Source organism: Equus quagga, chromosome 17 (genome assembly GCF_021613505.1).
Source record: "Equus quagga isolate Etosha38 chromosome 17, UCLA_HA_Equagga_1.0, whole genome shotgun sequence".
Taxonomy (NCBI): domain Eukaryota; kingdom Metazoa; phylum Chordata; class Mammalia; order Perissodactyla; family Equidae; genus Equus; species Equus quagga.
In genome coordinates this window covers 19,279,209-19,423,387 of record NC_060283.1, presented here as the reverse complement: position 1 = coordinate 19,423,387, position 144,179 = coordinate 19,279,209, and the positions used below count along the sequence as shown (strand labels likewise).

The 144,179-nt window shown below is 34.2% G+C and overlaps 5 protein-coding genes and 5 pseudogenes across 5 annotated transcripts; 8 read left to right on the top strand and 2 right to left on the bottom strand.

Moving 5' to 3' along the window:
• Positions 1 to 11,350: 11,350 nt before the first annotated feature.
• Positions 11,351 to 12,298, bottom strand: LOC124228645 (olfactory receptor 5F1-like; annotated as a pseudogene).
• A 24,758-nt stretch (positions 12,299 to 37,056) lies between these two features.
• On the top strand, positions 37,057 to 37,983 carry LOC124228654 (olfactory receptor 5AS1). Its single transcript, XM_046643239.1, has one exon. The coding sequence runs from the start codon at positions 37,057 to 37,059 to the stop codon at positions 37,981 to 37,983; it is 927 nt and encodes a 308-aa protein (XP_046499195.1).
• Positions 37,984 to 46,109: 8,126 nt separating this feature from the next.
• LOC124228642 (olfactory receptor 1052-like) lies at positions 46,110 to 47,042 on the top strand (annotated as a pseudogene).
• A 19,744-nt stretch (positions 47,043 to 66,786) lies between these two features.
• On the top strand, positions 66,787 to 67,752 carry LOC124229560 (olfactory receptor 5T3-like). Its single transcript, XM_046644835.1, has one exon. It carries the CDS (start codon positions 66,790 to 66,792, stop codon positions 67,750 to 67,752), a length of 963 nt encoding a protein of 320 aa, XP_046500791.1. The 5' UTR covers positions 66,787 to 66,789.
• An 11,187-nt stretch (positions 67,753 to 78,939) lies between these two features.
• LOC124229659 (olfactory receptor 5T2-like) lies at positions 78,940 to 79,751 on the top strand (annotated as a pseudogene).
• Positions 79,752 to 89,782: 10,031 nt separating this feature from the next.
• Positions 89,783 to 90,733, top strand: LOC124229461 (olfactory receptor 8K3-like). Its single transcript, XM_046644671.1, has one exon. The coding sequence runs from the start codon at positions 89,783 to 89,785 to the stop codon at positions 90,731 to 90,733; it is 951 nt and encodes a 316-aa protein (XP_046500627.1).
• Positions 90,734 to 101,291: 10,558 nt separating this feature from the next.
• On the top strand, positions 101,292 to 103,517 carry LOC124228560 (olfactory receptor 8K3-like; annotated as a pseudogene).
• A 7,591-nt stretch (positions 103,518 to 111,108) lies between these two features.
• Positions 111,109 to 121,645, bottom strand: LOC124228559 (olfactory receptor 1052-like; annotated as a pseudogene).
• Positions 121,646 to 126,310: 4,665 nt separating this feature from the next.
• On the top strand, positions 126,311 to 127,137 carry LOC124228558 (olfactory receptor 8K1-like). The gene is given in 2 exon segments (XM_046643092.1): positions 126,311 to 126,686; positions 126,689 to 127,137. Coding segments are annotated over 2 exon segments (825 nt in total).
• A 10,542-nt stretch (positions 127,138 to 137,679) lies between these two features.
• LOC124229384 (olfactory receptor 8J3-like) lies at positions 137,680 to 138,627 on the top strand. The gene has a single exon (XM_046644577.1). It carries the CDS (start codon positions 137,680 to 137,682, stop codon positions 138,625 to 138,627), a length of 948 nt encoding a protein of 315 aa, XP_046500533.1.
• The last annotated feature ends 5,552 nt before the right edge of the window (positions 138,628 to 144,179 follow it).

Below are 144,179 nucleotides of genomic sequence, written 5' to 3'. Positions count from 1 at the left end.
AGTAAGGAGATCAAAAGAGTAATCAAGGGCCGGCCTGATGGTGCAATGGCTAAGTTTGCACATTCCACTTTGGTGGCCCAGGGTTCGCTGGTCCAGATCCTGGGTGCAGACTTGGCACCACTTGGCAAGCCATGCTGTGGTAGGCATCCCACACATAAAATAGAAGAAGATGGGCATGGATGTTAACTCAGGGCCAGTCTTCCTCAGCAAAAAAAAAAAAAAAAAAAAGAGGAGGATTGGTGGCAGATGTTAGTCCAGGGCTAATCTTCCTCAAAAAAAAAAAGAGTAATCAAAAACTTCCTAATAAATAAAAGTTCTGGACCAGATGGCCTCCCTGGTAAATTCTACCAAATATTCAAAGAAGACAATACTTATCCTTCTCAAGGAGGGGAAGCTTCCTAACTCATTCTAGGCAGGCAACATTACCCTGATGCCAAAACCAGACAAGGACAACACACACAAAAAAAATTACGGGCCAATATCACTGATGAACATCAATGCAAAAATCCTCACCAAAATACCAGCAAATTGTAAACAACAATACTTTGAAAACATCATACATCATGTTCAAGTGGGATTTATTCCATGGATGCAGGGTTGGTTCAACATCCACAAATCAATCAACGTCATACACCACATTAACAAAATTAAGAATAAAAATCATGTGATCATCTCAATAGATGCAGAGAAAGCATTTGAAAAGATACAGCATCCATTTAAGATAAAAACACTGAAAAAGATGGGTATAGAAGGAAAGTACCTCAACACAAAAGGACATATATGACTAAACCACAGGTAATATTATCAACAGGGAAAAATTGAAAGCTGTCCTTCTAAAACAAGGCTGGTCAGTTTCACCACTCTTATTTAACATAGTATTGGAAGTCTTAGCCAGAGCAATTAGGAAGAAAAATAAACGAAAGAGATCCAAATTGGAACGGAAGAAGTGAAATTGTCACTATTGGCAGATGATGTGATTTTATATAGAGTAAACCCTAAAGAATTCAACAAAAAATTTATGGAAGTAATGCATGAATACCGTCAAGTTCCAGGATAGAAAGTCAACATACAAAAATCAGTTGCATTTCTACATACTAACACTGAAGTAACAGAAAGAGAAGTGAAGATTATAATCCATTTACAATTGCAGAAAAAGAAATAATAAGATACCTAGGAAAAAATTTAACCAAAGAGGTGAAAGACCTGCACACTGAAAACTATAAAATATTGTTGAAAACCTCAAGAAAACACACAAAAATGGAAAGATTTTCCATGCTCTTGGATTGGAAGAATTAAAATTGTTAAAATGTCCACACATCTTAAAGCAATCTAAAGGTTCGACACAATCCCCACAAAAGTTCCAAAATAATTTCCCACAGAAATAGAGCAAAATATCATAATATTTATATGGAACAACAAAAGACCCTGAATAGCCAAAGGAATCCTGACAAAAAGGAACAAAGCTGGAAGTATAATACTCTCTGACTTCAAAATATACCAAAAAGCTACAGTAACCAAAACAGCATGGTACTGGCACAAAAACAAATACCCAGATCAATGAAACAGAAGTGAGAGCCCATAAATAAACCCACTTATCTATGGATAGCTAATTTTTGACTAGGGAGCCAAGAATGTACAAAGGAGAAAGGGAAACCTATTGAAGAGGTTTCCCTTCTTCAATAAATGATGTTGGGAAAACTGCAAAACCACAAGCAAAAGAATGAAAATAGACCATTATTTTACACCATACACAAAAATTAACTCGAAATGGAGTAAAGACTTGAATTTAAGACCTGAAACCATGAAACTTCTAGAAGAAAATGTAGGCAGCATGTTCTTTGACATTGGTCTTAGCAGCATATTTTCAAGTACCATGTCTGACTAGCCAAGGGAAACAATAGAAAAAATAAATGAATGGGTCCACATCAAACTAAAAAGCTTCTGCACAGCAAAGGAAACCATCAACAAAATGAATAGACATCCTAACAATTGGGAGAATGTGTTTGCAAACTATATATCTGATAAAGGGTCAATATCCAAATAGCTCATACATCTCAACAACAAAAAAACAACAACCCAATTAAAAAATGGGCAAAAGACCTGAACAAACATTTCTCCAAAGGAGATATGCAGATGGCCAATAGGTACATGAAAAAGTGTTCAACATTACTATCAGGAAAATGCAATTAAAACTACAATGACTTATCACCTCATGCCTATCAGCATGGTTATAATTAACAAGACAGGAAATAACAAGTGTTGGAGAGGATGTGGAGAAAAGGCTCCTTTCATACACTGCTGATGGGAGTGCAAACTGATGCAGCCACTGTGGAAAAGAGTATGGAGATCCCTCAAAACATTAAGAAGAGAATTACCATATATTCCAGCTATTCCAATGCTGATTATTTATCCAAAGAATATTAAAACATGAATAAATAAAGATATATGCACCTCTATGTCCTTTGCTGCATCATTCACAATAGCCAAGACTTGGAAGCAACCTATGTTACCATCAAGGGAGGAATGGATAAAGAAGATGTAGCATATACACGCAATTGAATACTACTCAGCCTTAAAAGAAGATGAAATCTGGCCATTTTTGACAACGTGGGTGGACCTTGAGGGTATTAGGTTAAGTGAAATAAGTCTAAAGGAGAAAGACAAATACCATATGATCACACGCATAAATAGAAGATAAAAACAACAACAAGCAAACACATAGAGACAGAGATTTGATTGGTGGTTACCAGAGGGGAAGGGATCATGGAGGAGGGCAAAGGGGGTGATTAGGCACATTTGTGTGGTGATAGATTGCAATTAGTCTTTGGATGGCGAACATGATGTAACCTACACAGAAACTGAAACATGATGTACTCCCTAAATTTATATAACGTTATAAACCAATGTTATCACAATTTAAAAAAATGGGAGGTGCTGTCCCAGTGCTGTAGTGGTTAAAGTTGCGTTCTCCATTTTGGTGCCCCAGGGTTCATGAGTTCAGATACCGGGTGTGGACCTACACACTGCTCATCACAACATGTTTTGGCAGTGTCCCAGACACAAAATGCAGATATTGGCACAGATGTTAGCTCAGCGACAGTCTTCCTCGTGCGAAAAGGGTAAGATCAGTAACAGATCTTAGCTCGGCACCATTCTTTCTCATCAGAAATAAATAAATAAATAAATAAGTAAGTAAGTAACTAAAGTAAACAAATAAATAAATAAAAGAATATATGTCCTTGCTTTAAGTTTTTTCCTGGGTACAGGTACTGAATTCAGGCTCCTGTGGGTTTCGTGGGTCCTATGAGACACCCTATTATGCATGCATTATATCTCATTATTTTGATTAGGTAAGTTTGTATTGCATTTCTGCAATTTGTAATTAGAAATCTAGCTATCACATGTCTCTCCCATGTGTAGCCTCAGCTAAGACAGGCATACAATTAGATGATGACATTAACTGTATATATGAAGTAATTTGTGAAATTTTTATCATCTGACCCTGACGTCTCCTGGTCATCCTACTCTCTTCTGAACAGTGAGGTGGTACCAACGACAATTTCAGAGTAATAACAGGGAAGTGATATAGGGAGGCTGTAGCAGAAAATGTGAGCTGGATAGTTTTTGAGCATATATGATTTAGTCTGTCTGCCTAATCTCATCCTGTACTGTTTATCTGATGCATCAACTCCTCTTGAAACATTTAAAAATCCCTCAATTGAATCAAGTTCAAATCAACACATTGTAAATGCATGGACCAGTAGAAAATATGCACTCATAAAATCTCACCCATTTCTGTTTTTCTCTTTTTAATTCATATATTACTGCTTTTCACATAGTTTCTTTTTCATACTTTCTAATTATTTAAGACAGAACCAAAAGTAAGATATTTTAATTACATCCTGGTTAATGTTAAGAGCGCATAAACACCTCTACTGACTTTTGCAGCAATTGCATCACTTTTAATATGTAGTACTCTTTTTTATGTTACATTATCCTGTATATACAGTTTATATCTTCCTTTTGGGGATTCTAGTCTGATAAATTTTTAATATCTACATAGATGGGACTTTTCATTGCTATTAAGGTCTTTTTATTGAATTATGATCCAATATAAGAGCCTGTATTATGCTTATGTTTCATAGAATGTGTTAACGATTCCTCTGAGGATGGGGCATACTTGGGAGCTCCAAACTCAGTTTACACACTCCAGTGTCTGCAAGGCTCCTGGTTTTCAGTTACCATTGTTGCCAAGATGGTGATTTTTGTGCCTACTGCATAGCTGTGAGAACTGTAGCGGGATTAGGTCAAGTTGCAACACCACAAACCTGTTATTCTTACCAAGGTCAGCAGCTTTTATTGAGTAAATAAAACTGTTGTAATTGTTTCAAACTTATACTTGATTTCTAGAGTTCTGAATAAGTTAATTTAAATTTTTGTCACTGGTTTCTTTGCTTTACTGAAGAGAGGATTGCAGAGGTCCTCAGACCATCATTACAGAAATCCATCATATTTCTTCATTTCATTGAAAACAATCACAATTAGTCATTAGGATCATTCATTATCATACAGATCCATATATTTTTTATCTTCCAGGCATCAAGATAATTTGGTAATCATCAGTGGAAAGAATACAAAATAATACTTGTATTGTTGGGATGTACAACTTTTTATAAGACTATTTGGTGATAAAAATTTTAAAATGTCACTTTACCTTTTTCCATGGAAGAATGTTAAAATTTTGTCCATTGCAGATGAGAAAAAGTGAGTGTGGCCTCTAATCCATGGAATATAGATTATATCTAGACCAGTATTTTATACTGCTTTTGTGTGCGAGTTAAAGAAGTCTTCTAGAGCCCATCCCACACCTACTAAATCTATCAGGTATTGATGGCATTTCTATTCAAGGCTACATGCAACGGAAATTCAAAAGTTAGTGGGGCCTGCCCAGTGTCACAGTGGTTAAGTTCATGGGCTCCGCTTTGATGGCCCAGGATTTCCTGGTTCAGGTCCTGGGCACAGACCTATACACTGTTCATCAAGCCATCCTGTGGCAGTATTCCACATAGAAGAACTAGAAGAACTTACAACTAGGATGTGCAACTATGTACCGGAGCTTTGGCAAGAAAACAAAAGGGGAAAGACTGGTAACAGATGTTAGCTCAGGGCCAAACTTCCTCACCAAAAAAAAAAAAAAAAAAATAGTGCTGATGTAAATAAAGGATAACACAAAACACAATGAAATTTGAATTTATTAGAGAGACAAAAGAACACAGTCATTTTGATAATTTTTCTTTACTTAGTCAAGACATTCACATAATTTGAATTTTTTAGAATCATGCTAGGAAATAATGGAATGGTATTTATAATGCTGTTTGTTGTTGTTTCCAGCTTTATTGAGGCACACTTGACAAAAAAATATAAAATACAAAATTATAATACATGTAAAGTGTACAAGTTGATTTCATATACATATACATTGTGAAATCATTATCACAATAAAGTTAACACATCTATCACCTCACCTAGTTGTCATTTTTATTTATTTTTTGTGAGAATGCTTAAAGCTACTCTGTTAGCAAATTTTAAGTATATTATACGGTATTATTAACTGTAGTCACCTTTCTGCACATTGGATCCCCAGAACTTATTCATCTTATAACAGAAGGCTTATACCCTTTGACCAACATCTTCCCATTTCTGCCCCCGTAGCAACGATGATTTCCATTCTCTGTTTCTATGAGTTTGATTTTTTTTTATACATTCCACATATGAGTGATACTATACAGTATTGTCCTAGCATATGGTCCTCCAGGTTCATCTATGACAGGATTCCTTTCTTTTCAAGACTGAACAATATTCCATTGTGTATATTACATCTTCTTCATCTATTCATTTGTTGATGGATAATTAGATTGTTTCCATATTCTGGCTATTGTGAAGAACACCGCAATAAACATGGAAGTACAGATATCTCTTTAAGACAGTGGTTCCTTTTCCCTTGGATATATACCCAGAAGTGGGATTACTGGATCACATGATAGTTCTATTTTTAATTTTTTGAGGAACCTCTATACTGTTTTCCATAGTGGCCGTACCAATTTCCATTCCCACCAACAGTGTGTAAGTGTTCTTTTTTCTCCATATACTTGCCAATATTTGTTTTCTCTTGTCTTTTTGATAATAAATGTCCTACCAGGTGTGAGAGGTGATAGCTCATTGTGGTTTTGATTTGCTTTTGCGTTAGTGATCTTGAGCATGTTTTTATACACCTGTTGGTCATTTTTATGTCTTCTTTGGAAAGGACCTACTCAGGTCCTTTGCCCAAATTTTAATCACGTTATTTTGTTTCGTTTTGCTTTTGAGTTATAAGATCTTTATATATTTTGGATATTAGGCCCTTATCAGATATATGATTTGTAAATATATTTCTCTCATTCTATAGTTTGCCTTCTCATTTTGTTGATTGTTTCCTTGCTGTGCAGACACTTTTTAGTTTGGTGCCATCCCACTTGTTTGTTTTTGCTTTTGTTTCTTGTGCTTTTGGTGTCAGATCCAAAAAATCATTGCAAAAACTAAAGTCAAGGAGCCTTTTGCCTATGTTTTCGTCTGGGAGTTTTATGGCTTCAGGTTTCACATTTAAGTCTTTAATTTAATTTGAGTTGATTTTTGTCTATGGTGTAAGATAGGGGTCCAGTGTCATTCTTTCATATGTGGATATCCAGTTTTGCCAACACCACTTATTGAAGAGGCTTTCCCTATTGTGTATACTTTGCGTCTTTGTTGAAAATTAGCTGATCATATATGAGTGGGCTTAATTCTGGGTTCTCTATTCTCTTCTATTAATTTATGTATCCGTTTGCTTTCCTATACCAAACTGTTTTCATTACTACATTGTTGTAATATAGTTTGAAATCAGGAAATGTGTTGCCTCCAACTTTGCTCTTCTTGTTTGAGATTATTTAGCTATAAAGGTGTTTATGTTGTTTAGTGCATAATTGAGCTCAATGTTGATGGATGCCAGTTAATTTTAAAATGTTTTAGCAAATCATAACTCTCAAAATAAGTAGCATTGTGCAAATGCATTGCTGCTGATACTCGTATTTTTTCCTTACTGTTTACAAATCCATCAATAAAGATCCTTGAAATGGACAATGATATCATTGACAAAGAAGATGAAGAGAATCATATCACAGACTATGCTTTTGATAAGAGAAAGTGAAATTGAGGAAGAGATAGACCACAAGATATTTGTGAGATGTATACAGCAAACAACCTATTGGACAGAGTCTGCTCTCAGTGACTCAAACTTCAGTATTAAGATTCTTAGTAGAATGTCAGTGTCTTTAAACTCCCATGTGTTTTTTTGTTCACATCAAATATGTTATTATCATCTGAACAGATCAATGGTAAATAGCTACTTCATATGAATCTTATATGAAGTTATACAGCCTTATCCTCGGGGAAATGTAATATGTCTGCATTTTAAAGGGAAAAATCAAAATTAAGAAATAGGAAAAGAGTGTATTTTGCAATTTTTAGACACTTTAGAAAAATAATTACTGGCAATGGCCCATTTAAAGATAGAACCTGTTTCTTGTCACTTTGCTTCTGATCTCTGTTGGCATCATTTTATGAGCCCGTGTTAGTTTTCTCTATTGGAATTGGGTATTACCATTGGAGGATAAAGCTATGTCATTACAATCACTTGTATATGAATTGCATAAGAATTTTATGATTTATAAAATAAAACCTCAAACTTTATTTCACATTTCATTTTACTCATTCTGTATTCCAGTTAAATAAACTTATTTCCATATCATCTACAAGTCTGTACCTTTTATCTCTCTTTCTGTTTCTCCTACCAATAAGTTAATGAATGTGACATTCCCTCAAAACAAACTGAGCTAGTAAATTATATTTTATTAATTTCATTTGTTTTACAACACAAAGTTAAAATAGTCGTACAATTTCAGGAAGTTGAGGGTTTCGAGCCCCATTCAGAAACTCAGATTTTTCATCAGGTTGGTCTCCGATTTTCAAAACCTTCAAATATCTTCATCAACATTCATCATTTTCTTTAGTAACAAATCCACAGGTAATAATTTTTGTTAAGTGGCTGGAATACCACAAGGATTATTCTTAGATTTAAGATGGTACCTGGATATATGTAACATTTTCAAAGAAGGATTATAATCACAAAATTTAAATAGAATCTTAAAAATAGTTCATGTCAATTTCCAAGCCAAAATGATAAATTCTATCTGTTTAGCAATGAATAACCACATTTCTACTTTCTGATGCCACACATTCTATTTGACATGCCTTCTACGTATTTTCAATAAAGCTATTTGTTTCATAATTGTTTCAGTAAAGCTATATATTTTACTAAGCTATATATTTTCACCAAATTTCTTCATATCTTCCTCTTGTACAGATTACATATTTGCATATGAGTTCAATTGCTTTCTATTTTATTTTTTCCCCATACACCCAACCATTTGGATATTACCTTGTGAACATAAGATTGTTTACCTCTGCCTCTGAAATGTGGTGACTATGAATTAACACACTATCTTTGATTTTATTTGACCCATGCGTTAAATGAAATTATCATTTCAGTTAATCTCGGCACTAGCCTTTATCTAATTATTGCTTACAAAATGTATGACTTCTCATTTTTAATAGATCTATGAAAATGACATTGTCCATATTAGTTTTCATTAACAAATTAAGTCCAAATTATTTTTATATACTAATATCTTACTGTTTGTACACATTTTTTCTGCCTAAATGCAGGACTCCATCTATTAATAACATCAGCCTTTTCTTGTTTTGCTTGTTTATTTGGATCTCTATGATTCTTGAATATTGTTATTTTCACTCCTTCCAATTTGTTTGCTTATTTTCCTCCTTTGTGATATTCACAGGATTTGCAAGCTATTCCCTACTTGGCCTCATCTAATCACTGATGAAAATGTTGACCCAAACACAGCCTAAAGGCATGCATTTCAAACTTCCTTCATTAATTTTTAGACACAAATTACTTAATGGGACCTGCCCAGTGGTTCACTGGTTAAGTTCGCATGTTACACTTCTGTGGCCCAGGGTTGGCTGGTTCGGATCCTGGGTGTGGATCTATGCACCATTTGTCAAGCCATGCTAGGGCAGGCGTCCCACATATAAAATAGAAGAAGATGGGCATAGACGTTAGCTCAGGGCTAATCGTCCTCAAAAAAAAAATACGCAAAAACCATTGAATAAGGCAAAACACTGATTAATAAGTGTATTTTTGGGGACTCTGATAACAATAAACATTCAAGTGAAATAAAAGACTGGGAAAATTAGAAAAACATGAGCAATATAGATAGTACAGCAAAGGTAAAAATAATATTACATTCATAGAGGAAAGTTTAATAAATATTATCAGATTCTAAAGAAAGAAGAGAATGATAAAAATCATACTCAATACAATAATTAGAAGTCTCAGTGCTTTTACAATTTAAATTTGAGTTAAGTAAAATAAAAAACATTTGGAACATTTTTCACATAAATTTATTGAGCAATAAGGAAGAAAATGTGATAATATAAAAAATGTTTTTACAAATAATGATGGGTTAAACAAATAGTCAAAATTTACATAAGAAGCATATATCCAATGAATTAAACAGTAAGTAATATCATTAGTGATAATAGCTCCCAAAGTTGGAAATATTTGCAAACCCTGTAAATAAGACAAATTAAATGTATGAAAGCTGAATTAGAGAGCAGAGGATATGGCTTAAAATATGACATATCTAAAAGCCCAAATATCAGAATAAATGGATTTCATCTCCTAAACACTGTTTTTATTCCTAAGTTTTACTGGAAATTAAAGCATTTAATTGAAAGAATGCAATATGAGTATTTACTTGTGAAATGTCGTGATCCTATATATGATTCCATTAAATACACAGGACAGGGAAAGAAGAATTACCCAATGAGAAGCCAGTTGGTGCAGAAGAATCTAGGTAAGTCACTCAGTGAAAGAGCAAACCGTCTCTGAGAACAGCTTGACCATTCTGCTGCAGAGCCTCTAGGGCCAGGTAACCACTGTGTGTCTGTGGAGTGAAAGCATATCCCACAGATGCACATGCAACACCAGTGCCTTCATGAACATTCATCTGGCAAAGGTCACCTACGTGGACTGTTAAGAGTATTGGATGGTCAAGCTGGATGACCTTTTTGTGACATGTCATGAGGTCAACTATGCCACATTTCAGATGATTTGAACATCACAATTTCTATCAGGTGCAATATCAGCAACAAGCATAAGGGTAGGGACATGGAGAATTTCTCTCCAAAAAACTATAAGTATGACTGTCTCCTTATCAAGCCCTGGACTCACTCAGTTTGCTCCAGAGCTCTTTTAAACCAACTCCCTGTCTACTTCTATATTAATAATGCTTAGCCTTAATGATAAGATCAATTTTTATTTTTATTGGCAATTGATGGAATATTTCTTTATGCAGGAAATCCATAAGCCTATTGTAAAAAGCATGTTTGGATTAATTCATTGAACATTAATCTATACACTTTGGAACACTGCACTGATTAAACCCTTTGCAGCAGCTGAACATGTGTGCACGCTGCTTTGCGTGCATGTGTCAGTCTAGAAGAGAGAAAGTGAGAAAAATATTGGAAATTTTTGAAGAGAAGGGAAGCTAATAGAAGGAGAGCTGTTGTAATTGGTGCATTCTAGTCAGATAGCAGTTTTCTTGATTGCACAGTTTTTCACAAACTCGCACTTATTCTTTAAGGAATATATATATGTGTGTGAGAGGGATAAAAGAAATAAAAGGTGGAGAGTTTAAGGTGCAGTTAAAACTAAAGTCCTTAAATCTGGTTTAAGTGTCTCCCTCAGAGATAATTCAATAAATTAAAAAATAAATCTATTTAAATTTAAAACATTTTTGACATATGTGATATAACAATCTCTTAAAATCATAAACGGCAAAAAAGAATGTATGAGAGAGAATAAATGGACAATTAAAAATATTCTACATAGCTAGTTTCATGTGATATTGTGATTTTTGTCTCTAAACACTTAATCCCTTTTGTTGCCAAACTAGGATTTCATTACCAATTTTTGAGGACTCAGGGAAGAGATACAATGATTAGATAAAATTTCCATGGACTTATATAAGTTTGGTAATTTACCTTATACCTAATCGGATACATACACTTATTACAATATCACAGAACACAATTACCTAAAAAAGAAAACATTTTCTGATGAAAAACCGTAGGTTTGAACCAGGCTTTGAAAGTTCATCAAATATTCTATTTATTCTGGAAAATTATCAAACAATCACAGAAATGAAGGGATCCTTTTCCTGGTAATCACACTATATATCCTTCTTTACTTCCTTATTCCTGAGGCTATAGGTCAGAGGATTCAACATGGGGATCAACACTGTAAAGAACATGGAAGCCACTTTATCTTGATTCAGGGAGTAGTTGGAACTGGGTCTCAGATGTAGGTAGATGGAAGTGGAGCAGAACAAAATCATAGTTGTCAGGTGAGAGGCACACAGGGAGAATGTTTTGTGCTTCCCTTTCCATGAATGCATATGAAAGGTAGAGAAGAGAATGTAGGAGTAGGAGGTGAGGATGACCAGCAGAGTCCTGACCATATTCACACCAGCAAAAGTGGAAAAGATACTTTCATTCAAGTGTATGTCTGAAGCATGAGAGCTTTAAAAGTGGAGGGCTGTCACAGAAGAAGTGGTGGATGACATTGGAACTGCAGAATGGCAAGCTGCTTACATAACTCATGTTAACCATGGAGTTCAACAATCCTGCTGGAAAAACCCCTGCTGCCATTTTAAGGCACTCTGTCCTGGACATGATCAACGAGTAAAGGAGAGGGTTTCATATGGCCACATAATGGTCATAGGCCATTAGCTCAAAGAGAATGCATTCAGTTGTGGCCATGGCAATGAAGAAGTACGTACATCTGCTGGAAGCAGCCAGTGAAGGAGATGGTTTTCTTCTCTGATAATAAGTCCACTGGCATCTTTGGGGTGATTGTGGATGAATAACAAACATCCACAAAGGGCAGGTTAGCGAGGGAGAAATAAATGGGTGTGTGAAGTCAGGAATCAATCCTGAATAAGAGGGTCATCCTAACATTCCCCAAAACTGTAAATGTGTAAATCACAAAAAAGAGCAAAAAGAGGATGTTCTGTAGCTCCAGGATGTCTGCCAATCCCAAAAGGATGAACTCAGTCAGTGAAATTTAATTTTTTCTGGTCATTTATTACAAATGTAGTTTACTTAAACTTGCATTTGGTGTAAATATTTCCCTCTCCAAAACTTACAGGAGAGAGTAGAAATGTTAATGAGGTTATTTACACATAAAAAGAAAAAACAGCCTAGAATAATGCACCATTGTAAGTATGATGACTGAAGAAAGAGGAAAATTAGTGGACAAATGGGCAAGCATTTGAATATAATAAACAATTTTATGTATTGAATCTGGGTAGTAGACCTCTCAAATCACTGCTCTAAGTCCAAATATTTCACTTCAGGTTCTGCAAATGTAACATATGTTGTTCTATTCTTTCTCTACCAGCCCACATCCAAAATGCAAGGAAAATATCCTTACTGAATTCCCTCCCATTCGCAAACAAGTATGTGAGTTTAAATGAATTGTATTTTTTTTCTTCTCAAGACCACTCTGTGTGTTCTTTAACTCCAAAATTTGTACATTGCCTCCCAGAACTCACTCTTGTGCACCCCAAGCAGCAAAAATATTGACCTTTCCAAATAACCAATATTTTGACATCTGTCATATTCTTAAGAATGATTTCATAGTGTTTTAAAAATTAAGCAGGAGGCTGGCCCCGTGGTTAAGTTCAGGTGCTCTGCTTAGGCAGCCTGAGATTTCGCTGGTTCTGATCCTGGGCTTGGACATGACACTACTTCTCAGGTCATGCTGAGGCAGCATCCCACATAGCACAACCAGGGGCACTCACAAGTAGAATATACAACTACGTACTGGGTCGGGGGAGCTTTGGGGGAAAAAAGAAGAATTAAAAAAATAAAAATGAACCAGACAATTGTTGTCATTACAAAGTACACTATCAAATTAATGTCATGTGGTAGCAGACACAGTACTTGTCCACTTCACCAAATCCTTATAGCTTCATTTCCAGTGTCTTATTTGTGTAGTCTAGTATTTTATGTTTTATTAGAGGTTCTCAGACTTAAAAATAAAAAGAAGAAAAATTTTATTTTTAAGTGAAATAAAATGCAGTAAAAATTTGAATTATTTATTTGTAAAAATTTGAGTAAATTTACTTCTAAGCAAATACATGTTGCTGAACTTTTATTTTGCTTTCTTTAAAGAGGATTGAGTAACCATGGAGAGTAGATTATAGTAGTTTTAATTGTGAAGTCAGTACTCTAAAAGCAGAAAATTCAGTCTCAAAGGAAAATAAAATATGATCACATGAAGATATATGCAATCAAACATTATGCAGGGATTGCATTATGAAGTGCTTCCTGATCTCTATGTTACTTTAAAGTCCTTTGCCAAAGTAAAAAATAAAATTAATTATATTTGGCTATTTACATTCCCTTTTTCTTTGTGTTTTTACCTTATTCCAAAAGGGTCCATAGCCCAGGACCAAATTATTATTCTTCCCTTTGCCCGTGTGTGTATGTGCCCCTCCCTTTATCTGGGTAAATTTAACCTGAAATCCAACTCTGCTCTTGAGTGAAATTAATGAGAAGGAGAAATTAATAAATCCACTGCACAACGTTTAAAGAAGTACTATAAGCTGAGCAATGGATAAGAAAAATAAACTTATTTTATGATTTCAGACTTGTGTTGACTTTTTGCAATTATTGTCTGTGATTCTGAGCCTACAGGAGAATGAAATTATAGATTTTCTAGATCTAAATGCACAAGTAAAACAAGGTGAAATAAACCACATTGTGTATCTATATGCACGGGCGGTCTATTTGCATAGAGAATTCATAATGCATCAAGTAATGAATTACAATTTTCCAGTTAAGTTCTTAATCTTTACATCAGCCTTTGAGGTTGACGTTATTTTACATATTTTGCAGAAGAGGAAAGCAAGACTTCAAGCTATTAAATGACTTTCCAATGGACAAACTCTTAGGAAGTAGAAGAATTGACTTAAGCACCATCTTCAACAGAAAAGATTAATACTTAGATACCTAATTTTCCTGTCCAATTCCATTTTATTTTACTCATTTAAAAGATTATAAATATATACATGCATATGCGTGTACATATACACATAATGTACATATATACAAATATATGTGTACATTATATGTGTGTGTGTGCGTATCTTTAGTAAATCCAATCTTCCAATCATCAAAGCAGGTAGAGTCCCTCTGCATCTAAAGAAAGATCTGTGATATTATGCAAGATACTATTTAAAAATTGGCTTGCAAAGATCACCATCAGGCCATTAAAAACTACTACCCCCTGATTGACATCTGTCAAATACATAATCCTTATTTACTAATGTATGAAACTAAATTAGCAATTTAAGAAATGGGAGTACATAAAAATAATTTGTAATGAGGCAAACAGAAAAGTGAATGAAGAAAGATAGGAGGAGAATCAGTATAGTGAGTTATTATGGAAGCAAGGGAAGAAGAGAATTTATGAAGAAAAAAGAGGTATTATTAAACCCTAAAGAAAACAAGGATAAAAATGGAGATTGAATTTATTGAACAAAAAGTTATAATTGAAAATCTTGAAAGGAGTTTCATTCAGGAAGAAGCAGAAAGAACAATAAATAAAAAATATTTCAATTTAAGAAATGGTTAAAATCGTAAAATAATAAGTTGGAAATTGTCAGGTTTTTAAAGTCAGGTTTATTGTGCCATAGATTTCCTACAGTAAATTACCACCACTTTCAGGTTTGCAGTTTGGTGAATTTTGACAAACACAAACAGTCTTGAAACCAACACCACAATCAAGACAGAATATTTCCTCCATCCTAATAAATTCCCTTGTTCCCCTTTATAGACAATCTATCCCTCTTCCAGCTTCTTACAGCTACTGGGATACCATTGGTGTGATTCATGTCCTGTTTTTGCCATTTTCAGAATGTGATCTAAGTGGAATTATACAGTTGTTGGAGGAGGTCATCAAGAGGACATGACTGCGGGTTGACCCATGAGCCGGCCCCAGGTAATCAAAGGTTCCTTCCTGTCTCCACTGTCATTGGAATGTACATTCCACCTAGTATTCCTGTAGTAGGAATGTCAAGGACACAGACTTGAGAGAGTAAGGTGTTGAGACCATCTGGACTAAATACTTGGCTGAAGCCTATTAAGGCCTCTACATAAACTTTTAAGCTTTGGCAAGCAAGTGCAGAGATCTACTCTTCTTGCAGTCACCCAAGACAAATCTCTTATGTAAGTTTCCTCGCTTAATAAAACTTCCACTTACCCATCTGGAGTGCTCTGGCTCTTTCTTCATTCTCTTCTTGCCCTACTTGTACTGGGCCAGTTTGTGAACCAATAACAGTGTGTAGCCTTTTGAATCTGGCTTATTATGTATTTGAGATTCAATCATATTCTTTTTACAGTATCAGGGTTTTTTTCTTTCATTACTAAGTAGATGTCCATACAATAAATGTGTCACCAGTTGATGGCCATTTGGTCTACCTTCAATTTAGAAAAACTATGTATAAATCTCCTCTTTGTGTCGACCTATGTTTTAACTTATCTTGGATAAATAGGAGTAAAATTGCTGGAACCCATTGTACGTATAAGTTGTTTAAGAGACTGACAAACATTAACAAAATTATTGTGCTGTTTGGTATTGATCCCAACAGTGTTTGAGGGTTCCTATTGCTTTAAATCGTCACCAGCACTTGGCATTTTCTTTTTTTTACCTTTTCTTTTTTAAAGTTTTAGCTATTTTAACAGTTAGGAATGTATTTCTCATTGTGATTTTAATTTGAATTTCCATACTGGCTAATCATTTTGAATATTTTTCCATGTGCTTATTTGCTATCTGTACTTTTTCTTCGGTGAAATACCTGTGAAAACCTCTTCCTTATTTGGTTGTTTGTTTCATTATTATTGAGTTATAAGAATTCCTTATTTATTCGGGACAAAAGTCTTTAATAGATATGCACTTTGCCAGTATTTTTTCTAATTTGTGGCTTAGCTCTTCATTTTTTGACAGTATCTTTTTAAAAGCAGATTATAATTTTAAGTTTAACTTATTACCTTTCACTCATATATTTGTGCTTTACATGTAATATATAAGAAAATGTTCCTAACTCAAGGTCAAGAAGATTTTCTCCTATGTGTTATTCAAGAAATTTTTCTTAGGTTTTATATTTAGGCGTATCACTTTTCCCTGGATTTTGAAATGCAATTTCTTGTAAGATTTATGGTTCTTTCTTTTCTTCCTTCCTTTCTTCTTTCCTACCTTCCTTCTCTCCTTCCTTCCTTCCTTCTATTTTTCATGTCTACTTCCTTCCCTCCCTCTCTCCCTCCTTCTCTCTCTCCCTTCTCTTCTTTTTTTCTTTTCTTCTTCTTTTTTTAGTAAATAATGTTCATTTGATTAACTACCCTTTTTTCCAAAAGAATATCCTTTTTCTATAGTTTTACTTCGGTAATTTGTGAAATTAATTCACCACATATGTGTGGATCAATTTCTGAACTCTTTCTGCTGCTCTTGATCACTGTAGCTTTATAGCACATGTTGAAATCAGATATCAGAATCACATGTTGAAATCACGCAACAGGTTTTCCAAGATTTGACTACTTTTGGCCTTTGCTTTTACTATTTAGTTTCAGGTTCTGAAGTTCTACAACAGGACTGCCAGAAGTTGATTTGTGTCACTTTATAGCTGCAGATCAATTTGGAGATAACCAATGTGTTAGGAGTAATGAATCTTCCAGGTCGTGGCCACATTTCATCTCTCCACTTATATGGTTCTTCAGTTCACATCAATGTTTTGTTGAAAGCATACAGCTCTTCTACATATTTCATTAGGTTTACTCATAAGTATTTCATGCTTTGCTGCTGTTGCAAATGGTAATTTTCACATTTAAAAATTTGAAAGAAGATACTATTTCTTTCTCTTTTCCAACTTTTATTTCTTTTTTTTCTCTCTTTTTTTTTCCTTTTTGGCCTTATTGCACAGCTAGAACCACCAGTACAATGTAGAATGGAAGTAGTGAGAGCACACATTCTTGTCTTGTTTCCTATATTGGGGGAAAACATTCATTCTTTCATCATTAAGTATTATGTTAACTGTAGAGTTTTTGGTATTTGCCCTTTATAACATGCAGGAAGTTCCATTTTATTCTTAATTTGCTGAGATATTTTGTTACAAATTAATGTTGAATTATATCCAATAATTCTTTTCTGTTTCTATTGAGATGTTTTTTTCTTGTTTAGGATGATAATATGGTGAATTGTCTTGATTAATTTTTTAATGTTAAAATAAATTTGTATTCATGGGGCCAATCATACATGTTAACAATTTTCCATTTAGTGTAAGTTGTCAAATTTATTGGCCTGAAATTGCAGATAAAATCCCATTATTGTCCTTAAGTCAGACATATAAATTTCATTAATGTATCCAGTGATGTTCTCTATTTTTTTTCTTTCCTGTGACTTATCTTTTTTACCGAGTTGTATGCATTCTGGCTAAACAATTTTATTAATCTTTTCAAAAAAATTGTTTTTGCTTTGACTGGTTTACTCTGTTGTTTTCATTCTCAATTCCGTTGATGTCTGTTCTTATCTCTATTATTTCCTTGTTTCTACTGGCTTGGATTTAATTTTGTCTTCTTCACCCACTTTCTTAAAGTGAAAGCTTTGGATAGTCATTTAAAACTTTTTTTGATTTATAATGTAAGTATTTAATTCTATAAATTTTATTCTAAATATTGCTTTAACATTGTTTCATGATTTTTGATATGTTGTGTTTCTAATCTCTCTAAACTAAAAAATATTTTTATTTTATCAATTAGGGAACTTTAATATCCAATATTTGAAAGTTGAATTTTGGTATGCTTCCATTAACATATATTTTTAATGAACTTGTCTTCAGAAAATTTAGCAACTTGTTTTTCCCTTAAAGACATCATAAGGTGCTTCTTAACTGATGTGACTTTTGTTGACCTCCAGACCTACACTTTCACAATTTTTGCTTTGAATGGAATGGTTTATCTTTTTGATATGAAGAAGTTAGTTGTGTGGAGCCTTTTTCATATATCAAAACGAAGACAACTTCTACTTAAGGCTAATTACAAAGTTAGATTCTTGTAGTGAACACTAGGCTTGGGCTCTTCACTGAAGGATCAATGAATAGGATTGGGTCATATTTTCAAGTGGGTGCATATACTGTTAAAGTTCACTGTCCTGTACATTTGATGCACTTGCACTTTGGCCTGAATGTGTCCAGCGCTTTACTGTTTCTCTCTATTAGCTTCCCTGCCTCAAATTGGGTAGGAAGGTAAGGTCAAGCCAGTTCCAAAATCAAGCTCTGCAAGGAGCTAAGCCTTAGATTCACACAATAAAATGTTTTGGCTGAAAAATGAGCCATTCAATTGGGCTTCCTTTCATGGCACACTTTCCATCATGGTTTTCTTGAAGCACTTACTCAGGAATATTAAAATTTCTAAAGTGCATTCCTATTGGCTAGTAAGTTGTGTCTATATTTTCTATCATTTAAAATCTAAATCAGAGGATGTGTGAGTACAAAAATATGTTTATTAAATGTTTTTGGATCAATGATGGTTTCCATAAAGTAGATCAAAAATATTTAAAACATGTTTTCATAAACTAAACATATTTATGGTCATTTCTTGGAATTTTGTCTTAGTAATTTCATATAACAGCCTTTCACTTCAGATATGCTTAAAAGATGCACAAACAGCTGAGTTTTGTACCTCTTTCTCCCTGATTTATGAAGATATCCAAGAAAATTGACTAGTCACCATTAGCTTTAGTGTTTTTTGTCTTTATTTTTATGAGTTATTTTCCACACACAGTATCCCCTTTCTGGAGAAATACTGGTTTTTATTCATTTTTCTCCTATGTAGTTGCCTCAAAAGTCATATACTGTTCTTTCAGCTGGTAATTAAGATCTTCCAGTGGCCAGAAAAGATCATTTACCAGACTATAAGATGGATGATATTTGGTTGAAGTAAGACTGACATCATGTATTTATTCAAGGATAAATCCATTCTTAGAAGACCATCTAACATGTAGCTTTGCATATTTATGCCTTCCATATGTGTGATATAGTCCAAAGGTAGAGAGTCTCAATTGTTTCTTTTAAGCCAGATCTTTTGTTTTATTATCTTTAGCTACAACTTGTATAACAGTTTACCTGCAAGAAATCCAGATTTTTTCCTAACTCTGAAACTACTGTTAGTGCAGTCCATAATAAAATTTACTGTCCTTTCCACTCCTGCTAAAAACGTCAAGTCCAAACATAGTATCTGCAAAAGTTACCAATAGTGAGTATGAGGATACATTTCAAAAGGCTATGTGTGGTTCATGAGGAACTGTAAAGTGAGATATATAACATTTCCTTGGGGTTCAGAAAGTTGAGGATAATTATTGCTATGAGATGTTTTTATGCCCTTGAAGCTGGTTTCTGTTTGCACACATGTTTATTCGCTATCTATCCAGTTATTGACTATAAATTTTATAACTTTTATTAAAAGCATATTTTATATATATATATATAATCTTAACAATCACTTTTGAGGAACCTTTGCATAGTGATTGCTCTCATTTAAAAAATTAGTTAATTAAAAATCTTCAAGTATTTTTATTTATTTTTTTTTAAAGAAAGAATCAGTCTTTTTTTTTTTTTTGAAGATTGGCACCTGAGCTAACAACTTGCCAATCTTTTTTTTTTTTTTTCACTTTTTTCTCCCCCAGTAAATCCCCCCAGTAGACAGTTGTATACTTTTAGTTGTGGGTCCTTCTAGTTGTGGCATGTGGGACGCCCCCTCAACATGGCCTGATGAGAAGTGCCATATCTGCTCCCAGGATCCGAACCAGCGAAACCCTGGGCCACTAGAGTGGAGTATACAAACTTAACCACCCTGCCATGGGGCCGGCCCCTCTTCAAGTATTTTAAATGGAAGGTGTCATTTTATATTTGATTTCACTTTAAAATGTAAACTCTTTGCAGTAACAAGAAGTAATAGTAAAATAAATAATTTGTATAAATCTAAGGAATTAAATTTATAAGTAAACTTAATTTAAGACCTCATGCTACAATACTAATAACAGTAATAACAGATTTCAGCCTACACTTGCACATCTAAAGGAATTCATCATACATATGTGGAGGGGAATCAAATCTCTTACTATAATAAATGAAATTCTATGAAATCATACTAGCACAAATAGTGCCGGATATGCATATTCCTTGTTAGCACACACACACACCTAGTAATATGGTCACGATTTCTTAAAACATTTGACAGTTAATTTTACATCTTACCATAGCTGAATGAATGTATTCACATATAACAATATTTTCATTCCACTTAGGTAATATCATTTCTAATCAGAAAATTTAAAAAAGGATTTGACTCAATCTTCCTTAACCCAAATATGGATTACAGTTGTGTGCATAACCAATCGTCTTCTATTTTCTAAACAACTCCTGAAGGAATTCTATTTATTTTTAAGATATGTATATAAGTGTATAATATTTGAACCTGATGGAATAGTAGAAGGTGTAACTATATTTCCCAACAAATGTTAACTGCTTGTAAGATTGATGGGACTCTTATAACTTAGAAATTAATTTTCCATTAAACTTTAAAGGCTTTGTATTTAATAGAAACCTATATTATTTTATATCATCCAGATTTTTAAACTCTTAGCAAATCTACAATAACTATGAGCAGGCAGGACTTTGTGACTATTACCCTAGGAGTCATTTCAGAGTTTCCAGGTAACTGGTGACTTTTTTATATGATCTAGACCTTTCTCCAGCAGAGGGTTGAATCTTTCCCTGAGTTCCCAGGTTTTCAGATGCTAGGCAACTGACATTTCTCAATACTCTGCTCAACAGTTGACTGAAATCCAGACTCTGGCACCAGAGTTCATCATATTTGTCATTTGATGGTAAGTCCACACACACATACTCACCCCATAAAACAATAAGCAACAGGGATAGGGCTGTCTTCTGGAATGCAAATTCACTACATATCTAATGGTTTTGCCATCACTTCATAGATTAATGAAGAGGTGAGGTGATATGTTTCCCACTTTGAAGATCTCTGGCTTATAAACTTCCCCAAATCCTGATCCTTAACCCAAAAGAATTGTGTGGTGTTTGTCTTCAGTTTCCTCACCATGATAACTGGTTGAAGCAGCTGTGACTTCTGTGACTTTATCAGACTTAGGGGAACATCTTATGGGCTCATTTTATTAACAGGGGTTATAATGTTCATAGGTGAAAACGTTACCGTTCTGTCACTGATGCCTCATCTTATGATATATAGGAAAAATAGAAAACAAAAGGCTACTACAGCAGTAGCAAATTAAAAATGCTCAGACTGACTTGGAATGCAGCTGGGAAAATTTCCTTGACTATAACTAATGTTGTTGTATTTCTTTTATAATGTATTCATTTGCATTATATAAAAGTAAATATTTTAGGGACTAAAACGTTAAGTTAATTAGGATTATTTTCCACAGACAGAGGTACTTGGAAATATGTCTTTGGGTAGAGACATCATAAAGTTTGAGACCCCTACATTCTGTACTGTGTCTTTGCCACTGATAGTTTTCTCTTGGATACCATCAGTGGCTCGCTTTTAGCTAAATTTAATGGATTTATTTTAATCCTTAACTTAATAACGTCTCTGAAGAATTTTACACATATGTGCAAACTTCTATGTATTTATGTTTTATTTATAATTTTTTCCTTCTGATTATCTTATGAAGTAATAGAGACTTTGATTTTCCCAGAAGATGCATAAGAGGTAAACTCTAATGTTCAGACAATTATAGTCTGCTGACTAGATATAAATTGGGTACTCATCAAAGGGACATTACAGTTTATGGTATGTAGGGTAAGTTGTATATTTTCACATGTCACTCAACTATTAACAAAAAACTACATGAAATGGAGTTTTAAAGGATTATTTTGAATGAGCTGCATATCTTTGTTAATCACTGAGTTATCTGATAAAGATGATATTCATTTTTTATAAATTCAGATCGCCACACATTTTGATTTTATGAGATGTTTGTTTAAATACTCTGTAATCAAAATTTTTTAAAGAGTTCAACATCAAAGGTGAATGAACTCTCATAAAACTTACTCGATTGTATTCATAGGACAAGTTAATAGAATTTATCATTTTCAGTTACTTGTTCACATTTTTGTTTATTTTTCTAATGAACTTTTTCAGAGCACAGACCTTTACAATTATTGATCAGCTTAATAGAAGAGTGTCTGTCATGTGGTAGACATTAAATAAATGTGGATATACGAATGAATAAGCTTGACTTTATTTTACAATATAGGTTAAAAAATTTTTGTCAGTTTTATAAATGATTAGACTTATGATTCATCAGTTCTTTGTGAACATTTTTATGTACATCACTTATCTAAGTATTAACCTCAGGATTCTAATGTTTTACTCTAATAAGTTTATTCAACTTAATAAGACAAATGCATGTAAAAATTGTAAATTAAAAATATAAGATAATTAGGTCCTTTATTTCATCGTTTCTGTTGCTGAAATGTATGTGTGTTTTTTAATAGAAGGAGGAAAATTATGTTGACTCATTGCAATGTCTATTGATTTCTCTTGAGATTTGATAAGAAATAAAATAATTAGGAAATATTCTGGTGCTGAGCCCTATATTTTCCCCAATGCAAAACGTACTAATTCACAATTTTCAAAGGGATTAATTACACTGAAGTAAAAAAAGTTGTGGAGAAGTCCTCATATCTTTCCATATATTCATTAATTTTCTCTCAGGATAAAAATTGCTCATAATGTTTACAATTTATTAACTATTCATTAATAATAGCTCTTTATTCCCTTTGAATTTAAGCTAAAAGATGCACCAGACTTTTTTGTTAATGACACTCATTGGGTATTCACTTTGAATGGTTAGTCTGTCTCAACAGGGAGCATCATTAGCCCCCAAAGTTTGTGAATTAGAAAGGTAAAATGGCAGAGCTTTCAAAAACGGTGGACAGTCACCTTTAATGTAATGTCTTCTTTTGCAATTTAATGGCTAAAAGTTTATAATTTAGTTGCAAATGAGTTTTTTTCTATCATCCTTTACATCAATAAAGGTGCAGGGTAACACAGATGTATTGCATTTGGTGGTTCAAACATAATTTCAATTAGTACTTCAGATTGAATTGACATCTTATAATCAAAGCTAATAAACAGACGGTTGGTGATACGCATTTTAAAATTATATAAAAGGTAATGATGTCCAATGTTGAAAATTGTAGGTAACAATTCACCGGAGGGTGCAGCTGGCAGAGAAAAAAACCCAAAATTTTAAAAATATAAGGGATAGACTCATGTAAACAAATAAAATGACAAATTATGAGAATTAATAAAAGAGTTTGTCTGGGTTGCTGAATATAGGATCAATATTTAATCTGAATATTAACTGTAGAAAATATGTAGAATATAATCTTTTAAAGGATAACATTTATAATACACAACGTCCTTAGGAAAATAGATCTGACAATAGATACTCAAAACTTTTATGGAGAAAATTACTAAACATAATTAAAAGATTTTAAATAAATAATCTAAATAAACAGTGACATTATGTTTATGAGGATGACTCAATATTTAAAGATATAAGTTTTATTAAGGGAGCCTGTAAATACAACACAATTCCAAAAACAACTTAAATATGTTCTAAAAGTGAAAAGCCAATTGTAAATTTTTTGTGGAATAACCCAGAGCAAGAAGACCAAGCCATTCTTGATGAAGTATCTAGCAGATATCAACGCAATTGTATGAAGGCAAGATTGCCAATGAACAAAGTTTGAATAGCCTGATGATCAAAATAGAGAGTACAGAAACAGATCCACATATAAATTAAAATTTAATATGTCAGAAGGTGTCTTTGAGGATGAACATATGTTAAAATATATATAAATATGCTGCCTGCATTCAAAAGAAAAACGATCCTGGGCCAGCCCCAGTGGTCTAGTGCCAAGTTTGGTGCAATCCACTTTAGCGGCCCAGGTTTGCTTCCCAGGCATGGACCAATGCCAGTTGTCTGTCAGTGGCCCTGGTGACAGTGATTCACATAGAAAAAGAGGAAAATTGCCAGCAGATGTTAGTCCAGAGAAAATCTCCCTCAGCCAAAAAAAAAAAAAAATGAAAAAAAAAAAAAAGAAAAGAAAAGATCCCTACTGAAAATGATGGACAAAAAATAATTTCAGATGTGTAAAGATTTAAGCTTCCATCACCCTAACTACACTGGCAAAAAAATGTTAAATTTCTGACTATAACAAGTGTCAGCAAGACTATGAAACCTGAGGTATTATGCGCTATTGTTGAGAGTATAAATAAGAACAAGAAATTTAGAAAACAGCTTTTTGTATTTTAAAGTTGAACATAGGTATACCGTATATCCAATCAATGCCACATCTGGGGATGCACATAGACAAGGTTTTGTACCTGTGCACCAAGTGACATGTAAAGCATCATCTTTGGTCATAATAGAAGGTAACAGGCAATTTAATTTTGATGATTTAAAGAAAAAGAATACTACGAAGTTGTGAAATTAAAGAGTGCAGGAAAATGTATGAATGTGGTAGGATGTTAGGAACACAATATTGAAGAAACACAAAAGCAATACAGAGGACAAACTATATGACATCACATTTATAATATTCAAAAATAAAAGGGGAGATTTATTAAAAATATAATTTTAGGAATATGGATGAGTTTATTTTTAGAATTGAAAGCTCAGGAATAATAAAAGATATAGAAGAGTGGTTGTCACTGTCAAGGGAGCAGGGTTATGGGAGTGATCAGAGAGAACTTCCAGTTTTGGCAATACTAGAAGTTCTTTGTTTGTATTTAATATGGGCAGTGAATTTATATGTATTCATTTATTTCTTATGCTAATTAAAAAATTATTTTATATTTTTAGAATGAACTAAATTTTAAAATTTTACATAATATAAAAATAAGTTTGAAATCTTAATATAAAAAAGAGAAAAAAACTTTGAGAAAATTGTTTGAATTTAGTACTTGTGTCAGAGGTGCCAAAGACCACCACTAGGTTCAATGATTCACTAGGAGAACTCACAAAACTCAGAATAGTTTTTAGAGCTATGGCTTTTAACATATACATAGATAGATTGAAATTGGCAAAGGAAAAAGTTGAGTACGTGGTGTCCAGGAGACATCAGGTATGAGCTTCCACTTGTCCTCTTCTGGTGGAGTCACACAGACAGTACTCAATTTCCCCAGCAGTGTTGTCTAATGCCTTGTTTGAAGTACTGCCAACCAGAGAAGATTAATTAAGTCTTCGAGTCCAGGGTTTTATTGGAGGTCAGTACATAGGCATGGAGAGCACACACAATTCTCCTCAGTTTCTTAGTCTCCAAGCACCCCACGTTAGAGTTCAGTCTGATACAGCCTAGCACAAATGGTACAAAAATCCCCCAGGTATTCACCAGAAATCACACCATTAGCATAAACTGTTTGATGTGGGCTCCATGATCCAAAAATGCTCTCTTTTTTTTTTTTTTAGAGGAAGATTAGCCCTGAGCTAACTATTGCCAGTCCTCCTCTTTTTGCTGAGGAAGGCTGGCCCTGAGCTAACATCCATGCCCATCTTCCTTTACTTTATATGTGGGACGCCTGCCACAGCATGGGTTTTGCCAAGCGGTGCCATGTCTGCACCCGAGATCTGAATCAGAGAACCCCGGGCCACCAAGAAGCGGAACATGGGAACTTAACCACCGGGCCACTGGGTCAGCCCCCAAAAATGCTCTTATCAAGAAGAGTATTCCAAGGTTCAAAGGTTATCATTCAGGAGCCAGTCAAAGGCCAGCCCTTAAGATCTTTGGAATATGAAGAGTTTGACTAGCCCAGGCTGATTGAGTGAACCCATCACTGTATAGTACCAATATAAAAAACTTAGTGAAAATGATTCTTACATGATTGTAATTTGGCTGTCTAGTTTTGCAAGTACAGAAAATGAATGAATCTTCAAATATGAGTTAACTATTCTTTATGAAGTTTTTCAGCTGACTATCTCCATTTATAACTACTATTCCAAATACAGTCCTCTTGCAGTACAGTCCATGGTACATGGTATGCAGCTTTCAAGCTAAATAATGTTTTTTCTCCCTCCCTACGTCACAAAAGAAAAACAAATCTCCTGAATCATTTTGCTTTTTCTTGGCAAAGTAAACAATAATTTTCAAAATTTTGCCTTTAAATATGTAAATCCTGGTTCAGGAAAAATAAAAGTTTACCTCTCACGATCTCAAGAAAGGATACAATTATTCACAATATTGAAGACCAGAATATTGTGTGGGCTCAGAACTGGGCACCCCAAAATGTGTCTCTTTGGCATTAGGATTATTTTGGGCTGATTACTTTTGAAAACTACAGACAGGGGAAGAGCTCAGAAAACCAAATAGAAGTTACCCTTTGTAAGAGACATTTACATATGTAAGGGAAATCTCCATTTGTAAATATATTTCCCTCTCTGTACCAGGAAAAGGGAGGATGAACTTACCTCTAGAAACTCTTATTAATGAGGAAGACAAGAAAAATCTGCATAATAACCTTATTCTTGTTTACTGTGCTTTTCTGGTAATCTCCCATAACTGACTCTCCCCACCCCCAACATCCTCCTTTGTCCTTAGCTGAAGTTGATAGTGAAGGTAACAGCTCCTCCATCTGACTGAGTTACCCAGTTTTCCTGTGTTTCTCCAATGTATATATGTTATTAAACTTATTTGATTTTTCTTCTGTTACTGTGTCTTATGTCAATTTAATTTGTATCCCAGCCAATAGGACCTAGAGATTAGAGGATTTCTCTTCCTCCCCTACAATATAATATGCACAACTGGAAATATCAGCAATCTAGAAGCATTGTTTCTCTGGGGCCAGTTATTTGGGGCATGTTAGGATGTCCTCTATTCAGAGTTCTGCACACAATTTCCAATATGTGGAGGGAGGGTTCCCCTCATTACCAGCATGCAAGAAATGTTCTGGACACCAGCTGGGTTTCCTACACTTAAGATCAATTCTAACACTATCTGCCCAGAGATAGCACTACATTCGAAAGGTTAAGAGCTCAGTGCCAAAAGACTCCCTCCCCCTTCAGATGCCAGTCTCAAGTCCAGGTTGTCACTTTGCTTCTGAGCAAACGGCTATAAAACAGAGGTTCCCATGATTCTTTCCTTGGGTTTGATTAATTTGCTAGAGTGGCTCACAGAACTCAGGGAAACATTTACTTAATAGATCACTGCTTTATCATAAAGGATATAATTGAGGAACAGCTGTATGGAAGAGAAGCATAGAGCAAGGTATGGTGAAAGAGCATGGAGTTTCCCTGCCCTCTCTGAGCATCCCACTCTCCCATCACTTCCATGTGTCAACCAAATATTAAATTATTTGAACCCTGTTGGTTTGGAGTTTTATGAAGTCTTCATTATATTATGCAGGATTGATTAAAATATTTACCATTGGTAATTGATTCAACCTCCAGCTCCATTCCTCTCTCCCTTCCTGGGAGGTCAAGGGGTAAAACTAAAATTTTTAATCACAGGGTTTGTTCCCCTGGAAATCAATGTCCATCCTTATGTGATCTAGGGGCATTCCAAAAGTCAGCTAACTAACATAACAAAATACACTTTTATCTCTCTCACCACTTAAGAAATTCCAAAGGCTTTGGAAGCTCTGTGCTAGAAACTGGAGTTTCTCAAGTACATGTTTCTCATTGTAAATCACATATCACCAACTCCTTAAGTGGAGGTAGCCTTTTCTAAACCTTATATTCCCCAACACACAAAAGATGCAACTGTTGGGACTGGAATTGGCCACCCCATGACATGACTCTTAGGCATGAGGATTATTTAGGGCTGGTTCCTTTTAAGAGATGCAGACATGAAAGAAACTCTGAAAAGTAGAATTTACTTACCTTTGTTAAGAGACATTTACATTTGTAAAGGAAATCTCCATCTGTCTCACTCTCTGTACCAGGAAGAGGGGGGTGCCCTTATCTCTAGAAACTCTTATCAGTGCAGAAGGCAAGGACTTAAATCTAAGTAATAACCTTACTCTTGTTTACTGTGTTTTTCTGGTCATCTCCCGTAACTGACTTCCCCTATCCCCAACATAGTCGTTTGTCTTTAGCTGAGGATGGTATTTAAGGTGAGAGCTTCCACCATTTTGGCGAGTTGTTCAGTTTGTATGAGTCTCTCCCATGTATACATGTTATAAAGTTTTATTTAATTTTCTCTGTTAATCTGTCTCAAGAGAATTTAGTTTGTAGCCCAGCCAGCAAAAGGACCTAGAGCAGGTAGAGGAAATATCTTCCTCCCCTACACAACATATAGATAAGCTGCTTTCAGTTTTGTAGACTACATCTTTTATATGGGTGAATGAACTTTTGGCTTACTCACTAGGTCCTCTTCAAAGCTGACAATGTTGTATAGGATGCATAGCAAGAAAGGGTGCTTCAGACCGCAATGCAAGCAGTTCTATACCTCAGCCCTTTTCATACAGTTGTTGCAAAATTGATACTGCCATATCTAGGCATTATATGTAGTAGCAGAGAAGCCTTTAGAGATTTTGATTGAATCAGATTTTTGGTCAGCAAATTTATCTCTCTCATTTTGAGGAATAAACATTGTCTTACTATTGGGTTCTGGTTGAGATAGGATACCTGGCCAATGTACACCAGGTTATCATATGCCCTAAATTCTTTATTATAAGCATGAAGATATAAGGTTCTTTTAGTGACCAAGTCAGGCTGGGAAGAACCTTATTATTTCCTGGAATTTGCATATGTGGAGCTGGGCACGAGCAAATCCTGAAGGCCCAAGCAATTTTCAGGAAACTTTCAGTTACTTTTCCAGCACAAAGTAGCACCAAGGGACCTTTCTATGACCAATTAACAGAATAGCTAAGAAAAAAAAAGCAAAAACTGAGCCTGCTGGCTGCCTTGTTCTACATGCTGTAGTGGTTACATGCCAAAGAAGAGTTTACTGCAGTATTATTACCCCAGACTAGGTAATTTCCAAAGAATATTAGATAATATTGAAGAATTTATCCAATTAGTACAGCTTCCAGAAATGAACATTTTTCGTCTACATTACTTAGTAGAGGAGATCTATTTTGTTTTGGCCAGGAGATCAGAAACCTGAAGGAATAAATTGGTAGTGAAAGGGGAGGTTCAAGGAAGTTGCATGAGGATGGACTTCCTGAGATGGACTGTATTCAACTGATAACACACTCATAAAAATGTTTCTTCTCTGATCTGTAACTCTTGGCTCAGCAATTTAGAGGATTTCTTAAGCAAAAGAGCAATATGTTCTCTAAAGTACCCAATGGTGATTCCACTGAATTGGAAGCAGAGAATGCTGCAGTGACTTTTCAGGCCCCATAACTAAGGCTAAGGAGATAGATATTTCCTCTCATTGCTCCCTAGAAACTAAGGCTTGGGTATGTGCACCGCTGTAGGCTAAACAAACATTCCATTCCTGACTTTTGCTTCTTTTGAAAATGAAGCAAAATGAGAGATTATTCAAAACAGCTGGCAGTGCAAGTAGCTGGCAATTTTATGTGAAGCAAAATTCCTATAGTGAGATTCTCACTTTTATTTTCTTCGGTTCCTGCATGTTTTCACAACCAGTTCCCCAGGTTCCTCATAATATCCAATATCCTTTCAGCACATTCATTTTCTGCTTTAATGAGCAACACTGGTTGATGGTGGTCTGTGCCAATATCACTGTTTAAAAAATATGCTAGTACCCTTAAAGTTAGGGATAAACCTCTTGTTTTAATAACACATGCATTCCTTATTGAAATAGAAATTGTCTTTATAGTTACATTTCCAAAAAATAAAACTAGGACATTAGTATTTTTTTTTACTATTTATTTTTGCCAGATGCATAGATTTATTAAGTGAAAAATAAAGAAAATAAAGAAAGCACAATAATTTTCGCAACTTCTCTCATTCTGAATTTTTTTTTTTTTTTTGAAGATTGGCACCTGAGCTAACAACTGTTGCCAGTCTTTCTTTCTTTTGCTTTTTTTCATCCCTAAATACCCCCGCCTGGTACATAGTTGTATATTTTAGTTGTGGGTCCTTCTGGTTGTGTCATGTGGGATGCCACCTCAGTGTGGCCTGACAAGCGGTGCCATGTCCACGGCCAGTATCTGAACCAGAGAAAACCTGGGCCAGTGAAGCAGAGTGAGCAAACATAACCACTTAGACACAGGGCTGGCCCCCTCACTGAAATTTTTTAAGCTGTATTTTTCCAGCTCTTCATTTTTCACACACATTTTTGTTTTGATTGATGAAAGATGATCTTTTTTTTCTAAATACAGTGATCTTCATCTGATAAGAAGCCTTCTAATAGCAACGAAACTTATTTCAATCTCCCCACCAAATTTAGGAAAGAAGGCAGTTGTTTGCAATAAGTCTGGCAAACTGTATTAATCCATTCACCACTCTGTCCCCCTTATCTTTAAGTATAGAGTCTACACCATTGTCAATAATTTAAAGAAAGTTAAAATTTAGATACATTTAAAAACAATAAGAAATACTGCTGTACATAGTGCAATAATTGCATAAGAAAGTGACCATTCATTAAATGAATACAATCTGCTGAACAAGGGGCTGATATTAACATGTTTTATCCCAATCCTCATGAGAATCTGATGAGGTAGTAAATTATTATTCACAATTAAAAAATTATTAAAATAAGATTAAATGAGGAACTCAATGTGTCACAGTTGTGAAATGGCAAAACTAACATTTAAATCCAGATTGCCTGAGTCATAAGCTGTTACTTGGCATCTTAGTCTTATCATTTAAGGCCTATTTCCTTATAATAACCCACATAACTGAAAAACAAACAAAATTTACAGTGTCTTGGATTCTTCTCAATAATATTGAGATTGTACTTTAGAATTCTCTCATATAACTAAATGCTGTAAAGTATCTTTAAGTATATGAAAGAAATGGAAGAATTTATAGGAGAAATCATTCTTTTTTATTGGCTGTTATAATTAATGAATTTGTATTCTTGGTTTTTTTTATTATTAAGGTTATGATAGTTAACAGCCTTGTGAAATTACAGTTGTACATCATTATTAGTCATGTTGTGGGTACACCACTTCACCCCTAGTGCCCTCCCCCAACCCCCCTTACCCCAGTAACCACTGATCAGTTCTCTTTGTCCACATGTTAACTACCACCTGTGAGTGGAGTCATACAGACTTCGTATTTCTCTGTCTGGCTTATTTCACTCAACATAATACCCTCAAGGTCTATCCATGTTGTTGTGAATGGGAGAACCTTGTCTTTTTTATGGCTGAGTAGTATTCCATTGTATATATATACCATATCTTCTTTATCCAATCATCCATTGCTGGGCACTTAGGTTGGTTCCTTGACTTGGCTATTGTGAATAATGCTGCGATGAACATAGGGGTGCATGGGTGTTTTGGAATTGCTGATTTCAGGTTCTTAGGATAGATACCCAGTAGTGGGATGGCTGGGTCATAAGGTATTTCTATTCTTAACTTTTTGAGGAATCTCCATACTGTTTTCCATAGTGGCTGCACCAGTTTGCATTCCCAACAACAGTGTATGAGGGTTCCTTTTTCTCCACAGCCTCTCCAACATTTGTCACCCTTGGTTTTGGATATTTTTGCCATTCTAACAGGTGTAAGGTGATATCTTAGTGTAGTTTTGATTTGCATTTCCCTGATGATTAGTGATGATGAGCATCTTTTCAAGTGTCTATTGGCCATCCGTATATTTTCTTTGGAGAAATGTCTTTTCATGTCCTCTGCCCATTTTGTAATTGGGTTGTTTGATTTTTTATTGTTTAGTTGTGTGAGTTCTTTGTATATTATGAAGATTAACCCTTGGTTGGATAAATAACTGGTAAATAATTTTTCCCAATTAGCGGGTTGTGTTTTTGTTTCCATCCTGTTTTCCCTTGCCTTGAAGAAGCTCTTTAGTCTGATGAAGTCCCATTTGTTTATTCTTTCTATTGTTTCCCTCATGTGAGGGGTTATGGTGTCTGAAAAGATTCTTTTGAAGCTGATGTCAAAGAGTGTACTGCCGATATTCTCTTCTAGAAGACTTATTGTTTTAGGCCTAATCTTTAGGTCTTTGATCCATTTTGAGTTTATTTTAGTAAATGGTGAAAAAAAAATGGTTGATTTTCATTCTTTTACATGTAGCTGTCCAGATTTCCCAGCACCATTTGTTGAAGAGACTTTCTTTCCTCCATTTTCCTCCATTGTTATAATTAATGAATTTGTATTCTTCTTGTTTTTTTAAGCAAAGATCTCTCAGTAATGGCAAGGTGTTATGAGATGTATGTTATGCTGTAACTGGCTTCATTATAGTCCATTATGTTACAATTCTTCATCTTTCTCATGTAAAACAAATCATTCATGTCACATCACTGGAAAGACAGTAATTGCTTGTCCAAAGGTCTCCTGGGGGCGGGGATTTTCTTGAGATAATGTCCCACTTGTCGCAGACTGGAAGATAAATACTCATCCCTTGTAAGACCTATTTGTAAAATCTGGAGAGAAATGCTGTCAGCCTCTTGTACAAAATAAATTCTATAATTCAAAATTCCAGATGGTGCAAAGGTAGGTGATTGATTCCCTAAAGCACCAACAAAATATCTGTTGTGAGTGTTGCAAAGAGAATGGATTTACCTTAGATGAAATGTATCTTCACTGACTCTGTGTGGGATTTTCTTAGTTTGTGTGTGTGCATGGGCTGGGAGAATGAGTGGGAGTCGGTGGGTGCATAAATCTGACCTTACCTTATCCAAGGCATTTTCCAAGAATCACTGCCTTTTCATTTGTGCCCCTTATTGCCATGACGAGGAAGCTGACTCTGCCTATTTTGGAATTTGAGGAAATTCAACGGTCTAGTTAATTTAGTAGGCTAAATTACGCTAAACCTCATCAGTAATCCAAACCTCAGTTTCTATGAGCACATATTCATATTCACATTCAGAATGACTGTTTTGTGATTTTTCCTCGAACTATCAACTCAGGGAACTTATGATTTTGAGATCATATATTGAATTATTAAATAATCATAAAGGCATTAATAGTAATAATAGATAATAATGGGTACATTTTCATGCTAGAATCTATAATATAGCAAGCTCTGTAAACAGTGCTATGAATTACCTAGTTTAATCTTGGTTTTAACCTTATGGTATATTATTATGCTAATTAAACAAAGACTTTTAGGCATAGAGAAGTTCAATGACCTGTACAGCATTAGATGTCACATCTGAGGATAAACTCAATCCTGCCTAACTCTAAATCCTGTGTATTTAACCACTACAGCACAACGCCATTTGAAAAGGAGAGACAGCAAATTGTGTACATTTAGCTCTTATTTTTCTCTCTTCTATATTCTACATTCATACTTCAAACAGAGTAGCAAATAAAAATCCATTCACGGGCACCTTTTAGAAATAGCAGCTCTGTCAGATAGGATTTCCCTGAGAATCAGTGGGGCTCAACTTATTCTACGAGATTACTCTGATCCCAGTTTAACGTAGTGTGAGTTGAATCCTTCAAGAAAAGTGAAATTGCTCTGTGATGCTCACACATTCAACAATTGACTACAGAAACCCTCTAGACAGTTTCACAGGTTTTATGGGGACTCCAGGAAGGAAAGTCAAACTTTGACCTCATAACTTATTTATGGATATAAGATATACACTTAATAAAATCGTTAGTAGACATGCTACTTGCTGGATGATCTTTTGAAGGTGAGTTAGTCGCCCCATCTCAAAAATAAAGGTGTGAATTTGATAATTCCTTTTGGCACTAAGACTCTATATTTAAATAAAGTATCAAAAAATTCCTACAGAGGGAGAAAATATTTCTACATTAGAGGCACCATAGTATTGTAGTTAAGAAGTGAGACCTAAAATCTGTCTATATATACTTGGGAATTTAATGACATCCCTATGCTTCAGTTTTATCATCTGTAAAGACAGGCATAATAAAATCCATCTCATAGGACAGTATGAGGATTAAGTAGAATGATGCATGTCAAGTGCTCAGAAAATATCTTGGGCCATTTTTCATAATTTGTGCTAGTATTGATTGCTTTCATCATCATCATTGTTGTCACTAATGCACATAACTAGGCAATGTAGCAGAATATACTAGGACTCTGGTTCATAGAAAACCCAGATGAAAACTGTTCAAGGAAAAGAAAAGTCACAGTTTCCCTTTGTGGCGATGGTGGTTATACTTTATTTCTGTCTGGTGAGAGCTTGTGTAGTTTTTAATTTTTGCAAGTCTGTTCATTTGTTTGTTGTTTCTAGTGAGGAAATAAAGCATGTTTTGATAAACGTGCTGGATTTTAACAATTTCTATTAATAAATCTCTAAAAAACATAAAAGTTTACCGAGCAATTATGAAGCTCTTGTATATGCACAGTCTCATTTGCTTAGATGGCACTTCTTTGTGATAAATAGAGTAGGTCTGATTTTATGAATGAGCATATGACGACATAAAGGTGAAGTGATTTGTACTAGTAGAATCAGAATTGGAGCCCAGGTCTCCACACACCCATTTACTTCTTTCCTACTCTTCCTTGCTGCTGCCTGTTCTGTATCAGAGATAACAAATCAAGCCCATTAAGCAGGCAAACATGATAATCAGGAAGCCTCAGTGTAGAGTTTTAACTCATAATCAAAAGGCTGATGCTAGTAGTGATATCTCACTAGATATAATCTTTGGGAACCAAAGACATGGAATCTCCTAGATTTGATATATCTTTGGTGTTTATAGATTCTTTAATATTTTTTTTTTTTTTTGAGGAAGATTAGCCCTGATCTAACTGCTGCTAATCCTCCTCTTTTCACTGAGGAAGACTGGCCCTGAGCTAACATCCATGCCCATCTTTCTCTACCTTATATGTGGGACACCTGCCACAGCATGGCGTGCCAAGCAGTGCCATGTCTGCACCCGGGATCTGAACCAGCGAACCTCAGGCCACCGAAGCAGAACATGTGCACTTAACCACTGTGCCACTGGGCCGGACCCTAATATTAATTCTTTAGTTAGAAATTTGACAAAAATGACTTAGAGGAACCTTTTTTATGATTATTTAATTGATTCTTTAACCATGGAATTCCTTATCCAAAGTTTAATATAGAATATACATGACTAATTAATTGCAGATTATTTAACCACTGAATTGCTTTTTAATCATTATTTCAGAAAAAAGAAGAAGAAAAAAGAAAAGGATTCAAGAGTGAGAATTTGAATATTATGTAAAGCTTAGACATGACATTTGCACAGCATGGACACAAAGGTTTTTCTCCCTTAAGAGTTTTAAATTTCTTCACTATAGTTTCACCACCTACCTTCCATCTTTTCCCAATCTAATTTTTTCTTTTTTAAGATCTGGTACCCAAAGAAAGCTGACTTCTCTTCTCAGTGCACCTAGAAGGTCGCAGGTCATGTTGTTGGAGGAGGAGAAATTCTGAGGTTTCACCAGGCGTGACAGAGAGAATAGCTCTCCATTACTTATTTACCTTATTACTCACTATACTGTTACTCACTTAAACCACTTCCAAAGTTACAAATCTTTAATTTCTCACTAAATATTCCATCCCATTATAATTTATTTTTTATTTGCAGCCATCATTTTGTTCCCTTGATTATTTCTCCTTCAGACTCTATAATATACATTTTTTCATATAGCCCCAGTTTAGAAGTTCATTAGTAAGTGTAGAGATAGAATTATTTTTCAAAACACTTAATGTTTCTGGAACTTCACACCAGGCATTGTCTTACCTCAGATATGAGACATAAACCTAAAGAGAGAAAAGCAATAATTATAAGGCACATGTAAAAGATTTTCTTCTGCCAGACAATGCATTTGGATAGAATAGAACACATGCACACAGCTTTCCTTTCTAAGAGACCACAGATCATGTGTCGAGCATGACAAATGTAAGATGAATTTTGAGACAACTGAGTATTTCAAGCCCTTGAGTAAGCAATTAAAAAGAAACAAAAAAGTCAATTTATTTCTTTTAACAGATTTTATTTAATAAGTGCTCATATTAGTGTTGATTATGTCAGTTACATAAATGTTTTGCAAATATCTATTCATTTATTTCTCTAACCATCACAGAGTGGTTAAATAACTTTATGAAGGTCACACAATCAGTAAGTAGCAAAGCTAACATTTGAACCTAGTCTTCTATTGCATAACTATTGTGCTTTAACCGTTATGTTGAACTAACTCCCAAGATCACAGATATTCTTCTATGGAGTTATCTAGTTTACCTGTGGATAATTTTTTCCTAGAATTTTTCTCAACTTTACTTTCCTTTACATGAAAGAATGTGATTTTAGGACAGGAAAATAAAGCTTTACCCCTAAGATTTTATCAATTCTCATGATTCTACCAGGACTTAACCAAGTGAGTCACATCCATCCCCTTTCAGCCTGAAAGGAACTAATATCATTTCTCAATGTGCACAGCTATTAATGAGTTACTGCACCTCAAAACAACATCTCTGAATAGCATCCTCTGGTATCAATGAAGATTATCTCTTTTAAGGAAAATGACAAAAAAACAAAACAAATCAAATATGTCATAGAAATTGCTATAACTGATTTTATTATCTTTCCATTTGCATTCTTAGAAGGGAGAATAAAGATATTCCTCATTCATCGATAACTGAAGGCAACTGTCGTATTCTGATCCCATCTATTTTGGATGAGAAAAATGAGAAAATCAAGAAGATGCTGCAGAGTAATTATACCATGCCAATGGAGTTCCTACTTGTTGGATTCACAGATTCTCTACCTCTCAGAGTCACACTATTCTTGGTATTTCTCATAGTGTACACACTAACTCTGGTAGGAAATATGGGTTTAATAATCCTAGTTAATATCAGTTCAAGCCTTCAAACCCCCATGTATTACTTTCTCAGCAACTTGTCTTTCTTAGACATCAGCTATTCTACAGCAATCACTCCTAAAATGCTGGTGAATTTCTTAGCATCCAGGAAAGGCATTTCTCCCTATGGCTGTGCACTACAAATGTTTTTCTTTGGTTGTTTTGCTGATGCTGAGTGTCTTATCCTGGCAGCAATGGCATATGACCGCTATGCAGCCATCTGTAACCCATTGCTCTATCCTATTCTTATATCCAGGAGAGTTTGTATCTGTTTCATTGTGTTGGCATACTTCAGTGGAAGTGTGACTTCGATGGTACATGTCTGCCTCACATTCAGGCTGCCATTTTGTGACTCCAATATTGTCAACCATTTTTTCTGTGATATCCCACCTCTCTTGGCTTTATCATGTGCAGATACTCATTTCAATGAGCTTCTGCTCTTTGCCTTGTGTGGCTTCATTCAGACCACTACTTTTGTGTTCATATTTATCTCCTACTTCTGCATCCTCATCACTGTTTCGAGTATCAAGTCCTCAGGTGGTAGAAGCAAAACATTCTTCACCTGTGCATCCCATCTTGTAGCAGTCACTTTATTCTACGGAACACTACTGTTTATGTACTTACGTCCCACCACCAGCTATTCCCTAGACACGGACAAGATAGTTGCAGTGTTTTATACTGTTGTCTTTCCCATGTTGAACCCAATAATCTACAGTTTCAGAAACAAGGATGTAAAAAACGCCTTCAAAAAGCTATTAGAAAGAAACTAGACTTTCAAATGAATAAGAATTTAAATCATTTAAGAATATTCAAGTCATAGCCTGCCCGTCCAGTCTCATTATCAGTGCCATGCCATGAAAGCCTTATATGTCAAATATTTTCAATTTATCACCATTTTTCAGAAATAATGATAATATTTCATCTTCAATACTTTGAAATATTTGTCCTCTCTTGCAGAAATGTTCTCTCCAAAATTATTCTACTCTGTGAAAAATTCCTGAATTAAAATAAGTAATAATCATTCCCCAATTAGCTCTCCAAAATACTTTGCACATTGATTCATTATATTGTTTATCATGTTGTATTGAAGGTATATGTTGAGTTGTCTGTCAGCTCTCCCATATTAGAAACTCTTTGGCAGCAGGGAATATATTTCTTGTTTTATTTGTGCAATACCTGTATAGTACCAGGTATATGGCACATCCTTATTACACATGTGTTTAATAGATGAATGGATGGAATGGATGGATGAATGGATGAGTAATGCAGCTTTCTGTATTTGGGAAAATAAGTCTATATTCTGCACTTACAGAACATCTGCAATCAGGAAAATCTGATATTACTCACGATGGGTGATGGTGGTTTCACTGGCTCTCAGGAAATCAGATAGAAGGCCCATAGCAATAGTCTGCTAATATCAGGACTGCGTGAAGTTATAAGACACTGTTTCCCTCTGGGCTAGAGTGATTACTGTAAGAGATCCTCTACTCTTCCATTCCAGTGGGACATGTGAAAACCAAACAAGTTTGGGAAGAGCATCAAGATTATAAACCATATACATTACTAATTATTTTCACAAACATTACTGACATAATCTTTGAGACTCTATCTTTAAGAACAGGTGAATATTTGCCTCAATCATTTTATTCCATAAATTGACACTGCAAACTAATTGAAATACAAGCATTTCTCTCTTTGGGATCGATTTCAATGATTAAATTATCAGACTATTTCTGTGGTTGCTTTTGATCCTTCAGTCTCCATTTTCTTTTTGTTTTATCTTGACAAATTTGAAGAAATAAACTGTAAACACGTGAATATACAATATTGTTTATTTCGTAGTAATTATGCAAATTTAAATGACTGGGTTAGTTTACACTGGATGTAACCCTGCAAATGGAGACAATAAGATACTGCCCACTGTAATGGGTTACTTTGAGGAGTAAATGAACTAATATATATAAAGATCCTAGTATATGTATGAGTTGAGAGGTGATCAAATATGCATAAATGATCTCATAGAGTGTATGTAAAGCTCTTAGAAAATGCCTAGTATAATGTAATGTGGTGTTGTTGTTCATTATTTTACCACTGTTACATGATTTTTTGATTTCAAGACAACAGTTAGGTGTTGATTCCCTAGGAGAAATTAGGCATTTTTAAAATATCTATGAAGCTTTCCAAATGTTCTGAGATGTTGACAGAGAGCAAAAAAAAAAAAAAAAAAAAACCAAAAAAGAACTCAATATACAACTTAAGGATTCTTCATCATGTTAAAACATCTGCCCTACTAAGAAGACTTTGTCAGAGTACAAAGCACAGTGTACTCCATGGTGCTAATGGACATAAGTTTGCATGAAGAAATCCACCAACTTCCTTAAGAGACACCCATTAAAGCTAAGGTTTGCTTTAATTTTGCAAAATAAGTTAGCCTAAGATAAGTAGTTTACAATGTATTTGTAAACTATACAATTATTAAGAGTTTATCTAGCCCAGAGATTCTAAAATCAGCACTACTGACATTTTGAGCCAATATTTCTTTGTTGAGGTGGGGAGAGACCTACCTTGTACATTTTAGGGTGTTTAGCAGCATCCCTGGTCTCTGCTTACTAGATGCCAGCAGCTTCCTCCTTATTTATGACAAACAACATATATTCAAACATTACCAAATATCTCCTTGGAGGCAAAATTATCCCTGGGTGAGAACCATTAAACTTGCTCAAGATGATAAGGCAAATGAAATCCATGAGAGTGAGTCACATCCTGAGAATAACTCAGAAAAATAATTTGGTAAGAACATCTCAGATGTGATTTTATTTATTTTCTTGTGCATTATTCCTTAATTTTGATTCATTTCTAACATCTACTTTGATAATATGCATAAACACAGAAATTTCCCTTCACTTTTCAACAAAAAACCAAATTCAAAGTCAATTTCTGAATTATGTATTTGAAATTTTTCTCACAAACATGGCCAATCAGATGACCTAATCTATTAAATTATCTTAAACACTGTGATTAGTGTGTTTCAGTTCATCATTTCTATGTTAAATACAAGCTTCTTGGAGTCAAAAATACTCATTACAAAGCAATTAAACGATCTCAAGAATGTCATGATTCCATTTCAGAAGACCCAAGTTGTATATCAGCCAAGAGATTTTTGGCTATCATCTGGAATTGTTTTCTTGCCATTAACACATCCCTTGTTAGAGTTATTATAAGAAGGACTTCATAAATTATAAAGGAATTGGATTACAATATGTGCCATTTATTTCACTACATTTAATCATATTTTTTCCTGCTTTTAATCTGCAACCCTAATCCATCATGTAGCTAACTTCATTCCTCTACTGACCATTTTATTGGATTTTGAAACTATTTTTTCTCTTATTACATCGTAGTAGCTTCCAATTTGTGTCTAAAGACACTCTAATATTGTATTGAGGTTTTCACAACTGCGTATAATTTTCTGACAATTCCTTGAGTTGTGTAGATTTTGATTGACATATGGCTTCATTATTTTATCTGCATATATTGTAATTTACTCTTCTTTTATGCTGAAATACCTAAGACATAGCTAATGAGTTAACAAAAGAACTTAACAAAATCATCTGCCACCTTCTCCCAAACACACAAATAATGAATATGTTTGTATGATTGAAGAGAGCTAAATATAAAGTTCTGTGAAAAGCTAAGTAGAGCTAAGTAAAAGTAGACACATACTGTATTATGTGACTGTTAAATTATTGGAGAGAAGAAAGCGTATATTTTTATATAAATAATCCAAAAGGAGAACATACAATTTTATTCTGTGTGTGTATGTGAAATTTCTCATAAAAATGTAATATGAGTGATTGTTAAAGTTTTTGGAGTATGATATCATGCATTAACTTACATCAGTTTCATAATGAATCAATGAAGCTGGTAGAGCGTATACAAATATTCTCATTTTAAGGGAAGAAAGACAGTTTCAGTTGTTCCATCATTAAAACACTTGAAGACTTTTCTGAGTAGAATTGATGTTTTGGGCCCATATTCCTTTAGTTTCTGCACTTGCATTTACTGTCTGTATTGTGCCTTTATTCCAAGATGTTTGAGTTTTAGAGAACATATTGAATTTTAAAATTGTTTTATTTGTGAAAGCAAGTACATTCTATCAAAGTGAAAGCAGAGGCATCTACTGAGCAGTGACTGAGAACACCGGCATGTCTATGATGATTTCCGATGTCAAGAAACCAGAAAGGATGCTCATCCAACCTGTGGAGGTCTGAGATTCACATCTGTACCATGAGCTGCAGTTTGTCTTCCCAAAAGAAGGAAATCAAATGTAAAAAGTCTCTCCTTTCAATGATGAGTCCTTTAAGAAATGTGAAAACCTGGTCTTTGTCTTTTGATAGTCTATTTCTCTGGACTTTGCTTAGTTGTGAGTATGTTTAGGAGATGATAATGGAGGTTTATTTTAAACTTTTAATATTTCCTATCTACTCACACTAAAATAATCTGTTACCAGCTGTATGATTTCAGTACTGTTCTCAAACAGCCAGAAAACAGTTTCCTAACCTGTGGTTTATTTATCTTTGAAAGATCTTCTCATTTATAGAAATAGGTCTATATTTACATAATACCTGTATTCAATATTTTCCTGTGTATGTATATATGTGTGTGTGTTTAAGGAATTTAATATTTGGTTTATATTATAACATAAGGTTACTTGCATATTTATGGAAAATTACTTAAAATGGAATATCTGAGAACTGTAATATATTTTAGCTATATCACAAGGAAAATCATTTCCTCCCAATCTTATTCGTAATAGTTTTTGGAAGTATTTGAGACCTAATTTTATTCTATGATTCCAATAATAACATCTTAAGAATTTTTTTCTATTTTTCTTTAGTCTGTCACTATATCCTGTCCATAACACAACCAAGCCTCACTCAGATACTTGCCCAGAGCTCAGGACTGCTTTGCTACAAGCTGTTACTTATTCTCACTGCTAACACTAGTGTGCTTGAATAAAATAGTCTTCAAATCAATGCATATTGTTTTTAAATTAGACCAACCAAACTATTGTTTCAGGTCTTTCTGTATGTTGAGATTGTTGTTGTGGGAAATTGGTTTTCAAAATTTTGAGTTGTGATTGTTGTTTGTTTTTGTGTATGTTTATTGGAATTTTGCTTCTTTTTTCTTACAAATAATCTTTAGTTATAAATTATTCAGTATATATCATTTTAAGTTATATATACATGCATATACTTATGAAATTATAGAATCATGAATTTATATATGACATAATCCACATACTTAATCAATTATATATCTATTTGTATATAACATTATATAATAACATGAACAATAATATGAACAATGAATGAAATATAAAATTTGCATAAAATCATTATAATGTATTTATTTATAAATATTTTGTCAACATAATGATATTTCATGGGCAAAGATCCATAAGAGCATATAGTGAGATATTTCAGTTTTAATTGACAACTTGTGGTTGTTACAATGTGGAAAGACCACTATCTTGAAAATCATTAACTCTTCTGATATGCATTTGGCTGGGTTCCCTTTTTTACTATAATAAAAATGCTTTTAACTTTGTGATTTCTCTCACCAATATCCTTATCATCAACTGTGTCCTTGATCAATGATGATCATGTATTTTCTAACATCGCTTTGGAGTTGTAAATCAAAAAGAAATTACAGTGAAGGAATTTCTTATTATTTTAAACAAAAAAATACCTTTATTTTGTCCTGACATTTCAAGATATGGATGTGAAATTTGGAAAAATTGCATTTGAGCATACTATTAGGTTATAAAAATGATATTTCCAGTATTTATTTTCCTAAGAGAACACTCATGCTGTTAATATTCTAAAGTAGCCTCTTACTTTATCAGGAAGAAGACAGGGAGTGATGGCAAAAGCACCACATTTAGTGACAGAATGAATCTGTGTTCCAGCATGAGAACAAATTATTCCTTGATCTCTGGTAATACTTTTCTCTATTTATAGTTTTCTTTATGAATTCAAAAGATAAAGCTGTTGCTGGAAATCCTACTGTTAACTTAGTGGAGTCACACTTGTTTTCCTCCTTTCCTCCTTCTCCTCCTCCACATGGCTTCTGCTTTTCTGTGTCCTGGTGTTGAGACATGACCATCAGTATCATGTGTCATATCATTGTTACATCCACTTCGTGAAATCTTATGTTAGTCAAACTAGCAGGAACTCCATTTTTTCCTCTCTTTCTCTAAATGATAAATGGGAACATTATACAAACTCTGGTGTATTGGTTCCTCAATATGGTTTGCTTTAGACAAGTACCATATGTAACAAATCAAGGACAGAGTCATATTAGAACCCAAGTCATCGTAGTTCTAATATACTCCAGTGATGTGATGTTTCCATTACACTAAATAGCCTTGCAGAAGGAAAAGTTTGCCATTAGGAAATACACACAAATATCCCTTAATCTCCAGTTTTTTTTAAATTGAGCTTATTTCAAGTTATAAAATTCTGAATCTATATTTTATAATCTTGTTTTGTTAACAGAAAAAAAATTCCTTGGTATTTCCAGCAAATTATTCCCTCTTTTTCTTGGATACAGTTAGACTTGGATTCACTGCCAAGTCCACTGATCTAAAATATAGACAGGATCTAATACATAACCTCAGGTTGTGAGGGATAGGACTGTTGGGGAGGAAAACAGTTCCTCTACCCACTCTGGGTCCTTCTGGCCAGAGAATGAATTAAATTCACATGAGACAGAATAACAGAAGGAAATCAAACAAAGCTTTATAACATGTATATACGGGAGAGGCTTAGGCAAACTGAGTAACTTGCCAAAATGGCTGAAGCCACCACCTTAAGTATCACCTTCAGCTAAAGAAAAATAGAATGTTGGGGGTGGGGGAAGTCAGTTATGGAAGGTTACCAGACAAGTACAGTAAACAAGAGTAAGATTATTATGCAGATCTAATTTCCTTGCCTTCCACATTGATGAAGAGTTTCTAGAGATAAGATCATCCCCCCTTCTTTCTGGTACAGAGAGGGAGATACCTTTACAGATGGAGATTTCCTTTACAATGTAAATATCTCTTAGCAAAGGGTGAGTAAATTCTACTTTTCAGAGTTTCGCTCCTGTCTGCAGTTTTTTAAAAGTAACGAGTCCAAAATAATCCTCACACCAAAAAAACATATCTTGGGGTGGCCAATTCCAGTCCCCCACATGACAATACCCATAGCATGAAGATTTTGGTTTTGATTTAGTAATATTTGAAGATTGCATCACAAGATTACCCAAATTTTGACCTCAGTGGACATCAAGTTTCATGAGAACACAAACCATATATCTTATTTGAGGTCTCTAATGCCTAACATAGTGCCTTGCAGGAAAGGCATATTTGTTGTTTTAAGCCATGATTTTTTTGGTATATTGTTAAAGTAGCAATAGGAATGAATATACTATATAACAGAGTACCTATCATCTCTATCTATTCACCCTTCCTTGCTTTACTTTTCTTCATAAAACTCAACATTATTGTATATAATATATCAATACATATATAGTATATCAGTATGCACTTATTTATTTCCCTAATATAATGCGAATTCCTTCAAAGTAGGACATTTGTCCTGTGAGCTGCTTCATCTCTAGCACATATTTCTTGGCTCAAGTAGTAAGTAATATATATTTATTAAATGTATTAAAGCATATATGAATGAATGTATTAATATTTAACCATAAATATTGTTGAATTGGTGTTTTGCTATGTCAAAAAAAGAAGTGAAAGTAGGTGACAACCTATATTTTTGAAAGTAGGACATATCCAATAGAGTTTTGGTAGCTCACACTCCCACCTTACCTCTGCATTGGGTTTCTGGGTTTCCTGTTGTAATGCGGATAAAAAACAGAGATGTAAAAGAGAATTTATACAAAGATGAAAAAAGATAGGGTTTTCAAGTTAAATTCCATTGCTATTTTTGGATTATCATTAATATTAAGTAGTAAATGAAAAGATTTCTCCATCTCTTTCTCCTAATGCAACTCTTTTGGAGGGCACAGTAATTAATTCTCCATCTGGGGAATCTGAGCAGAAAGTCAGCCAAAAACAAGTTTTTGTGTTTGAGATTTGGAAAAGAAGAGCATTGCATACTGTGAAAGTCAGTGTTGTGAGTTAACTAGGCGTGAAAATATAGGAGAAAAATAGCCAGAGGATGAGGAAATAATTTCTGTCATAGGGTGCCACAGTTTGCAGCCCATGGAAGCAGAGGACTTGTGTACATCATAGAATGAATCAGAGCTTTAGTACAAGGCATATCTGGGTGACTTTCAGTTCTGACAATTAATACTTTTTTGATCTGTGAGAGTTTACTTATCCCAATTTTTATATGTGAAAAATGAAAAGTAGGAAATAAATTTTCTCTAATTCCAAACATTTGAGTCACTATAAATGAATTGTCTAGTACACATGTGGTCCACTGCTGAAGTTAATTTTCTTTTTTTTGAGGGATATTAGCTCTGGGCTAACATCTGCTGCCAATCCTCCTCGTTTTGCTGAGGAAGACTGTCCCTAAGCTAACATCCGTGCCCATCTTCCTCTACTTTCTATGTGAGCCACCTACCACAGCATGGCTTGCCAAGCAGTGCCATGTCTGCACCGGGGATCTGAAGCGGCGAATCCTGGGCTGCAGAAGTAGAACGTGGGAACTTAACCGCTGCACCACCGGGAGGCCCCTGAAGTTAATTTTTATCTTCATCCAACTACAGGGTAAACTTAAATACTCCATGCTATTATGGACTAAAGGTCATGGAGGAGATCATTTTTTTTTCCATCTGAGTGATATCATCTTGTTCTGCAACTAAAGAGTTATATAGACCTGCATCTATGGCCAGTTGGAATCATATAGAGGTGAAAGAATTTCTTCTGGTAGGTCTAACTGAAATCCTCATTTGCAAATCCCTCTCCTTTTGCTTTTCATGCTTATTTATTTCATCACTCTGGTAGGTAACTGGGGGATGATCATATTGATCTGGTTAGGTGCCCAACTTCATACTCCTATGTACTTCTTCCTTAGCAACCTCTCTTTGTGGCATCTGCTACTCTACTGTCTTTGCTCCTAAGATGCTGGCCAACTTCCTATCAAAACACAAGTCCAGCACATTTTCTGGCTGTGTCCTACAGAGTATCTTTTTTGCAGTGTATGTGACCACAGAGGGCATCTCCTGTCTATGATGGCTTATGATCGCTATGTAGCAATAGCCAAACCCTTTTTGTATACAGTCATTATGACCCAAAAGCTTTGTATTCAGATGGTCCTGGCATCTTGCTTGGGTGGCCTCATTAACTCACTGACACACACAATATGTTTGCTCAAACTAGACTTCTCTCATCATAACATTGTGAATCACTATTTCCGTGACATTCCCCCTCTTCTGAGACTCTCTTGCTCTGATATCTATAACAATGAAATCTTGCTTTTAATATTCTCTGCGGTCACTGGAATGTTCACTTTCATTATCATCATGGTCTCTTATATTCACATTATCATTGCCATCCAGAGAATCTGTTCAGCTGAGGGAAGGCACAAAGCCTTCTCCACTTGTGCCTCCCAACTGACTGACGTGACCTTGTTTTATGGGTCTGTGACCTTTAGTTACATCCAGCCAAGCTCTCAGTATTCCCTGGAACAGGAGAAGGCCTCTGCGTGTTTTATACCTGATGATTCCCATGCCACAAACACTGATTTACAGCCTAAGGAATAAGGATATGAAAGATACAGCAAAAAGTTCAATATTCTGGAAGAGAACTCCCACCTGACTCATTCTTTTCTACAGCTTTGTTAACCTAACATTAGCCCACAAACAGATAGACTTTGTTTAAAATTGTACCACAGAAACGATCACAAGCAAAACCATAGTGAGGATACTCTTAAGCAATTTGAGACATGAGGGTTGTGTTTGATCTGAAGACTAAATATCACTTTATTTAACTATTCACTGTTTGGTAGCTTAATAGTTTCATTCTCTCAAGAGCTGATAAATATTTTTTTCCAACAAAGCCCCATGATAAACTCTAACAGAGCTCACCTTGGATTTAAAAGGAATCTGACATTGACTTAAATCAAAAGAATACTCCAGCAGTAAGCATTTATTAAATGCATTGTTATCTTGGAGAAAAATTTAAATTTTCCCTTGCCATGATTTTCTTAGATCATACCATTATTTTTTGTTCTACAAATGCTGTCATTTAAGTAAAAATATGTATCTTAAATTTTGTATTTAAATTACGTATCTTAACCATATCTTATAAAAAATGGCTATCGAAAAAGTAATTCTAGTTACTTATAGTTTATTCATTCAATGTACTTCTACTGAGTGCTTTTATTGTACCAGTTCCTCTGTGTGATCCAAAAGTAGAGAGGTTTAAAGTATAGAGCAAAAGATGTTAGAGGAACAGGAAATGGAGAAATATGGTAAATGGGAAAGACTATTTAAAGAATATATATGAATTTGGCTCCAGCATGGAATTTTTAACCAAAAGCATTAACAAATAAGGCTGGCAAGTTATTTAGAGCCATATGTATGAAGGCTTAGTAGTGCCAGTATAACCTGTTTTAAGATTCCCTCAATAGCTAATATTTTAAACCCTAAATTAAATGCAAATAGCACACTTTAAGAAAATTCCTGTGATGCCACTGTTATCGGTATATTGGAACGTAGAAGAACAAATTTGGAAAAAATTATTGTGAATGTGAAGAGAAAAAAATACTCAGAGGGAGGTAAGAAATGTTATACATGAGTAACATGGAGAAGAGGATATATTTAAATGATAGTTCGTGAAAATCATCAATAGGACTTGAGAAATGATTAGAGTATTTTTTCTTTGAGAAGCAAATGTTTACATGACTGGAAGGTTTTGAACCCATGTGCCTAATAAGATGGATTGATTAAGAGAAATAATAAGAAACTTAAGAATCTGTGTGTCATTAGAATTTCTGAAGGAAGAACTTTCTAGGAAGAGAGCATAATCAATAACAAAGTCAAAGAGGTGAGAGGTTTCATGAAGTGTTCAAGATCCAAAATGGAGCAGAGAGCAAGAAGAGATATAGCAGGAGATGTTTCCAGAGAGGAAAAGGGTTCCAGATCATGTAGGGTGTATGTAGGCGCTCTGAATTTGAGTGAAGAGAAAGGCACAGGGACAGTCAGGCATAAGAGTCGTATGATCCACTTTGCAGATTAACAAGCTCACGCTGGCTACTGTATTGATAAGAAATAGACCATAGAATGGCAAAAGTGGAAGACAGAAGTCCAGGCAGGAGACCGCACAATAATTCAGCCAAGAGTTGATGGCATGTCAGACCAGAGCTATCATAGTGAAATTCTTGAGAAAAGCTGATATGAGATATATTTTGGTGCTAGACCTGGCAGGATTGTGAGGGAAAGAGAAGAGTCAAAAATGACTCCAAAATGAGCTAACAAAATATTATTATAACACAACCAAAAATCGACTATATGTGTATGTTTTCAAGCAAATATACGATACTGGCAAAGTTGATCGTATGATAGGACCAAAAAAAAGCCTCAATATGCATCGAAGGATGTGTTCTAATTCTTTAACAGTAGATGAGATACTTAAATTTCCTAAATTAAATTTTTTCACTTGTAAAGAGAAAATAATTATACCACGTCAAAAAGTTTCATACATAGATAGGTAGATGGATTAGACAGATGATGATGATGATATATGGACAAATATAGATAAATACAGATTAGATACACAGTTTAATGTGATTTTAGTATCTCCTAAGAGCTGAAATTCTGCAAGATAGAAAAATATTAAAAGATGAATAATGCTGTCAAGTTTAAGGATATCAGACATTTAAAAAACATGAGTTTAAAAAAATTTCAAAGTTAAGAAACACGATTTTGTGATATAGCACACTAAACAAAGCTTGCAGAGTATTGTGAGAAAATGAATGTATTACCTAACTTTAGATCTCAAACTTTGGAAAAGCATGGATATGTACTGGATATTAGAAAATAATATTATGTTATTACTACATGAAATTAAATATATGTATATATATGTGCATATAGTAAGACAGAGATTGAGAGAGTGTTAAAGCAAATGTAGCAATTAAAATTACTGTTATAAATAAGGGGTATGTAAGTGATTATTTAACTATTCTATCAAGTTTGTATTATTCTTGGGCTAGCAGATATTTGGTCCTGTCCAAAATGGCCATTAACACATTTGGTCCAGGCCAAAAGGTCCTTGAGATTTGGTCATGTCCAAAACCATTCAGTGTAGACCAAATATGCTCAAGGATATTTTGGACAAGACCAAACATTAAGGACTTTTTGGCTTGGACCAAATATCTTATGGATCAAATATTTTATGGACCAAATGTCTTATGGATGTTTTGGACAGGACCAAATGTCCTGAAGATATACTTGAATTTCTTTTATAAGTGTGAAATATTTCAATATAAAGTTAGGAAAACAAGGAAAAGTGCTTATAAAATGACAGGAGCACTTTTACTTCTGGATGCATTCAAGACCTTATGATGAAAACAGCATTTACGCAAAAATAACAAGAAAAGCAAGATAAGATACAGAAGTTATCTCTTGAAAAAAGTGAGTAGCTATTAAGGAAAAGAGAAATGGAGTGGCTTAAAATTCAGAGGGATGTAAACTTGGAGAAATGAGCTGAGTTTTGTCCCACTAGTTCAGGGAACACTTGAAAATACAGACGTCATTCATAGTGTGTTCTGTAAATGTTCAGGGGAACCAGTAGAGTTTTGGCAGATACTTTGGAGGTTTCACCACACTTGCTTGCATTTCCTCTCAGAGCATTACGCATATTCTGAGACTGATCAGGCCTGGAGTACAAGTAAGTAAATAAATAGATAGAGGGACAGAGAGACAATAGATGATAGATAGATGGTAGATTAGTAGATAGGTAGATAGATAGACAAATAGATAGATAGATAGATAGATAGATAGATAGATAGATAGAATTTGGTGGGGAACTTCTGTAAAGAAGAAGTTTTCTGTACAAAATTCTTCTATAAAGACGAATTTTTGATTGTGCCCCAAATAATACAAATATTACAGATTGTGAGCTACCAAAAGAAGGGCTACTGATTCTGAATATGCGCCCTGCGGCTGCTTTGGGGGAAAGAGAAAACAGTGGAGATTTAAGCAGTTATGTGGGCTGACAAGATGAAATGGATTATAAAGGACCTTAAACATCCAACTGTTTCCCCCTGGGAAATTGGATGGGACAGGGTGGAGTCTGTAAGAAGCTCTTTCTGGGCCACAGAGGCACAGTGAAATTTCTGCCACTCTTGCTGCACTTAGAAGACACAAATGTCTGGTAGACGGAAGAGTCAAAAACAAATGTAATGTAGATCTCTTTCTCAAAACGTTTGCCAGATTTTGATCCTGCTGAAAGCCAGGCACAGAGGAATAGAATTTACTTTCTAAAGCACAAGGAGATTCAGACTGAGCTGGAAAAATAAAGTGACATCTTTCTGTCTCTGCCTGTTTGATTGATAACGTCCCACCAGAGGTAGAAGCCTGCAGCAAACACAAGGCCAGCAACCCTCTCAAGATATTTGCTGTGATTTGAAGGTGGAAGGGCAGGAAGCTAAGCTCACACTCCAAAGAGTTAAAACCAAATTTTTGGCAGTGTTCAAGGGCTGGAGAGAGAGACAGAAAGGCCCATCTGTTAATCAAAACTTTGGAAAACCTTCCCTACTGAAACTGGGACAAGCCAGAAGAAAAAATGAGGTCTAACTCCAAAACAGTCTAATACCAGCCTGATTAATAATTGAATTATTGACATAGTCAGCCACTTATCCTTTGTGTCTACAAGAGAGAGTGAAACCCTCATCTCCGAAAAGTAACATTATCTCTAGTTTCTATGGTCCTTATGTAATCTGTGATTAACATATTAACGAAAATAGAGAAAAGTTAGAAAAATGGTTTAAGATAAAATACTTCAAGAGAGAATTAAATAAAATAGAAACATTGCATTCTCTGCTTCTTTAAGTTTGTTATTTTAGATATCTTATGTAAGTGGAATTATGCAGTATTGTACTCTTGTGACTGGCCTATTTCACTTTTCATAATGCCCTCCAGGTTAAATCATGTTATCACAAATGATAGTATTCTCTTCTTCTTTGAAGGCAGAATAATACTCCATTGTATGAATATACCATATTTTCTTTAACTATTCATCTGATGATGGGCATTTGGGTTGTTTCCATGTCTTGGCTATCATGAATAATGTCACAGTGGACATGGGAGTGCAGGTATCTCTTGGGGGCAGGGAGAAATGAGCACCTATGTTTAATGGATATAAAGTTTCAGTTATGCAGGATGAATAACAATATTCTATGTTGTATACATATATTCTATCTATATAATAACTATGAATAATATAGTTAACAATACTGTTTTGTGCACTTAAACATTTAAGAGGGTAGATCTCATTTTAAGTGTTCCCACAGCAACAAGAAAAAAAGAAAACAAAGAAGTGGGAGGAAACTTTTCAAGGTGATGGATATGTCTATTACCTTGACTACAGTGATGATTTCATGAATATATATGTCCAAATTCATCAAATTGTATACATTAAATATGTGCAGTTTTCTGTGCAATTGTATCTCATTGAACATTTTTTTAAAAAACACTGAAACAAAAGGCATTCTAAAGCTAAAACACCCCCACAAAAGTTGAAAATAAGAACTCACAGGAAGGATTTAAGACCATAGCAGACAAAGTGGAAGACAGGATTGATAAACTCAAACACAAAACAATGTAAATTATCTAAATTAAAGCACAGAGAGAGAGAAAAAAATTAGGAGGATAGAGCAGAGCATAGGAGATATGTGTGACCCAATGAAATGGTGTGAAATATGTGTAGTTCATGTACACATGTACCAGAAGAAAAGGAGAGAATGGATAGAATAGATATTTTAAGATAACAGGACTAAAATTTTTCCAAAACTGATGAACACTCAACAAACATATTCAAGAAGGGCAGAAGATCCCAAAAGTCAAAAAATGCAGAGAAACCCATACATAGGATCATCACGATCAAAGGAACAACAGTATGAATTAGATAAACTAGTCAAAGTATAAACTTTTCAACTGTAAAACGTAGAGGAAACGGATTGAGATTTTTGAGATATGAAAGAAAAATAAAGTAAATACCTAATAGCCTATCCTTAGGGAAAAAATTTTCAAAAATAGACAGGAAAAATAAAGCTACTATCAACAAAAATAAACTGAGAGAAACTTTAAGACTATATAGTAAGACATTCCAAAAGAAGTTTTAGGCAGAAGGAATTATCCCAATGGAAATACAGAATATAATTGAGAACAAAATTCACAAGGTTAAATATCTGAAAAATATTAAACAACATTGACTGTTTAAAGCCATACCAAAAATGATTTTCTAAGGGGATGACAACATGTGGAGAAGTAAATACAGGACAAAATAACATAAATGATAGAAAGGAATAAGTGAATTAACCTGCTGTAAGTTTCTTCCAGTGTAAAATGTGGTAAATAACTGATTTTTTAAAAGATTGTAATACGGAAAGTACATGTTGTAATTTCTCTTGCAACCAATAAAATAATCAAAATATTTAGATAAAAGTCTCTAATAAATGAGACAAAACTGAGTAAGGAAATCTTGATTAACTTAACAGTACACAACAAGGAAGACATAAAGTTCCGAGAAAACATATAACTCTAATAGTGAGATGCTCCATGTAAAATCAGCCAGGACAATTACTACATATAAAAACAAAGATTGCCAAAGTAAATCAGGGTCTATCAAGCTCGCCATTATTGCCATTTGGGGCTGGATGATTTTTTGCTATGGAGGTTGTCCTGTTCGTGGGAGGTTAACATTTGCTGCCAGCAGTATTCCCATTCCCCAGTTAGGACACCAAAAATGTTTCTTGACATTGTCAATGTCCCCTGGAAGTCAAACTTGCCTAGGTTAAGTGCTACTGGAGTAGATTAAGAAAACAACCAACCAACCAATAACAAAAAGCACAAGCCAAATATATGCTGTTTACAAGAGTTCCAAGGACACAGACAGACTGAAAATAAAAAGATGCAAGGAGTTACACCATGGTAAACACATGCTTAAAGGAAGCTGATGTCACTATATTAATACCAGAAAAGTCAAACATTAAAGGGTAAAAACATTATTATTCATAAAAAGGAATATTTCTTAATGGTAAAATAACAACTTAAATAGGAAGGAAAAATAATCCTCAATTTTTATGTGCCTGAAAAAATACCTTCAAAATACTTATAGGAAAGCTGATGGAAGAGAGATAATAAAATTCACAAATATAGCTTGGGGTTTTAAAATAGCTCTCTGAGTAATTTATAGAACAATTAAATAAAAATGAAATCACAGCATGATCAATTTAATTGACCTGGTAGAAATGCTTAGAAAATTATGCACTACAGTATATTCATTCTCTAAGACACACATGCAATATTTAAAAATTTATTTTATGTTGCATCATAAAACAAATTTCAATAATTGAAATCATATAGAGTATATTTTCTGATCATAGTGGAATTTAACTTCTTTATATCAAAATTTATTTATTTGTTCTCTTAATAATAGACATTTTTTGTTTATAGTTGATAACATAAATCATAAGTAAAACTGCTAAGAGCAATTTTGTTCATGTGTTATTGTGGACATACACATTCATATCTAGGTGGAAGTCCTGGGACATAAGTTTTCATTTTGTTCTCTATGTAGTTATCCAATTTCTCTAGCAAAATTCGTTAAAATTAAATAAAAAGCATCTTTCTCTTCTGCATATCAGTGACTCTTGTAGAACAAGGTGCATATGTGTTTGTCTACTGCTAGACTTCTCATTCTTCTGCATTTTAATGTCACATTGTCTTATTTTTTTCATATGCTTAGCATTATTTTGTCCTGTTTAGGTAAATGTTCGGTCATATGTATTGTTTTTGTAAATCTAAATTCTTTCTAATCTATGTTTTTCTACTTTTTCAAAATTCTATGGTAAAATTGAGAGAATTACAGGAAAAAATTTAAAAATATGATTTTTCTTTCAGAGTGTTATGCTTGATTGTATATTGTTGATTTTGGATTCAGTGCAATAACAAGTAAATATTATCTAAAAGTAACAAATAAGTTCATAAAGATTAGTAATTAAAAATATAACAACAAAAAACAATCTTTGCATCTAGACATAAAACTTAGCATTTGAGAGTAAAAAAATAGTAAAAAATTAAAGTTAGAAGGCATAGAAAAAATCATTCCTGTATAATCCCATGGTTAATCAAATTAGGAGTTAAAGTGTTACTTAAACCCGAATTCAAAGTTCCATTATTAGTCCATAATATGGCACAAGTTGGAGGATAGATTTGTTTTTTGAGGAAGATTAGCCCTGAGCTAACATTGGCTGCCAATCCTCCTCTTTTTGCTGAGGAAGACTGGCCCTCAGCTAACATCCATGCTCATCTTCCTCCACTTTATATGTGGGACTCCCACCACAGCATGGCTTGCTGAGTGGTGCCATGTGTGCACCCAGGATCTGAACTGGCGAACCCTGGGCTGCTGAAGTGGAACATGTGAACTTAACTGCTGGGCCATGGGCCAGCCCGTGGAGGATAGATTTTATTCAAGTTATTTGTTACAGCTCTTTATTTTATTTTTTATATATCCACCCATAGAAAATTTGAGTCAGTCTTGAAGGCACATAATCTGCTGCAAATAATACATTATTTAAGTTCATAATACAATCAAGCTCCAGCTTCAATACTTTGACATGGATCCAATCAGTAAGAGAAAGAGTGATTTGAACTAGAAATAGAGATAGAAGAAGAAAGCATAGACCAACAATCTTCTTGGAAAGACAAAGTCAGGATTCCTTAGAAAAATTGTCAATATCAGGAAAAAATATTTTAATAGAATTATTGGAAAGATTAAAGGAAAAGAAAATAAGAAATATTCCTATGAGACATCGGAGAAGACAGAATTTAAGTTGAATCCTATGTATTAGAAATAAAAGTTACAACAAAAAAAATAAGTCAGTCAAATCACTTATTCTAATTAACTGAATATTTTTCAGTGGCTCTAATACTGATACCGACCCTGGTATCAGTTTCCCCACATTAAACCCAGCATAAATGTGGTTAAAACCAAAACACTCATTCCCTGCTTACTCTCTGGCTTCCTGACTCCAGAATCCACTATTCTCCATGGAGACAGACACCATCAAGGACAAGCACCTGGACCATCTCCTCCCCACAAAGAGATAGGAGCTGGTGGGAAAGCTGCTGACCAGCAAGGTCACAAGCTCCCTCCTCTCTGCAAGTGTCTCAAGGCCAAAGACAGGCTGGTGGGAAAGCTCTGACCAGCAAGGCCATATGCTCCCCCTCCCCTACCTAAAACCCCAAATAAAAACCCTTCCTTTTAGCTTTTCAGGGAGTTTGGGATTTCAGCATTAGCTGCCGTCTCTCCTTGCTCAGTGCTGTGCAAAAATAAAGTTCCTACTTTCTTCCACCACCCCCGGTGTCAGAGATTGGCTTGCTGCGCAAGGGGTGAGCGAACTCACTTCAGTTTCGGTAACAATACTATAAGATGCTTTTAAATATATCATTTTATTTGAAAAATTCTTAATGAATCATTTGGAAAATCCTCAATACATATTTCTTATTTTAAAAATGCTGCAGGAGGGGTGACATGAATATTAACCAGTGACAAATAAAAATGGCAAGTAATAGGATATATTGGAATATATGAGGAAGCCATTTGGTGTAAACCTAATTCGGCCTGACCTTGTCTTTCCAAAAGGGCTTGACCGAGGCTGTTGAGCATGCATTGTATATCTGCTTTAGAGATTCCCTATGGCAAGAGCAAGAGGCCCTTGAGATAAAGGTGCAACTTCCCTCCCCCTCCCAACGCTGGCATCTCCTTAAAGATTAAGCATCTTTCTTTAGGCTGGGAACTGATTGCAGCGCTCATCTGTGACTGCCCAGCTCAAGGAAACAGACCTGCCACCCTGCAGCATTCACTGAGACAGCAGACCTATCTGCTATTTCCATCAATCGCTGTGCTGACAGAGCAGCCTCATGACTATTGTAAAAGGGACATTTCAATCATATGTGAAATATACTCTTTGAGGGTATATAACCACCCTTATACCCCCACTTCTTTGGAGTGCTCTGTTCCTTTGTGGAAAGACTCTCCCAGGTTATAATCCTAAGATTTAAGCTCAGAATAAACTCACCCAAATTTTCATTTATAGATTGGTTATGGATTATTTTCATCGACACCAGTGGGAGATGCAGACAAGTTTACATAGATAAGGTAAAGAGAGAAATAGAAAACAAACTTTGTTGAATCTAGTGAAATCAATCTCTGTTTTAATGCAATTAGGAGTCACAAGAAAAAGTTCAAGCCCAATAAAATTCTTGCCATCAGTTCGTTGATAACCTGGTACAAGGACAATCACATAGGATTCAGAATCTAAAAGTTTGTGCTCCTCACTCAGATTCATAATTCAAAACCTCATGTGAGATTGGGCTTTCCCTCCGAAGTTTACTCCTCTTTCAAATAGCAATAAATTTAAATGACAAAGTAGACACAATAAGGCACATCCAGGCAAATTAATTAAATCTGTGAAACAATGAATATTTAAAGAATTTCCTTTTAATATGTAAATTTTGGGTATAAATTTAAGATGCCCATACAATTGAATTTTTTGTCATTACATGTATTTGTTTTTAAAAATTAGCAACTATGAGGCCACAACACTAATGTTAGAACTAAATAATTGAAAAACATAGTTGACCAGAACTTTGAACTAGATATTTCATTCTCTGTACTTTTTGTGGCTTAGAGAATAAAGGAGTTTTGTGAACTGTATGATTTATTAACAAACAAAACAAAACAAAAAAGCATACAGATCATGACAATCCCATTTGTCACATTGCAGTGGGATTAATTTTGCTCTGTGTAAATAAGATAGCAAAAAATTACAATATTAAACACTGAAGTTTTAATTTTAGTTTTAATTGGTTTCAATTTTAATTGAAATTAAATTTCTTTTAAAACTATTCTGTTAGATGGACTTGACAATCAATATTAGTACATATTGAAAAGACTCAGAGTTATAAAAAGAAAATGACTATGATTCTTGAAGAATTTAATAATATAGAATCATCTTTTATAATTAATATAAATCCTCTTCAAAAAATTCACTTTAATAGAAGGCAGAATATTCCAAATATCCTGGGCTCAACATTGAAACACTAAATTTGCAGAGGAGGAGAGAAATAATAGCAGCTTATGGAGCTGTAGAAATGGACTTTTGCACACATTATTACAGATAATAAGCGCTAGAGCCAAGATTCCACCCCAGGTCTCCATCATGGTGCATGCACCATTCACCATTTTTTACTGCATTTTATTACACCGAGGCTCCATTCCGCAACTGACTTTTCCCCTCACCACATCCACTGAAATAAAACAAAACATGATCTTTGATGTATTTGGATATTTTTAAGGCATTAAGACTAGAGAAACCTTATGAAATCAGTAGTAATCTGAAGGAGTTTCTGCATTAAATGGCTGACAAAATAAACTTCAAGGAATTATTGATTATTTTTCTCATTACATCAGAATATAAGCTCCCAGATATTTGAATTGGTCAAATGTTTTCTTGCCCTCTTTTGATAAATTTCCTGATTGTTTTACTTTGAACTAGTCTGTCTTTTGTCATCAGGAAAATGAAAGCATATACTCTATTTGGAGCATTCTCTTTACTTCTACAAACATAAATCACATATTTACTATTCTTTTTATTTATTCCTGGAATTATTGTTTTTCAATTCTTAGACGTCATAAATCAGATGGTGATGAATCAGATTGTGGTGAATGCATTCCATTCACCTATGGAATAGGCAACAATTAAAGGAGTTAGTACTGAGGATTTTGTAACATATTTGACCTTGATATTTTAGGTCCCACCTCCTAACAAATTCATCAAATGATCTGAAATTTTCTCTTACTTGAAGAACAGACAGATTTAACTACACTATAAATATGATTAACTTAAATTGTCTGTACCCACTTACACAACTGTAGATAAAACCCACAGGAGATGCCCCAAGGGGAATGTGCCCCAATTATCTTCTGGTTCAAAATAGCAGCGTGATGATTTACTCAATAATAAAAAAGTAAATGGTTCTGGAATAATGTACTACATGTTGATATTTATAAAATGAATCAAGTTATTTGGTCTCTGCTTTAAAATGATGCCTTAAGAAAAAAATATATGTTTAGACACTAGATATGAAATCTTAACGTATAAGACACAGTCTTATATCATCATAGCTCTGACACTGGGTTAGCACTAACTTCTCTGAGAATCAGTGCCTTCATCCTGCAGTATAAGCCATTTTATACTGCAACAAGTCAGTATATAAGGTAAACTATTCATACATAATGTAAAATCATAATGTATCTCTTGCAGAATGTAGCAGATGGATATATAGTCAATCAAATTCATTACACTTTTGCTCGGTTAAAATTATAAATTGTGTGGTTTAAATGAATAAACTATATCTTTTTAGCTTATTGGAACATTATTGTTCAAGGTAATAAGAAAAGTCCAAAAAATGTCATGGAAAGGTGGAGGGGACATAAAAAAATTAAAGCTCTGTAGGATGTCATAAGTAATGTAATTTTGTGAATCCTGAATAGAATTGAGAGTTCACTCAGATTAAATAAAAATTATCTGTCAATCAGTTGATTGATATAGACAAACATAATAAGCACACAAAGACATGCCTAGAACCAAAATAGAGAAATTTAATCTTGGTGCAAAATAGAGGCATAGTCTAATTGTTATTTTTCTTCAATTTTCTAGATGTTCCCCCCTACCCAAATTCAATCAAATATCACAAGGGACTGTGAGAGACTGAAATGATGCTATGGGTCACTGAGGATCTCAGAAATATTCAGGCAATGCTTCCTGTGAAAAGTAGGGCTTCAGCTAGTGACGGAAGGTGTTGAGAAAAATGTCAATGAGTAGGGCAGATACACTTGGAAGGAAAATTTCAACACAGGAGGCTTCTGAAAGATGTAGGACTCAGAAATTACTGTTTTAGCAACATGATGTCTAAAGTGCAGAGTACTCCTTTGGAAAGCAATATCTGTTTAGACACAAGAAACAGCAGGTAGAAAGTACTCTTGAGTCAAGCTTAGTTCTGAGAGTTAAAGTAGCTAGACAATCACATTTGAAGGCCATCATAAAAACAGGAGTGTGATTCCTCGAGCCTGAAACTGGAAAAGTGACCTTGAGGTATCTCCAACTTAACATGTACCTTCTTCTGACAGTCAAAATGCCCATCGTATTTACACATCAAAGGAACAAAAAGATCACTATTGAACTCCGCATAATGATATTTAAATTGAAAAAAATAAAAACCAAATAACGTTCCAAATATTACTAAATCAGAGCATAAAATAAGGCCACACAGCAATCAGATGAATATCATATTAAATGTATCTTAAAATGATATAAAATGAAATTTTTTTAAGTGACTAAAGCTTCAAGAAAGTCAAATATGTCAGAAATGAACTGATTAGACATCGGAAGGTTGTGAAAATATGATTCAGAAAATTCAAAATAGTAAAATAGAAAATAAAAATCAAATAAAACTTCAGAAATCAAAAGTAACTGAGTAAAATATGAGAATGAGTGGTCACTATAGAAAGAATACTGAAGGAAAGAGAAGCTAGAGAGATAGGGAAAACATCAGTTTCAAGTCAAGTAAGAAAATTAAGATTTGATAGAAACTGACATACCTAAATGCACTAAATTACAATTTTTAAAATGATAAAAATGTGACTTACACAAACATAAAATTAACACAGAGAAATAGTTTATAACCATCTCATTAATGAGTCTATCAGTAAAATGATAGTCTGATACAAAGAACACGGAAGTAACAGATTTATAGAGTGTATTAGAAAAGTTACAAGAAAAGAAGTTTTTTGATTCCTTTTTAACTTTATTGAAGAAAATATGCATAGAGGAAACTACATACATTGTAGGTGTACATGTTGATGAATTTTCAAACTGAACAGAACCTTTTAAACAAGACCAAGACTAAGAAGTAGAACCTAGGCGACACCCAGAACCTACCTTATCCTTTTTTCTCATCATTACTTGCTCTATAAAGATCACATTATTCTGAAGGAAATATTAATTTAGGTAATAGTTTTTAAAAGTCACCGTCATTGAATTTTAATATAAATACAGAAAAACTGCCATTCATAGGTACCAGTTATATGAATTTTAATAGACACATACAATTGTGCAGCCACAATCATGTTATAAAAGATTTCCATCACCCTAAAAAAAATCTCTTCTTACCATGTTGTAGTCTGTCACCTCATTTACCCTCAGGTCTAGCAACAACAGATATGCCAGATGTGTTCCCCATTGTTATAACTTTGCACATCTAGAATGTGATATAGGTGGAATCACACTGAAGGTGAGGTTTCCAGTTTGCCTTCTTCCACTTAACAGGGTGTATTTGAGATCCATCCTTGTACCTGAAAATACCAGAGTATGTTCCTATTAATTGCCAAATAATATTCCATTGTAAAGATGTACCACAGGTTATTGACTCAGTAGTTCAAGGACATTTGGATTATTTCCAGTTTTAGAATATGTGAATAGAGCTGTTATAATTACTAGCATACAGTTCTTATTGTATCCATATTCTTTCTTTTATCCAGGTCAATAACACAGAGTGATAGGCACATGGGATCACATTGTAATTTTACACTGTATTTCCCTACTTGCAAATGTTGTTGAACATTTGTTTATGTGACTAGTTGCAATCTGTGTATCTTCTCTGTTGAAGTGTTTGTTCAAGTTTGTTTCCATTTTTTGTTGCTTATCTTTCCTTTTATTTTCATATTGTTGAGTTTTTGGAGTTCTTTATATATTCTGGATTCATGTTCTTTATTGAATATCTGTTTAGCAAATATTTTGTACAAGTCTGTGATTTGTTTGCTCATTCCCTCAACAGTCTCTTTCACAAAGCAGATTTTACATGTGATGAAGTACAATTTATTATTTCTTGCTCCAATTGTCCAGTTGTTCAATTTATTATTTCTTGTTCCAATCGTGTTTTGTACAAAAATTGGTGACTAGCCCTTGGTAACACAAATGTCTTATTCGTTCTCTAGAAATGGTAGAGTATTAGATTTTATATTGAGGTCTAAGATTCATTTTGAGACAACCGCAAAGAATGAGTCAATGTGTCTTTTTTGTAGCATGACGCTATTTGACGTATTCAACATCATTAAAGAAAAAGGAAGACTATCCGTCCTACATGGATTTTCCTTAGGAACTTCGTCAAAATTCATTTGACTATATTGCGTCAATCTATTGCTGAAGATTCTATTCTGTTTCATTGATCCAAATGTCTATCTTTTCACCAATGCCACACTCCCTTGATTATTTACCTTTGAGGTAAATCTTGAAATCAAATTATGTGAGTTTTACTGTGTTCTTTTTCAAAATTACTTTGACTATCTTAGTTCCTTTGCCATTTTTGTAAATTGTAGAATTGTCAATTTTTGGAAAAAAATGCTTATTCAGTTTTAATTAGGATTGCATTGACTATATAGATAATTTGAGATTGCATTTAATTAATAGATCCTTTGTTCACAGTTTTGCTGCTTATCAGTATCATCTTTCTTTCTTTCCTTCTTTTCTTCTTTCTTTTAAAATTCAGATTCCATGACCAACAGTCCCTATGAACTAATTTAGAATCTCTGTGTGCAGAGCTTAGGCATCTATGTATTTTTCATAATTTTTTGAAGAATTTGCTTAAGAACATATCCTAGTACTAGTCTACAGATTATTATATAGGGTCACCAAGACAGGACAAGACCCTGCACAGCTCAAATTTTGACCTTTATCTCTGTCAGATCTCTAATATTCTAATGTTCCATTACATAGAATATTATAGTTATCTCTATACTGTTCCATCTCCTCTGCCAATGCTTCCTATCTATATATTTTATCTTATCTCCTCTATTAAATAATTAATGAACTTAAATATATCTCTCATACCACCTAGAAGCACATAGAACATTAAAAGTTAACTAAGTCTAGTACTGTTTATTAAGTGGTTGTGAATTCTGTCATAGCTTAGGCTTTCATATTCTTTCATTATGTACATGTTTAAAGGATTTTGAGAGAAGTAAACAGATTATAGTCCCAGGAAGGGGACGTTGGATTTCAAAGAATTTAAATCATCAACCCAATGGCACATAGATATTTAGTATCACAGTTAAGTCTATGTTCTGTATCATCAGATTTTTTTTCCCCTTCTGATACATATTCTTTTTCCACTGAAGAAACATTTTATACTAGAGGCCAAAGTGCATTCAGGTAACCATTTGTATCATGTAGTTCATTGCTCCAGAACCATTCTCTTGTTTACCACAGAAAAAAACAAAATCATCTTGTTACTTTTCTGTCCCAGAAGAGAATTATTACGTTTTCTCCCTGGAACATCCCTGTGGACTTTAAGAAGAGTTTAGGAACCTGGTATAAGGGTCCAAATGCTTTGTATTCATCCCACACCTTAATTGAGTGAGTAGTTCATTTCCACAGGTAAGAGGAAAGGTTTTTCAACACTTGCAAAATATTTCAGAAGTCATAACCTTGAATCTCAAACTAGATTATATGCTTTAATATTTACATATGAGATAGAAATTTCTAGTTAACTCAGAGTTGAATTAAAAATTGAAGGAGAGAAGTCCAGGCAACATAGCAGGGTCAAGAGGAAATAGTCTTTATGTATTTAGGTCTATAGATTTGCAAGTTAGGAACTTGATTTAAATTGCTTGATTGAAGATAATAGTCCAAATAAAGGTAGTAGAAATAAGGGGCTATAGTTCATATTAGGAAAATTATTAAATGGAGAAAAATTTAACTATTAAGCAACCGTTGAGTACATGCCATTTGGGGATCATAATTTTATCTTTCTCATGGAAGGATATAAATGAATTTATATATAATTTACTAATTTGCTAATTGGTCTAGAAGATACTTCAATATGTTTTTTTAGTATAACGGTCTGCTTAAGCTTGTGGCTTTATAAAAGAGTTCAAATACATGAGGATATTATTTCGTGCTGTTTTTAGGGGATAACATTTCCAGAGTTATGGCATATCACAATAGGTCTGCAATATGGTCAAGTGGAAACAGCTTACAGTTTGGAGACAGAGAAACCTGGACTTGAGTCCTGGTTCAGATAGTAAATAACTGTGACCTTGATCAAGTTATAGGTCAGGCTGGTTCTCAGTTTTCTCATCTATAAAAGGACACTGAATTAGTTTGCAGTTTGCTATGTAAATTACATAAGAAAATGTTCACAAAACTTGTACCCTCTAGTAGCCGGTTAACAACATGTGATAGCTGCTCTCTTAGCTTTCCTTCTTCTCAAGCTTGGTGCTTGAGGTAGCGTTCTCTTGGCTGTCTGTTTTCTTAATGTATGAGAGTTGAGGAACTGATTTGATTTTAGTTTTGCAAAATGGTCACATTTTGTTAAAAATTCAACATCTATATTCTTGTCTTTCTAGACTCTATCTCTTACAGTGAAATCATTCAGACATAAAAGCAAACAGTTCTAATTTCCTTAAATATTAGCTAACAAAAATGCCTGTTTAGGAAACATCTTGGATGAAATAAATAAATCCGAAAATTTTTGTCTATCCTTCTCCAATTCCCTACAGTAAAAGGAATAATTGCTCTAATGGGACATAATGGGGAATAAGATATATCTTCATTCAGGCATCACCTTCTTATAATACAGATAAAATAAGAGAAATTAGGAGTTACGAGAAATTAATTATGTACAAAATTATCAGGGGAATTTAAGCAAATATGCTGTTATTCTCTTGTCATGCCCAAAGTCAGAATGCAATGACAGAGATGTATTTTGAAGGTGCCCAATACCATAGAATATCGGGATTCACTGGTTTTAATGTCATGAGAAAGGATTTTTAGTATATCTTAAGTGTCGTGCTATATAACATAATGCATAACTAAAAGAAGAAATACTTAGCTTATGGTCTGGTGCCTATTTATTTCTCAATGTTTTGATGAAGAAGTAATTTTATAACTCCTTATTAATATTTTGTAGTTCAGATGTAGAAGTCATATTTCATAAGTATTCATCCACATATAATTAAAACACTTTAATTTTATATAAGTTTAATGTATGTTATATATATGCACTCTGCAATCATACCATATTCATGCAGTTGAACAAGGTCTACCTGAAAAGTTGGTCAACCTTAGTTATTCTTTGGTTTGGAAGGATAAAGTTAATTTTCCAAGTTACACTGTCACTAGATGCTATATCAGAGATTTTAATACAGAATGTAGCTTCCAGATATAATGTTCTTAATCTTCTACCACAGTTAAGCAAGTATTAGAATAGTAATGTCACTGAAATTTCACCTGTAAACAATCAGCATGTATTTTGTGATGGATTCCTTTATGTATTTAGGTCTATAGGTTCATTTTTCAAACTTTGCTTGCATATTTGTTTTGTTTTCATTGTGTTTCTTCTTATTTGCCTAATTCCCACTTTATCCCTGACTGTCTTTTATTAATATTTTTGTATATAACCCATATGTTCTAGAGAGACAGAGAGAGAAAGGGGGGGAACAAAGAGAATGAGAAATTTTTTAAATAGAAATGACTTTTTTAATGCTCAAATAATACATTAATACATATTTACATAATTAATTGAAAGTTATGTTATTTTATTAATGTAACCATTCAAACTAAACTAGAAATTGTTAGGACACATTTGTGTGTGTGCATTCTCAAGAGTAATGTGTGAGTTATCTCTATTTATACAGAAGTCAAAATTTAGCTTAACTATTTTTTTTTAGTCTAGAATTCTGTAAGGATTAAATGGGTAATTTGGGGGGGAGCAATTTCTCCACATTTGAAAAGCTTTTTATTCTCTGGATTAAAAAAAACAATCTTCCACATGGATCTGGGAAGACCTTTCTGGGAAAATAAAATCCTGCAGCTTTCTTCTTCTGATACTCTTAAGCTAATTTTCTCACTCCTTGATGTGTGGAGAGCTCAATATGACAAAAATGTGATGCGTTTCTTGTCATGCATATAAAGCATTTGTATGTCCCTGGCTGTGCATACTGCAGATTTTTCACTCCTTTAAATAGAATTTGGTCTATGCCACACTGAAGGAAAAACAAGAATCCCAGTCCTGAAAACTTTCTCCTAAACATGGTAGATGAAGGATTTCATTTTGTTTCAGTAATGTAGCCTTCAGTTCACATACAGGTGACTCTTCCACTTTTTTTTAATGCGCTTTTCTTTTCTCATATTCCACTGAATGAGAAACAGTCTGATGGCATAGGAAAATACACCAGAAATAAAACACTACTTTGTGGCTTATGTAATGAGTTATTCTTTTAGCAATAGCTTTTATAAATTTTATGATCATGTAGTTTTTCTTTTATAATAATTTTAGAAACTCCCTAAGAAACTAAAATATATTAAAGGAATGGCCGTGATTTGGCAGAAATAGGTCTCAACAATACACTCAAGGACTTTGAAAGGATGAGTATATGAATAGAGAAAAACCTTACATTGATAGTGAGTTAAACTTGGAAAAACATTAAGAGTGTAGTGAACTATGGAGGCCTAAATGGACAACTTAGCGATATGTAGATCAAGAGAGAAAACTAAAAAACAAAACCAATGCTGTTACTGTTTACATGCAGGTACATCTGTATCCAGAATAACATCTGCTGTCTGTTCTCCAGTGTTCCAGAAGTCCTAGTGGAATGGGATCATAGCCGAAAGGAGAACCTGCCTTGGTTTGGTCAGAAAAGGGTATCGTGCATGACAGGTTGAAATGTAAATCTAATTTATCCCACTTTCTAGTTATCTGGAAAGATTTTAAACTTAAATAACTTTTACATTGATTTTTTTCATTTAAATGCAACAAAATTTTGTGATATAATTATGGTTCCTCCCATTTTAATAATTTTGAACATTAAAGAAAGTTATTTCACACACACTGTAGAAAATCTAGGATTTGTACTCAGATGTTTACTTTCTCCGATAATATTTTTGCATTTAAAAATTCCTGTATTCATTTATCCCCGTGAATTTTAACAGATTGCAATATGAAACTAAATGGTAGTAAATTTAACAGAAAATAAATTGGAAATTAAACTGCATAAATTGGCATGTTTTTAACATGGAAAATTTAGTCAATCCTGAATAAGATAGTTCTTTAATTTAACAGGGTAATTCATTCACTTGGACCCAACTTCTTCACCACTGCCTATTTCTTTACTGCCAAGGATTTCAACATGCCTTTCTAAGAAACAAACAAGAGGATATAATAGAGTGGGTTCTGTATTCAAAAATATTGCTTTAAAACCTATAAATAAAACTGAAATGTCACAGTTGACATCAGATTTAGATTTATACAGGATTCAGATGAAAAATGTAACTGAAGTCACCATGTTTGTATTGATGGGCTTCACAGATGATTTTGAGGTACAAGTCTTCCTATTTTTGCTATTTCTAGCGATCTATATATTTACTCTGATAGGCAATTTGGGACTGGTTGTATTGGTGATTATGAATTCCCGGCTCCACAACCCTATGTACTACTTTCTAAGTGTGTTATCATTCTTGGATGCCTGCCATTCTTCAGTTGTGACCCCAAAAATGTTGGTCAATTTCCTGTCAGAGAAAAAAGATGTTTCATTCCTTGGATGTGCAGCACAGATGTTTCTCTTTGTTACCTTTGGGACCGCAGAATGCTTTCTCTTGGCTGCAATGGCATATGATCGCTATGTAGCAATCTACAACCCTCTGCTGTATTCAGCTATCATGTCAACCAGGGTCTTTGTGCCACTCATCATTATTTCCTATGTTGGTGGCATTTTGAATGCTTCAGTGCATACAGGGGCCACATTTAGCCTATCTTTTTGTGCATCCAATGAAATTAGACATGTCTTTTGTGATATTCCTCCTCTCCTTGCTATTTCTTGTTCTGACACTCACACAAACCAGTTTTTACTCTTCTACTTTGTGGGCATTATTGAGATAGTCACTATCCTGATTGTCCTGATCTCCTATACTTTCATTCTGGTGGCCATTCTGAAGATTCATTCTGCTGAAGGGAGACAAAAAGTATTCTCTACATGTGGTTCTCATCTAACTGGAGTGTCAATATTTCACGGAACAATCCTCTTCACGTATGTGAGACCAAGTTCCAGCTACTCTTTGGACCATGACATGATAGTGTCGACATTTTACACCATTGTGATTCCCATGTTGAATCCCATCATCTACAGTTTAAGGAACAAAGATGTAAAAGGTGCAATGAAAAGAGTGTTTGGTAAAAATTAATGTGTCAATAAAGCAGATTTTTCACACTAATCATTAAATTGAAACCAGTTGAGAATGATGTTCATTATCTCCATATCAAGAAGTTATGATGAAAATGTTCTGTTTTAGTTTATTAGTATCTTTCTGTTGTTCTTACATGTTTTTGCATAAAGATGAGAGTCATACCTCTACCCATGCAGTTTCCACACATGCAGAAAAACTGTCATCTATTTGCTTCTTACTTAATTCACTCTCAGATATACACACACACACACATACGTATATACATAAAATTACTTATATGTATATATATGCTGATACAGATTGTGTTATTTTCTTAGGGCTGTTATAACAAATTACAGAATTGTGGCTTAAACAACAAAAATTTATTTATCACTGTCATAGAACCTAGGAGTCAGAGATCACGGTGATGGCTGGGTTGGTTTCTTCTGAGGCCTTTCTCCATGGGTTGAAGAAAGCAATTTTCTGCCTCTGTCTTCAGATCATCATTCTTCCATGTATTTCTCTGTTCTAACTCTTTTTATAAGGACAGCAGTCATATTGAATTAGGGTCCACTCTAAAGGATCTCATTATTATTATTATTGTGTGTGTGGTGAGGAAGATTGGCCCTGAGCTAACATCTGTTGCCAATCTTCTTCTTTTTGCTTGTAGAACATTGTCCCTGAGCTAACATCTGTGCCAATATTCCTCTATTTTGTATGTGGGACACCTCCACAGCATAGCTTGATGTGAGGTGTGTAGGTCTGCGCCCAGGATCCAAACCTGTGAAGCCTCGGCTGCCGAAGCAGAGCACACAAACTTAACCACTACACCACTCGGCCAGCTCCAAGGATCTCATTTTAAGTTAATTATCTCCAAAAAGACAGTACTGCCAAACATACTGACATTCTGAGCTACATGGGTTAGGATTTTAACATATGAATATTGGCCTATATTGTACGGGTATATACACATAGAGTCAGATATGCATGTAATCTTTACTTTAAAATGTATAGTATTAACTTTCATCTCATATGACTCAAATTGTTTGTTTCAATATTTGCAATTGTCAGTAACTTTATAATTATACCTGACTAGCTTGCTCAAGTACCACCTAATCCATAGCAAAACCACAGCTCACAGAATCTCAGAGCACTCTCCATGGAATTGTTGGTTTGGACTCCAGTTCAAAGAACTTTGCTCCATCCTTAGATCTACACGTTGACAGCAATCTAATCCCAACCTGTGGTTTGGAGACCACAGACATGTGTTCATATTCCTGGTGCCATTACCATGCTTTTTGTAAGGGTACATTTCTCCCCCATTTATTATTTTATTATTTCATCCAGAGCATGGACATTAAACCCATTCTTTGTTTCCTCACAGAATACAGAGACTGGGCATTAGCATTTACAAAGATTATACTTAAACTCAAGAATGACAAAAGACAAGCACAATTCAGAGAATAAGGTGCAGTAGTCTAGCAGATTGGGCTCTTCCCAAACTAAGCCCTGGCTCATGTTTGTGGGTTTCCCTACAGGCCTGGTCCTGACTCAGCTTGGACTCCAGTTTTCTTTGACTCCTATCCCTCTGTAATGCCCTTGAAGATGTCACCTCTCCTCAGTGACAAGGCCCAAGAACTAGGATACAGAAGTCTCTACCATGTTTAGCCCTGCCTCCTGCAGACCTCATTTTCATTGCAAAGAATCCTCATTTAATGTTAATTATATATGGCTGTGTTCTTCCTTCCTTCCTTTCATTATCATTCATTTTTTTGTGTGTGTAAAATCACCTTAGTTGCAATAAGACAATCTCCTTAAAACATCAAATATAACCTAAGGACTTTTCTCATTTTAGGGAGTTATTTTTAGGGCATCCCATTAAAGGATTATTAAGTTTAAATTACCTCAACAATACATTACACAGCACCTCTTACACAATATATTACTTTCACAACTTTTCTGCAGTTCTTTTTTCCAGTTTGGAAGGCTCTCTACACTTCTATTGACCTCATGTCTTCTACTTAATGCTTCTTCTTAGTCATGGGCATTCTGACTATCATAAGAAGGTACATGTGTAGGTTGGAGATAGGTCAAGCTGGCTTTTCCAGTTTCATGCTCAAAGACTCACTCACATATTTTCATTGTCTTAAAATATTGTCTTATATAACTGCTTAGACGCTCATAGCTAAGCCTAAGTCATTAGCACTTCTACCTGAATTCCTTGAGTCCCATAACCAGATAGACCTTACCTTCAAAGTGACACTCTGTGCTTTAGATATTATATGTTGCTCTAACAGTACTTCCTGAGACCTACATCTTACAGAAGCCCCTTCTTTATTTCAAACTTTCCTTCCCAAAGTTTCTTCCCTATTCATTGACATTTGTCTCTTAGAATGTTCTTCCTCAAGGTGAAGTCCTGCCATTTTGGAAGGGAGTATGTACTGCATCTTTCTAAGATCTTCCATGACCTGCACCACCAAACATTTTGGACTCCTACAGTCTCTTTGTGAATCCCTCATTGAGCCTGGATGTGTGTGCCACTCGGAGCAAGTAAGGGCTTTTCGACTTTCTCAGCTTGATTGAGCTGAGATGCCCACTCTGTAAATTGTCCTCTTCTTGAGGTGTTGGGTTTTTTAAATTTCTAGGTCCCAAGGGTCATAGATCCTGTTAATACTTCCCTTTTCATGTTTACCATGTACTTGCCAAGAAAGCACTGACTCCAACAAGATTCAGCTGCTTTGGGGTGCCTTGACACCTTAAAAATCCTTGCTGTGGTGTTAATAGAGGTCTTCTGTGATATAATTTGTCAAAGTAGTCATCTATTTATTTTTCTTTCTCTTTTTTCTTTTTTCATTTTTAATTTGTTTGTTGTTGTTTGTACATATTTTATTAAGGAAGTGTTTTGGGGCAAATTCTGGGTTTATTAATGAGAATTTTCTGTAATTTTTCTCTGTCTGCATTGTTTCAGTTTTACGTAATTTTCTTTTATTTTTAAGACTTTACTTTCTTTAGAGCAGTTTTAGGTTCACAGAAAAATTAAGAGGAAGGTGCAGAGATTTCTCATATACGCCCTGTCCCCTCGAGTGTATAGCCTTCCCCATTAGTAACACGTTTCACTAAAGTGGTACATATTTTACAATTGATAAACTTACATTGACATGTTATAATCATTCAAAGTCCATCATTTACCTTAGGGTTTACTCTTGGTGTTGTATATTCTATAGTTTGAAAAAATATATAATGGCATGAATCCATCATTATAGTATTATGCAGAGTATTTTTCTTGTCCTAAAAATCCTCTCTGCTCTGCCTCTTCATCCTGTCACTCCCAAACCTCTGGCAACCAGTGACCATTTTACTGTCTCCATAGTTTTCTTTTTCCAGAATGTCATATCGTTGGAATTGCACTGTAGGTAGCCTTTTCAGATTGGCTTCTTTTACTTACTAATATGCATTTAAGTTTCCTTCTCTCGTCTTTTCCTTCCTTGATAGCTCATTATTTTTAGCACTGCATGATCATTCATTGTCTGGATGTGCCACAGCTTATTTATCTGTTCACCTACTGAAGGACAGCTGGTTGCTTCCAAATTTGGCAATTATCAATAAAGATGGTACAAACATCTGTGTGCAGCTTTTTATGTGGATATGTTTTCAGCTCCTTTGCATAAATACCAAGGAGTGGAATTAATGTATTATATAGTAAAAGTATGTTTAGTTTTGTAATTCATTCATCCATTCTCTTTTGTCATTGCTGGTCGTTTATTTCACTTATATTTAAACATACATAAGCAAGTATACACATAAGATATACACATAAACATATACATTTTCTTCCTACTACTCTGTTATTTCACTCAAATCTCTACTTGCTTGATTGGTTTCTGAAGAGATGTTGGATGTAATTCTTATCTTTGTTCCTCTATAGATGAGATCTTTTTTTCCTCTAGCTTCTCTCAGGATTTTTTCTTCATCTTTGATTTTCTGTACTTTGAATGTGATATGCCTACGTGTAGTTTTTATTTGGCATTTATCTTGCTTGGTGTTCTCTAAGCTTTCTGAACCTGGATCTGTGGTTTGGTGTCTGCCATTAATTTGGGAAAATTTTCATTCATTATTCTTTCAAATATTTCTTCTTTCCTTTTCCCACAGACCTTGGATATTCTCTATGATTTTTTTTCCAATCTTTGTTCTTTTTGCTTTCCAGTTTTTGAAATTTCTATTGATATAGCCTCAAGTTCAGAGATTCTTTCCTCTCCCATGTCTAGTCTACTTAGTAAGCTCATTAAAGGCATTATCCGTTACAGTTAAAATATTTTTCACTTCTGGCATTTCTGTTTGGTTCTTTATTAGGATTTCTGTCTTTCTACTTTTATTACCCATCTGTCCTTTCATGTTGTCTACTTTATTCATTAGAATATTTAGCATATTTATCAGAGTCATCTTAAATTCATGATCTGATATTTACTTATTATATCCATGTCATTTCTGAGTCTGAAACTTAGTCTTTGGCTTCAAATTATGTTTTTTTTTTCCTTTTAGTATGAACTGTCACTTTTTCTTGGTAGCTAGACAAAATTTACTGGATAAAAGGAACTGCTATACATAGACCTTTATTAATGGTGTGATGAGGTGTGGGAGTTGGGAAAGTGTTCTGCAGTCTTGTGATTGGTCTCAGTACTTTAGTAAGCCTATGCCTCTGGACTATGAACTTCAAAACACGTCTTAGTCTTTTTCTTTGCCCTTGGTTGGGACTGGATCGCTAGAGTGAGCTGAAATTTGGTATGTCCCTTCTCCCAAGTTAGTTAGACTGAGATAATATCCCAGCAGGCTAGTCTCTGGTTTACCAGTTTCTCGTGAGGGCAGGCTTTGTTAAAAATAGAATGCTTTGCATCTTTCAAAATGATTCCTTTTGCTTCCTTCTGCTGGAAACATAAGGAATTTATCTGATACATACTGTGGGAACCTGGTCAAGCTCCTGGAGGTAAATCTCACAATATTTTGGGGGCCCTCCTATGACTGGATTCTCCTCCAAATTTTAACTCTCAGAGTTGTCCACACTGAGCCTCCAGCAATTTGTTACAGTTCAGGTTCCCATTCAGGCAGTGGTTCCCATGGTGGTTTCTGCTTCTGAGTCTCTGCTCAGGAAAGCCTAACTCTCTATATTCACCTGTTTGTCTCTCCAATAAGAGGACACTGTTTTGAGAATTCAAAAAGTGTTGCTGAGTTTTCAGTGTGTTCAGCTTTTCACTTGTTGATAGGATGGAGTGGCAACTTCCAAGCTCCTTACATGTAGAACTGGAAATTGGACCTTTTTAATTTTTATTTTAAGATTTGTTTCTATTTTTCTCCTTTGTATAGTAGAAAGTTTACTCAAATTTCTGGTAATATATGTTGTCTGCCCATCTTTACAAGTGGGTCATTGAAAGGAATTATTGATGCCATGTTACATTGCTTCATTCAGATTTGTTTCCACCATCATATCATCATAAAGATATACACTGTAGCACCTCTAAAATATGTCCTATCCTTACAACAACATTATACTTTATCCCCCTCTCAACATTGCTTCTGTTAATGGTGTCTATAGTCCCTGACATTATTTTTCTGTTTCTCCCCAACATAGTAGGCTCTCAAAAGTATTTTTGAACAGATAAATAGATGAATGATTGTCAAATCGATTTACTAAATTGGGCTCAATTTTCTTATCAATAAAGTGAGAAGTTGTTCACTTGATATGTTGTTTCCAACTCAACTGCTTATCAGGAGCATCTGGATAATTGAAGAAAAGTAAAAATATTAAGTATCTATCTCCTTTGTATATCAGTGTTGAATTTCTGCACTTATTTCCTAGGGGGCTGTGTGTGTATATATACACATAAATAGATATTAGCATGTCTTTCAAATATGCTATAGATTACTATTCAAGAATCATAATCTTGCATGACTTCTGAAGTCTTACAGAACTTTCGATGTTTTCTGTCTCCTACTCCACATGCTTATAGCATTTTGTACATTTTATCACACGAATAATAAACATTTCAGTAAGTTCAAAATTTATGTCTTTTTCATTTCAAACACAGCACTTTATAATTTTGATGGAGTGGAAGTTTAATGAATTTGGGTGACTGTAAATACACATGCTGTACCTTGTAAGGAATATAATGTAATTTTACCTTTGTTTTTTTCCATGTAAACTGACTTGTTGTGAAATAAAAAAGTTAGGTTGCCACGATTAGGACCTGAAACTCCGAGAAGTTACGTAATAACTCAGTATCAGAGATGTGACGTGAGATTATGTCTCATGTCTTAAGAGTTCTTATCTATTGGTTAAATTTAATCCTACGTATTTTATTCCTTTTGTTGCCATTGTAAATGGGATTGTGTTCTTAATTTCTCTTTCTGCTATTTAACTGGTAGTGTATGGAAGTGCAACCAACTTTTGTATGCTGATTTTGCACCCTGCAACTTTATTGCATTCGTTTATTTTTTTTAATAGTTTTTACTGTACTCTTTAGTGTTTCTTATATATAAAATCAAATCATCTGAAAATAGTAACAGTTTCACTTCTTCCTTTCCAATTTGGGTTTCTTTTATTTCTTTTTCTTGTCTGATCATTCTATCTAGAGCTTCCAATATTTTGTTAAATAAGAGTGGTGAAAGTGAGCATCCTTGTCTAGTTCCTGTTCTTAGAGGGATGGCTTTCAATTTTTAAGCATTGAATATGATGTTAGCTGTGGGTTTGTCATATATGCCCTTTATTATCTTGAGGTACTTTCCTTTTACACCCATTTTATTCATAGTTCTTGTCATAAATGGATGCTGTATCTTGACAAATGCTTTATCTGCATCTATTGTGATGATCATGTGATTTTTATTCTTCATCCTGTTAATGTGGTGTATCATGTTGATTGATTTGCAGATGTTGAACCATTTTTGCATCCCTGAGTAAATTCCACTTCATCATGGTGTATGATCTTTTTAATGTATTGCATTTAATTTACTAATATTTTCTTGAAGATTTTTGCACATGTGTTCATCAGTGATATTGATCTGTAATTTTCCCTTTTTTTGTTGTCCTTGTCTAGTTTTGTTATCAGGGTAATAATGTCGGCATCGTAGAGTTGGGAAGCATTGCCTTCTCTGCAATTTTTTGGAAGAATTTGAGAAGGAGAGGCATTAAGTATTCTTTGAATGTTTGGTAGAATTCACCAGAGAAGCCCTCTGGTCCTAGACTTTTTTTTTTTTTAGATTTTTTATTTTTTTCCTTTTTCTCCCCAAAGCCCCCCACTACATTGTTGCATATTCTTCATTGTGGCTCCTTCTAGTTGTGGCATGTGGGTTGCTGCCTCAGCGTGGTTTGGTGAGCAGTGCCATGTCCACGCCCAGGATTCGAACCAACGAAACACTGGGCCGCCTGCAGCGAAGCGAGCGAACTTAACCACTCGGCCACGGGGCCAGCCCTTAGATTTTTGTGTTTTGGGAGGTTTTGATTACTGTTTTGATCTTCTTACTAGTGATTTGTCTATTCAGATTCTCTATTTATTCTTGATTCAGTTTTGGAAGGCTGTATGAGTCTAAGAATTTATCCATTTCTTTAAAAATAAATTTTGTTCTTTTGTTTTGTTCTTTAATCAACGAGGTAGAATACTTGTACACTGAAAATTATAAAATATTGTTGAAATAAATTGAAGAAGACACAAAGAAATGGAAAGATATTCCATGCTCATGCATTGGAAGAATTAACATAGCTAAAATGTTCATACTTCCTAAAGCAATCTACAGATTCTGTGCAATCCCTATTAAAGTCCCAACAAAATTTTTCACAGAAATAGACTAAAGAATCCTAAAATTTCTATGTGACAACAGAAGACCCTGAATAGCCAAAGCAATCCTTAGAAAAAAAAAGCAAGGCTGGAGGTATCAAAATCCCCGACTTCATAATAAATGACAAAGCTATAGTAATCAAAAAAGCATAGTGCTGACACAAAAACAGACACACAGATCAATGAAACAGAATTGAAAGCCCTTAAATAAACTCACACATCTATGGACAGCTAATTTTTGACAAGGGAGCCAAGAACCTACAACAGAGAAAGGAAAGTCTCTTCCATAAATGGTGTCTGGAAAAATGAAAAGCCACCTGCAAAGAATGACAGTAGAACATTATCTTACATCTTACACATGAAAATTAACTCAAAAAGGATGAGACTTGAATGTAACTCCAGAAACCATAAAACTTCTAGAAGAAAATATAGGTAGTATGGACTTCAACCTCAGTCTTGCAGTATCTTTTTGAATATTGTGTCTCACTAGGCAAGGGAAACAAAATAAAAAGTAAACAAACGGAACTACATCAAACTAAAAAGATTCTTTATGGCAAAGGAAATCATCAAGAAAATGAAATGGCAATCTAACAACTAAGAGAATATATTTGCAATTCATACATCTGATGAAGAGTTAATATCTAAAATACATAAAACATTCATACATTGTAACAATAAAAAAATTACAGACAGAGGACCTGAATAGACATTTTTACAAAGAAGATATACAGATAGCCAAGACGCACATGAAAAGATGTTCAACATCAGTAATTATTAGACAAATAGAAGTCAAAACTTCAATGACTTTCTCTCCAAAGTTTACTCCTCTCTAAATAGTAATATATTTGAAGGACTATGAACAAAAATTAATATACAGCCTAGTAAACTAATTAAATGTATAAAGCAATAAATATATAAAGCAATTTCCTTTAAATATGCCCATTTTTAGTTACAAATTTAAGATGACCATAAAATTGAACTTTTTTCATCAGATGTATTTATTTTTACAACATAAGCAAATATTGGGGCACAAAATTAATACAATAACTAATCGTTATAATATGTTTGTTTTGTGATTATTAGTACACACCAAAACCAACGAATTAAATAAGGATTAAATCCAATGGATTGTATTTTGATTATGATTCTTTTTTTCTACTCACTCTTTATGTCTCTGGACTATTCTTTAGAGAATAAAGAAGTTTTGAGAACTATGTGATCTGCTGATTCCGAAAATACTCTCAGCTCACCACAACTCCATTTGTTAAATTACAGTGAGCTTAAATTTACTTGGAAAGAAAGTCTACCATCACACGTGGATTAATCATAAGCTTTGCTGATGAACACATACTTTCAGATTCTAAATCCTGTTATTCATCTTGAACAGATGTCAAGAATTGTATTGGGGCTGACCTTTTTCTTGTGACTCCTGGTCACATTTAAAAAAATAAATTACATCATATTCATCAAAATTTTTATTTTATTTCTTTTAATTTGCCTATTACCTCACATCTATAATCTCCTTACCCCTATATAATCACTTGTCTCAACCTCTGTTCAGTTTATATTCCTTCCCATGACAGTTAAAATAACAAAATACCCACATATTTAGAGCTTTTCTAATCAAATTATTAACACATTTGAAATTAAATGGTATATTTAAAAGCATTCTATAGTGTGAGAGTCACTCAGAAATAGTTAATTAGAGTAAGTGGTTTGAGAACCCTAAGTTGTTTTGTTGTCAATTCATTTCCAATACATAGGATTCAAACTAAATTCTGCCTTCTCTGACATCTCATATGAGTATTTCTGGTTTTCTCTGCCTGTTTTCTTTCCAGTAATTCTATAAAAATATTTTATCTTGATCTTGACAATTCTTCTAGTGAATCCTGACTTTGTCTTTCCCAGAAAGTTGTTGTTCTGTGCTTTGTTCTCCTTCTGTCACTATTTCTAATCCAAATGACAATTTCACTTACTGGTGGGATCCACGTCAAAATATTGGATGTGGAGCCTGGTTTGCATTATAAATTTAAATAATGCACAGACTAGTATACGCAGCAGATTGTGTGCCTCCAGGACAGATTCAAATTTCCTGTGGGTGGTTATACAAAAACTAAAATGATAATAATTGAATAAAATCTATCCTTCACCTCGTGCTGTACTATGAGCTAGTAATTGAAAATTTGGATTTCATTGGACATTTGACTCCTAATTTGTTTGACAATGGGATTATCCAAGAAAGATTTCTGGTATTCCTTCTTTCATTTCTTTCTGCTTTTTTGCTCTTTAATATTGAGTTTTATGTCGTGGTGTAACTTTTTTATTTTTGTTGTTATATTTTAATTGCTATTTGTTGTGAACGACTTTAATTGTGACTCAGATAATAATTATGTAGTTGTTATTTCACTGAATCCACAATAAACACTACCTAAACAGATATAATACCTTGAACTATATCATATGCTTTTTAAGAATATTTCTTCCCTTTTTGAACACAGCTCTTGAGGGAGTAGAAAAGCATATGGAATTTAGATATCTAAAAGTAACAAGTATAACCAATTATTTAGTCAAAAAAGGGATAAGGTAATTCTTAGTATTTAAGAAACAAATTTGAATGAAATATAAGTTGTCATTATTAAGCGATTGCTTAATTTAATCATGTCTTATCATCCTGGAAAAATATTGATTAATTCTTCCAGATATACCGCAGGAAATCTAATAGAGATAGAAAGTGTTTAGAGATTAGCTCAGAAAATGTGATAATCCAGGAGGCTGCTACTCTGTAGAACCAACTTAATTCAGAACATTTTATATTTAACATCATAAAGATTCAATTTCGTTAACACCTTTTATCTTTTAATATTTACTCCAATATTGTATAATTATTAACGTTCTTGTTCTACAGGTGAGTAGATTATAGTAAATAATTTTACACAATTACTGAAAGGTCTAAAATGCTGATATTCTGTTCCAATGCTCGATACAGGTAGACAATCTCACAAGTTTGGATGTCAGAAGGAAAGTATTTTTCAGCCAGTCACTTGGTGCTGTAACGTGATTTAATATGACGACAACTAGCAGAATAGAGTGGTAAATTAACCAGTTCGCCTGATGGTTTTAAAATTACATGAGGTCAGCCAGTGAGCGAACACTCATATTTTCCATTTGATTCTGCAGTAAGTGGCATAAACACTCGACCCATTGTATTGTCACTGCTTCCTGGTCCATAACTGGGAAATTATACATGCCAAAAAATAAATATGAAAACACAGCTCACCGTCCCTTGAATCACAATATTGAGTCACAATTTTATTTATTCTTTTTGTAGTAAATGAATTATAATTTAATGAATATTTTCAAGTTTGTTCCGTAAAGTGTCGGCATGAAGAATGTGACTGAAGTTACTATATTTGTACTGAAGGGCTTCACAGACAACTGTGAGCTACATCTTCTTCCTGTTTCTAGCAATGTTTCTGTTTACTCTGATGGGAAATTTGGGACTGATTGTATTGGTTATTGGGGAGTCCAGGCTACACAACCCCATGTATTATTTTCTGAGTGTGTTATCATGTGTGGATGCCTGCTTCTCCTCAGCAATTACTACAAATATGTTAATAGATTTTCTGTCAAAGAATAAAGCCGTTTCATTCCTTGGATGTGCAACACAGATGTTTCTCACTATTACTTTTGCTTTCTTTTGGCTGCAATGGTATATGATCACTATATGGCAATCTATAACCCTTTCCTGTGTTTACTTAGCATGTCACCCTGAGTTGATGTGCCATTCAACATTGCTTCCTATTTAGAGGTATCTTGCATGCTGCTTTATTCACAGTGGCTACTTTTAGTCTATCCTATGAATCCAATGAAATTAGATATGTCTTTCGTGACATTGCTCCTGTCTTTGCTATCCTGGGTGTCCTCATCTCCTATGGTTGCATTCTGTTGCTGATTCTAAGGATACATTCTGCTAAAAGGAGGATAAAAGTATTTTCTGCATGTGGTTCTCATCTAACTGGAGTGCTAATTTTTCATGGTAAACTTTTCATGTTTGTGTGACCAAGTTCCAACTATGCTTTGGATCATGACATGATAAGGTCAATATTTCACACTATTGTGATTCTTATGCTGAATCCCATCATCTATAGATTAAGGAAAAAAGATGAAAAACAGGCACTGGAAAAAATGTTTTGAAAAAATGGCTTATCAGTAAAGTAAATGTTCACAGTAAAAATTGATTTTAAAAAATTGAGAGTTATATTCTGTGCCTCAATATATGATGAAAATGGTTTGTTTTAGTATATTAATGTATTTCTCTTTTCCTAGATATTTTAAAATAAAGATCATAGTTAAACCTCTACCTATGCTGGTTTTGTATGAGGAAAAAATGTATCATCGATTTGCTTCTTAATATGTTTCTACCGATATATGTATATACACATATACATAACACATATATGTATGAAGAAGCTTATGATTTAGATAACGCAAGTGCACACACACAAGATTATATGTATTTATCTTTACTTTCCAATGTTGTGTATTGTTTTCTTTCTTCTCCATATAACTCAAATTTATATACTCCCATAGTTGCAATTATAAGTAGCATTATAATTATATCTGACTAGTTTGATCAAATGACACCTAATAAACAGAAAAAACACAGCTCAGGTACTCTAAGAACACTTTGCAGAGTCCAGTTCAAAGCACTCTGCCTCTATCCTTAGCTTTATGCTTTGACACCAATCTAATCACAGATGGTGGTTCAGGGAACACAGAGAATGTGTTCAAATTCCTGGTGTCACTACCATGCTGATTTGTGAGGGCACTCATGAACATTAAGCCTATCTTTAAATTCTCACAGAAAAGAAAGTCTAGACATTAGGATTTACGAAGATTATACTTAAACTCAAGAATAACAAAAGAAAAACACAATTCAGAGAGTAAGATGTAACTGGCAGGCAGGTTGCCTCTTCCCACAACTAAGCCCTGGCCCATCTTTATGGGATTTCTTACAGACCTGGCCCCCAATCAACTTTTACCTCTCTCTTCCTTTGACCCTTTCCCCTCTGTGATATCCTTGCAGATCCCACCACTTCTCAGTGCCCCAGCTCAAGAACCAAGGTACAGAAGAGTCTCTCCTATGCACTTGTTTAACCCTGCTTCCAACAGATGTCCTCTTCATTGCAAAGACACATCTTCCTCAAAGATAATTTTAAGTTGTAGAGTTCATTCTTCCTTCCTTAATCTTTATTTATTAATTTTTAACTATTATTTTGTGAAAACTCATTTTCTTCCCCAAGAGCTATCATTGTTTGATTTGAAAGAGACAATCTCCTTAGAATTAAGAGGCCAACCTAAGGATATTTCTCTAATTTGGCATTATTAAATTTAATAACAATTCAAGAGTTCTTATGCAGAACATCTCTTACCATCATATAATTCTACCATAATTTCTCTGCTTATATTTTCTCAAGTTTGAAAGTTTCTCCCTACTGCTCTTCAAATTATTCCTTTCTTCAAATGCTAAAATCAAACCCTGGTCACTGATTCATTATCCTTGCATATCTAAACCATGTAAATGAGGACTGACCCCCATAGCTATGTGTGTGTGTGTGTGTGTGTGTGTGTGTGTGTGTGAGTGTGTGTGTATGAGTCAGCGCTGTATAGATCTTTAAACACAACTTAAAATCACAAACCTAGATAAATTTCATGCTTTAAAATTGTAAAGATCTGAATGAAAAAATAATCACAAATATAGTAAAAGAAGTAGCCATAGACTCAAGAAAATAGATGTAATATGTATATGTTGAATTAATAAATAATAGACCAAAATTCCATGGAACTATGGACAATGAATACACACAGACAACTCACAAAAGACGAAACCTCTTTAGGCCAATGTATACACTTTGCTTTAATAATAATCTGTAGAAAGTGATTGTAAAATGATATAAAAAACTATTTCACACTCATGATACTGAAAAAAATTGAAACGTCTGTGATTGCCAAGTCATGGTGAACAGATAGAGTAAAGGAACTATTTTCAATTTGGTGGTGGAAGTGTAAAAGTTTCAATCACTTTAGGAAACAATTTTTAAAAGGCTAATAAGTGTATCTACCCAGGAAAATAAGAGAACAATATATTTCTAAATTAATTTTCACAAATAAGACCAAAATCATACATCTGAGTAAAAAAGAAAAGAATTTTGCAGAGCAAGATATTCAGTATCATATAAATTAATTGAAATATCTGCAAAATTATAGTCTTTTCTTAATGAGTACATAAATATATAGTTAACCAATTACAACTTGTGTACGAATAACAATCTGTAGATAGGGCTTACCTCTGATAAAGAAGATAACTTGGTAAGATCAGCACCAGGATTAATAGGAAGAGGAAAGACTGTACAAAGGGTTTCAATTTTATAAGAAAAGAAAATTTTATGGCAAAAATAAAGAGTGACTAATGTGAATATATAAAGTTAATTTTGTTCCTACTTAATATTCATTATGAAAAACAAGTATGTCTCAGTTTAGGAAAATGCATAGTTCCATTGTTAACATTAAAGTTAATAGAATCCCTGTACTTAACTAATTTTTTTTAAGTTGAGTAATTTTCAAATACAAATTAGTGTGACTAAACCAAATTTGAAACTGAACACTAAAGGTTGTTAATGTTTACACAATTATAAAATGGGATTAATTTAAGACAAAGTTTCATGAGATTATATTAATTTAAAACTGTTGATGACATATCCAGGTAAGAAATTTTCATATTAAGATATGGAGGCTTCAAATACTGCTTCCTGGGGGCCAGCCCTGTGGTAGAGTGGATCAGTTCGCGTGTTCTGCTTCAGTTGCCAACTCAGTTGCCAGGGTTTCACTGGTTGAGATCCTGGGTGCAGACATGGCTCCACTCATCAGGCCATGCTGAAGTGGCATCCTGCACAGTATAACCAGATGACCTACAGCTAGAATATACAACTATGTACTGGGGGCTTCGGAGAGAAGAAGGGAAAAAAAGGAAGATTGGCAACAGATGTTAGCTCAGGAGTCAGTCTTTGAAAGAAATTAAAAAAATTAACAAAAATGAATGTGTAAATACTGCTTCTTGATCACTGAATAATCAATATGGCTTCAAACAGTTCCTTGATTATTGTGGCACCTTCACTTCTTTTGTAATCACTTTTCTCATTGTTTGCTTCCTCTCTCACAATTTTTCAAGATTTTATCAACCTTTTACAGTTCAACAATAGGAAACTATGAGCTCTAGAACAGAAAGGCTTTGTGAAACACCATTCAGGACAAACACACAGAGGTGAGAGAATGGCTTACAGAGGAAGAGGCTGTGATACCACACCTACTGCAAGGAGGATGAGGAATAGTCTAGCCATGTGCACAGGAAGAAGAGCAACAAGATATGGAGATCAGACAGGCAACCTCTGCTAGAGAATGTGCCACATTTTTGTGTCACTTTAATAACTGCTTCATCAGTGTTATCCAAAATTGTCCATCTTATCACTATTATAGACATTCAAATATTAAAACTATATTAAAATCATGTTTTTATCAGTCTCTGTTATAATCTCTGAAATTTTTGATTGACATGAACTGTGCTTAGTACATCTTTTTATTTCAAATCCAGACCAGTTTTTGGATTATTTTAAAAAATGATGTATCAAGACAAAAGAAACAGGGGCTGGCCCCGTGGCGCAGCGGTTAAGTTCACATGTTCTGCTTCTCGGTGGCCTGGGGTTCGCTGGTTCGGATCCCAGGTGCGGACATGACAATGCTTGGCAGATCATGCTGTGGTAGGCGTCCCACATATAAAGTAGAGGAAGGTGGGCATGGATGTTAGCTCAGGGGCAGGCTTCCTCAGCAAAAAGAGGAGGACTGGCAATAGTTAGCTCAGGGCTAATCTTCCTCAAAAAAAAAAAAAAAAAGAGAGACAAGAGGAACAATTTTAGCTCTATAAAGTTAAATCTGATTCAATTATTTATTACAATACCTTACTATATGTATAAACAGTACATATTTAAAAGTTGGGTGTCCAGAGTATGAAATCCTTGTGTTCTGATGGTGGAATGCATATAGATAAAATAAATATTGAAATGTATCCATACCTATTTAAATAAATTAAATGTGCTTATTTTTCCCGTATCAGGGACTCACTCTAGGAGATACTTCATGCAGATGTTCATTCACAGATCAATGAGGACCACACAAAATGTTGTTAATTGTGGTGATACATGTAGAAGTGAAGAGTTGGTAACTAAATAAATGCTTATTACTATGGCAACAAACAAATAATAAATGGAAGTAGATCCAGATTATAATAACAAAAGTCAGCAAAATATTCATGTTTATGTAGTAAAATGAATATAGTTTAAAAACGTATAATTGAGTGAGAACCTTTAGGTATCAAAATGAGTTATGTAATAACATGTGTACATGTTAAAACACACATTATATTTACTTTATAAGGCTGTATTCCTTTTTAAGGGCATATATCAACCTTTTGGAGGAGGTACCCGGTGGGGGAGGGAAATTGAAGCAAGGATGGGGAATGAGGACTGATGATGATTATGGGATATGGCATTAGGATATCATTAACTCAATTTAGTCCTTTAAGTCACAAAAATAATTAAAAATAAGAGCTATGCACATATTCATAATTTTTATTCCTTTTGAATCTTTTAAAACACTATAAACACTTTTAAAGTGTTTTGTCTTTATACTTAGACATAAGGCTCGGGAAGAAGACATTGCAGAAAACGGAGAATGTTGAAGTAATTTCTGGGTGATTAAAACACGTATCCAACAAATATACTTACATCCAGGTATTTGAGTGGATGCAATAAAAATAATAGCAAAGGAAAGCAGGTGAATAGTGCATAAAATAATATTTCCTCAATAGGAAAATCAGAGGTACACTAGATAATTAACAAACACCAGTGGCATCATTTCCTGCTGTCAAGTGCTTTGTGAATAAACAAGAAATTGCATCCAAGGTTCCAGGGGAGTGTCTCAAAGAGGGAAGACACGGATATATTCTCCCGGCTGCAGTTAGATTGTTAATCACATGAGGGAACCAGAACTCAGTCCTCATTTTAGGTGAGTAGATGGCACTCGTTATCATGATTACTAGGTGACTATTTTTGATGCCTGTCTTCAGTTTAAATTATAAATATAAGTAGAGTCACCAATGCCAGAATTAGTGCATTTTACCATGCATATTAATAATCTCTTTTCATAACTATATTTTCTGGATAATGATATGTTTTTACCACTATTACTATATTCTCTGTGGATAGTAAGGGACTTCATTTCTATTTGTTATTGTTTTTATATTTATACTGAGATTCTAGACAATAAACATTCTGAAGAGGAGGAAGCATTTTTTAAAAGATACACCAAGAATGTTGTCTAAGCAAAGATACTGATGGTTAAATACTAATAGTTTCTGTTAGTGCTTTTATTTATCCACCACTACAGTATTATCATTATCTCTTATTGTCATGCATCCATAGTGTGTCATTTGCACTATAGATGTGTGTGGCCTCATTTTACTAATACCGTACAAGAGACTGGGATTGTCAGAGTGTAAATTTCCCCCAAGAGCCAAGCCTCAGGCAAAGACTTGGCTTTATGATGTTTATTGGGTAGATGGTTCCAGGAAGCAAAAATGAGGAAACATAGAATGTGAGACTGAAAAGGGAGAAAGTTAATAAAGTGTACAATAAAGTATAGATAACTGCTGTAAGCAATTAAGTTTCCATTGCTCAAGAAGCTTTGATGTATTCTTCAGAACTCTTCTAGGAATTACGTAAAAGAAGGCCAGGAATGCCTGAGTGTTTATCCATTGATTCCTGATCCTCACTGTTGCGTATTGCTCTTTGACACATGACATCTCAGGCACTTCCAGACTACCTTACATCTGGTCTGAGCAAGCTCTCAAGACACTTTACCCTCAGGAAAAGAAGTAAAATACTTGAGATGGGAAGCTGCCACCATGCCAGAAAAAGTCTACCATGGCTGTAGGCTAAGTCAGTCATGGTCCAAAGTGACGAGGGATAGGGAATCATGTATGTCTGATATAGTCACATTTGCAATACTGAGGTGATGGCAAAGCCAAAATAATATAAAATAGACTTTTTGACTTAGGCTAATATGACCACAACACCACAATACTAGGATGTCTTTGTCCCTACTGTCTTTGTGTTAAATCTGTTTTCATTTGGATAATGGGGCTAAAGGTTTGAAAGGATCTCCTAAGATATTTATAGTTTGGGCAAAACCAAATTTAAAACTAGTACTATTAAAGAGTCAAGGAAGATCAATCCTTAGAAGAATTATTAATTTGGTGTATATGTTCTGCTTTCAGTATTGGTGAACTTGCCACAACTTAAGCATTTCGTCTTTTAAGGTTTGCATATTCTCTTTCCTCTCTCATAATATACTTAATTATTTAAAAGAATTTTTTTCCGGATCTGTCATTTTTCATGTTGTGAATTGCTCATGTCACAAGTGAGTAGGGAGAATTATTTTTTGAAGGATGGGAAGAGGAGTGTAGGAGACCTTCCCAGACCTCCGCACAGGTCCCAGTTATATAGCGCAGGGACGACACAAATCATGTTACTTAGCTCATAGAATTTTGCTCACATGTTTGAGGATCTATCATAGTGGGATATAACTATAATGAAGAAGTGCAGTTTTAAAAAATCTTTGAGGATCATGACAAGCCACATAATAGTGATTTGGGGATTGGCATTGAATCCTACAAGCTGGTTAGTATAACACTGCACATCTTAAGTTACAAAATTTTGGTATTTGCTAAGTAGCATTGGCCAAGTAGCACATTTTTTTCAGATTCCAAATTTGTAATTAGAAAAGATTTATATCGATTTTATGACTTTTACTGATGCCACATAATTGCAGAGTTAGTGTTCCCTTATGGAGATAATGCAGCGTATTTTACACAATAAAGAATGGAAACATATTTAAGTACTCACAGCCTTATTAGCTGTGTTGGATAAGAGAAGTATGGCTATTTGGCCTTTTTATAGTTTTGAAATGATATGTGTACATATTTCTGCTGATGCTAACTCACCCAATGACTGCCGAGCTTGACACATTTTTAGAAACATTCAAGATTCTTCCTTCTTTTGTCCTCCCTCTTTCTTTCTCTCCCTCATTCGAATGGGAAGACAATTATTCTCAATGTGATCAACCCATTTATCTCAGTTGAAGCTATTTGCAAAGTATTCCACAACACTTAGTGGAGACTGAGTGTTTACATTTGTGTAAGAGGACATCCTTTGGCATCACATCCATTTCCCAATTTCTGGTGCAGCTCCGGAGTTTGTGCTTCCATCAAATAGGAGTCAGGCTTGATGCTCTGTTCCTCTGTTTCTTTCTAGTCAGTGCTTAGCTAGGGGTCGTGAGGGGAGGAGCACATAAACTATCAACTCAGTTGCATTTCAGAAGAACTTTAGAGATTTGTAAAATTACAATACAGCGATGTTGGGATGAAGAGGTTAGCCAAACTGTACAAACTACTGTGGAATATTCTTTACTTTGGGTGTAACTTTTTGTAGCTTAAGGCATTAGACTTTGTGATTTTCTTTGTTTGGTTGCAGCTAATAAATGTTTATTTTTACTTTTCTTGTAAATATTTTGTCAATATTTTCAATAGATTTTTAAGTAGAGGAAACTTCTAAGATGTAACCTGCCAACTTAATCTTGAATTTCTAAATTTCTATTTGGATTTTCTTGAAATTTCTTTTTTTTTTTTTTTTTAGGGACATCCAGAGGATCTAGTTTATAAATCTACAAGAGTTTAAAGATTTTCTTATGACATTAAGATCTTGATTAGTCTAGGATTAATTTTCATATGGGTAACTAAACGTCCAATTTCATCAAATTCTATAGAGATAATCATTTTTTAGGCTCTATTTATTGAATAGACCATTTTTGCCTCACTGTCCTAACATGCCACCTCTGTCATACATCAAAGTTCTATATAAGCATGGCCCTTTCTGAGTTCTCTGTTTTGTTTCACAGATGTATTTGCGCATCCTTGTACCAATGCCACATTGTCTCAATACTTCTAGCTTTATAAGTTTTAATACCTGGTACCTCAGGTCTTTAAAAAATGTCTTGCTTATTCTTTATAATTTGCATTTCATAAATACATTTTAAATTAGTGTCAAATTCTACAAAAGCCCCTTTATGGGAAAAGAATTGAGTAAATAGATTAATTTGAGCAGAATTGACATTTTTATAACACCAAGTTGTGCAGTCCAGGAACATAGAATTTCTACCAGTTTATTTAGGTCTTCTATAATGTTTCTTAATAAAGTTTTACATATTCTTCTTTTAAGAGCTTGTTTGGTCTACTTTTTATAAGATTTTTTATCAATTTATAGAATTTCCCATTTGTTCCTAATTTTTTATTGTTTTTGTCTTATCTAAATGGTATTCTTCACCTATTCAAATGCTCATATATTTTTACCTAAGTCAGTCTGATAATATGGTAAATTATATTTCCAGATTTTTCAATGTTAAACCATCCAGTAAAATATGGGATCAACCCAGCTTGAACATAATGTACTGTATTATTATACATTTTAAAAATTGATGTTAATGATATGGTAATATTGTTTAGGATTTTTATGTCTATGTAAGTGAAATTATATGTCTGAATGCATTGTTTATTTATTATATCTCTTTTCAATGAGGATTTTGCTGGCCTCCTAGGATTAGTTGCATTGTGGTCCTCATTTTAATACTCTAGAAGACTTTGTAATAAATATGGATGAGATTTTCCATGAAAGTTTGGAAGTAAGTGCCTTTAAAACAGACTGAAGGGGAAAGGAGTTGGGAAAGTAGAGGTATAGAAAATGTAATCTTTAAATTAAAATGTAAAATATGTTGACTCAAGACATTTGGTGTATTCTTGATGCAAGATGAAATAAAGGTATAAGAATAGTATTCAAATTAAAATATAGTGCATATACTGCATTTCTATCAGTGTCATATCCAATAGGCTTTATGAGGATCAAATAATTATTTGTGTTGTCCATGTAGATCTAAACAGGTAAATTTTGAGTGAATTTCAAATGAATCACACAATATATCCTCCTTGTTCTCCATCTCTTTCTTTATCTTTCATCCTCATCCTTCATTCAATGACAATGTTTGCCAGCCCCTGAGGCATTTGAGACAGCATTTTCTACTTTAGAGTGATGTTTCTCCTTGTTGGATAAGTATACTCATAGTAGTTTACCAGATGGTTTTAAGTGGTACATGAAGAAATATGTTTTAATCTTTTTCCTTGTCTTTAAATGAGTTAGAAAAATAAACTAAAGCATCAAACTTATCATTTCAGAGATGTCTGTGCTAAGATTAAAGCAAATGTGGGAATACTTGCTAATTTTTCTTTCTCAGATTGAATAAATTATAGATGCAGGCCTTACTTGATATGTATATAGCAAAAATCAGAAACCTCATAAGTCAGCACACAAGTACTGAAGATTCAGATACACTGTATTTATGTGATTTAGAGTGGGCACGTGGAGAACATTTGCAAGACAGTTAAGTTATTTTCTATCATAAAAATCGTCAAACAATGTTTAAAACTCATAAAAGCACAATGGAATAAGAATACGATTTTAAGAAATCAAATTGATAGTGGAATGAGAATACCACTTAGATTTGCAGAGTTACAATGAAGAGAAGTAAATCAAAGTTTATTAAATGAGTTAATTATGGTTTTCACTGGAGATTGGGACCGAAGTTGTGGGTGCAAGAAGCAGAGGACAATTTATTTGTATTATAATTTTTCTAAAACTCGATATTTTTAACCTAATTCTGTGTATTCTAAATGAAAAGCATTTTTGAAAATAATATCAGGAGTCATACTCTAGGCCAAAATTTTCTAACAATGTATTGTTGACAGAACCATAAAGGGACTATATGCACCTTGTAATGATAAACAGTATGTGACACAAAAAATCAAATGACTACCATATGTCTTATATTGTAATGGTTTTTAAATTGGATCTAGATTTGATGGGAATGGGTTTTTAAAAAATCATTGCATCTAAAAAAATATGGATTTATCTTACATATAATGGCTTTGTATACTAAAAGCTTAACATATGTTATCTCCTGAAATCCAATGACTCTTCTTATGGTTCTTCCCTCAGTTATTTTTCATAATGGCCTGGATGGACAAACAAAATATAACAGTGTTAAAAGAATTCATTCTCATGGGAATCACAGATCGTCCTGAGCTGCAGGCTCCATTATTTGGGCTCTTCCTCATCATCCACATGATCTCAGTGGTGGGCAACTTGGGCATGGTCATCCTCACCAAGATGGACCTCAGGCTACAAACACCCATCTACTTCTTTCTCAGACACCTGGCTTTCATCGATCTTGGTTATTCAACAGCTGTGGGACCCAAAATGTTGGTAAATTTTATAGCTAATCAAAATAAAATCTCCTATAATTGGTGTGCTACACAGCTAACTTCCTTCATCTTGTTCATCATTAGTGAACTTTTCATTCTATCGGCAATGGCCTATGACTGCTACATGGCCATCTGTAACCCCCTGCTCTACACAGTTGTCATGTCACAAAAGGTATGTTGGGTGTTGGTAGTAGTTCCCTATCTCTACAGTGCATTTCTCTCTCTGATGACTACTATAAAGATTTTTATTTCATCTTTCTGTGGCTATAATGTCATTAGTCATTTCTACTGTGACAGTCTTCCCTTGTTGACTTTGCTGTGTTCAAGCACACGTGAAATTGAGTTGATGATAATGATCTTTTCATCATTTAATTTAGTTTCATCTCTTCTAATAGTCCTTGTGTCCTACATACTGATCCTCATGGCCATCCTTAAAATGAACTCGGCTGAGGGCAGGCACAAGGCCTTCTCCACCTGTGGATCTCACCTGACAGTGGTAATTATATTATACGCAACTCTGTTCTTTATGTACATGCAGCCCAAGTCTAGTCATTCCTTTGATACTGATAAAATGGCTTCTGTATTTTACACCTTAGTAATACCCGCACTGAACCCCATGATCTACAGCTTGAGGAACAAAGAGGTAAAAGGTGCCCTGCATAGGATATGGAAAAATCTGTGCAAACTCCATATGTAAAGTTCAATAGAGAATGTATATACAATAAATTAGATTATAGATATCTATTTATTATATATAAAAGCATTTAGAAAGCAATATTGTGTAAAAAGCATGGGAAACTATAAATGCTTTTCTTATTTTCAATTTATAGCTGTTAAAGTAGTGATCATCTTTCTGGTATCAACTTTGATTTTTGTCCTCAAGTTTCAGTGCAAGAGCCTGAAATCTGGATGACTATTCTCACATTGCCAAGTGCTTATGGTACAATGGAAGGAAGTCTTTCTTAATGGATCACCCATTTGATAATTTTTTTAAAAAGGCATTCTTGTGTCCTTTAATAAAATATTTTCTTTGTGTCTCACATGTCATTTAAATACCAGTGCCCATAATCCTGGCATACAGACAAACAGGAGATGTCATTTACTGTTCTACATGCTGGGCATAAATGTACAGCAATAAAGAATACAACAAAATATCTGACTTAGTGATGTTTTAACTCTATCTCCTTTGTGGTGGGTGGAATCTCTGACTTCTGTTAAATTATGATGTGAACATGTATATGCTTGGGGAAGTAGAAATAAAAGTGTAATTATTTTCAAGTGTCATATTGTGTACATTAAAAATCCAAAAGAATCTTCAAACTAAAGTTTTACAAGGTCAGTGGACATCACGTCAGCATATAAGAGATCAATTATTTTGCTATATACTACAAAAAATGAGTAAAAATGAAAATTTAAAACATTAATTACACCGAAAAACATCTGTAAAATACTTTGGGAAAAATCTAATGAATAATTTGTGTTTCTTCAATGCTAGAAACTATAAAAACACTACTGAATAATCAAGGAAAGACATAAATGTAGCAATATACTATGTCCATTGGTTGAAGACATAAATATTGCAATGAGGTAAGTTCTTCCTAATTTTGCTATAGATTTATGTGGCAATAATCAAAATTCTAATAATATTTTTTTAATATTCAAGTTGATATAAAAATTCATGTGAAAATTCAAAGGATCAAGAATAGGCAGGGAAATATCTTTGAAGAGGAAAGAATACAGCGGACTTCCAATAACATATATTAATTCATTTAATAAAGCTCAATTATTCAAAAAATTGCATCATCAGAGCATGTATGCATAGATACGTCAATAAAATAAATAAAAGTAAAGTTCAAAAATAGATTCGGATTTATAATTTCACTTGATTTGAAACAAAACTCCACACAATGAGGTGAGGAGAGGAGGATGTCTCAGAAGACCAACCTATTTTGATTAGGATTCCTGTGTAAAGCATAAACCTTAGTCATTTATTTACACCATCTGCGAAAATTAATTGAGGTATATTGTGAAACACATGTGAAAGCAAAAACAACAACATTTCTTGAAGAAAGGGAAAATAACATTTTCATGACTGGGGAAATGCAAAGATTTCTTAAACAGGGTACAAAAATAATATCACTAAAAATTAGATGAATAGCACTCTATCCAAAATAAAAACTGGTATTGATCAAAATGCATCAAAGGAAGGTGAAAAGCAAATTCTGAGAGAATACATTTGAAAAACATACACCCTACAATGTACTGATGTCAGTAATTTTGAAGGAAAAAGCCCAAAACAACAACAAATTAGTTAACTCCTGAAATTGTATGAACCAGACAGTTAACCTATTAGGAAAAGAAAAAGAAAGGCAAGACACCTGAAGAAATACTTTGGAAAAGAGGATATCAAAACAGCCAAAAATAAAGTACAAAAAAAGTGTTCAAAAATCATTTAAATTAGGTAAATGCAAGTTAAGACTATACTGTGTTATCACTACACACCAACCAGGTTGGCTCAAATTCAAAAGTGTGTTTGAACAACAATTCAAATTGTTGGTTAGAATGCGGAGAAACTAAAAATCTTTTACTTGCTTGAGGGAGTATGTATTGCTATAAAAACTTTGGGGAAAAAAGGTTGATAAATATTAAATTTAGTACTTGTGTCCTCTGTGATGCAGCACTTTCATTCTGGAGTAATTATGTCCACTGGAGGATAAGAATGTTTTCAGCAAATGTTATTATTATAAATGTTAATGCTTATTAAGGGTAGAATGGGTGAATATATAATGGCATTTTCAAAAAATGTATTCTATACAGCAATGCAAGAAGAAAAGCGAGGGGGAGGAGGAGAAGGCGGAGGAGAAAGGAGAAGAAGATGAATGGATATAATCTTAAGTGAGAGACATCACACTCTGCAAAAACTACGTCCATATATAAAAATATAAATGATACTGAGCTGTACTTATAAGATAAGGGCACTTTATATGTTATACATTTTGGTTTTGAATATTTGATACAGTTAGAGTAATGCATATAAGCAAGAATGCAAGGTGGACTTCATATCTGAAAACCAATTACATAAATTAATATTGTTGTAACTTAAAAGAAAAACTGAAATAGATTTATGATAAAATTCAACACTAGTTTGTAATAAACTGTTCAGTAGAGCAGAATAGATGAAAGCAATGTTATCAATGATATCTATAAAAATCCTACATATACGGGAAGGATGAATAAGTTGAGCATGGAGGATTTCTAGAGCAGTGAAATGCTCTGTATGATATTAAACTGATGGATACATATCATTACATTTAAAAAAAACTACATAAATCTTGTAATAGTGAAAGACTGAAGCTTTCTTTCTGAAACCGGCCACAAGACTAAGAGACCCAGTCTCACCGTTTATATTCAGTATGTATTGGACATTGTAGCTGGTTCACTATGATAAGAAAAGTAATAAAAGATATAAAGATAGCAAATCACAAACTGGCATTTTTAATTTTTTTGGTAAAAGTTATTATTAACCATATAGAAAAATCCTATAAATAACTTATTAGAAATAAGTGAATTTAGCAAATTTGCCAATACAAAATATGTTTAGAAAAATCAACTTTATTTCTACATCCTACCCACAACAATTAGAAAATGAAATTGAAGTATAAAGTTTATCAAACAACAGCATTAAAAAAGAAACCTAGTTTAGGAATAAATCTAATAAAAGAATTTAACAAATCAGCAATTCAAAGAGACTTATGCACCCTGTGTTCATTGCAGCATTATTCACAATAGCCAAGATGTGGAAGCAACCCAAGTGCCCATCAACTGATGACTGGATAAACAAGGTATGGTATATATATATATATATATACACAATGGAATACTATGCAGCCATAGAAAATGACAAAATTGTCCATTCACAACAACATGGATTGACCTTGATGGTATTATGGTAAGCGAAAGAAGCCAGACAGAGAAAGACAAACACTCTATGATTTCAAACATGTGTCCAAGATAAACAAACACACGGACAAAGAGAACTATTTAGCAACTAGCAGGGGGAAGAGGGGCGGGAGGTGTGCACAAAGGGTGAAGGGGCAAACCTATAGAGTGACTGACAAATAATAATGTACAGCTGAAGTTTCAAAATGTCAGAAACTATCATGACCTCAATCAAAAAATCTAAGACCTCAGTAAAGATAGGTATAAATATTTAACAAGGAGTTTAAAAAAGATAAATCAATGAAAATTTGTACCAAATATGTACATGGAATGGAAAGTTTAATATTGTAATAAAGTTTAATATCTTTAGATTGCTGTATAGCTTCCTCTTTCCCTTGCTCTCTCCCTTTCTTCCTTCCATCTTTTATGTCTTTCTTCCTTTTAGAACTTTGGAAGCTGAGTGTAAAATTAGTTCAGAAAGGCAAAACACCAAAAACAGCAAAGACAATTTTTGAAGAAAGAGAATAAACTTTCAGGAGTTATGTTATCAGGCATCTTGGTCTATTATAAACCTATATAATTAAAACATTTTCCTGAGGACAGACAGACTGATCAATGGAATAGAATAGTGACTCCACAAACAGATGCACATATATACTGTTACCTAACTTATGATAGAAGTGTAACTATTTTCCAAAAGAGAAAAAATGATCTTTTCAATAAATGCTATTAGGTAACTTGTATATTTATTTTGAGGGAAAAAAGGAATCTGGATATCAACCCATACCCTATACAGAATGAATTCTACCTGGATAAACATTCTAAATATGAAACGCAAACTATAAACATTTTAGAGGAAAACATAGTGGGACATTTTTGTGATATTGGAACTTGTACAAATATTTAAACGGAACACACAAAGCAATAAATACATAAGATTTACAAAGATTAATTGAACTATATTAAGAAATTCTGTTCCTCAAAATTAATAATGTGAAAAGGGAAACTCTCATAGTGAGAGAGGATATTTTTATCAGACCTACAATAATCAGACGTATTGTTAGAGGACTCATGCAAAATACAAAAACAACTGTTACAAATTAATTGGTAGTTGACATGAAATACAATGCAAAAATGACAAAAGACATGAACAAGCACTTTTCAAAATAAAATATCTAAATAGCCATTAAATATATGAAAAGTTTCTCAATTTCATTCAGCATTAGGATAATGCAATCTAAAACCAAAATAATACTCATAGATGGCATCCAGAACGGCTAGAAAGAAAATAATAGAAAATACTAAATCTTGACAAAGGTATTAAACAATCATATCTAGTTTCCACGGCTAGTATGAATGCATATTGATATAAGCACTCTGGAAGTTTACTTGGCAGTATTTACTAATGGTGAATATGCATATCCCATGACTTAGCAATTTCAGGGCAAGGAATACACCCAAATAGAAATACATTCAAGATTAAACCAATCTAGATTGAATATTGGTGTGGACATGGTGACGACGGGTGTAAGAGTAACTGTTTTTAATTACCACTGTCAGGAAATTTTTGTAACCATCAGTTTTTATAAATTATAAATGATCATCTCTAATAAGTACATGACAAAAGCCAATTTTTATTATTTTATAAAGACCCAAAAATGTGAACAAAAAGTTTTATGGTCATCAAAATATCACTTGGATTAGAATGCTTACAGTATCACTAGTTATCAAACCTCCAAATTGGAACCAATTATAATACTCAACAATAGAATAATGGATAACTAATTTGTGGTACATTCATAAAATGGAATTGTACACAAAAATGAGAACGAGCAATCTAGAACTACCTATAACAATATAGTAGGTGAAAGAACCCAGGCACAAAAAAAAAAAAAACCCAACATGTATGGGATTACTTCTATTTAAAGTAACAAAAATACTTGAATATAATCTAGGCTGTTAGAAGTCAGAATAGTAGTTATTGATTTGTGTGGGTGGGCAGGTGTGTGTGCGTGTGTAATGGGACAGTTTATGGTAGAAAATTTATTGAAGGATTCTTCTGGGGTCCTGATAATATTTTATTTTATTTTATTTTTGTTGTTGCAGTGTTTAATTTGGATTCTGATTATACAATGTGGTTAGTTTGTAAGAATTTATTCATGATGAATGCATTTGTTAATATGTACACTATTATTCAATGATAAGATACCACAAAGGAGAAAACAGCTACACATAGATATTATTTCCCCTTGTGAATTTTCAAAACAATGCCATAGCATGGTTCAAACATTTCTCCATTATGTCCTCAGCCATAAAGTCATAAAAAGCCACTGTATTAAAAGGAGATGATTAAGGGTTGCAAGTAAAACTAAAACACCTGTCCTACAGATACAATGTTTTGATTCCAGATCTCCAGGTAGCAGTAGGAAAGAATTAACAAAGAGAAACTTGGAAAGGTATATAACATAACTTCATCTGTATGGAAATATAAAGATGTGTTGTATAGCTAGCAGATATCCCACTGGCTTTGTTTGAAACCTTCAAATAAGTTTGATATAATTAACAAATTGTATCCTTTTCCCTCAGGGAGGATCTCAAAGGAGGAAAGAAACACATAAATTGTTCTTATTGGGTTATGTTAGGAACACAGAGGGAGCACAGACGGGTTCGTTAGAGGTGAACAGATTGCACCTGTCTCTGCATCTGACTCAGAGATCCAGCGACTCTTGATGGCCCCATCTCACGTTTAAACTTTTATCTCTGATACCCTACCTTGGTGATTTAGCCACAGCTTTAACAATCTGCTTTGATAACTGAAGTTTCTGGGCTAGTATAATGTTGTAAACATCTCCATTATGATTTTTTATGAAAGCTAGATATTTATTACTTTGATGCAGTTATTTGGTATTGTTTTAATAGTGAAAAAATGCAGCCTCTGAAAAGGGCGTTGGTGTTGTTAAGAAACTGAACCTCCAAGACCTTAACATTGTCATGATTATTTTCTTTCCCTTGGACCCTCAATCAAGATGTCAAATGTGATATTTTTATTTGTAGTTAATCAGCCGTGTTTTAGAATTTTTAACCTCAACTGATAACAGATTTCCATACAATTTTCCAGTTACCTCTAAATTAAAAGGATTATATTGGTATTTTTATAATCCTTGAAATTTGTCTGTTTCAAGTGTGCCATATGTTTCCCAACTTTACCAATACCATTGAAAGGATCAATGTCATTTTCAAGTCACCACTTTCAGTTGGAGGTGGGGCCAAAGCAAAATGTTAAAGCATCTATTTCACTACACAGAGCCTCCATCACACCTCATGTCTGATTAGTAAGAGGACTGCTCTCCCTCTTTCCTTGCAAGTCTTGGAAGAGTCTTTGCAACGTCATCAATTTGTCCCTTGAAAGATCAAATGCACATTAATAGAGACTGGAACTAAGATTAAAATCTGCAAAAACACAGATTTAAACAAAGAGTCTTTGCAAAATTATAAAACAGGAATGTATATTTTACCTAAAATTAAGGTGTCTTTTCCACTCCTTGTTTATTTAATAGATCTTTCTAAAACTCTCTATTCCCACTCCAAAATAATTTTGATGTTTAAATATATCTATTTACATGTGTATTTTACTGATCTCATTGTAGAATACATATATTGTCACTTATTTTAGTGCTGAAAGCTGGATTTGGCAGGGGGAAGAGGGCAAGGCTGGGGAATAATTTAACTTCTCTAACGTATATACTTCGGGTAGTTTCTTAGTGACGCTCCAATGCTAACCTCTGTCCATTTTATTTTTTACAAGCTTTGAGAGTCTTGAGTGGGGAAAAAAAGATTTAAAATATCAGAACCAGGTAATCTTCAATAATCATATAAAATAATGTAAATATAAATATGTAAAAAAATAGTTTAGTGCTTTAAATAGAACTCTAAAGATAGTGAGAGAAATATCTCAAATCTTTTCTCACATAGAGGGAGACTGGTATTTACCTGCCTGGATTTAGAAAAAAGCAGTTTTTCAACATCTCATTTTTTCAGTCAGATGAGATTTATAATGTTTTTTGATCCACTAAAATTCTGTCCCTAAATCTATTGTCTCTTGATTATTAACTCAATGTTCCTGAACAAGCCAAACTAATCTGATTTCTGTCTCTACGGATTTGCCTATTCTGAATATTTCATATAATGGGATTTTACAATATGTAGCTTTTTATATTTGGCTTCTTTCAGTTACATAATGTTTTAAACCCTCATTTATGTTGTAGCATGTATCAATACTTCTGTCCTTTTATAGCTTATTAATATTCCATTGTATGGGTATCCCACATTTGATATCCATTCATCAGTTGATGGACATTTGGGTTGTTTCTACCTTTTGATTATTATACATAATGCTGATGTGAACCTTTACCTACAAGGTTTTATGAGCACCTGTGGTTTCTAATACTTTTGGGGATAGATCTAGGAGTAGAATTGCTAGGTCATAATAATAATTCTATGGTAAACTAATTGAGTAACCATAAAATAGTTTTCATAGTTGCTATACCATTTTACACTCCCAACAACAATGTACAAATGTTCTAATCTCTCCACACCCTTGTCAGCACTTATAACTTTCCTTTTATCAGTAGCCATCCAAGGGGTGTGAAGCAGTAAAGCTGGTGAGAGAAAGTCCTATCTAAGAAATCAGCAATGTGATTTGTTTTCTTTAGCTTTTTGTCATTGTACTTAAACAAGATTTATATTGCTTCTCATACCATCGATTTAAAAATTTATTTCCTAACACTAGTTCAGTATTTCTGACATAGAAAAGTGTTTACATGGAGATAGGATATGATATCAGAAGCTCACAACCTTATATGCAATGCTTTATGTGAGAAAGTGTGGATTTCCTGTAAATGCATTTATAATTTAATGTTGTATATGCTGTATTTTTCTGTTGGGTTTTTTTAGAGCTTACTCATGGACTCCTAACTGCCATTTTCCTTATAGCCAGGGTCAAATCTCTTTATTTCTTAATTTTTTAAGGAAGCATAGGAATAATTTTTTCAACCACTAATTCTTTTACCTTAGTCTGCCATCCTCATTTTACTCTGGTATTACTCTAGTATTTTTTTTAATTGGAGGGTCATAGGGGTATCTATATGCAGCTTTATTTCATTATACTTATTTATGTCTGCGTTAAATACTATATTAGGGGCTGGCACAGTGGCGCAGCATTAAGGGCACATGTTCCGCTTCTCGGCAGCCCAGGGTTCCCCAGTTCGGATCCCAGGTGCGGACATGGCACTGCTTGGCAAGCCATGCTGTGGCAGGCATCCCACATATAAAGTAGAGGAAGGTGGGCACGGATGTTACCTCAGGGCCAGTCTTCCTCAGAAAAAAGAGAAGGATTGGCAGCAGTTAGCTCAGGGCTAATCTTCCTCAAAAAAAAAAAAAAATGCTATATCATACTATGGAGGAGTTGTATGTGGACTTAATGTGCAGACAGACTTAAAATAACCTCGTGGAATCCATACACATATTTGTGTATTTTATCTTGCCAGTATGATGTTGTAAAATATAGAGATTTTAAACAATTTTTTCTGTAGAAAAACTCTTTATCCAAAAGGAATGTTTATGAAAGTTCATATATAAAACCTATATCAATGATCTCACTTTGTCTTAAGTTGCTCAATTTTCTCATGCTAGCCTAGGTTCCTGCATGACAAAATATACCTAATATGTTACAAACAGCTTAGCGTATGTCAGTTATAATGAAAACGAACCTGGGGAGGAGAATGTACATTAAGTTTGAAGTAAATATTTATTAAATATTTTAAATAGGGTAGAAGATAAGTTACCCAAAAGAATAGTGCATTGAAATTCCAGGTGTAGTCATGGAGTTGGGTCATAGGGACAGCTCTGGAGACACTTACCTGGATAACACACTACCCTATATAGTCATCATTAGATCCCTGACAAAACGTTAAATCAAAACCATACATACCTCTAAATTAAAAGGATTATATCAGTATTTTTATAATCCTTGACATTTCTGTTTCAAATGTGCCATATGTTTCCCAAATTTACCAATATCATTGGAAGGATTAATGTCATTTGCAAGTCACCACTTCCAGTTGGAGGTGGGGCCAAAGCAAAACATTAAAGAATCTATTTCACTACACAGAGCCTCCATCACACCTTAATGTCTGATTAGGAAGAGGACATGCCATTTCAGGTAACATACTGTCTCCACTTAAACAAATACAAATAGACACACAAAATAACCCATATATATTGATATTTGAGGGCCATTTCCAGGTACCATGAACACTTTAAAACATTTCATTCTCACTTATCTTCCCCAAAACCTTGCAAGAAACAGTTGATTTTGCTGATGTGTATAGAGATTAAGAAATCTTAGTTCATTTGCCCAAAGTACTTCTTTGGATACACCACAAATATAGGCATAGCAGAGACTATATCTACCTATGTATATTTCCCTGTGTAAAGACAAACAATCTCTACTCTGATTCTTTACCGTTGCCTTATTTATACACCTCCGTCCAATATGAGTTGTGGGTTAATTGTTTCATCCTGTACTACCTGTAGGAACAACAACTTTCATAGAAATATGTTTTAAAGTAGGGCTTTGTAAATGTGTCCACACTTAGTTGAAATCTTGATTTCTCAAATTCTATTATGTAGTTAACATATGCATTGTCATATTATGTGATTATAACTTGGTAAATGTAATTATGTATTTGTCCTCGTATAAAAGACAAACAGAAAATTTTAACAAACACCTACAAATGTAATGCCCCAAATTTTTGCCATTTTTGCTGCCCTCATCTCTGTTTATATTTATCTACGTCTATATCCATTCATATACCAGGGTTTGCCAGTCTTGGCCCTAGTAGCATTTTGGCCTGCATAATTCTTTGTTGTTGGGGGTTACCAAAATATAGCAGGATAATTAGCAATACCTTTGAACTCTACCCGTTAGATGTAAGTAGCACCCTTCCTCCACATGTGGCAACCAAACTGCTTCCAAATACGATCAGAATGTATTTTGGGGGGAGCAACATTTCCCCAATGGAAAACCACAAATATCTCTGTATCTCCAACTCTAGTTATACTTCTCTCTCTGTTTCTATTACTAAATATGTATGTCTTATCTGTGGGAGGTAGATTATTTTATTAGAGTCAAAATGGGAAATTTTTGATTTACTTTATCACAACTATGTATACTCAAAAATTACCAGATTATACTACATGAAAGCTGTTGACTATGCTGATGTCTCTATCCAGAATAGGTTTTATAGTCAACCTGGATGGAAAAACACAATCTGACAGTGCTGAACAAATTCATTCTCATAAGAATCGCAGACCACCCTGAGGTGCAGCCTCCATTATTTGAGCTGTTTCTCACCATCTATGTGATTTTGTTGATGAGCAATTTAGCCATTGTCATGCTCATCAAGATGGACTCCAGGCTACAAACACCCATGTACTTCCTCCTCTGATGCCTGGCTTTTATGGATCTTGGTTGTTCAACAACTGTGGGACCCAAAATATTAGAAAATTTTGTTGTGGGTCAAAATACAATATCCTACTATTTTTGTGCAGCACAGCTGGCTTTCTGTCTAGTGTTTATTATTAGTGAACTTTTTATACCATCAGCAATATCCTATGACTGCTATGTGGCCATCTGTAACCTTCTGCTCTAAACAGACATAATGTCCCAATGGGTATGTTGGGTGCTGGTGTTAACCCCATTTCTTTACAGCATGTTTATTTCTCTGTTATTCACCATAAAGCTTGTTAATTTGTCCTTCTGTGGCTACAATGGCATACAATATTTCTACGGTGACAGTCTCCCCTTGTTATCTTTGCTGTGCTTGAAAACATGATTGAAATGACTATCCTGATATTAGTGAGTTTTAATTTGATATCCTTTCTGATAGTTCTTGTGTCTTACCTGCTCATTCTCACAGCCATTCTGAGGATGAACTATGCTGAGTGTATGTGCAGGTCTTTTTCTACCTGTGGATCCCACCCAACAGTGGTCACAGTGTTCTATGGGACTTTGATATTTATGCATGTGCAGCCCAAGCCCAGTCATTCCTTTGACACTGAAAAGTGGCTTCAATATTATACATCGTTGTTATCCTCATGATAAATCCTTTGATATATAGCTTGAGGAGCACTGATGTTAAATATGCCCTACATAAACCCTCAAAAAAGTTTTGCAATATCTTTTTTAAAAGTTCTCTGTCTAGGGGCTGGCCCCGTGGCCGAGTGGTTAAGTTCGCGAGCTCTGCTGCAGGCAGCCCAGTGTTTCGTTGGTTCGAATCCTGGGTGCGGACATGGCACTGCTCATCAAACCACGCTGAGGCAGCGTCCCACATGACACAACTAGAAGGACCCACAACGAAGAATATACAACTGTGTACCAGCGGGCTTTGGGGAGAAAAAGGAAAAAATAAAATCTTTTAAAAAAAAATAGTTCTCTGTCTAATGTGATTTCCATGCATTAGGTTATGACCTTAAGCCTTCTTATGTGTGCCTTAAGAAGAAAAACCAAATATAAATAAGTTCTTCATGTATTTAGAAATTGCCTTTTATGTGTAAGTCACACTTCTAAGTGCTGTAAAACATTAGTGAACAAAATAATACACATTTTTGCTTTCCTTGTGGGGGAGAGATGAAATATAAACACAATAACTAACTAGATTTTATAGTACAGCAGAATGGGTTAGGGACTATGGTACAGAAGTGCAGGCAAGCAGAGTGGGTATGCTGTGTGGGAGTGAGGAAGAATAGTAGATACGGAAGAGAAGTTCAACTAACTTGTGTTATCCTCAACCTTTTAAATAAACTTTCTATTTTCTCATTGCGTGTTTGTGCATGTGTGTGGTTTGGGCAAGCACATTTCTTCTGTTTTAGCTTTCGTATTACTCTATGTGGTCTGTTAAGATCAAACGTGTTTATGGTTGCAAAGAAACTGATGGTAGTGCAATGACTTGATGTCAACAGTCACCTGAAATTGCTCATGTTCTCCCATTCTGTGTGGGGATTTTAGGGTACTGTTATTTTCTTAGCATTGCCATTAGTTCACATATGTGCCCTACAGAGTTTACTAACTCAACATACTTGGCTTTTCAGCAACTCAGAAGGGCTGCACTGTGTCTAATTTTGTCTAAATCAGTCCATTTGTCTATAACATAGGATATCAGTTAGGAATAATTTCTTGAGTTTTCCCATGTAAGCTTCCAGTTCTTTACGGCTTGGTCTTGAGTCTTAAATGCTTATTTTTATGTTATGGATTGTTACTTTTTCCCATTTCTCTAAAAAACAGTAATTCTTGTTTAAAAGTCATGCTCCAAATGTTTTTAAATCTTTATGTAAGTGATCTACTTTTTGATGAATTGGATTGGTTGCCTGTCTCTCATGCTTGTGACTTTCCTCAAATTTGATTCACATAGGTGTGTTTTACATTTTGAATAGGATCCATTGTTTGACAACATAGTTTTGATAATTCCACTTTTAGGATGTAAAAGGAGATAATCCATGAGTTTGTCTATGCGGTATTTATAGTGAAAGTGTGATATGATACGCAGCGATTTATATACACGTTGTGTCTTATGGAAAAATGTTCTCCTAACCCTCCCTAAAATCCTCCAATTTTTTTGTTTATTTTAAGTAATTTTAAGATTCATGGGACTTTATTTACATCAAAGATGGACCTTATTGTTTCTTAGTCCACTGTCGAGGAATAAAATTTTCTATGTAGTCAGTCAAGTTTAAATAAAATTATTTCATTCAAATAAAAATATATATATTGTCATGTGAGGACAAATATTTCTAAAAAGTTCATACAGTAGATTTTTTTTAATTATTGGGAAAAATTGTATATGTAAGTATTAACCATGCATACATATATATAAGAAATTATGTTTCTTTACTGGAAAATTAGTGTTGAAGAGAGAAACAGTGAAATGCGTTACTAGATGTTGATGGCTGCTAATATTGAAATGTTTAATTTAATATTTTTGCTTATCTGTCATCCCAAAAATATCTTCAGTGAATAATTATGACTTTTATAACAGAAGAAAGTACAAGTCTCTACTATTGAGATTTGAAAAAATAAACTGACTAAACATAATTAAATATTCCACTACTAAAATGTCTTGATGTTCCTTTTGATAGTCCCTCAAGTAATTAACCAAAGATAGAACAAAATGTTTTGAGATTTACAATAATATCAATAATATATTTCATTCATTTTAAACGTTTTTCTTTCTTTCCTTATTCAGTAGATACATGTTATTTCAGAAAGTTTTATAGTTTCCATAGGAAATAAAAATTTAAAAATCAGAAACTGGTACTGACTAAAATTTTTTTGACTACTGAATTTCCTCCTTCTTTTAATTTTTTTCTTTTTCTTGAGGTTATGATAGTTTACAACATTGTGAAATTTCAGTTGTACTTTATTATCTGTCAGTCACCATACAGGTGTGCCCCTTCACTCTTTGTGCACACCCTTCCTCCCCTTTCCCTCTGGTAACCACTAAATAGTTTTCTTTGTCCATGTGGTCATTTATCTTGCACATATGAGTGAAATCACACAGTGTTTGTCTTTCTCTGTCTGGCTTATTTCCCTTAACATAATAACTTCAAGTCCATCCATATTGTTGCAAATGGGACAATTTTGTCATTTATTATCGCTGAGTAGTATTCCATTGTATATATATACCATATCTTCTTTATCCAATCATCGGTCGATGGGCACTTAGGTTTCTTCCATGTCTTGGCTATTGTGAATACTGCTGCAATGAAAATAGGGGTGCTTAAGTCTCTTTGAATTGTTGCTTTCAAGTTCTTCAGATAGGTACCCTATAGTAGGATAGTTGGATCATATAGTTTCCATTTTTACTTTTTTGAGAATTCTCCATACTGTTTTCCATTTTGGCTGCACCAGGTTGCATTCCCAGTGTATGAAGTTTCCCTTTTTCCCACAACCTCTCCAATATCTGTTATTTTTTGTCTTGGTTATTATAGCCATTCTAATGAGTGTAAGGTGATATTTTAGTATAGTTTTGATTTGCATTTCACTGATGATCAGTGATGTTGAACATCTTTTCATGTGCCTATTGGCCATCTATATACCTTCTTTGGAGAAATGTCTGTCCATGTCCTCTGTACATTTTTTTGACCAGATTGTTTATTTTTTTGTTGTTAAGTAGTGTGAGTTCTTTATATATTAAGGAGATTAGCCGCTTCTTGGATATATGATTTGCAAATATTTTTTCCCAGTTGGTGGGTTTTCTTTTCGTTTCAATTCTGGCTTCTCTTGATGTAGAAGCTCTTTAGTCTGATGAAGTCCCACTGTTTAGTTTTCTTTTGTTTCCCTTATCTGAGAAGACACAATGTTCAAAAAGACCCTTTTAAGACTGATGTCAAAGAGTATACTGCCTATATTTTCTTCTAGAAGTTTTGTGGTTTCAGGTCTTATCTTCAACTCTGATCAATTTTGAGTTTATTTTTATGACTGGAATAAGATAATGGTCTACTTTCATTCATTTGCATATGGCTGTCCAGTTTTCCCAACACCATTTACTGAAGAGACTTTCCTTTCTCCATTGTATGTTCGTAGATCCTTTGTTGAAGATTAGCTGTCCATAGATGTGTGGCTTCATTTCTGGGTTTTCAATTCTGTTCCATTGATCTATGTGTATGTTTTTGTACCATTACCATGCTGTTTTGATTAGTATAGATTTGTAGTATATTTTGAAGTCAGGGATTGTGATGCATCCAGCTTTATTCTTTTCTCTCAGGATTGCTTTAGCAATTTGGGGTATTTTGTTGTCCCATATGAATTTTAGGATTCTTTGTTCTATTTCCCTGAAGAATGTCGTTGAGATTCTGATAGGATTGCATTGAATCTGTAGATTTCTTTATGTAGTGTGGAAATTTTAACTATGCTTATTCATCCAATCCATGTGCAGGGAATGTCTCCATTTCTTTATTTCATCATCAATTTCTTTCAGTAAAGTCTTGCAGTTTTAATTTTATGGATCTTGCACTTCCTTGCTTAAATGTATTCCAAGATGTATTATTCTTGTTGTTGTGCTTTAAAATCACATTTAATTCTTTGTTGAAGATTAGCTGTCTTTAGATGTGTGGTTTTATTTCTGGGCTTTCAATTCTGTTCCAATATTTTTTGTAGATAATAGATGAGTTTAGGCTGAAATATGTAGGAAGTGCCAAAGATGTAGAATAGCTAAAATACATTTTTAAATCAGAATAATGTGGAAATGATCAGTCTGTTAAGATTTACTATATAGCCATAGTTATCAAGATTGAGTGGTATTGGTCGAGGTACAGACACATATATCAATAAAATAGAATTGAGAAGCCAGAAATAGATCCTTATGAAAAGGCCAACTAAGTTTTCATGGGGTGCAAGGGTAATTCAACGAAAGAAAGATAGCCACTTTTAACAAATTGTGCTGGAACAATTGGATGTCCATAGGCAAAAAATAAAAAAAAATAAAGAAACGAACTTAGAATGTTGACCTAAACTTTGCACAAAAATTAACTGAAGATAAATCATCACAAGTGTAAAGTGTAAACTATAAAATTTTAGAGAAATCATAAGAGAAAATCTGTCACCAGGAACTAATGCTTAGTGAACAGTTCATCGACATGACCTTAAAAATATGATCCTTAAAAGTACAAATTGTGAATTGCACTTTAAAATTATATCAAACCAGCAATCACACTCTTGGACATTCATCCCAGAGAAATGAAAACATATGCCCATACAATCACTTTATCACAAAAGTTCACAGAGATTTTGTTTGTAATAGTTGAATATTAGAAACAATTTAAGTATCTTTCAATGCGTGAATGGTTGAACAAACTGCACGATAAGTCACATGAAATAATAAAAGAACAATAATAATACAGCTATGATAAGAAAACAAACAATTGATGCATAGAAACAGAGTGGACCTCAAGAGAATTATGTTGATTGAAGAAAGCCAATCACAGAAGGTGACAAACAGTATTTCATTTATACAACATTCTTCAAATGACAAAGTTGTAGTGATGGAAAATGCATCAGTGGTTGACAGGAGTTAAAGGCAGGAAAATGAGAGAAAGAAAGGGGATGTAGCTATAAAGGATGGGCATAAGGGACCTCTGTGGTGATGGAATAGGTCTGTATGTTGACTGTTGTGGTGTTTACACAAAGGTACACATATGAAGAAATTGCATAGAAATACATATATAAATAAGCATACACACACACACACACACACACACAAAGTGAATGTAAAACTGGTGAAGTTTGAAAAGTCAGTGAATTGTACCAATTTTAATTTCATGGTCATAATGTTGTACAGCATTTATGCAAGTTGTTATCACTTGAGGAAATGAAGTGGGACATGGGAACTCTTTTTGCTGTTTTTTCTGCAACTTCTTATAATTCTATAAATGTTCCAAAACAAAAGTTAAAAAAAATATCTAAGGCTATCTGGGACAGTGTGGGGCAAAAAGGACTAGAATGGAAATATTAAATAGAGAGACACAAGAACTTTAGAGGTGATGGACATGTTCATTATCTTGTTTTGATGATATTCAGGAACACAAATGTTTCAAAACGAATCAAATTTCACAACTTTATAGAATTACAGTTTATTATTTTCAATGGCATCTCTATAAAGTTGTCTTACCTAATTACTAACCACACCAAGAGATCAAACCAAAAACAAGAAAAAAAGTCAATAATAGGAACGCACATTTTACTATATTATTCAATTAACGAGAGAGAATATAATTCTGGTACTTGTCATAGATTTGAAGATCCAAGAACCTCATCTATTTGCTGGTGGAAGAGGAACAAGCAAACTGAACTATAGCAAAATTAAATGTCTTCTTACATTTTCTCTTCCAAGAGACCTCACTAATGTGTTTGTGCTTATGTGTGAGTCGATGTGCAGGTGAGTGAATGTGTAGGATCTGTATATCTGTATGCATATCAACACATACAGAGGCAGATATGCAAAATAATTATCATAGAAAACTATGTTTACAGCATACTAACATGTTGAGCTCAAGGCTTTTCACTGAACTGTGTGTTGTAGTAGTGCCGGTAATGAGAACGGACTTTGGAGACAAACAAATATCTACCAATAAAGATTAGGTTCATAAAATGCATTATATATTATTGACTGTAATGAAGAAAGAAGCAAAAAATGTGACAACATGGATATATGACAAATGATTAAAGTGACAAAATGCAACAACACAATTTGTGCAAAATAACACAGAAAACAAATGTAGAAGAAGTTTTACATTTTGCAGAATATATTGATGATGCAGGCTATATATCAAGCACAGTAGAGTATGGGTCAAGGTAGACAAGAAGACTTGGAGTGAGTATTGGACATGATGCAAAAACAAGAAATATTGAAATGTAATACAGGCAAATATAATGAAAGAGAAGACCTAAAGAGATGATGACAATTCACAATGAAATGAGAATAATAAGTAAGAGTGACCAATTTCTCTCCCAACCATCAAAAAAGAGAAAAAAAATAGAACATCAATTCAAAAATAATTAAACACCTCCACACATACACAATATATTATTATTTTTAGTTCACCTAACTTTTTAAATAATGCAATAGGGCAGTGTTTAAAAATATCTCCATTGTGTCATCCATTTGAGGAGACCAGGGTAGAACTGGAGAAATACTGACAAGATTGTTTTATAGATAAAATATATTAATCCATTTCCCTATAAGGTTCTGCTGGTAAGGGTACCTCAGTGAAACAGAACCATAAGGAGAAGATTATATTTATCTATATAATATATATTTTTATGACACATACATTAAATATATGTATATATAAAGACAGAGAAATTTTTAAGAATTTGACTCATGTGAGCGTTGGGACTGGCAAGGCAAAAATCTGTGGTCAGGCTGGCACTTTATGGTTTGATATTGAAGTCTTGAGTACCAAGGTGAGAAACTAAGGTAGCATTACTATATGGCAGTCTGGAGCAGAATTTCTTTTTCTTTGGGAGACCTCAGTCTTTACTCTTTAAGTTTTCAACTGATTGGATGAAGCCCACCCATATTCTGGAGGTGGATTAGCTGTGCTCAAAGTCTATTGACTTAAATGTTAATCACATCTAAAAAAAATTTTCATAGCAAAATCTACACTGATGTTTGACCAAACAACTGGGTACCATAGCCTACTCAAATGGACACAGACATTAACCATTAAAGTGGGAAGAAAGGAAAGCTAATCAAGAGTGAAAAATAGCAATGCAATACACAGACAAACAAATAAGTCTAACTCACAGATAAGAACAAATTGTTCCAGACAATTGATATACACTCCTCTTGCATTCTGTTAAGCTTTCAAATGCTTCAAGGATAATCAATAATTTGCTTGGCATCTCCTCAGTGAGAGTATAGGAGGGTACAAAAGAATCCATAGATATTTTCACTATGCCATGTTATGAAACACATAGGGGAGCCACGAAAGAGGTTTCATGACAGGTAAACAGATAGAATATTTAATGTGGTGCTCTATTACACCAATATCCAAATAGTGTGGGTGATATTTGCAAGATAGCATATTTATTCAATGTCAAAGAATACCAAATATTAGGATTTATGATTCACTTCTGTATGCATTCTCTATTGATAATGCATGAGTAGACTAGAACTGTTTTTTTCTTCAGATTAATTGTTAAAACATTTTCATATACTATTTGAGAATATGTGAAATGTCAATATTATTTATGTATATTTCTGTTTATACAAATACTTTATAATATAAATAATAGGGGTCAAATCAAAAGATAATAAAGCTTAAGTAAAGAGGTAGGAAAATAAAAATATATGCATATATATATTTTGCAGAATGATGAAGTGGCAGATGTTCAGTTGCTAATCTGATGTCCTCCGAAATCTGTAGTCATTTAGTGACTCTAGGCTCTTCTTACTATCTTCTCAAAAATATTGTAATAATTAACATTTATGTAATTCAATGTATAAATGTGAATTTTTTTCTGATCTCTTGATCACAAAAAAGTAAATTCCCACCTTACACTGGGACATGAAAAGCAATTTTTGGACATTAGAAGACTTCTAAGTCTCCCAGTTTTATGGTGATGGTACAATGAAAAGCAGTTTAGTTTCCAGTGGAATCTAACAGCAGGTGCAATGTTCTCATACGGTATAGATTTAAAAAATAAAAAATAATCTGATAATCAACACAGATATTAAACAATGAAAAGCTAATTTGATGCTCTTCTTAGAACATATATCTGGTGAGAGAAAGCCCCTCTACCCTCCCTCCTCTTACAGGAAATCAACACTTACCAATACGATTTGTTTTCTTTAGCTTTTCATCACTGCACCTAAACAAGATTTATATTGCTTCTTATTCCATTGAGTTAAAATAACTTCTTCTTACAATAGGTCACTCTTTCTTACATAGAAAGGTGTGTGCATGGGGATACGATAGGATATCATAACCTCATCACCTTACAAGCAACGCTCTGTATGAGAAAGTGTGGATTCCCTGTAAATACTTTTACAAGTTAGTTACGAGCATCGTATTTTTCTATTTGCCTTCTTAGAGCTCTCTTGGAGACTCCTGACTCTATTTTCCTTCTAATCTGTATCAATTCTATTTATTTCTTTTTATTTCTTTTTTTTAAATGAAGCACTTATACTCACAATGTTTTAAAACACTAATTCTTATACGTTAGCCTGCCATCCTCATTCTACTCTGGTATGTTTTAAACTCAGTGCTTTATTAGGGATCTTCATATACATCTTTATTCCATTATACTTATCTATGTCCAAATTAAACGTATAGTAGAGTTCTTTGTGGCTTTAGAGTGCAGATAAACTTAAAATAACATCCTGAAAACATATATATATATAAACAATCATACTGCGTACATATATATGTACATATTCTGTGTATTTTGTCTTCCAATAGAGAATAAAATGAGTTGTGCTATACTTAGAAACTTTAGAATTCATTGAATTCATGTGAATGTTAATAAGCACAGAACTGACTGGCAGAGTGTTTTAGGATAAATGGGACTTGAAATTAACAGGGGAAATGTTTCATTTCTATGGCCTTTCTCACAGCATCCTTTACTTCCTTGTTCCTCACACTGTAAATCATAGTGGGCTTAACATGGGAATCACTAGTGTATAGAACACAGAAACCAGCTTCTCCTTTTCTGCAGAATACTGAGAACTTGGCTGAATGTAGTTAAAGCTTAAAGTACCATAGAAGATGGTCACAGTAGTCAAGTGAGAGGCACAGGTGGAGAAGGCTGTCTGTCTGCCTGCTGCTGAGCAGATTCTCATGACAGAAACAACAATGAATACACAGCAAATGATCAGAATCAAGAAGGTGGCCACGGAAATGACTTCAGAGAAGGTTAAGAGCAACAACTCATTCACAGAGGTGTCAGAACAGGACAGCTTTAGTAGCAGAGGAACATCGCAGAAGAAGTGGCTAACATCATTGGACCCACAAATGACAGTGTCCCTAAGCTTATTGTGTGTGTCATTGAGTTAGTCATTCCACCTATGAATGACACAATGACCAGCCCTATACACTTTCTCTTAGACACGGCTGCAGTGTAAAACCTAGGGTTGACAATGGCACATAATGGTCATATGTCATCACCGATAGGAAGAAGCCTTCTGTGGTGATGAACATCACCAAAAATAAATGCTGCACTATGCAGGTAGAGAATGAGACGATTTTCTTCACAATCGAGGAGTTGATCAGTATTTTCGGTGCAATACCAGATGAATACAGGCATCTACAAATGAAAGACAGCTGAAGAAAAAGTACATGAGTGTGTGGAGATTGGGAGTGATTTAGATTAAGAAGATCATGCCTAGAATCCCCACCAAGGTAATGCTATAAATTACCAGGCATAACTTTCGTTCAGCATGGTCTGTCAATTCCAAGAGAATAAATTCAGTAACAGCTGTAAAATTCTCTTCAGCTATTTGTTAATTCCTTACCTTCAAATCTGAGGTGAAAAAGATAAGGGGATTAGAATGGACACAGCAGAATTTAATATTTATTAAAAGCAAGCAGAGACATTTATAGACTCATGTACTCAGAAATATACATTATAAACTGACATGTGTATGGACAGCTAATATTCGACAAGAAAGCCAAGAGCATACGATGGAGAAAGGAGAATCTCTTCAATAAATGGTGTTGGGAAAATTGGACAGCCACATGCAAAAGAATGAAAGTAGACCATTCCCTTACACCATGCACAAAAATCAACTCAAAATGGATTAAAGACTTGAATGTGAGACGTGAAACCATGAGATTTCTAGAAGAAAACATAGGCAGTATGCTCTTTGACATTGGTCTGAGCAGCATATTTTCGAGTCCCATGTCTGACGGGCAAGGGAAACAAAAGAAAAAAGGAACAAATGGGACTACATCAAACCAAAAAGCTTCTGTACAGCAAAGGAAGCCATCAACAAAACGAAAAGACAATCCAGCAATTGGGAGAAGATATTTGCAAACCATATATCAGATAAGGGGTTAATATCCAAAATATACAAAGAACTAATGCAGCTCAATAACAAAAAATACCAACAATCCAATTAGAAAATGGGCAAAAGATCTGAACAGAGATTTCTCCAAAGAAGAAATAAGGACAGCTAACAGGCATATGAAAAGATGCTCAACATCATTAGCTATCAGGGAAATGCAAATCAAAACTACAATGAGGTATCACCTCCCTCTGGTCAGAATGGCTACAATTAACAAGACAGGAAACAACAAATGTTGGAGAGGATTTGGAGAGAAGGGAACACTTGTTCACTGCTGGTGGGAGTGCAAACTGGTGCAGCCACCATGGAAAGCAGTATGGAGTATCCTCAGAAAATTAAGGATAGATCTACCATATGATCCAGCTATTCCACTGCTGGGTATTTATCCATGGAACTTGAAAACAGGCATAAAGATACTTGCACCCCTATGTTCACTGCAGCATTATACACAATAGGCAAGACTTGGAAGCAACCTAGGTACACATCAAGGGAGGAATGGATAAAGCAGATGTGGTATTTATACACGATGGGCTACTACTCAGCCATAAGAAATGATGAAATCTGGCCATTTGTGACAACATGGATGGACCTTGAGGGTATTATGCTGAGTGAAATAAGTCAGAGGGAGAAAGTCAGATACCATATGATCTCAATCATAAGTAGAAGATAAAAACAACAACAAACAAACACATAGCATTGGAGATTGGATTGGTGGTTACCATAGGGGAAGGGGAAATGGGGGAGGGCAAAAGGGATGATTAGGCTCACATGGACTTTAATTAGTTTTCAGGTGGTGAACATGAGGTAATATAAACAGAATTCGAAATAGGATGTACATCTGAAAATTAAAAATAAATTAAAAAAATAAAATTTCTACATGCATGTATTTGAGGATAACTATCCTCTTGTACTGAGTTCTAATTTTGTTGTGCTGTCATCAGAGAACACAGTCTGTATGATCTAGATTCTTTAATATTTGCTGCCTCATATATGTTGAATTTTCAAAAATCTATGTTGCATGTACTTTTGAGCAGAATTAGAAGTCTTATATGGTTGGGTGCAGGGTTCTGAAAGAAAAAAAAGAAATATACATTATTTTTCTGAACCTGTCTCCTCATTTGTAGTAGTAGGAGCTTGATTGGATTATTTATTAATTTTTCAGTGCTAGTTATGATTCTATACCCCTTAAGGAAACATTTGAAAAAGGATTTTAGCTCTCAAAAATTTCAGTCTGTCTCTAAAGTGCCTGCCTCTGTAAGAAGGTGATAACAGCATGAGGGACAATGATGGCGAGTAAAAGGAATTTGCAGAATTAAACTTAAGCCCTCTTTAAACTCTTCATTTTGGATATAAAAGAATTAATTACGGGAAGATCTAAAATCAGGTACATTGTTAACTATGTAGTTAATCCACAAAATTAACTATGATGTAATGAGAGAATTGGCAAAGATTACGAGGCAGTGTGTTACAGGCTCTTAACACCACCCCTGATATCAGTTCCCCACACTGAACCCAGCATATACGGGGTTGAAACTAAAACCCACCACCCCCTTTCCTGCTTCTCTAGCTCTACTCACATGTAAATACCTGTTTCTTTAAACTTTGACTCTTTGAGCTTTACAACTAAATGAGAGTTACAAATTGTTAAAAGCCTAGGTGGCCTGGAGTTGGAGGCACACTGAAGTTTAGCTAATCATGTGTCCTTGAAGTTTGCCAGGAAAGCCACTGTCTCAAGAATATCAAAGAGCGGAGGCTTCCCAGACCTCAACTTCTCAACTCCTGGCGGCGCTGGAACCTGCCTCAAACAAGAAGAGGAGACAACAGCGAAGGATGCCCACCTGCCATCCTCCTATCTCACCCTCTCCCCCGCCTTGCTGCAAGCAGCCTCTCAAGGCCAAACGCAGGCTGGTGGGAAAGCACCGAGCTGCACAAGCTACATGTTCCCTCCTCCCCTTCCCAAAACCCCAAATAAAAATCCCTACCCATTCCTCATCGGGGAGCTAGCAATTTTTGAGGCATGAGCCCTTGCTTTGCTCCCTGTGCCTGGCATAGTAAAAACCTTTCCTCTCTACTCAAGACTCTGTTCTCAGTATTTGGATCAGCATCGGGTTCAGAGACCAAACTTTCAGTTACAAGTGGACCTGACCTCCAAAGATGATGCCACTATATTCTTCCAAGTGCATAAATCTTTGCCCTCCTCTGACACCTCCTTATCAGCAGCGTGGAAGGAGATTCTCAGTGGAATCACTGAGTGCTGAGACTCAGAGCACAGAAAAATATGTCTTGCTTAAATAGAGCAGTTAGAAGAGTTCGTAAGTTATCTGAGGCCCTGAATAAATAAAATATATAATTATTATTTGCTATTAATTTGTTGTGATATAAATGCCTATACAGATAATGTTGTACACTGTAATGCATAATATCAATGTTTATTTGCTATACACGTGTATATATAAATGTTTGTATATATACACTCTCATACACATATGTAGAGAAGACAAAATTTAAAATGTGGATAATCACAATCACCTATTGCTCATGAATACTTTTTCATATACTTCATATAATGATAAATATGTATGACCATTATGATTTTCTACTCATCTTTCTGACTCATCTTTTTAGAATACCAATTGAATAACATTGTCTCAAGGAAGGATTATCTATTGTAAATAGTTTTCATTACAAGCATAATTAGAGAAATGGAACTTCCAAATGGAATTTAGAAATTCAATTATATTACATATTCAGGGATGCCCATGCTCTGTAAAATTTAAGGTTATGTGGTAAAGAGAAGTGAATGACAGGATACGGAGTTGGATCAAATGACCTCTCCTTTTCTTACCACTCATATGATTCTATTAGACTTAACACAAACTTCCTAACTGATCTACTAAACATGAGGAAAGTCAAATAAAAAGGAAAAATCAATTTTAACAAAATAAATTCAACTTACCTAAAGAAAATACTGTAAAATTTCCACTTTAGAAACTTCATGTCCCTTTCCGTGTCTTCGTATCCCTTACTCAAAAAACAATTTCAGTTTTGATTATAGGATATGCAGGATTATTAAATATTTGAATAATATATAGCTGAAGATAGCTCCAGGTAAAATAAGTGAAGGTAAATCTTGACTATTAACATACAACAAGCTGAATAATAAACTAGCAAATAAAGTCTTGACATATTTATTTTTTTTTCCTCTAAGAGGACAAATTTGGATAGAAGGGACAGCTATACGTATTCATTTATATCAGTCTCTAATGAGCTCTGTCACAGCTTAAACATTAGATAGTAACAAATAAACCTTAGGAAACACTCTATTTCTTAAGGTATTTTACATTTTCCCATGACTCATATATCTCCCTAGAGAGTATAGTTAACTAAAATGCTATAAAGCGTTTAAGAACACATTGAGTAAAAGATGGGGGGATTCTTGAATTCCGTAAAATATAACAGGAACAATAATTTAAAATAATTTTCTCAAGAGAACAGTGAATTACCTAAGTGATAAATGCTTAGATGTTACTAGGTTTGTTGCAAACTTTGTCTTTATGCAGATATATAAGACAAGGAACCAGACAAATGTTACTACATTAAAAGCCTCCTTTAAAAGGAGCATACACACACAGAGTACACAGCAAATTTCTGATGGTTAGTATGCCTATCTCTCTTCTTAATTTAACATGCAGAATGAGTTGTGAAGAGTTCTGCTAGAAATCTGGTTTAGATTCAATGCTTATACTCATCAAACTAGTGGATGATATACTACTCTAGGCATTATATTACACACTAGAGATAAAGGGGTTATGAAAATGACTGGATATTCCTTTTTTGAAAGATTGGAGAATAAATATATTTCCTAATACATTTATATCAGAATATCTAGAAAGCTGTTCTAAAGAATGGATAACCATCATGGGAGAAGAAGAGAGAGATGTTAAAAATTAGACTGATAAGAGGAAGCTGGTAGTATGCATTTCCTGAGGGCTTTTGTCAATCTCTGTAATGGGAATCATAGATTTTAATAACTCTGCTCTTGATGATGACTGGAAGATTGAGGAACACGCATATATCAAATGTTTTCAGATAGTTGACAGTTGGTGGTACAGGACTATAATGCGTGAGAGAAGGGACACATTTGCTGGCCTCTAACATGGGATAGTGAAGGTTCAAGTGGAGAAGACATTAGGCATATTGAATTGAAGACACAAAATCAGGTCAGGAAGGTCTGAGCTGCCTGGAATATGAGGAGCTGAGTAGCGGAGCAGAGAGACCTCAGCAGGCAAAGTGATTAATAGATTGGCATGAAGTCTGAAGCATGTTTGAGACTTTGAATGATTCTTAAAGTGCATATATTAAGATATGACTCCATAAGGCTAGATCAAGAACAACTACCAAGGAAAGAGAAACTACCAGGTATCTGTATGATGAAAACTATCGGTTCACAAATGGTTGGGATATGTTCAAACCTTAGTAAAGAAACTCATTGAATATCTAGGGCTTTGAATGGAGAAAGGAGAAGAGGAAAGAATTTGCTGTATTCCACTCTAACAGAGCTCAACATTAACTCTCAAAAAGATAAAGTGAATTTGTGTAGGTAAATAAACTGCCTATAAAAACAAAACTCAGCACTGTTTAAAAAAACATTTTAAAATTCTGACTCAATCGCAGAAGGTTCACAATGCCCAGCATCCAAAGAAATATTTATTTGCAGGTTGAAGGAGCAGGAAAATATTATCCATAACTGTGAGAAAAATAAATCATCAGTACTAGACCCAGGAATAATAGAGATGATGGAATTGGCAGACAAGGACTTTAAAACATTTATGAATATTTGCAAGAGTTTAAAGGCAAATGTGGATATTAAAGAAGAGAAATAGGAATTATAATAGAAAATAAATTGAATTACTAGGACTGAATCTTTTAACAAATGAGCAATGGAATGCTCATTTCTAATATTACAGAGTAGACATTGCAGAAGAAAATATTAGAGGCTTTGAACATAGGACAATAGAAACTATTCAGACTTAACTAACAAAAGACAAAAAAAAGCATGAAAATTGTAGAAGTATGAAAGACCTATAGAAAATGTGTCACATACAGAAAAAAAGAGATAAGAACGAATACAGAATTTGTGACAAAAACAATGCAAGCCAGAAGAAAATGGAGCAACCTATTGAAAACAGTGGAAAACTTATCCAACTATAATTCTATATAAGGCAAAAACATAATTTAAAAACTGAAAGAAAAATATGATTTCCTGATACACTTCCGGTAATGACCAAGTAAACTTTGATAAGACATGACTTCACAGTTAAAAACTAGTGTCACAGGGGGAAAGAAATGCTGAAAGTACTAGAGACAAAAACCAGGCAGATTCTGAAAGGCATTAGACACTAAAGGCATTAGACAGGTGATTTTCCCATTTTACAACTTCTATTTTGAAGGAAGGCCCCTGTCTGCACACTTCAGATAGAATTTTGTATACATCCCACAATCTTTCTGAAATAAGACAGAGTTTGGGATAACCACGGTCACGTGAAAATTAAGGATGAATTTCATAAAGGAAACAGCCAGGGAAAGTTAGACCCATGTTCTGTGGACAAAGCATCCAATTCACTGAGCCTGAACCACGTAAGTGTGGGGCAGTTTCCAGTATCCCAGATAAGGCTAAAATGTGAACTGATATTTGTATTACCACTCATGACACAGAGTTTGCAGTTTGAGACAAACTGTGCTAATTTCCTGGTAATTTTTTAAAATGAACAAACAAAATCAACACTCTTAAGAAGAATATAACAAAATTTAGACATTTTCACAGCATAGTATCACAATGTCCAAGATAATATCCAAAATCCCTTGACTCATAAATATACAAGAAAATTAGAACAAGCCTTTAAGTGGTAATAAAGACTGGTCCTCAGTTCCCTTGCTTCATTCTCAGTCTTCAGAGAGTTCTGTGTATTTTGTGCTGCAGCTTTAATAACTTTCTGACCTCTCCTCCACACTCCATCCCTGTAGCCAAATCTGTTGTTATATGTGGAACTCTCAGGTGGGAGAGAGTTTTCTGCTCTCCCTAGTGGCAGACCAACTCTGCTTTGTATCACTGCAAGATCTTGGGCCAAAGAACTAAACATAAGAGTCAAAACAACAAAGCTGCTAGGAGAAAAATCTGAAAGAGTAGTTTTACCTCAAACACATATAAAAATTCAAAACAATCAACAAGAAAAATAACCCAAATTAAAATAGGCAAATGTTTAGATCTTGTACAGAGAAGATACATGAATGAGAAGTACACATAAAAATGTTCATTACTGTTACTCATCAGGTAAATGAAAATTAAAATTACAATGAGATATCATTTCATACCAATTCTCATTTCCAAATTAAAATTGTTTAAAATAATAACAAATAAATAAATTTATTTAAAAGTAAAAAATTCTACATCAAATATTGGCAAGGATGTGGAGAAAACTGGACTATCATATATAGATATAGGTAATGTAAAATGCTGTAACACTTTTGGAAAGCTGGTAGTCTCTTAAAAAGTTAAATATACATTTACTCTATGATCCAGTAATTTCACTCTTAGATCTGTAACAAAGAGAAATTAATGCATATGTATACAAATATTCTTAATAGGATTGTTTGTACTACACTTTTCATAATAACCTCCAATTCAAATATCCATCGATAAGAATGGTTAAAAATTGTGCTATATTTATGCAATGGGATATCATGAAGAAATATAAATATAACATGGATGAATTTCAAAATCACTTTGATGAATGGAGGAAGCCAGATAGAGACTACATATTGTGTGATTCCATTTATACAAAATTCAGAAGCAGGAAAAATTTTTCTAGGGATAGAAATCTTTGTGACAGTTGCTAGGGGTGAGAAGATGTTGTTTGAGAGTTATGGTATGAGCAAATTTTCCTTATGATGGGAGTGGCCTAGGATGTGGGGGTTAAAAAGCATTAGGGAACTTTCCTTGTTCTTGAAAATATTTTCGATCTTGATTTTATATTAGAAAAAAATTGAATACAGTTTTCAAAACATCAGTTTGTACAATGTAGATTCATGTTTAACTGTATGTAAATTTCCCACAATTCTTATACATATGGAAGTCATAGAAAAAGAGGGAATGGGTAAAATTTATGAGAGGTGCAACGCATTATCTTATATCAGATTTTGCTCTCAATGAGATTGTACTGAAATTTATCCAAGAGTGTTGTGATCTCAGTTCAGGGAACACTATGTTTGAGGCAATCATAATAACATGTTGCATTAACAATAATTATTAGGGGTTTGCCACTTGAAAGAACAAGGAATCCATATCACTCATTTAAAGATGAGGCATTAATCTAAAATCATCTAGTCATCAATCATATGACCTCAGGAAAATTACATAGTTCATCTGAGCTTAGTGTTTTCTAAATGTGGGAATAATAATATCTATCTCACCAAGGTTCAACTATATGTGTTTTTTTAATTCTATTTATTTATATTTAATTGCAGTATCATTGGGTTATAACATTATATAGCTTTTGGATGTACATCATAATATATTTCAAATTCTGTGTAGATTACATTATGTTCACCACCCATAAACTAATTATAGTCCATCCCCTCACATGTGAACCTAATCACCCCCTTTGCCCTCCCCTCCTTCCCCCATGGTAACCACCAATCCAATCTCCAATGCTATGTGTTTGTTTGTCGTTGTTTTTACCTTCTACTTATGAGTGAGATCATATGGTATTTGACTTTCTCCCTCTGACTTATTTCACTCAGCCAATTATATGTTTTTAACTCAGTGCCTATGCGTATTTTTATTGGAACAATAAAATCAAAGAAAAAGTTCTATGTGATAATAATAATGTCATTTAGTTTTGGAGCTACTCTGGTTTTCCTGGGATAAAGCTGATGTTAAACTATTTTCCATCATTACTTTAATCGTTGATTCTGTGTGATTGGGTACATTTATATCATGTAGGTCTCCATGGAACTGTACAGATCATTTATGTTGTTTCTCTCCTTTCCTTGAATTGTCCCTTACATTTTCTCACTAGGGAATATGTTGGATGTTCTGCATAATTAATAGACATCAAAACGAAATATTTAGAAATCTCTCAGATGATTTGGGCATAATCATGTGAATGAATAACATGTTGCTTCTTCAGGGAACATCACAAAGAATGAGGAGAAACACATAAATTCCCCCTACCCAAAGAAAAGGCACGAGTAATTTGGGAGAAGAAAATCCAATTCTTCATTAAAGCTGAGTGACTAATAATTTTTGTTGATTTACTTTAGCACCTGGATGTTGGTAATTTCCCATGATTCCTGGCTTCTAACTATGGACACTCTTATGGTCACTGACAATTGGTTCTTTACACCACAAAAATTAATTATCTCCTTTGTTAACTAGGTTTCCTGTAGTAATATGCTATGTTTAGGACATTAGATCCTATTAATTGAACAATTTGGGAAATAAATTGACAGTAATATAAGATGTAATGAATGCTCAAATAAATATTTTAAATTCTCTGTAGACCCTATCATATCCACAGTGGATGAATAAATTAATGTATATAATGTATAAATGAGCATTTAGAAGAAATAAAGAATATAAAATTAAATATTCAAAATCCATGAATATTGCTATAAACCATATATTTTAGCAGGAATCAGTCCAGATCTTATGTATCTTGAAGCTTATACTAATTTGAGGGTTTCCTTTTTTAAAAAAGAAATAAAATTATGCGTATAATTTGAAGTATAAATGTGAATATTTAAACAAATAGTCACAAACATCATAAAATATATAAATATAATATTTTTATTAATGAAATTCTAGACACATCTCAGCATATTGGGTAGCAGGAGTGTTCTTAGAAGCCATCTCTACAGCAGAATAGATAGCATTCAATGATAAGTGCCATTGATTTTGAACCATATAAATATAACCACTAACCATGAAGTGAAATATCATTATCTCATTCTCCCCTTAGCTGGACCCTAAAAATACCTGCAGACATGTCAATGCATCATGACATTAATTAAAACGTGATGGAGCAGATGTCACTCTGAAAAGAGAAAGGGCTTAACTGATCAAGATTAAAATACTTTAAATTTGCAACTTTTACAAAGATATATCCCTTTATGAATTCACTGCTAAGGCCCCACTTACAGTCTTGAAAGCTCCAATAAGGGACCCTAAATCTTAAACTTTATTAGCTTTGTATTATTTCTGCCTCTCTCTTTAAGAAGACCAAAATTCCACAAAAATTTTCAGAGAAAAATGAAAGTGTACTAAAGAAAACTTATGATGCCATTTTGTAGAGAAAATTAACTCTAATATTCTATATCAATGGCTATATGTCTTTTCTAAGTCAATCAATATGCTCCAAACGTTGCTGACTCTAATTGGAGTTTAACATATCATAATACTGCAGGTGTGTCATATGGATCACTCCATTTGCAAAGTAGAAGATTCTATAAACTAAGATAAAAGCAAATATCACTTAATAACATTTCTCATAGGTATAATTACATTCTTTTTGGTTTCAGAGCACAGACTAACCATAATATATAAACAAATAGATTGTTTCCATTATATTCAGCTAAATTAATCTTCATTTTTTATTTTGATTTATTTATTTTTGCTTGAGGAATATTAGCCCTGAGCTAACATCTGTGCCAACTTTCCTCCACTTTGTATGTGGGATGCCTCCACAGCATGGTTGATGAGTGGAGTAAGTCTGAATCTGGGATCTGAACATATGAACCTGGACCAAAAAGCAGAGCAAGCAGAACTTTAACCACGTGGCCACAGGGCCAGCCCCTGTAATCTTCATATTTGAGATCTCAATTAACTATCACTTTCTCCCCAACATTCCTAGCTTTTTATTCAATGTTCCCATAGAACCTCACATTTTTCCCAGCAGAAACACTTATTAAACTCTACAATCAGTAAACTACATATTTGTTTCTGTCAGTTTTTTTTTAAGGCATGTATATTTTCAATTTGTTTTCATTGTATTTTCTGAACCTAAAACAGCAGTGTAAACAAAGTGAATCTCTAGCAGACAGCACATGGTTGGATCATAATTTTTTTTAATCCATTCTACCAATCTCTACCTTTAGAGAATTTAGTCTATTTACATTATAAGATCTCCTTAGGTTTGTGGCTGAACACCAACTTGAACACACCTATAGTGAAAGTCCACAAGGCTATTCAAAGACTGATCATGGAATTGTAAGCTGAAGAGTTCCAGAGATCATACAGGGCAGGAAGACATTACAGTTCCAGAAAGCCAGAGAGTACAGCTCTTGTTCAAAACCTGGGCATCCAGTAGAGATTTTAGAGCTAAAAGCCACTTTAGTCCCTTACTCATATAGTTTGAAAACAAGTCTGACAAAGAACCAACTTATCCTTGTTTAAAACATTTAACATTCTTTTAGGAAGAGAGAAAAAAGATACAGCACTTATAACATAAAACTCATAATATTCAGCAGCCAATCACAAACACTAAATATATGTGAAAGCAAGAACAAGTGACCCCACTCAGAAGTCAACTAAATAGGTCCTGAAATGACAGTGATGACAGAATTATCAGGCAAAGACTAATATGTTCAATATACTGAATGATTTAACAAAACACTAACATATTGAAGACATAATTGAAAGATGAAAAAATAGCCAAATAGGACTTATAGCGATTAAAATATCATATTAGACATGAATAAATATTTATTGAATGAGAGTAACTAGATTATACACTGAAAAATAAGTGATAACTACACTTAAACATATCGCAGTAAATATTACCCAAAATGAAGCCAGACAGAAAACAGAATACTGAGCAAAGTCTGTGAAAATAGTCTCCATGATCTCTAGAACAACAACAAGCTACATACTGTACATTTAAAGGTAGGTCCAAGTGGAGAGAAGAGACTTCGTGGGACAGAAAAACCATTGGAAGAAATCTTGGCCAGAATTTTTCCCAAACTTATTAAAAAGAAACAAATTATAATTGCAAAGATATAAGAAGCTAAAATAATTCTAAGCATAATAAGTAGAAAGGAAATTATACCAAAACACACACATCACAAATTTGTGAAAAACAGGGATAAAGAAAACTCCTTAGAAAGACAGATAAAAATAGTTATAAATAAAAGGTTTGCCACTGATTTATTGCCAGAAACAATACCAGTCATAAGATATTGTCTTATGTCAACCTATAATTATATATCCAGAAAAAATATCCTTGGGTGTATATATCCAACAATGGATGTTATATTATCAAATATTGCATAATCTTTTTCTAGGAAGTCATTCTTTCATTTATTCACATATTGTGTGTGTATGTGTATAACATACCTAATATGTACATGATATTGTATAACTGAGATGCTGACAAAGATATTTATGATTTCCACTGTTTAATGATATTATATAATTTCTTCATTCAGTTAGACTCAGGGATAAAATACTTTTGACTTTTCCTAATGGACATCCTGAGAATAGTTAACATATAACCAAAGCATTCTCCCTCAGGTAATTATGTGTGATTTGTTTATCCTTGGATCAGATTAAGACTTCAACAAAATGTGTCTCAAAGGGGTAGAAAAAACTTAAATCCATTCTGTAACAACGAATGAGGATTAAAATAGTAGTAAGCCAAAGAAGATTCTCTATTAAGGTGAGTAGGAAACCGCAGTCTTTGAAAATTTCTCAGGGCATACAACTTAAACTGGATCATCACCAAAGATCTTGAAGGGTATTAAGTTCTGCAAATCAGGTTCTTCCTTTGCAATATATTTTTCTATAATCACTAGTACTAGTGTGTTGGGCAGACCTGTCAGTCCTTGACACCCTGTGCTGTGCTTTTAGACTACCTTAGTTTTCAAATAAAATTACTGCTTCAGCTATCTACTTTAACAAGGATCATTGTCTATCCTATTTACCTGGTGAATCTCCTGACCACCTTTTATTTCCTATCTACTCAGGGTGAGCTTAATAGAGAGGCAGCATACCATTGTGTTTATGAGAATATTTTCTGAAGACAGAATGACTTTATTTGAATCTTGACTCCATGACTTATTATCTGAGTGACCTTGGTTAAGTTATTTAACACCTTGTGCCTCAGTTTCCTCCATTCTTAAATGGAGATGGTAATACTATCTACTTCCTAGAGTTGTTATGTGCATCAAATAAGTTAATATATGTAAAGTGCCCAGAAAAGTGCCTGGCTCATGATGAGTTCTTTATCAGTACTTGATATTCATTCGTATTCTTTCCGCTGGGCCTCTACACGAACTTCCAGTAAGAGTTCGTAAATAATCAAAATGGCCAAGTCCTTTCTATGCAGAAGAGGGATATAGGATTGGAAGATCATGAGAAGAAATGATTCAATAGGCAAGAACAAGAGATGTGGCAAATGTGGATGAGGTATTAATTAAAAGATTCTAAAGTTAACATATTATAGCATTAGATTTTGTATTGGGTAAACAAGTTGCACTTACAGTGAGAAGTGATTTAATATATATTTAATTGTCAGAGGTTTCCTAATCACCACCTGATAAATCATGCCATCAACAATTTAGAAAGTGCTTTTATTTATGTCTTACTGCTTTTGAACATAATGATGATTGTCAATAATTTAAGGTTTATGGTTTAGGTGTAGATGTTTGTTTTACAAATTACTTGAAAATTTTAAAAAGTTGAAATATAATAGATAGGTCTTTTGACACACTTAAACTGATTTTGGTCAAAAGAGGTAGGTCATGTTAGCTTTGTCAAAACAACCACTTCAAAATATCTTGCCCCTTTAAAGCATATTTTACCAAATTTTCAATGAAGGTGTGTTTTGTGTCAGTCTCAGCCTATGGGAAGTGATGCTGTTAGCTAGGAATGCCTGGGGCACTCACCTGGGCCTGTACCAGATTTCCCCCAACCAGAGCTAATATTTTAACTACACATTGTATGCTAGACAATTTTGTGGTAGACACTGTGCTGGCCATTGTGTGGTAGTCAATGTTGTGGCCCTCATATTTCTTATGATTGCAAAATGCAATCAGCAGCAACAACCTCAGCAACAACCATCAAGGAACTTTGAAAAAGCGAGATTACTCAGGTCCTGGAAGGTTCACAGCACAACTAGGTTGTGCAGCAGGTAGAGAGAGAGGATGTGGACCTGGGGTTCTGCCTTTATTAGGGTAAAGCATGGGGACCCAGGATTTTGTACCAGGTTTACTCTTTATTAGTGATTTGAAAACATAAGAGCAAGAAATAATATGTGAGAAGGGAAAAGGAAGGTCCTCCAAGCAGTCAGTTATCTAGGTCAGCCAGGGCTTTGTAAAAGGGGAAGTTCATGGGTGGAGTGACCCAGCTGTTTATCTAATTGTGTAACTGGCAATGTGTTTATTAGAGATGGATGTTTTTGAAATGGATGTCATGGCAATCGAAAGCTTAGTATCAGGCTCTTAGATTTTAAACAAAAAAGCTAATTGTCATGCAATTACACTGCAATGTGAGTAAAGGTATCTGTAGTTTTGGCCTGATGGGAAGAGGAGCCTCTATTTATAATTTGAGACAAAGAAAATGTCTCTATATCTCATAAACATGCTTTAAGTTCTCTTAGGAGATAGTATGTCGAATATAATAAGTACTGATTTGATACCTTACATAGGTTACCAAGATGAACCATATGGAGAAACAGAATCATACTGCAGTGACCAAGGTGACTGAATTTATTCTCATGGCAATTGTCAACAACCCTGGGCTGCAGGCACTTCTCTTTGGAGTCTTCCTTGTCACATACTTGGTTATACTGACAGGCAATTTGGGCATGATTATTTTGACGCATTTGGACCCGAAGCTACTCCTGCATACTTTTTTCCTTAGACATTTGTCGATTACTGACCCTAGTTACTCCACTGTTATTGGCCCAAAAATGATGGCAAACTTTGTGGTGCATGAAAATACAATTTCCTACAATTTCTGTGCCATCCAGCTAGCGTTATTTGATATTTTCATCATCACTGAACTGTTTATTCTATCAGCAGTGGCCTATGATTGCTGTGCAGCATCTGCAAACCTCTTCTCTTCGTGGTCATTATGGCAGCGAAAGTGCATCGGAGGCTGGTACTTACTCCTTATCTCTACAGCACATTTGTGTTACTCTTTCTCATAATTAAGTTATTCAACTTGTCTTTCTGTGGCTCTAACATCCTCAGTTATTTTTACTCTGACAGCCTCCCTCTGATATCCATGCTCTGTTCTGATACACTTGAATTAGAATTGACCCTTCTGATATTTTCGGGCTGTAATTTGCTCTCTTCCCTCTTGATTGTTCTTGTATCTTACATGTTTATTCTTGTGGCCATTCCCAGAATGAATTCAACTGGGAGGAGGTACAAAGTCTTCTCCATCTGTAGCTCCCATCTGACAGTAGTGGTTGTATTCTGTGGAACATTACTGTTTATTTACTTGCAACCTAAATCCAGCCATACTTGTAATGGCTGAAGTTTTAATAACGACTTTTAATACAGTCAATGTATGTTAAAGATATTTAAGATTGAACCATGAAGACTATGTAGGCTAGAAATGAGGCAAAATAAGTAAATGTATGATTATAACACATGGAAAACTGATTCAAGATTGTAGGCTAAATAAGAAATAAAGAATGCCACCTCAAAATGTAATTCTCAGTTAGATTTAGTTAATATTTTGTATCTCAAGGATAGAGTGGGTATTTTGGAAATTTTTTGATTCGGGACTATGAGAAAAATATTAGCTAATTTTGGGTCCCCGTTGACAGATCCTCAGCTCCTCACACTATACCTAACTTCAGTTTATGGTAGCCTCGTGATAAACAGGCTGATAAATGAGTTATTTTGTCACCTAATGGAATGACATCAATGCTTTGAAAAATCTATACTAGTGATAAAGATTAAAGATAGATGATACACTCAAAGGTGAACTACATGTTCTTTTGTGTCTATTTTGGCTCTTCTATGAGCTTGTATACACAGTGACAGTATCTTGCATGGATTCTGTGCTTATACAACCCTTCATTCAGCAAATGAACAAATTCCTTACATCTTAATATTCTCCTTGGTATTTGAATAGGCATTTTTTAGATGTTTCAAATATATGCACCACTTCAATTGTGCTTGTTTCAATCTACCCTTGTATTCAAAGTCATAATTGTGTGGAATTATATCAGAACATGAACCAGAGTCTCTTTATTCCAGACCGATGAATTTTATTTTTTCCCATTTTTAATGTACTAGAGTTTACATTATTAAGAGAGTTGACCTTAAGTGTTCTCACTACAAAAAGAAAAAAAAATTAACTATGTGGGGTGATGGATATGTTAACTAGCTTGATTGTGGTAACCATTTTACAATATATAAATGTATCAAAACATTTTTATTTATCAATTGCAGTTTCAACAAAGCTGGAATTTTTTTTGTTTTGAAGATTGGCACCTGAACTAACATCTGTTGCCAACCTTTTCTTTTTTTTCTTCTTCTTCTTCTCCCCAAAACCCCCAGGTATATAGTTGTATACTCTAGTTGTGAGTGCCTCTGGTTGTGGCATGTGGGATGCCACCTCAGCATGGCTTGATGAGTGGCACCATGTCTGTGCCCAGGATCCAAACCATCGAAACCCTGGGCCGTCGAAGTGGAGCACATGAACTTAGCCACTCAGCGACAGGGACTGATCCAAAGCTGGAATTTTTTTTAAATCAAAAAGATAAAATAAAATAAAAATTGAACACAAAAAGAAATACAAAAATCACATTCTTAAATCATACAAATTTATTTACCAAGTTAGCTTTGGACCCTGTCACTAAGCATATTTATTGCTATAAATAAATTTTATTTTCTAGAGTGATATTTTATTTTATACTGCACAGTATTTTTTGGTCAAGTATAGTTTTTCCCAAATTCTGTCATTTCTATTACTATTTAGAAACCAAAAGTAAAACTAAATAATATTAATAACATTTTCCAATATCATCCATGTAGAAAGGTGTTTCAAAAGATTATAATACATCATGTCCCCTGCAACTTATTTTCTTATGTGGAAATTCATCATCAATCCACTTTTTTCTTGGTCAATAAACTCTAAATATTTTTAATATCAGCATACAACAGTGGAATATAGATCAATTACTTTATATTTGATAATTCTTTGATTGATGGACATTTGATTGTTTGCAGCTTTTTATTTCTTTTATGACTATAAAAATGCTGTAATAAATAACCTTGTGCTTATAAGAAAATACACTGTTTTCTATTTATAAAATAAATGTATAAGTTTTCTTCCACATTCGAATACTGTGTTGTTGTGTAAAAATTTTCCAAATGTCCATAATAATTTGAAATAAAAAAGAGAACACTGAGAAAAAGTTCTATGCATTGTTTCCTTCTTTTTTTTTTTTTTTTCATTTTCCAGGAAAGGATACTAACATTTACTGGCATATCATTTTCATCTGGTGGTAAAATTGTAAAATGGTGATAAAAGATGAGTAACATTACCTACTTGATATCATAGATACAAGATGAATGGTTCTGAAACATTGCCTTCTTTTCTACAGATAGAGTATAGTATTCCAGACTTCAGTGGATAGGGTCATTGGCCCTAATGTCCACAAAGTACCTATTCTCATCATACTTATAATGATGAATAGTTTAGAAATAATGCTGCCCACCTATATCAAAATCCTTCAGTATGTGTACACTCTCAAATTCTTCCCAGAAGCAGAAATTTTAGTTTTCTTTTCTTTTTTTTTTTTAAAGGATCAGTGCATGGGTGTGTATCCTAGTGGTTAGTTTTATATTTCTCTATGTGAGCTGCCTGATTCCACGACTGGGAAACGAACCTGGGCTGTGGTGGTATAACTGCTGAATCTTAACCACTTGACCAGCAGGGCTGGCTCTAGTTTTCTTTTGATTACTTATTTTCACTCCATATCTAATTAATGGCTTGATACACCAAGATCTCTTAGCTAGGAAATTGGAATATAGTTCTATTAATTCTTAAATGGCAAAGCCATAATGATTCAACTGCATAAACTCAACCTCTGATTATTAATAAAAATCCTCTAGGTTGATTTCCTACATGGACCCTGGAAAGATTTCTTTAATTCCTATCCCATAACTTCCTTATTAAGATAGCAGGATACGCTGTTTCTTGAAGAGCGTTTCTCAAAGACTTCAGATTTCCTCATGGAACTGGAAACCATTCTGGCTTTAAGACATTAGTGAGAGATGACTCAAAAAAGAAGAATTATTTCTTTTAATATTTTATCCCAACGTTCTAAATGATTCATCCCTTAATTTAACACCATAGTGTTGAGACCAAGGTGCAACTTTTAACAAGACTCAATTTTAAATTAGGGATCAAATTTTAATATTAAAATAATTTAATAACTGCTACTAAGTATGACTATTCTCAGAGTGGACAGGTCTACACCTAACCTCATGGTACACAATTGTTGGGGCCCAGAGCAGACCATCTCAAAATATCTCACAGTGGCGTATTGATTATTTTGAATTAAAGTTACTTGAGAAGAGCCAATGTGAAGAAACACATTTTGACCCTCCTCTCTGTTCCCCTTAAGACAGGAAATAAATCTCTCATGTAAAAGGTGCTTCCCTACATTCTTATCACCAGAGCTAAGAAATTCAGGGATAAGAATCCTATATAAACAAATCATTTTACTTATTTTCTAATTTACTACTTCATACCTAAACTCTGCTTTAATTCCTTACTAATTAAGCCCCTGTACCTAAGTTTCCATGTCCTATCAAATCATCACAAGTTTATTGTCACTTTTTCTAGAAAGATCTATAAACTGCCTGCTTTGTTTACTCTCTGTGCATCATTTTAATGATCTCCCACCCACGCATATTAAGTTGATTATTCTCCTGTTGATCTGGTCTTGTGTCAATTTCATCATTAGTCCAGGCATGAGAACTCAAGAGGCGTAAGTAGAAGAAATTCCTCCTTCCTCATACAAACAAGGTCCCCTCTGTCTGGCCTTAGGTCAACTTCTATACAGTACAGATGCAGAATAGCTAAAGCATCTTTAAAAAGGGACAAAATTGGAGAATTTACAATACCTATTTCAAGGCTAACTAAAAACATATAGCAACCAAGATAAAGCAATATTTTACAAAGATAGTAAATAGACCATCAGGACAGAATAAAAAGTCCAAAATATGCACATATGTATGTTCCACTGATTATCGGCTACGAAGTCAAAGTAATTCAATGGGATCCAAGATGTATATCAATATTCTCTGCAAATCACTAACAAAATTACAAACAACCTGACAAAAATGAGAGAAAAGATCTGAAAGACGTTTCACAGAAGAAAATATGAGCGATCAATAAACACACTTAAAAAGACCTAACATACTTACTCACCAGGGAAATGAAATTGCAATAACAATGAGATATTAATTCCCACCGACTAGTTTGGGTAAGATTAAAAATACTAGATTACCAAAGTATCATATCCGCTACTATGTTCAGCTCCTGAAGTTATCATACATTACTTATTTAAGAGCGCAAAGGTACTTCACTTTGGAAAACAGTTTGGCAATTTATTAAGTTCAACACATTACTACCATACACGCCAGGAATTCCCCTTATGGATGCTAACACAAGATGAATGAAACATGCCCCAAAAAACACATGTATATTAATGTTACTGATGGCTTTATTTATAACAGTACTAAATGGAAATATCTTAACTGTCCATCAACAGATAGATGAATTATGATAAGTAAGTAAAATGAAACACTACTCAGCAATAAAATGGAATGAACTTCTCATACATGCAAAAGCATGGATGAATTTCAATAGCATTAAGTTGAGCAAGAGAAACCAGACACAGACATGCTATATTATCCCATTTATATGAAATTCTAAAACAAGTAAGATGAATGTATGGTGATAGAAATCATAACAATTGTGGCCTGGGATATAGTCTGGGGCAATTTACTACACAGAGACATTGAGGAACATTTTGACATTTGAGGTATTGGAAAGATTGTCTCATTGGAAGCAGTAGTAACACAGATGACATCATTTCTCAAATACCCTCCATGAACACTTCGTATTTCATTGTACCTAAAATATACTTTAGTAATTTGTTGGTTTAAAAGAAAGCAATGAAATATGACTTTTTTAATACTATTTTTTAATTTGTTTTGTAGAAGCTTTTGAATTTCTATATAATTCAAATGGACAAGATTTTATAGGATATAGAAAATTATACTAAATACATGTGTCTATAATTGATAAATTTCCAATTTTATATCTAGCATCTAGTATGTCACGATACTAATAACATTCTTAAGAAGATTTTTGTATATTTTCATAACTTGTATTACTACTACAGGACAGATTTCCAGGAAAGAGTTTTCTGTTCAATGAAAATATGCATGTTTTCAACTGTTTTTGGACCTAAGGCAAAAGGGTTAGTATAATGATGTTCTTCGTTCATGACACTTTATCATTATTGCGTCAGGCAAAGTCCCTCTCTTTTCTTAATTTATTTTTTATTTCAATTTGTTCTGGGCTGAACTGAATCTGTTATGGGTGTATCTCTCTGTGTTCCACCAAAATTCGTGTGCTGAAGCTCTAATCTCCAGTATTTCAGAATGTCATCATATTTGGAGATAGAACCTTTAAAGAGGTATTCGATAAAAATGGAGTAATTAGGAGAGACTTAATCCAATAGGGTTGATGTTTTTATAAGAAGAGGAAATTAGGACACAGAAAGACACACCAGACACATCCACAGACCCAGCAATGAATAGGCAAAGGAGGTGGCCATCTTCAAGCCAAGGAGAGGCCTCAAAAGAAACCAAAGCTACCAACTCCTTGATCTTGGCCTTCTAGCTTCGAGAGCTGAGAAAATATATTTCTGTTGTTTAATCCCATCTGTGGTATTTTGTTATGAGAGTACTACTATTGACAATAATAATCCATAACCAATCTATAAATGAAAATTCGTGTGAGTTTGTTCTGAGCTAAAATATGAGGACCATGCCCTGGGTCCTTTCTTCCCAAAGGAAGAAAGGGCACCAAAGAAGTGGGGTGTACAGAGTGGTTATATACCCCCAAAGAAGATGTTTCACATAGGATTGAAATGTCCCTTTCACAATAGTCATGAGACTGCTCTGTCGGCACAGCAATTGATGGACACAACAGGTAGTTCTGCAGTCTCAGTGGACACAGCAAGATGGTAGGTCTGCTGTCTGGAGCTGGGTGGGTGGTCACAAGTGAGCTGAGTGGTCAAAGGTGAGCACAGCAATCAGTTCCTAGCCTGAGGAAGAATGCTTATCCCTAAGGAAATGCCAATGTGGGGGAAGTTGCATCTTTATCTTAAGGGCATTTGTTCTTGCTATAGTAAATGTTTAAAGCAGATATGCAATACATGCTCAATGGCCAGTCAGGCCCTTTTGGAAAAACAAAGTCAGGCTGAATTAGGCTTACACCAAATGACTTCCTCCTATACTCGAATATATCCTATTGCTTGCCATTTTTATTTGTCACTACCAAACTAATACATCTTTCATCTTTATTTCTATGTGCAGTCTCCTCTATCACCACCAGGTTACCATCCCAATGTATTTAATGTGAGTCTGTTTGTTTTCTTGTGTTCTTACAACATATATGTTAGTGTTCCATGTGAATGCATTTGTACTTTTTGTAAATGACATTGTGCCATATATATCAACTTCAAGATTTAAATTTAAGGCCTATACAGGAAAATCTTATGACAAATAAACAAGTATTGCTGCAAAGAGGACTTAAGCCCCAAAGAAGAAAATTGCCCAAGGGCAATTTCCTTTCTACAAAATTCTGTTAGTAATGGCCTTACTTCAGGGGCACATATACTAAAATTAGAATGATACGTAATTCTATTAGTCATTACATTCTTTAAAAATATAGACCTAAAATATTCTGTGTTTTAAAATGCGTTTGTGTGACGGAAAATTTACAGACATGTTCAAACATAACACAAGGACTTCATTTTCAAACATTGTGTTTGACTTTTCTCTAGTAGCCATCTTCTACCTTTCTCTCTCAAAATACAATCATGGGGCCAGCCTGGTGGTGCAGGAGTTAGGTTCACGAGTTCCGCTTCAGTGGCCCAGGGTTCACCAGTTCAGATCCCTGGTGCAAACCAACATACCACTTGTCAAGCCATGCTGTGGCAGCCTTCCCACATATAAAGTAGAGGAAGATGGGCACAGATGTTAGCTCAGGGCTAATCTTTCTCAAATACATAAAATAAAATATGATCATAAACAAAAGAGTAAAATAGTTTTATTACCTGAGGATTATATTTTGGAGAACACATCCTGCTTTTAACATCCACTTTAGCAAGTCCTTGAAATAATCACTATGCTAATTGTATTCTTTGAAGTAAGTGTGGGGAAAATATACACAGCAGAGCTAGCAGCATAAAATATTATTATTTATTGGTAGAGTTCTCTCTAATTTCACTGCTAGACCATTGGTTTTTAGCTCTTCAATATTGCCTTTTCAAAATAATGAACCTCCAAATGGAAGTGAGTTACTTTGACAGCACACTTTAATCAATGTGCCCCTTAGCTGTCACAAAGTTGAAGTTACTTCAGTAGTGTAAGCCCAAATTGCAACAAAGACTCATGGGATGTCTGGTTGAACTTCTGGAGGGGGATCTTGTTAAGGAATCAACCCCATGAGGCATGTTCCCCAAGGATGTAAAGGGCAATTTGTGGATCCTAGAAGCATCTGTGCTTCAGATTTTGGGTCTCAAAGGTTTATAGAACCCCTTCAACTCCCATTGCCACAGCAACATAGAGATTCTCACTAAGAACTTGAAGCAGGTTCTCCATACAGGTGGGTAGAAAATATTTATCTTATTTTTGTATAATGGCCTTTAAAAGATCCAAAATTCTACATTAAAATGAACCACTTCTCTTTCATTTTGAAAGTCGCTGGGCATTATATATAACCTAATAATACAACACTTCAACTAATTATAACTGTTTTGGGGAGCACAGGATGTCAAATATGATCCAGATTTTATGTTTCCAAATTAGAATTGGCAGCATTATGTCTTATGTACTTAAATAAATTATATCACTATCGAAACAATGGATGTTTGCTCACTGAAATTGTTCATAGCATAGTTTTACTTCTGCAATATTACCTAAAATGAAAACAGCATGTTTCACAGAATATCCTGTCAAAGAAATCTGTATACACAACTACCCAAACCTCAAACAATGCTCTTTTTGGAGAATATAACTATAGATCACAAATTTTCTCAGGAAAAGTTTCCATTAACTCTGAAAACATGCAGGCAGATGTACATATAGAAACATAATAATTAATCAATGCCTTAATGAAATGTGTTTAGATAAACCATGTATCTTAAATAAAATATTCTGCTAACATTTTAGCTGAGAATATCTCCAAAAGAAGGACTTCTATTTGAGTAAAGTTACTGCATAAGCAGGAACAAAATTTTCAGAAATGCAAAAACGTAGATTCTTAATTTGATAGAACAGAACTTCTATAACATTCTCTAAGAGGAAGTAAATACCAGAAGAAAGTGTACATTTCCTGGATTACTCTTAGTTTTATTGACTTAAAATAAGATGTCCAAAACTAATATTTTAATATTCTGTCTTATTATTTTATAATAAAGGAATTCAAAGTATGTAGAAAGTATTTCTGTGTACAATTTTAAGGGTATTATTATTACTTATTAGCCATAAAACACTGGCACTAATTTAAAGGCAACTCACTTTCTTTTTACCCTGCCTTTCCTCATTAGTATTCATAAGGAAATTGTAAATGCCTAGAGTATGACCAGGAATGAGATTCTTAAATACTCCAAAATCAAGTGTGTAAGCCTCATTTAACACTATATTCATTTCCAGTTTCTCATTGCATGGGACCACTGATACAAATGGTGGGCAAACTTTTTTCATAAAGCATCCCAATTCTCACAAAATAGTGGAGTAATCTCAAAGAAATCAATATGAGTAAGGATGTGGCGGGCCATGGATGAAAATGTCCAGTGGTGCCAGGTAAGGTAGTATGCTTAGAGGGGTAACATGGACTTGATTGAGGAATGAATTGAAAATAAAGCTAAAGCATATTTCAATTATTTTAAAAAATAGCTCTAATTACATATCTTAATTACCCAAATTTTTAATGACTGTCATTTGCCTACCAGCAAATCTGACAGAATCATGACAGGGAGACCAAGAAGGATACAACAGTTAATGACAGTGTTAATGAAAGCTTGACCTGAGGAAGAAGATGGGGTATGCTTAGGATGGGAAATTATTCATGGAAATTGTAAAATAATACAATATGGAGCTTTGAAAGAGAAAATTAGAGGATGAATATGATGTTTGTGATTTAAAATGGTTGCTTTTTAAAATTTATTATTGCAGTTTAAAATAAAGTATATAACCAGCAACATGCCAGATTTCAGCAGAAATAGAGGAGCTGATACAGTTTGGAAGCATTTGTTTCGGCTGATAGTTGATATGTTTGCCAATGGAGAGACCGAAAGCTTTTCCTAAAGCTCAGATATAATGTTAAATAATGAAATAGTCTTGACTCTCTGGGACTTAAATTTAAATCTATAGAATAAGAGACAGTGGCCTGCCCCGTGGCCGAGTGGTTAAGTTTGCGTGCTCTGCTTCAGTGGGCCAGGGTTTCGCTGGATCGAATCTCGAATCCTGGGCGTGGACATGGCACTGCGCATCAAGCCATGCTGAGGCGGCATCCCATATGCCACAACTAGAAGGACCCACGACTAAAAAATACACAACTATGTACTGAGGGGCTTTGGGGAGAAAAAAGAAAATTAAAATCTTTAAAAAAAAACAAAAAGAATAAGAGGCAATGGCTGGACATTTTTGGGCCAGGTGGCCCCTACTAGAACTATCCATTGTGATTGGGAAAGGACTCTGGCTTAGATAGGAGCAGGTGACCATCCCTGAAAAAAAATCCTTCAAAAATATTCAGTTACATTAAAATAGTGTGCTGATTCTTGGCAAATATGTACAATGTAATTATAAACTGTATCAAATAAGGATTCTTATTAACATTACAATAATTAAAAATAAAAAAATGTGAAAAATGTCAAGGAAAAGATCGACTAAATGTTTAAGGCCAGATATGTTTCATATATTTTTAAAATAATGCTGTAAAATTATATAAATAAAAATACTGATTAATAATAAAAACAGTAGAAAGAATATGAGGAATTGTATCAGCTTGTGGGACAAGGAAGAAAAGAGTTTGGAGAGGGAAGGAAAAGGAAATCAAATCCAGTAAAACGTAGGATGATGGAATTGAAAAAATCATAACTTTTTCACAGATATCAGTTTTTAAAAGCTGAAAAGAGAATCAGCAACCTGATCTGAGGGCATATGTCCATGTATTTTTGCCTCAGTTAACAAAATGGAATTTGAAAAGATGCAGTTAACAGACATGAATTGTAGAATTGTCAACTTCAGTGTACGTTGAATAAAAGATATAGAAAGATTGAATAAAGAAAATGAGGCAAGATAGTGGCTACATCATCTATTTTTGAGAGAAAACAAGAAATCCCAGATGAAGAAATCACACACATAAAATTATTTGGGGCATTCAATTCATGAAGCCTTTCTCACACTCAATGCATGAGATGGAAGAAATGAATCATGGCTTCTGTTGCTCACAAGATAACAAGATATTCATAATTCAATAAGGTTGTGAGGAATTAAATCCTCAAAATATACAAGATGCTGAATCATCTATTTAATTTACCATATTTGCTTTTTCTCTCTTCCAAATGATCACAAAGTTTATTGGGCCTAAAACCTTGAGTTTAATAACTGAGTTAGATTAATACACGATTGCAGGAATTCTCACCCAAGGACTTGCCTTTGCCATCTAATGGCAGTCCTAGAAAATAATTCCTCAAATTTTCTAACCACTTCTCCTTTTGTTCCTCAAACAGATGAATTTCCAAACTCTTACATGGCTCCTGGAAATTTCACCTGGGTCACTGAGTTTATTCTCACAGGTGTCTCAGACCGTCCAGAACTTCAGATTCCACTCTTCTTTGTTTTCCTGGTCATCTATGGACTGACTGTGGCAGGAAACCTGACCATTATCACTCTCACCAGTGTTGACTCTCGATTTCAGACTCCTATGCATTTTTTCCTCCGACATTTGGCTATCATTAATCTTGGCAATTCTACTGTCATTGCCCCTAAAATGCTGATCAATTTTTTGGTAAAGGAGAAAACCATCTTCTACTATGAATGTGCCACCCAGTTGGGAGGATTCTTGGTTTTCATTGTATCTGAGATTTTCATGTTAGCTGTGATGGCCTATGACCGCTATGTGGCCATCTGTAATCCCCTGCTCTACATGGTGGTGGTATCTCGGCGGATCTGCTTTCTGCTGGTATCCCTCACGTACCTCTATAGCTTTTCCACAGCCATTGTGGTTTCATCTTGTGTATTCTCTGTGTCTTATTGCTCTTCCAATGTAATCAATCATTTTTACTGTGACAATGTCCCTCTGTTAACATTGTCTTGCTCTGATCCTTATTTTCCAGAAACAGTAGTTGTCATATCTGCAGCTATAAATCTGTTTTTTTCCATGATTATAGTTCTCGTATCATATTTCAACATTGTTTTGTCCATTTTAAGGATACGTTCATCAGAAGGAAGGAAAAAAGCCTTTTCCACATGTGCTTCACATATGATAGCAGTTACAGTTTTCTATGGGACGCTGCTATTCATGTACTTGCAACCTCGAAGTAAACATTCATTGGATACTGATAAAGTGGCCTCCGTGTTTTATACACTGGTGATTCCAATGCTGAATCCCATGATCTACAGCCTGCGGAATAAGGATGTGAAGGCTGCCTTACACAGTTTTTTGACAAATCCATGCTCTTCTTTTAAGTCAATGTGATCTTAGAACTCTATAGGTAAATGAAGAGAAGTTTAAGATAGACTACCATTGTGTAAGAGAAACCAAGGTTAGATTCTGGGAATTAAAAGGTGCTAGGATTGGGGAAGCAGTGAATTAAAAATTAAACTGAAGGTGTTGGAGCTATGAGGTTGACATATACAACATGACATTATTCACTAGCTTTGCTAAAGATTATTCAGGTAGCCAGAATGAAAGAAATATTTCCAGGAGTCAGGAGAGATTTAAATTAATAGAAAAATTAAAGTTAAAATGGTGCAACAAACTGGTACAGCCACTATGGAAAACAGTATGGAGATTTCTCAAAAAGTTAAAAATAGAAATACCCTATGACCCAGCCATCCCATTACTGGGTATCTATCCTAAGAACCTGATATCAGAAATCTCAAGAGTCCGTTGCACCCCTATGTTCATCGCAGCATTATTTACAATAGCCAAGACGTGGAACCAGCCTACATGCCCAGAAACTGATGATTGGATAAAGAAGATGTGGTATATATACACAATGGAATACTACTCAGCCATAAAGAAAGACAAAATTGGCCCATTCACAACAACGTGGATGGACCTCGAGGGTATTATGTTAAGCGAAATAAGCCAGTCAGAGAAAGACGAACTCTATATGATTCCACTCATAGGTGGAAATTAGTATATTGATAAGGAGATCTGATCGGTGGTTACCAGGGAAAAGGGGGGGTGGGGGGAGGGCACAGAGGGGGAAGTGGTGTACCCACAACATGACTAACAAAAATGTACAACTGAAATCTCACAAGGTTGTAATCTATCATAACATTAATAAAAAAAAAAATGGTGCAACAAAATACAGAGAAGAGAAGAAAGTCCGTTTTCTGTTCTCGGGATTTTTTTCTCCCTGAGTATTTTTTGGTATATTGTATTTTGAGTCTTTTTGATTGTATATTGAGAGTATATCTGACCCTCTACAGAGGACCACTGCATCTAGAAGAACTGTAATTGCAGATTGCTGGAAATCTTCCTAAATGAAGTTAGCACAATTAAACTGATGAGTGTATTTAAAATGAAACTCACTAGCTCTTTCTTAATATTGCTGGAATGAAATCATGCACTCTTGATGAATTTCTATTCTGAGTGTTAACCAAAATATAATTGAAATTATTTTTATTCTGGTTGGTATAATTTTTACAACTTTTTTATTGAAGACACAGAGTACCATTATCTAACATACTTTACTTCTGGGTGCTGTTTGATGGATAAACTTTGTGGATTCTGAAAGAGTTTTTCTTTCTCCTTTCTCTAAGTATCAGTCTTCCTTAGCATGTGGAAAAAATGTCCTATGCTGTGATATTATTAGACATTCAATGGACCATGTTTGAGAAATTTCCTTTCATCATTAGAGGAAAGATTTAATTGTTTTCATAAAATGTTTTTTTTATCTTTTCTGAGAGTTTCTAATCAGTGAATGTATACCAAAACCTATTGTATAACTTTGAAAATATAGAGGTGACAAGACCATACCTCAGACTTATCAAATCAGAGCATTGGGTTAACCAATGCAATGATAAATCACTGGAATAAGGTTTACACAGTATATATTACCATGCTGGGCATTTCCAATGAAGAAAAACAATGATCCTTCTTTGAAATTAATTTAAAAGAAATGGCTGGACCCCTAGACTAGCCGTGTACTGCTACATAAGGAATATCCCAGAAAATATACTTGATTTCATTTGGAACCTCAAATAGAGAGAGAATGTTAAGATACTCAGTGTGAGTATTCCAGTTCCTTCACATCCTCACTAACATTTGGTATAAATACCATCAGTCATTTGATTAGAGTCATTCCAGTAGGTATGTGGCAGCTTCATACTGTGGTGTAAATTTGCATTTCTTTATTAACTGATGGTATTGATCATGATAACTCTATTAAATCTGTAGCTGGTGTGCTAATCCGTTGGTTACACTAGCCAGAATTGTGACCTCACATCATCTATAACTTTGGCTTTTCTGAGAAAGCCAATGAGATCACAATTGTCTTGAAAACATCCCTAGGCAAAGGGTTTCTAAAGCGCCACTTTAAATCAAATCATCCCACGTCTAGCAGCAAAGCGATAGATCTTCATGACTGGCCCAACAACTACATTCTACATAACTACCTGACTGATTTGATTTATCCAAAATAAAATTTGGTTTATTACAGCCATGTTCATAATTGGTAAGCACTGAAAGCAATCAAATATTTTTTAGTAGGTTAATGGATAAACAAATTGTGATATATCTATACCATGGAATACTATTTAAGTATGCTATCAAGTCATACAAAGATGCTGATGAGTCTTCAATTCATATTGCTAAGTGAAAGAAAGCAGTCTGTAAAACTACATTATTCTATTTATATGACATTATGTAAAAGGCAAAACAATGGAGATGGTAAATAGATCAGTGGTTGCGGGGAGCTCAAGGGCTCAGGAAAAGCTTAAATACGGGAAGCACAAGGGAGTTTTTTTTTTTTTTCCTGTGGTGAAAAGGCTGTTGTGTGTGATATGGTAATGGTGGATTCATGAACTATAGCTTTTCCAACATCCCTAGAACGTTATGGGACAAAGTGTAAATCTCTATGGATGCCAATGTTAAAATAAATAATTTAAAAGGTTAGAAAAACCCAGAATCAGATGTGGAATATAACCAAACAATCTAATGTATTAAAAATGTTTGAAACCATTTCCCTGAAGGGGGTGTAGTGAAAGATGCTGACCTAAGTGACAGTGAAAATGAGAGGAGTAAGAAAGACGAAAGGTAAAAGTAACTGTATGTAGCGCTGTATTCTAGTCATAAAGTTATTTCTCACATGAATATGATTTAAGAATTATGGAACCACTATACATGTATACTGGAATTAAACAATTAAGTAAATGGATGGCAGATGGTAAGTCCAGTTTTCTCACTGTTAGGGAAGGAGGTTACAGAAAAACAAAGAGAGGAAACCAGAATGATCCATATAATAATGGATTAGTGTCTCAGATATTAGCATGAAGTCATGTTCAGCTTAAGATAGAAACTGTGGGTTGTAAAAAGAAATAGTTATAGATATTTATAGCCACATGAGTCAGTCAGTATACACTTGTGTATTTACTTGTTCTGTTAGCTGAGAAGGTCTAGAAGCTTGCGGACATCTCAGTATCAACAGACACACCTACTGCCCAGATATTAGTTTCTAATAACATTCTTCAGTATAAGGAAGCAGAGCTCCTTTGAGATTTGATTGATGCTACAACTGAGTAGGAAATTTATATGATGTGCAAACACCATAATATAGTGCCTGAAATTAAGAAAGTGCTTAGAAAAGTAGGAAGGAAGGAAAAAAGGAGGGCTGGCAGGAAGGGAGGAAGAAGAAAGAAAGAAAAGAAAGAAAGAAGGAAGGAAGAAAGGAAGAAAGAAAAAGAGGTATCTCAAAATAACACAGGAGACCACTGAAAGCTTTCCAATGGCCAAAGCCAGAACAACTTAAGCAACAAAATAAAGGACAACTTTAGAGCTGAATTATTATCCCAAGTATGAAATGTTTCACGAAAATATATTGATCTAAATAAATGATGAATAAATTACAAATAGGGAAAAACAGTCAAATGTCACAGGCAGAAAACTCCAAATAATTTGTATAGATACTCTGCCCTCAAGGAGGTGAGGCAGAACTCTCCACTCCTTGTGTGAGTTGCACATAGTAGTTCCTCTCTGAAACGTATAGTATGGAAAGGAGAGGGAATGACTTTATAGTGGAGAAACCTGAAAAACTCTCTCTCAACCAGGTGATCAAGGTTACCATCAGCAGTGATGTCATATTGATAGTATGTTTTCTTGTTGTGATGTGATGATAACGTCAATTCACTTTCATGGTTTTCCTCCCCCAAACTCATAACTCCAGTCTAATCCTGAGAAAAACATCAGGAAAAGCCCAGTTGAGAGACATTTCAGAAAACACTTGATCAGTACTTCTCAAAATTGTCAAGGTCATAAAAAACAGGAAAAATCCGAGAAACTGTCACAGCCAAGAGGAGACTAAGGAAACTTGAAGACCAAATGTCTTGTATCCCAGATGTGATCCTGGCTCAGAAAAATGTCATTGGGTAAAAACTAAGAAAATCTTAATAAAGGATGTACTTTAGTTAATTAACAACAAAATAAAAAATATTGACATTCATCAAATCATTCAGGTGGCTGATTGTTAACGTGGCATCCACAGCTTCTCTTCCTATCAGTAAATGGACTTTTATTTCAAAGAAAGGTATCTGAAAGATGCACCAATATATTTAGCCAATTCTAGTATATTCTTTAGTGTAAACACCTGGGCCTCTTTATTCTGGGAGAAGAAGTGTAAATGAACAGATTGGGCCATCAGGAACCATGGATTTGACTGCTGATAGAACCATATGCTGAATGACATTTTGGAAATTTATTATTTTTTCACTCTAGGCTTGTATTTTCTCATGGGCATAATTATGATATTGTGTTAGAAATATGGATTGTTTACTTATTTATTAAATCCTAAAAACTACACTAATCAGCATACTCCTCTGGTTGATTGGGGTGGCAGGTACAATGTTTTACTGAATCATCTGTCTTACAAATTTTCCCTGATATCTTTCTTTCAGGTCACTTGGCAATGGTCCCTGAGTCACCCTCTAGAAATCTATTACTGCTAAAAGCACTGCCCAACATTAAAAAATCCTAAAATCATAAAGAGAATTCTGGGAAAATTTGAATTATGTTGGTTCATTTTTCTTGTAGAAATTATTGTTCTTTTTGAAATTTCAAGGTTTATTTTATCTTTAAGAACAGTTCTACTGGAAGATTGAATTCTGAAAGTTATATGTTTCTGATCTAATATTTAATTTCACATATGTTGAAGTTGATTTCACTGATAGATTTGGGATTCCAAGGATTCCATTTTTCTATTGTTGTTATAATCATTCCCTCAGTATGAAGAAATCTCTAAATAATATAATGTGTTTATTTTGTTCTCACAAATTAATTCAATGTGATAACTCAGTAGAAATTTTAAGATAAATAAAAATGCCACGATAGTACTCTCTCAGCAGAAATGATAAGACATTTGTAACTTCCTTAAAGAGGTCCTGGGAGGTCTTCTATTTATTCATGACACTATCCATTATTGACCTTGTTTGCCACAGGGGAGGAAGTTGGTGTAGCACTGTAACCTAAGCTGTGAGTCGCAATGTAGACTCTTACAGTGGTTGCTACGATTTTAAATAAACCTATGTACTTAATATTAAAAAAAATCTGTTGGGTGAATTCTATAGATGATACACTGTATAAGGCTTCCGAACTGCCATATAAATTGCTATGGTACCTGTTTTTCAGGACTCTTTACACAGTGTCATCTTTGAATGATATTTTTTGTAACCATTAGCACTGACATTTTATTTTAGGCCAAAAACCATTGAGCAATCAAATTTAATTTTTGAAAAAAAATATGTATACTACTTAAGAATAGCCTTGCCAGGGACATTATCATGCTCTTGTGTTAAGTATCAAAGTTA

Bases quoted from the DNA above. Each gene is read 5' to 3' on its own strand.
- LOC124229384 (XM_046644577.1), top strand. From the start codon at position 137,680: ATGGCTCCTGGAAATTTCACCTGGGTCACTGAGTTTATTCTCACAGGT.
- LOC124228654 (XM_046643239.1), top strand. From the start codon at position 37,057: ATGCTGCAGAGTAATTATACCATGCCAATGGAGTTCCTACTTGTTGGA.
- LOC124229560 (XM_046644835.1), top strand. From the start codon at position 66,790: ATGTCACAGTTGACATCAGATTTAGATTTATACAGGATTCAGATGAAA.
- LOC124229461 (XM_046644671.1), top strand. From the start codon at position 89,783: ATGGCCTGGATGGACAAACAAAATATAACAGTGTTAAAAGAATTCATT.